Raw genomic sequence first — 144,179 nt, 5'->3', positions numbered from 1 at the left:
AGAAAGGCTTTGGGGGGCATTATTGATTTTTTTTTCTGGCCTCTTTTCACTTTGGCTTTTTTCATCAACTCTATCAATTTTTATTGAATTCAAGTTTCTTGTCTTTCAATTTTTTGGCTTGATTAAACTATTTTTGTCTTTGAATTGTTTGACTTTCTTCAGAATTATTTATCTGTAACATCATGGGGGTCATTCTTGTTGGTGTTCATTACTATAGCATTTGTAAGTTTTGAGATGTTGTCTTGATTTTTTTTCATATTAGTTTTCTTTCTGCAATGGGACTTAAGTATATTATTCAGTAGGGAATTAAGTTGTAAGAGTGTAAAGATATGTTTTCTTTTGTGATACTGTTTTCTTTTTGTTTTGTTTCTTTATTTTGAGGATTACAGGTTCTGTCTCTGGCTTTTTGGAAGTCTGCTATTATTAGTCTGCCTGAACTGAAGCTATCCAAGGGTCAGCATTACCTCATTGGCCCTATCCTCTGCTGCCTTCATTTGGGGTTCTCCAAGTCTAATTGCTCTGTTATATGAAATCTGATCACCCCAAGGATGGGAAGAGCATATACTAAGAAACCACGTTTGCAGTAAAGATGCTTGTTGAAGGTATGTGACTGAATGTTTCCTGAGTATATATGTTACTAGGGATGATCATTCAGTATTGGGTAACTAATCTGGGTGCTCATCCCTAGAGAAGACTTATCCTCTTTCTTTCAGTAGGTATTAGTTACCTGTAACTCTTTATCTTGAGGTAGGGAAATTTGGTATTTCCCCCATCTTTCCTCTGGTAAGAAAAATAGAGAGAAAATTTATGAAAGGGTTAGTTTGTATGAACTGAACCTAAAATTAATACACAGTGATATAGTTGAACATATACAGACTCTTTAAATTCTGTTCATGTAAATCCAGTAGATAAGTGACACATTTTAGTAATTATTTTCATATATTCAAGGAAATATAGAAAATTATCCTTTGTCATTATACTTAATAAAATTCACACTGACTAAAGGATGTATTTCATATTTACCTTTCCATTACATTTCCTCAAAGTCAATTGAAAAGGTTTTTAATTAAAGTAGATTCACAAATAGAGATGGTGGTCTGCACTGGTTGTGAGAGTTCACTGGGTAAAGCTTTATTACTATGCAGCGTCATAGTTTGAATGCTTCCCTCCTTAATGATGCCTGGAAAATGTATTTAGAACATAAGCTGCTTTCACCATTTTTCCTGAGGCATTATGTATGCTCTATAGCATCAGGAAAAGAAGTGCCAAAGGTTGCTATTTTTTATGGTTGACAAAAAGCAGTGCCAGAGAATAGAATTAAACACAAACATATCTGACCTGCAGACAAAATCGTGTGAAGAATATTTTCATCACCGTTTTTGACTACACAATGTGAGAAGCTTACAAACAAAGGTGAAATATTCCCCTACTATTTTAAGAAATCTTGTTGAGCAAGTCACTTTGTTTAGAAAACATATGAGTTTCTGTATCAGATATACTTACACATTTTAAGGAATTTAGAAAATGAGAGATTATGTGGTACTTAGGTGGCTTAAGGCAGAATTCCCATTCTGCATTTTTTTTTTGCCCTTAGGGTTTCATTAGAAATTATTTCAAAATGAATTCATTTAATTCTAAGGGTGACAACTAAAGAAAATGAAGAAGAGAAATCACTTATGTGGTTCAAAAACAGGGAGTACCATCAATGAATCTAAATATCATTTCCCTTTCTTTATAGCCATGACATTTGACATACAAATGAATTATATTATCATCTCTTACTTACATTAACTAAACCAATAGTCAATCATACCCAGTATTGCAGTGGGTAGGAAACATCATAATAACATTGAAAAGATGAGTGAACAAGAGAAATGAGAGTTTTTTATTTATTAAAAGAGGACACAACAAATTATAAAGAATTTAAATTTGTTTGGTAACTACTAAGAATACATACTGGCAGAAAATACAAATAGAGACTAACTTCAGCCACTTATATAATAATTACACATGAATGAAAGATATAATTATGAATATCATGAAATATTATGGTCATATAAATATTAAAAGTTACAGGTTATTATATATGACTATTTCAGAAGATGCATTTTTTATTCCCAGTGGTAAGAATTGTTTAAACCCAGAGGCCTAAACTCTACCATTGAGATAGACCTCTGAACCTGTGTATCTGAGAATATTTTTTAACATGACATTTGCTTTTAAGTTCTGGGAATATTCATATTTAGCAGTATAAAGAAAAAGAGAAGGATTTGTGCAGCAAGACAAAAATTTCTACAGCCATAAATGAAAATAGAAATGATTTCATAATTAGTTCCATGTTGCAAAACACGGCACAATTCTCACCAAGATAAATGATAATTGGATATAGAATGATGACAGCACACAGAGGATTTCCACTCTAACTATCTGTTACAATACACAATGACAAATATCTACAATATATCATGAATTAAACAACCTCATGGAAAATAGGGAGAATATATATAAGCAATTCATATTAGAGGGGATGAAGACAGTAAATACATAAAAATGTTAAATAGCTCTAATATTAAGCAGGGAAAATAAAACAAAAGTATAAAATCATTTACATACCAGGCTGGTAAAAGTATCAAATTATTGACATAAAAGGATGGACTAATGCAAAACTGAATAGATTTAAATAATAACTCCATTACTGGGTAGCTGACTGACCCTGGGCCAGTCAACAAAACTATATACTTTACTTAATTTCTTTATGTAGAAAAAGTAAAAATGCTGTTTCTTATATTGCAAGATTATTTTTATGTTGACTAAATCATTATAAACTATTTGGGAATATAGTATGTCCTTTGTGTCAGCTACTATTATTACTATCACGATTATTAACAATGTTAATAGGATAATATTTCTCCATATACTTTGAAAGTAATCGAGATATTTTATTTTAAATTTTAATTTCCTTTGATCTATTAGTGCCACATTCCAGAATATATCTGTAGTAAAATTGACCTCTTAGAATATTATTTGACTATAGGATTTACTTCTGTGTACTTTGTCAGATTGGGAGTTCCATGCGATCCTGGGCTACATCAAGAGACTCTGTCTCAAAAATGAAACAAATATGAAAATGAAGTTTAAAAAAAACAAGAATTCCTGTGGTGTTTGTGAATTCAAATCAGTTCTCTTAAAAAATTTGAGATAATGACATCATATGTTTATAAATCACAAGTGGTTACTTATGAATACTGTTTTTAACTAGGAAATGTACAGAGTAAAATATATGTAGGTTTTACAATATAAATTCATGGGGTAGGTGTATATGGTAAAGATGAACAAGAATCTATGAGTTTTAATTTAGATATGTGGGCATTTACATCTCAAATATCAGCAACACATTTTGTGTTATTCACTGCTATGTTTTAATACCACAATATATTTTGTATTGAGTAAAGAATCATGTTTTGACTGTTATAGAGGTGTACATAAGTTTTGTAATATAAGTTCTCTTTTCTTGTTTCATAATCCAGATGGAATGAAAATAGATTATGCTATTTGTCTGACTGTGGGCCAGGCAGGAAAACTCTGACTACAGATAATGGAGGCCTTGCTCACGAAGTTTCAGAGGCAAGCAAAGACACTACTAGGGCCGTTAGTGTGATAATGTATGTTAAGCACATGTGGCATCTGGTCCACTGAAGCTGAAAAGCACTGGAGTTAAGCTAAACCTTTGTTTTTCTTAAACAATGGATGCTGGTCAGCTGGAGCTGAGCAATCATCAGTGATTAAGAAAAGATTAGAATTATTTAAGATAAAACCTTTTGAGAAGTGACTCCTCAGAGTCAGTACACAGAAGCTATGGTCCAGAATAGGCTAAGGCTGTATCTTATGCTGATAGACAAAGTTGATAAAGTATAAGGTGGTAAAGAATTAGAAGGCATGAAGAAGCCACAGAGAGCATCTGAAGCACTGTGTGGTAGGGCTAGAGTCACAAAAGAAATGTTGAGAGTTGCTATTGGTGAACATACAGTCAAGTGAGAGAGATCACAGGATTTTTGAAGAGGCCAGTACAATACTATGTATGACCACCAACTCCAACAGCAGGTGTAGGCTGGAGCTGGCCTGAACCTAGGAGACAAGCTGTACTTGCTTTGTGATGGAGACTTAGGAACCTGGAGGTATGAGTAGGTCCCATATATCAAGCACAAAAATTTATAATATTGAATTTTGGTTGTACTTTCATTTGGTTGTGACTGTGTCCTAATTCTTCATATTTGGAGTAAAAAAGTATTTAACTTATTACTATTAATATTATGTTATTTAAAGAATCTCAGTTAAGAGACTTTGAAATTTTAGAAGGATTTTGGTTAAGAATTTTTAAGCTTACCTTTTTTTTCTTTTGTCTTTTTCTTTTTAGGTTTTATGACATAGCTTGGCTGATGTAGAGATTGATAATGTAGACCAGCTGAGATTAAAGACCTGCATCTCAATGCTCAGGCTGAATATTTTAGAGAGGCTATGGATATTTTAGGGTGACTATGGATATTTTAGAGTATTTGGATTTTTTCAGTGAGCCTTGAACTTTCAATGTAAAGAAACTGAACTTTTAAAGGTTTTCAATTTGTAAAGTCTGTTGGACTTATTTCAAAGAATGTTCTAAACTTTTATTCTGTTTTAAATGTTTCTTTTACTTTTGATATTGTAATTAAATTATTTCACCTTCCCTTTTCTCCATGCATACATTTCTATATACCTGTCCTTGCTCTTTTTCAAATCCATATCCTCTTTTTTCCATTAATTATTGTTAAATGAGCATTTGTATATGTATGTATATATGTGGTGGTATTGTGTTTCCCAAAATATTGTGCACCCTAATAAACTTACCTGGGGTCAGAAAACAGAACAGCCACTAGATATAGAGGCCAGAAAATAGTGGCACACATGACTTTAATCCTAGCATTCCAGAGGTAAAGATCCCCTTGGATCTCTGTGAGTTCAAGGCCACACTGGAAACAGCCAAGCATGGTGACTCACACCTTTAATCCCAGGAAGTGATGGCAGAAAGCAGAAAGGTATACATGGTGTGAAAACCAGGAACTAGCTGGTTAAGCTTTTAGGCTTTTGAGCAGCAGTTCAGCTGAGATTCATTCTGGATGAGGACTCAGAAGCTTCCAGTCTGAGGAAGCAGGATCACCTGAGGAATTGGCGAGGTGAGGAAGCTGTAGTTTGTTCTGTTTCTCTGATCTTCCAGAATTCACCCCAATACCCAGCTCCAGGTTTATTTCTATTAGTAGGACTCTTTAAGAATCCTGCTACATGCATATATATTCCTAAATACAATTACAACCCACTCAGTCTGTATAATGATAGTTAGATGTTTTCAGAGCCCATTGTTTGGTATTGAATATCCAATGAGTGCTCCTGTTTTTTACTGGAGAAGACTATTTCTCCCACTCTCAGCATTCCTTAGATGACTATAGTTCTCTATGTAGGGTTGATGTCTTGTGGTCTTTTCCCATCAGTTTGGTATTTCTAGTGTTGTCCTTGTGCAGCTCATGTGTAGGCAGTCATTACAGAAAACCACAACCAATCAAAATTCAGATTTGAGGAGTCCAGTCCCAGTTAATATATTTTCAAAAAAATCCGTGTACCTAAAACTCAGAGAACGTTTTGGAAGATTAGGTGGAAAGACTGTAAGAGCCAGAATATCAGGGAGTTTGCTATGAGACAGTGCCTCATAGTAATGCAAAAAAAAATTATATGACTTTTAAAGATATTTGTTGTATATTATGATATTAATATTAATAAGAGCTCTTATAAATAAAAATGAAAAGGTTATAGTTGAATAATTATGTGCTTATGTATAAAGTTGGCAAGGGATCACTTGTGTGGTTTAGTTTTATGTCAACTTGATGCACACTAGTGTCATCTTGGAAGAGGAAATGTCAACACCAGATTGGCCTGCAGGCAAGCCTATAGGGCTTTTTCTTAACTGATGATCAATGTATGAGGATGCACATCACCTTGGGTGATGCCACCCTTGGGTGTGTGGTCCTAGGTGCTGTAAAAAAGGAGGCTGAGCAAACCGTGAGAGAAAGCCATTCAATATCATTCCTTTCTGACTTCTGTATCAGCTCCTACCTCTGGATTCCTGCTTGATTTGAGTTCCTTGTCAGATCTCCCCTCCCTCAGTTACACACTGTGATGGGATGTGAAATAAACCTTTTCCTCCTCAACTGTTTGGGTCATGATGTTTTATCACAACAATATAAACCTCAACTAGAATAGTAACCAAGAGGCACGTCAAGAGTTGTATAGTTTTTGTGTCTGTGGTTTCTTACTGGTCAACAACTCCAAAAGAAATAAAATATTACTAGATTTGAGCTTTGTGTTTGTTACTTTCACATGTCTAGTAGGGTTATTGTTGCCCTGTTATGTAAAACTCCATAGATTTCCACATCGCTTCTTCAAACGATCTTTAGTGTAATTTATGTCTCCCAAATATCCTCGTCTACCCTGCCCTTTACTCCTTCACTCAGTTTTACTTCCACGTTCTTATTTCCTTTTAACCCTATAGCCTCTCCTCTTGACGGTCCCCCCTCATAGCCCCCTTAGTATTTCCCTGATCTCTATGGATATTCCATATAAAACATACACTTCTGAACTTTCAAAAATAATACCCCCTGGTAACAGAAAACTTGGGATGTTTATGTTTCTGGGTCTGTATTATATTATCCAGAATACACATTAAGAGCTAATATGTGCAGTAGAAAAATGTTTCTTATATTAACCTGGGAGATTTTTCCTCACAAGTTCTTTGATAAGATACAATTAATAAGTCCGTGAAAAATTCTTGGCAAAATCAGTTTAAATTTGCTTTGCTTAAAATTGATAACATTTAAGTAAATATTTTGGAAGGCAAAGTAATGTTCACAGTAGCTACAAAGTATATTTAGATGATATAATAAATTAAAAGAAACATTAGATTAACGGTCCAAATAATATCGTGTGTGAGAAGAAATTTTAATTCAAGTCAAACACCCTATTTTAAGGAATTAATATAACTAAATGTATTAAATTTCAAAGTGGCATTAAGAGCAAATATAATTAGCAGAAAATTACTGTCAAAGAAATCTCATGGAAATTAATTTACTGCATAGAGCTCCTGAGCTGAGGTTCCATAAGGTAGCATACCATAAAGGTAAAGTACCGCACTGTAACTGTAACCGTAGTGTCCTGTAGCGTCCTGTAGCTTACTGTAGCTTAGGACCGAACCCAGGGCCCTGTGCTTCATAGGCATATGATAGGCAAGCGCTCTACCACTGAGCTAAATCCCCAACCAGAACCGAGCCATAGCTATGGTAGTGTTCCATAAGGTAGCTTACCGTAAAGTACCGTAAAGTTGCGTACATAATGTACCCATAGCATTCCGTAGCTTACCCTAGTGTACCGTGCTGTAGCATGCCGTAGCGTAGCATACCATTCCATAGCGTTCCGTAGCATACCTTAGTGTACCGTAGCTTACCGTTCTGCAGCGTAGAGTACCGCGTAGCATAGCATAGCATAGAGTAGCGTGCCATAGAGTGCCTTAGCTTGCTGTAGCGTAGCATAGCGTGCTGTAGCGTAGCGTTCGAGTCTACAGAACTCGAGTTCGAGATCCAGGACAGGCACCATAAATACAAAGAGAAACCCTGTCTCAAACACTGCCCCCCCCCCAAAAAAAAAGAAAAAAAAAAAGAAATGCATTGCTAACACGTTCTTGTTGATAGGATACTAGGATCGAAAAAGTGATGAGCAGGTCTTAGTAGAAAGAGCACTGCTACACAGGTCTGTGGTGTGGACTTCTCTTTCTCCTGGCTACTGAAGCCAGGTTCTTTCCTGCTCATCACCCAAGCTGTTTTCCCACTTCTCACTGTTTCTGACAGCCACCTCTAAACTGTGAAAGTCAAGTACAAAGAGAAACTTCCTATCAGGATTGGTACATTTTCTTTTCCAGGCTCTTCCTTGAAGCTGCACATCTAAGTTAAAGCACATAGAATGCTTGAGAAAACACACAAACACTTTCCTAGAAACATATTCACTTTCAGTTTGGGGGTTAATGTAGTGTTTAAACTTTTATAATTCTATTCAGATGTGAATTAATGAATCTTTCTTGATGCACGCATATGCTCTCATTACTTTTCATATCAGTGGAATCAGAGTACTGAATACTGGCCTTCTTTTACTTCCTGTGACGTTTTCTGAGTTTGTTTCTACAGCAGCAGGTGGTAATGTAAACAGTTCAGACAATATAACAACAGTATAGATGTTCTTCAACCAGTAAGACAAAGAATTGCCATGTAGTTCTATCACTGTATGGTCAGATTTGTAAAGAAAACAAAATCAAAACCTGGTAACAAGTGATAGAGTGAACAGGCAGTCAACAGACAGGAAAAATACCAGGAAGACAGTGCTTGCTTGCTGTAAATAGTAATTCCTAAAGATACTTTGTATTTCTTAGAAGAGCTGTGAGAACAGTAACAATATACTTTCTGAGTATGCAGTCATAGAAATATTAATATGAATGTCAAAATATTGTTTATCCTTTCAGTTATTAAAAAGCTTCTATGACAGAGCAGTTTTTATATTAAAAGCGTTATTTTCCTCTGTGAATCAAGATTTTAGTATTTAGTACTAAAATTTGTTCTCAACTCACAATCAACATGACTTTCCTCTTTTCTTATCTTGCAGTATTTTTAGAGATTGCAATTCAGAGATTGAGTAGTTAGTCAGAGATTGAGAAGTTAGGTCAATGATGCATTTTGAATGGATTCCTGGGGGAAAACTCTATCTCTGGTGATTTTTTAAGCATGCAAATAAATGCCCAGGTGTTCCAGCAACTATTACTAAAGGATTCTTCTTTTGTCAGGTGGTGGCGGCACACGCCTTTAATCCCAGCACTCGGGAGGCAGAACCAGGCAGATCTCTGTGAGTTTGAGGCCAGCCTGGGCTACAGAGTGAGTCCCAGGAAGGGCACAAAGCTACACAATGAAACCCTGTCTCAGAAAAAAAAAGGTATTTTCCTTTCTATACACAATTACATTCCTTCAACAAAAAACAATGGATCTATTTATGATAAATGCATAATATTTTATTTATGTATCTCCTATTCTGTAGTGGCTTATATTATGTTCATGAAGGATGGGAACATATATCTTCTGTGGAGTAACTAGACGTCTTCAGTCATCAGATTAATGCTGACCTTGAAGCATTAGTCAGAAAATATCCTTGTGGTTTTTTTTTTCTCTGAAAGATATGAAAGAGAATTTCTCTTTTCTATAATTTGGATGCTGATGAGATCCACCAATGAAAGGCCCATTTTTTTGTGCATGTGGTTGGATTTTCTTTTTATTTTGCAAGAGTTGTGTTTGATACTATTTAATAGATAAAAATATATTGAGATTATTTTTCTTTATGTGAGTTTTGATTGATTGATTTTTTAAAATTAATCTACCTCATGGTAGTTCATTAAATCCTTGATAATACAATCAGTCCCCATGGATCAATGTTCATGAGGGAGATCAGTCTGTAGTTCTCTTTCTTTGTTGCATCTTTGTTTGGTTTATGAATCAGGGTAATTGTAGCCTCATAGAAAGAGTTTGATAATATTTCTTCTGCTTCTATTGTGTGGAACAATTTACAGAGTATTAGTATTAAGTCTTCTTTGAAGATCTGGTAGAATTCTGCACTGAAACCATCTGGTCCTGGGCTTTTTTTTTGATTGGGAGACTTTTAATGACTGATTCTGTTTCCTTAGGGGTTATTGGGCTGTTTAAATGGTTTATCTGGTCTTGACTTAACTTAGGTATGTGGTACCTATCCAGAAAATTATCCATTTCTTTTAGATTTTCCAGTTTTGTGGAGTAGAGGTTTTTGAAGTATGACCTGATGATTCTCTGGATTTCCTCATTGTCTCTTGTTATGTCCCCCTTTTCATTTCTGATTTTGTTAATTTGGATGGTCTCTCTCTGTGTCTTTTGGTTAGTTTGGACAAGGGTTTGTCTATCTTGTTGATCTTCTCAAAGAACCAACTCTTTGTTTCATTAATCCTTTGTATTGTTCTCTTTATTTATATTTAATTGATTTCAGCTCTCAATTTGATAATTTCCTGGCATCTGTTCTTCCTGGGAGACTTTGCTTCTTGTTCTAGAGCTTTCAGCTGTGCTGTTAAGTCACTAGTGTGATATTTCTCCAACTTCTTTATGTGGGCATTTAGTGCTATGAATTTCGCTCTTAGCACTGCTTTCATAGTGTCACATAAGTTTGGGTATGTGGTGTATTCATTATCATTGATCTCTAGGAAGTCTTTAATTTCTTTCTTTATTTCTTCCTTAACCCATTGGTGATTCAGTTGAGCATTATTCAGTTTCCATGAGATTGTAGGTTTTCTGTAGTTTTTATTGTTGTTGAAATCTAACTTTAAGCCATGGTGGTCTGATAGAACGCAGGAGGTTATTCCAATTGTTTTGTATCTGTTGAGATTTGCTTTGTGGCCAAGTATATGGTCTATTTTAGAGGAGGTTCCATGGGGTGTTGAGAAGAAGGTATATTCTTTTTTGCTCAGATGGAATGTTCTGTAGATATCGATTAAGTTCATTTGAGTCATAATGTCAGTTAAGTCCTTTATTTCTCTGATAAGTTTCAATTTGGCCAATCTGTCCAGAGGTGAAAGTGGGGTGTTGAAGTCTCCCACTGTTAATGTGTGGGATTTTATATGTGATTTAAGCTTTAGTAATGTTTCTTTTACATATGTGGGTGCCCTTGTGTTTGGGGCATAAATGTTCAGAATTGAAACTTCATCTTGCAAATTGGAGTCCTTGTAAGATGGTATCCCGAAAGCAAATGGAACTTGAGTTTGTAAATTTGTAACTTTCAAAGCCCATCAAAATGTTTATAACTATTGATTTAAATTTGTCATGCCCAATAGAATGAAAAAATAGTTAACTGTGGTAGCTACTTTTGCTGCCAGGGTCTCCACTGTGCTAGCTGTAGTAACCAGTTATGAAATGGCAATCCCAGAAACAGTAGTAGCGGTGGTCATCACTGTTATAACAGCAACAGCAACAACAGCAGCAGTGATGTCAAATTCTCTTTTGGAGCATGTGGGTATCCATTGGCATGGACACAACTCCAGGAACACGAATCGCCAAGGCCCCTTATTCTTAATCCCAGCACGACTTAAGCTGGCAGCTCTGCAAAAGAACAACTAAGAACCATAAAGGAAAAACAAGCAGCTCACAAGCAGCAGAACTAATTCTCATAATGGCTACATTAAGACTCACAAATTTTAAGGTATCTTCAACGGGGGCTAAATGAATTTCAGGAGGCCAAAAAACGTTGCACAGAGCCACTCGTGAGAAGTAGGTACTGCTCCAGCTTGAATAGGATTGTGAAAATGAAAATACTTAGCTGGCATGCTGTTACTAAATGGAGGTCAGTCATTTTAAGTGTTATCCTTAATCTCTTAGGTGTCTGGGTGACACGTTCTCAAACATACTTGAAAAAGCAGTTACCTCTCTTTCTCTTCCTTCACTCTTGTTCCCAGGGTCTGGTCTCTGCTCTTTTCTATGCCCCTTCTTTGCCCCTTCTCTCCCATCCCCTCAATAAACCTCCCACGTGGGCCCTGTCGTATGGTGTGACACCTTCCCTGCTGGTTTAAAAATACATTTGGTGCTGAGATTTAGATTCAGTCTGAGACATGCTGGGACCCTGCACCTGGCCCACCAATGACAGCCCTACTTTATTCCCACCTAACGAATTGCTCGGTCTCTCCATCCAACACTGATGACTTGGATCCACCTCAAACAGCCTGACAGTTCCACAGAGCCTGGACAGTGAAGTGTCCAGCTAGCTACCCCAGGACATGGCCAGCACCCTAGATTTCTCTGGCCCCCCAAAGATGATTGATGTCCCCCAGACCAGCAGGAAGCAGTCTCGAGAACATGGCACCCTCATCCCTGCCTCACCTGCTACCCCTTTCTAACTCCTTACCTGTAGTTAGAGTTTTCCTGCCTGGCCCACAGTCAGGACAAATCTCTGTCACCCGCCAGGTCCATAGACGCTCAGAACCAACCAAGTAAACACACAGAAACTTACATTGTTTACAAACTGTATGGCTGTGGCAGGCTTCTTGTTATCTACTTCTTCTATCTTAAATTAACCCATTTCTATTAATCTATACTTTACCACATGGCTTGTGGCTTACCGGTGTCTTTACATGTTTCTTGTCATGGCAGCGGCTGGCAGTGTCTCTCCCCACAGCCTTCTTTCCGGTTCAAAATAGCCATTTCCGGGTCAAAACATCTCGCGTGACTAGGACTCCATGGCTTTGCATGGTTGTATAAAGGGCGCACATGGCCATGTAATCTACGTGCATGCGTGGAGTAGCCACATGCGTTCCTGTACGCATGCGTGGCCCACTCTTTAAAAAGCCGGCGCCATTTTTGCACCAGTCTCTTCTCTCTTCTCCTCTTCTCTTCGTTTCTTGTCCTCTTCACCATGTGTGTGTTTCCCACAGGCCTGTCACACCTTCTATCCTCTTTCAATAAAAACTCTTATGTGGTTTTGTCGTGTTCGGGATGTTTTCTTGCAGGGTAAGAGCACCAAATATCTAACACTATAACCTGCCTAAGTACTGAGCTGAGCTGAGCTGAGCTGAGCAGAACAGTAGACCATGCTGGCCTCAGACTCACAGAGATCTTCCTGCCTCTGCTTCCTGAGTGCTGGAATTAAAGTCCTGCGCCAACACCACCCAGCTGCAGCTGTTCTTAATAGTAGTATAGACATATTGATTATTCCTAGCCAATTCCCAAAAATCTATGTATACTATGTTCTTATGTTTGTTAACTTTGTTCCTCTAAAACAAAATTACATCAATATAGCTCCACCAGGCATTCAAAGCAAGAGTAACTCTACATATACCAGCTCTATCTGTCAACATTATTTCTCTGAGATGAAATCCTGTTTCCATAACTACAGTTACATCCTGTTCCCTAGTTCATAGCCCTGCTAAAGATTTAACTCCTCTGCTTCCAGTCTCATTTTTGTCCTCTGTGTCCTCTTCCTGCATCTCTGTTACTCTCTACTCTTGGCACTCAGAAGACTCTAATCATGATCTGCTTACCCTCTAAGGAACCTCTCTCTCTCTCACCACACTGCTCTGTCCTGTCTACAGAAAAGGCTTGCTCTTTCTTTCCCTGGGCATGTGGCCCCCTGCCTCCTCAAGAATGTTGTTTTACCTCTCACCTTGATATGTAAAAACCTCTTTTGTTCTGAGTCAAATACTCTGCAGAACCACTAGGTCTCCTCAAGGCAAGGGGATGGTCTGAGCTTCATTAGCACAAGAAACAGAGCTTTGTGTCTCCTGCCAGCTTGTCTCCTAAGCTCAGCAGGGGAGTTAGTAACTTAGTAGGTTCAGCAGGTTTGGGGAGCTGAACTGTTTGCCAATTGGTTTGGGCACACAAAGATTTCATAGCAATAGACAGCTGGAATATTAAAGGCTGGATAACACCAAATATTCATAATAAATGGCTTTGCCTATTGACAGACACTTGGCTGGTCAAAGTTTAGCTTTAATACACAGCTGAATCTCTATGATATATTCTTGGGGCTCACAAGAGTATTTTAATTATAACATACTTCTTTTACATGTTATAATTAGTAAATTAATTTTTTTAGTCTAATCAGTACCATAGTCTATTCTCTTATCTATAGTGATAAAAATGAGAATATCTGAGGAAGAAGAATAAAAACTTTGAAATAATTGAATGTTGTTATTTACAAAGACCATATGCAAACTGATTAAAGTAGGCTTTGCTTAGAAATGGAAAAAAATTGGGACTGGGGATTTAGCTCAGTGGTAGAGTGCTTGCCTCGCAAGTGCAAGTGCAAGGCCCTGGGTTTGATCCTCAGCTCAAAAAAAAATGGAAAAAATTAAATATATACATCAGCTAAGACATTAATATATGTATTTGCAGTTGTTCTTTTTTTCTTTTTTGTTTTGTTTTTATTTTTTTCAAGACAGAGTTTCTTTGTGTAGCTTTGTGCCTTTCCTGGAACTTGCTTTGTAGGCCATGCTAGTCTTAGACTCACAGCGATCCACCTGCCTCTGCTTCCTGAGTGCTGGGATTACAGTCCTGTGCCAACACCACCTGGCAGCAGCTGTTCTTAATAGAAGTATAGACAAACTGGCAAATACATGCAGACACTGTAATTTCTACAGCTTACTTTATCAAATTTATCAAAAATTTCTTGAGCTTTAGTAAGGTCTGTGCCAGACACAGGGCATATCATGCCACTTATCTCATAACTTATTTTTCCTCTTAATTTAGAGTTAAGCTAATTAGATGAAAGTGAACAAAGAATATAAAAGTCTGAGATAATTTTGTGGTCAGACAGCGTCCAGTACTTAACTCAAAAAGAGTGATATATCTTTATTATAAATTATTTGGGGACTGTGACTGTAAAGGACATCAAAGTTTAGAGTGTATATGGTTGTGCTCATGATGACTTAGGTAAGACAGCAAGTTACTTCATTTGCAGATTCTTCCATAGGATTCCCTCTAGTTGCCTCAGAAACAAAGACACTTCAACAACAGCAAACATTAAAACATTTGTTTTATAACTATACCTTAGAAATGGACCAAACTGAACAGTATAAATACAATGTAATGCAATTTGCTGATTCTTGAATGTTATTTTTACCAACTATTAGGATATAAAGAAATGAAAGTTAGTAGTTAGACATTACAATCAAACTTGTTCTCATATTAGGTATGGTTCAGAAAGTAATGAGGTTTAGGTGCAACTGGGAGGAATTGAGTAGTAAGTTCAAAGCACATTATATAAAACTCTTAAAGAAATAATAAGAATCTTATAAAGAGAAAGATGCTCTTAACTGGGAAGTTTTATACTCATTATTCTATATCCATTTGTCAAAAATATAATTCCAGTTTTGGAAATATATAAACATTGACAATTGTTCATTGCATCACTGGTTTCAAACTTCACCAGGATTCTTTGTATTATCACTTCTCAAAGTCTTTAACATGCTAAAGCAAATCATGAGTCTCCTACAAGAAGATTTAAAGTCATTTAAATGGTCTCAGCACACAGCCTATTTTGTGAAAAACTATACTAGTTTATAAACAACCTACCCTGCTCCAGTGATCATACCTATCCTTGTTAACTCCAACTCCCATATCTACTGATTTTACTGAGAATTCATTAAATGTCAGTCTTAAACTTTTCCATCTATTTTGGTGAATCATTATTATAAATTAAAAATGGTCACTTATTACCTGGGCCAGGTTTTTCTTGTATGAAAAATGAATTAATTATATATGTTAACTATATATATGCTCAATTAAAAAAAACTATTACTCTCATATATCATACTATTTTAAGGAATGGCACAAAAGTGTATTTACCTTAAGAATTACAGTATAAAATTCATATTTGGAACACATAATTTATTCTCTTGATGTTAATAATTAGAAGAAGTAAATGAATTCTAGATTCTCCACACTAACTCCTGTATATTCATTATCTCTCAGTTACCAAAGAGATTTCTTTGCAAAGTATTTTTGTGCTTTTGTTAATAGCATAGCATTATACAGGAAGATTTGCTTTTGTGATTATTTCTAATAGAAAAAACTCATTGACAGACATAATATATCTAAACTCTATGAAGACAGAATTAGGGATACTTATACAATCTATTTAGAATTCCTTTCTTTAGCAATTTCCTCTGATTATATTGAATGTGTCTGAAAAACAAATTTAGAGCATGGCTATCACTAAAATATTATAAAGAATGTCAGTTAAGATAATTTCATGTGTCAGTGTCTTCAAGTGTCCTCTCCATAAGTTGTCTAGGAAACCATTATTTTATTAGATAAAAATTGTTTTACATTAGTTTTCATACAATACATGAAAATTACGTATAATGGCTTGAGGACTACACACACAGAGTCCTACATAACTCCACCAAGTAGAGATACCCACAACTTTTACCTTGCCACCAGAGTACTACATGTCCTGTGCACCTCCCCAGATAGCACCATCCACTCCAGATGTGACCCCAGAACCTATCATCTCTGGACTAACTTTTAACATTATGATCCTTCCATAGATGTCTGAATTTTGCAACTAGTACCTATTAACTCTACAGAAAGCTTAATCTATACAAAGAAACTGCATCTAACCTTGTTTAAACTATGGACTACTTCTTATGTCCTATTTGCACATCAATACAAAGTGGCCCTAGGATTGAACTCCAAACACCACTCAGTTGGTTCAAAACCTGACAAGTTAGGGTAAGAACAAATAGAGATGCAAATACTTATAAAGCACAGTGATGGAGGTGGGGGACATATATCCACGTCAAAAACAACCATAGATGACCTAACCCTGAGGTGCCTAGGTTCCATCAGAAAAATGAAAAGAATATAAATAATCAAGACAATGTAAAAATTAAATTGCATAGTAATGTTCCCTGAGAAAAACAGCTTATTGACTCACAGAACAATAATTTCAAAATTACAATTTCAAATATATTAAAAGAACTCAAAGAAGATATTAATTAAATGCCATCATGAAAACAAAGTTGAATTAAATAAGGATGCAAGTAAAGATATGAAAAGAAAATTTAATAAAGAAAATAATTTATTTTTATTAATTAAATGTGTTGTTTGACATTATTATATATGTGTAAAAATGTATTCTCATTTTCCACCATGGTCAATCCTTCTCATTCCTTAAAATTCTTTTTCCTACATTCATGTCTTTTGTTTATTTGTCCAATTTCCTGCCTTGGGTTCCTGACCTAACTTCCATTCATGATGCACTGTAATCTGTGAGGTGAAATAAACCCTATTATTCCCAAGATTTTTTCTTTATTATTTGTTTATTTATTTTCAGTATTTTATCACAATAGAAAGCCTAACTAAGCCTAGAATAATTCACTAGAATGTGGCCAATCTACCAGAAACCAGACACTTAAAGAAAACTGTTCTTCTCTCCCTTAGAAGGCTCAGCCTTCCATACTTCTCAGTTTTGGGGAATCACTCACCCATTCTCATTCTAAACTAGAATGTAGACTGGCCTTGTAAAGGTCTTGTGCAGGCCACCACAGCTGCTATGAGTCCATGAGTGCAGTAGTCATGTCATGTCCAAAAGATCCTGTTTTCTGTAGTCCCCTGGATCTTAAATGTTTCTGATATGCTTTGAGTTCTTTAAATATAATTGTTATGTTGAAATTATTGCCCTTTTAAATGTTCATGGACACTATGATGGTCCATGAACTTTAAAAAAATGGAGTGAGAGAGCCTGCCAGCACCCAGCTGGACTAAGAGGCCAGTTGGCAGGCTGTAGCTGGAGAGCTTTTCTCCAGGTCCCATCAAGCCCTAGCAGTCCAGTAGCCCACTTATAAAATAAACATACAGACGCTTATATTATTTAAACTGTTTGGCCTAATGGCTCAGGTTTCTTGCTGTCTACTTCTTCTATCTTAAATTAACCCATTTCTATTAATCTATACTTTGCCACATGGCTCATGGCTTACTGGTACCTTATATCTCCCTTGTCATGGAGGCAGCTGGCAGGTCTCCCCCTCAGCCTTCCACTTCCCCAAATTCTCTTCTCTCTTGGCCCGCCTATACTTTCTGCCTGGCTACTGGCCAATCAGTGTTTTATTTACTAAACAATCAGAGGAACACATACAGAACATCCCACTGCAGCAGGCAGACATCCTACAGACAGGTCAGACTACCACCATCTACCACACTATAAGACTGTAGCTACCCCCTAGAACAGAGCTTACTAGTGCCAGTTAGACTAAGAGCTGCTCCCTAAGAAGATATTAGAGATCTTAAAAGAGGAAATGAAAAACTCCCTTAAAGAAATCAAGGAAAAGTCAAACAAAAAATGGGAAGAAATCAGTAAATCCCTTGAAAGCCAAGAGAAAGCAATTAGACAAGTGAGGGAAAGAGTTCAAGATTTCAAAACTGAAATGGGGTCAATAAAGAAGACACAAACTGAGGTAATGCTGGAAGTAGAAAATCTGAGTAAACAAACAGGAACTACAGATGCAAGTATAACCAACAGAATGCAAGAGATGGAAGAGAGGATCTCTGGTGTTGAAGATATGGTAGAAGAAATAGATTCATCAGTCAAAGAAAACACTAAAACCAACAAAGTCATGACCCAAAATGTCCAGGAAATTTGGGACACCGTGAAAAGAGCAAACCTAAGAATAATAGGGATAGAAGAAGGAGAAGAATACCAACTCAAAGGCACAGAAAATACATTCAAAAAAATCATAGAAGAAAACTTTCCATACCTAAAGAAGAAAATGCCTATAAAAATACAAGAAGGTTACAGAACACCAAATAGACTGGATCCAAAATAAAGTCCCCTCAACACATAATAATCAAACCACTAACCATACAGAATAAAGAAAAAAATATTAAGAGCTGCAAAAGAAAAAGGCCAAGTAACACATAAAGGCAGACCCATCAGAATAACACCTGACTTCTCAATGGAGACTCTAAAAGCCAGAAGGTCTTGGACAGATGTTATGCAGATACTAAGAGACCTTGGATGCCAACCCAGACTATTACACCCAGCAAAACTCTCAGTCAACATAGACAGAATAAACAAAATATTCCATGATAAAACCAGATATAAACAATATCTCTCCAAAAATCCAGCCCTACAGAAAGCACTCGAAGGAAAAATCCAACCTAAGGAAGTTAGATACACCCATGAAAACACTGGCAATAGATAGTCCCATACCAACAAAAACCAAAGAAGGGAAACATACAACACTACCACCAAAAAATAACAGGAATTAACAATAACTGGTCATTAATATCCATCAATATCAATGGTCTAAATTCACCTATAAAAAGACACAGGTTAACAGAACGGATACAAAAACAAGATCCATCCATTTGCTGCATACAAGAAACACACCTCAATTTCAAAGACAGACAGGACCTCAAAATAAAAGGCTGGGAAAAGACATTCCAATCAAATGGATTTAAGAAGCAAGCTGGTGTAGCTATCCTACTATCTAATAAAGTAGACTTCAAACTAAAATCAATTGAAAGAGATCAGGAAAGACACTACATATTTCTCACAGGGAAAATCCAACAAGATGAAGTCTCAATTCTGAATATTTATGCCTCAAATACAAGTGCACCAACATTCATAAAAGAAACATTACTAAAGCTTAAATCGCACATCAAACCCCATACACTAGTAGAGGGAAACTCCAACACCCCACTCTCACCAATGGACAGGTCTGCCAGACAGAAACTTAACAGAGAAATAAGGGAACTGACAGAAATTATGGATCAAATAGACTTAATAGATATCTACAGAATATTCCACCCTAACACAAAAGAATATACCTTCTTTTCAGCACTCCATGGAACCTTCTCCAAAATCGTCCACATGCTTGGTCACAAAGCACATCTCAACAGATACAAAAACACTGAAATAACCTCCTGTGTCTTATCAGACAACTATGGCTTAAAGTTAGACTTTAACAACAACAAAAATTACAGAAAGCCTACAATCTCATGGAAACTGAATAATGCCCATTTGAATCACCAGTGGGTCAAGGAAGAAATAAAGAAAGAAATTAAAGATTTCCTAGAATTCAATGAAAACAAATGTACAACATACCTTATGGGCCTTATTTGTGGAGAAACACCAGCATCTTGATATATAACTTTAGCTTACAGCAATACATAAATATATATTCATAATAGGAAAAAACATATGTTTTGGAATTAGGCAAACATAAAAAGCTTCAACGCCCACTTTTTATTATGAATTTAGAGAAATTAATTGCTATTATATTATGTTAAACTCTAGTCCTCAATTTTTCATGTAAATTTTCAGTATAATGATAGAATTTGCCAAAAAATATATTGCCAGAGGACATTATGAAGATTGTGTTCAGAATGTTTGTAAACTGCTTAACATAGTATCTTCTGGCATCAAATTAAAATTAATTAAATGTTGCTGAGGACTTGATTCATGAGACTCTCTGAGACTGACTCTAACAAAGATTACTAATAAAGATCTTATGATTACTTCAGTATACATTTGTTGGACAGTTACTTAAAAATATTGACATACTGCATGTCCTTGGATTTCTTGGAACTCAAAAATATAGCTAAAAGGATAAGTGATATGAATTCACAACATGCCCCCACGGTTGGGCATGCCCGGTAGACCTAGACACTTCTGCCTAGTTATTTCCGGTTCAAAATAGCATTTCCGGGTCAAAACATCTCGCATGACTAGGACCCTGTGGCTTTGTGTGGTTGTGTAAAGCATGCACGAAGCCATGTGATCTATGCACATGTGTGGAGTAGCCGCATGAGTTCCTGTATGCACGCACGGCCCACCCTTTATAAGCCAGCGCCATTTTGCACCGGCCTCACTTTCCATCTTGACCACATGTGTTTCCCACAGGCCTGCTCATGTTTGTCTCTTTCTTTCCTATCTTAATTAAAACTCTTGTGGATTTGTCATGTTTCGGGACGTTTCCTCGCAGGGTAAGAGCACCGCCAAATAACTAACATTATGGTGCTGTGACAGAACAGGCACTTCTGAGTGCCCTGTGCCTGGAAACCCGAGAACTGGGGACTCTGCTCTGGGGACTCTGCTCAGTACGTGACAGACCACTGTCCATTCGCCTGGCCGCACAAATTCGCATCTAACACCTCTGATTGGTGAACTCCCCACTTTTCGGCTAGCTTAACCGGTTTCTTGAATCCGTGAGAACGAACTTTGAGCGTCCAGCGCCTCACTGGGTATTCTTGAAACTGGGGGAACCCCGGCCACGGTCTTTACTGGCTATGGTCAGCCCCTATTACAGGCCTAAATTTCTAGCCATCTCCCACGTCTGCAGCTTGAGATATTTCTCGCAATTGGACCACCACCTTTGAGTGCGTCTTGGCTGTGTGAGGACCACATGTTTTTCTGGCTTGATGAAACAGTTAGACGTTGTTAAGGATTCCTAGGGAATCCTTGCTTCACACAGCGGGGACCCCACTTCTCGGCTGACGAGCCTTTAAGCGGTCTGTGCCTGATATCCATCCTTGGCCTTGGGGACACCTGGGGCATTGGCTCTGGATCACGTTTTTTTTTTATTTTATTTTTTTATTTTTCTGCCTCTCTGCTGCAGACATGGGAAATAAGGCTTCCAACCCGATCAGTCCTTCCTTTCCCTTAGGCTGTCTTCTTGAGGCTTTAAAACCTCTTACCTTAATGCCTTACTTAAAGATTCCTAAGCTTATCCCTCTCTGTACTAAGAAATGGCCCAGGTATGCTTTAGAAAATAATAAAAAATGGCCGCTGAGCGGCTCCTTAGATCAGATATTTTACAGGAGTTATCTAATTTCTGCCAGCAAACAGGCAAATGGAAAGAGAGTTGCCCTATGTTATTGGTTTCCTCTTTCTCAGTGCTAAGCCTTCTCTTCAGGATTCCTTCTCTCCTGCTCATGTGCTCCTAGCTATGCCTAAACCGAAGATTCTCCGACTCCAGAATCTCTGAGTCTAGATCCTGCTAATGAACCTCCACCTATCTGACCTCTGGCTCCCACCCCTACTCCTAGGGTGTCTGTTCCTTCAGCTGCCCTTCTGGATTCTTCTTCCTCTAAAGCTGATTCTTCCTTGGTGGCAGATGTTTCTTCCTCAGCAGCGGCCATTTCCAAAGGCCCTGCCCTGGCTCCAACCTTCACTCCTCCTACTACACATTCTCAAACTGCTAAAGTGCCTGATTCCAGCCATCCAAACCCGTCCACTGTTCTCCCTTTGCGAGAGGTGGCTGGTGTGGATGGACTAATTAAGATCCATGTTCCATTCTCTCTTGCAGAACTCTCTCAGATAGAAACTAAGCTGGGTTCTTATACTTCTAATTCTGCTTCCTTTATTAAACAGTTTCAATATATAACTCAATCTTATAGTCTCACCTTTCATGACATATTCATGATACTTTCTAATAATTTACTTCCTGAGGAGCACTGGTGAGTATGGGAACAGGCTAGAACTCATGCAGATGAAGTTCACCAGACCAACCCCTCACATCCTCCAGAAGCTGAGGCAGTTCCTGACCAAGAACCACACTGGCACTATAACACCCAGTGTGGATCTCTAGCCAGAGATGATATGAATTTATAACATGCCCCCATGGTTGGGCATGCCTGGTAGACCTAGACACTTCTGCCTAGCTATTTCCTGTTCAAAACAGCCATTTCTGGGTCAAAATGTCTGGCGTGACCAGGACCCTGTGGCTTTACGTGGTTGCTTAAAGCGCATGGCACAGCCATGTGATCTATGTGCATGTGTGGAGTAGCCACATGGGTTCGTGTACGCAGGTGTAACCCACCCTTTATAAACCAGCACCATGTTCCCCGGCCTTACTTTTCTCTTGACCACGTGTGTTTCCCACAGGCCTGTTCACATCTGTCTCTTTCTTTTCTATCTTAATAAAAACTCTTGTTAGTGGATCTTGTCATGTTCATGACATTTCCTCACAGGGTAAGAGCACCGCCAAATAACTAACATTGCTCACCTCCTGTCTCCTTCTCTTCCACTACTAGTATCCCCAGGGACTGTTCTCTACTCCCCTTTCTGGCCACTTCTATGCCCCTTCTCTCTCCTTTTCCAATAAACCTCCCATATGACCCCTGTTGTGTAGTGTGAGTGTCGGTTAACAAATTTTGCAGTGGCAGAAGAATCGCAAGCCATGGTTACATTTCTAGAGCTTTATTGAGAGAGAAAGGGGGGTGGAGAGAGAGAGAGAGAGAGAGAGAGAGAGAGAGAGAGAGAGAGAGAGAGAGAATGCACAGAGGAGGGAGAATATGGAAGAAGGGGCCATACAGAAAAAGAGAGCACAGAGAGGTCACGCCCGCTTAAGCTGGGATGCCCTCGCAGGTTGGTGACCTAATTAGGGACATAATCCTTACAGTGTGTCCTTCGCGTTGTTTTGAAATTACAATATTTAGTGTCGGGACTCGGATAGGCTCTCCTGGTGCCTATGCTCCCATCGTGTTCTGGGCTGCACTGGGATCCTATCCCTCATCCCCAGTGCACCCACAACAGGCTCACTTTCCAGCTCACTGATAGCTCAGCACTTCATTTATGTAATTTTGTAAGTTTCCCCCTTCAGTTAGTGTAACTGTTGTGCCCAGGTCACAAGGCCCCCAAGCAAGACCACCACAGAGCCATTATCCGATGCAAGCACACAGAGGTTTTTATTAACAAAACAAGCAAGCTTGGTCTGGTTTCCAGCATCCAACACAGCGAGTGGAGGAGAACAGCCTCAAGCACTCACTTTAAGGGGTTTATATAGGAAAAGCTTACATACAGCTTGGGATTGGACGAGGGGGCTAGGGATGAGGTAAACATGAGGTTACTGATGGCTAACGGGATTCAGGCTATCTACAGAGACAAATTTTTACTCCCTATGTCCTGCTTTTGTTGAACCCAGGATATACACATTCAGATTTATTGTTGCAGTCCTGCACTCCTCTAAGGTCAGCTTCTGGTCAGTTGAACCCATTACTCCCCATATCTTGTTTTGCCAAGTCCAGGATACATAGATTTATTGTCCCAGCCTTAAGTTCAACTTCTCACTTCTAAAACTGCTGATCAACAAATATCTTTGGAAGAGGGGAGGGGGAAACATCTCTTAAGATGGCTTCTGATTTTTACCTCTCATAACCATTTCCCTGAATTGATTGTCTAGCACCCCTCTAGTATTCTTAGAGGTGGAGGTATCCCCAGACATAGTCCTTAAGGCTATGGCTGTCTCTCTTCACCTGACCCATCCCACCACCCTTGGAGCTGCAATCCTGCAGTTTCATTAGGTCCAACTTGGTTATTGTGTCTCCTCTTGATCTCTTCTCCTGTCTTTTCCCCAGAACTGCCCATAATCCCACAGCTCCTCTAGGCCCTTGTGGCTTTTGTGATCCCATTCCTGATCCATTCCTGTGGATCAGACCCATCTTAGAGCTCAGTTTTGTCTATGCCTTCCAGCCTCTACAGAAGCCCCAGTACCAGGCAATGAGTTTCCTCTGGCGTAGCCAGAGTTGGGTGACAACCCTCTGGATAGCTTGGTCCTCATTTGCTCCTCCCTGAGTTCTGGGGCCACCCACAACTACAGACTGCAGTGACTCTTTCCTTTCCCTCTCTCATCCATGGGAACATGTCTTCTATACCCTTCCACTCCTCCTTGAGTTGCCTCTTAGAAAACCTCCAGCCTCTCCACTTGACTCCTGACCTGAAGGGTCCTAAACTTACTCATCTTTTCAATCAAATTTGGCCCCAGTACCCCTTAGATAATCAATCCAAATGGCTGCATAATGGCATCCTAGATCCCAATATTTTTTTTAAAGATTTATTTATTTATTTATTATGTATATAGAAGAGGGCACCAGATCTCATTACAGATGATTGTGAGCCACCATGTGGTTTCTGGGAATTGAACTCAGGACCTCTGGAAGGGCAGTCTGTGCTCTTAACCTCTGAGCCATCTCTCCAGCCCATCCAATATTTTCCTGGGCCTTTATGACTACTGTGAGCGATTGAGGAAATGGAAAGAGATTCCCGTTTCCCTACATCCAAGCTTTCTCTTTTCTTTGCTCCAGGCCCTCTCTCTGTTCTTTCTTCTTGTTCCTCTACTCAATTCCTGCTAGCTATATAGACTCATAAGCTGCATTTCCTCATTCATTAAGTTAATTCTCTCAAATAGAGAAAAACAACAACAACAACAACAACAATTGGGGCCTTATATGTCTAACTCTGCTTCTTTCATGAAATCATACCTTGGCAGGGCCTGTCAAAGACACTCACTTCATGCTAGGACCCTACCCTCTTGCTCTACCTGCAACAGACCCACTCTCTTCTGTAGCTGAAGTTTTCCTGGTCCTGTCTGGCTACTGTGGCCCTGTGGCCACTTGGACTCATGTAAACACACAGAGGCTTATATTAATTAAAACTGCTCCGCCATTAGCTCAGACTTAACTACTGACTAGCTCTTACACTTAAACTAACCCATAATTCTTACCTAGGTTTAGCCATGTGGCTTTATAGCTTTTCTCAGTTCTGCCTTGTCATCTTGTTTCCTCTGTGTCTGGCTGGTGACTCCTGACTCTTCCAAGAATTCTCTTCTCTGCTTGTCCTGCCTATACTTCCTGTCTGGCTACTGGCCAATCAGAGCAACACACATTCACAGCATACAGAGTGATATCCACAGCACTCTTCCACCTACAACAAATTTGCTTTCTGACCTGTTCTCTTCCACTTGTGACATGTCTGCTTTCTCATTCACTAACATTTTGCCTTCCATTCAAAACCAACAATTGGTTCTTCGGTGGGGCTACTCACTTCTGACCATTCCTGTGGATGTAAAACTGGCCTCAGTATTCTTTGGACCAGGCAGTCCGGGAACCAAGAAAGAATTCTTCACTTTCTTTCTATTCCTTTGTACCAAGACCTGCTTGTATCTATCTGTTCTCCCTCTCTAAATGTCCTGACTGTTTGCTGCAACATGCAGGTCAGATGGAGAAGCCAGCTTCCTCTTTGTCAGCACACAACAGTTTTCCCTTTATATTTATTTACTCAAATCTTACTTAATATATGTGTGTGCATATGCATGAGACTTGGATTTAGCCCTATACGTGTAAATGTAAACTGGGTTTAATTCTGTGTGTATGTGTATGTAACTTTGATTCAACTCTGTGTATATGTGCATGTAACTATTGTTTAGAAAAACATGTTTTAAACAGCAACCACATGGCTCTCTTCCCTCTGTTTTCCCTCATCATGTTGCAAGAAGCTACATGGCAGCCATCTTTTTACTACGGTTAAAGAGTATACCTCTTAGTCCTAATGAGCTTTCCGTTCATTGTATCTCCTTTTAGACTAAGAAAAGAACAAGCCTCAAATATTTTGGATTGGTATAGACTCTTGTATGATGATAGAAATGTAAAGTTATATGTGATTCAATTCTGGTTTAGAATATATTCTATATGGGATAAAAATTTAAAGATATAAAGGTCTATTCAGATTAACAAAAACTGACTTAGATTTACACCTAAGTACTTATATTTTTGCCAAATGTTCAACATCAAGCTTCTAGAGAATTTAAATAAGTAAGGACATAAGTTTGATAAGTAGGATATTTGATAAACAAGATATATATTCTATGATAGAGTTTCTAGTCCCCCAAGAGGGTCCTTTTCCTAGAGGTGGGCATTTGGGCAGAGGCCCCATGGCTTTTCAAAGGCAATGCTGGCCTCTGTGCTCCCTCAGTCCTACTCACAGGCCCCTTTTCTCCTGCTCCCATTTGGCCCTGGGGATCTTTCCCCTGTCACTTTTCCTTGCCTTCCCAGGAGACAGCCTTACCAGTTTGGTACAAACTTGTTCTGTTTTCACCCATGGAATGGCTGTTTTGGTTTCTTTACTGAGCCCATTATTTATGATTAAAAAGTTTTATTTTGATATTACAAGAACTTCAATTCAAAATCATTGTTTTTAAGGCTAAACCTGACAGGAATTGAATGTAAAGTTCTAGTCTTATGAAAGCTGCTAACATATTATAGATTGTTAGGGACTATAAGTTAATAGTCACCTTATAAATAAGTTCTTTAATTGTAGTCATACTAAGTCTTAACATAATTAATTACAGGGATAAGCCTTACTTAGTCCCCTTTATGTGTTTTCAAAGTTAAGCTTAATACAAGTAACTAAAAACAAGCAAAGTTTGTCTATTCACATATACCCAATAGATAGATGGTCCTCAAATGCTTCAGAGATCTGTAGAATACAGCATCTAAAAGTTTAATAAAAAAGCTTTTTATGATGGAGAGACACTGCCAGTTCCTGGCAGCACCCCTATCTCCTCCAAAGATGAATGGACACAGAAGAACCTTCACCTAGAAGCTTGTTTTAAATGTTGCAATGCTAGCCACTGAGCAAAAAAACAAAAACAAAAACAAACGAACAAAAAAAAAAACCCAGAAAAACAAAACTGCCTTTTACCTCAACTGCTGCCAAAACCCTGTTCAGACTGTGGATAACAGGACACTGGGAAATCAATGGCCTCATTTTTTCTAGATAAGCTAGGCTGGTTCCCCCAACAAGTTCCTACTCCACAGTTAAGTGTGTCAGATCTTCTGAGCCTGGCAGCTGAAGATTGATGCTGCCCTAAAACCTTTGTCCCCAATGACCATGGAGGACCCTGGGGTGGCTGTCTAGATAGCCAGCAATTAAGTCTCTGTGATTTTAATCACTAATTCAGGTAAAATGTCCTTCTCAGAACTCTGATGCTGTTTGATGACTGGGCTAGTGATGACTTTGTCAGTTTAATAGCAGCAACTAAGGCTTCAGCTGCCTTCTCAGTTCTCTTTGTGTGTAAAATTCAGGCCACAGGCCTCATTTTCCTAGATCCACTACTAGGTCTAGACACAATTTACCTTGTTACCAGATTAGAAAAGAGACAAACTCACAGAACAGATTTTAATGTAACTTTTTACTATTGACTGCTGTCAGTAATCAATCACCTGTGTCTCCTGGTAAGTTCAATAGAAATAATGTGTCAAGGTGATATTGTGGTGATGGGAAAGGAACAGATTCTTTAAAGTTTATGTGAAGATAGGGAAGCTTAAGTGCTGATAAACAGAAAGTGATTTGAGATATATAAAAGAATAAAATGCTGTGGGATGTTGCTTTGTATGCTGTGAATATGTATTGCTCTGATTGCTTGATAAATAAAATGCTGATTGGCCTGTAGCCAGCAGTGATTATAGGCAGGATAAGCAGATGAGGAGAATTCTGGGAAGAGGAAGGCTGAGTCAGGAGTCACTAGCCAGACACAGAGGAAGCAAGATGACAAGGCAGAACTGAGAAAAGGTACCAAGCCACATGGCTAAACATAGGTAAGAATTATGGGTTAATTTAAGTGTAAGAGCTAGTCAGTAGTTAAGTCTGAGCTAGTGGCAGAGCAGTTTTAATTAATACAAGCCTCTGTGTGTTTACTTGGGGGGTGCAAGTGGGAGAGATCTGTCCCCACTGCCGGCCGGCTGGGACACAGGAAAGCTATTAACTACAATGAACCATGTTCCAGATTTCTCTCTCTCTCACTATGTTACTGTTTACAACCTTGACATTAATTGATGGAATTCTGATGAGTCTAGCTCTGGCAGAGTACTAAACACTATAGAATCATAGCCACAAGTTAAGGATTTAAAATCCCCCCCCCTTTTAGCTTTCTAATGTATCTAAAATTTATCTGTGGTGATATTTTATTGTGATTTAATTAATGAGAAAAAGCCAGCCATTGTAAGTAAACAAAGAAGTCAGGCAGTGGTAGCACATGCCCTTAATCCTATCACTTAGCAGGCAGGGTCTCTGTGTGTTCAAGGCCACACTGGAAACAAAGCCAGGTGGCACATGCCTTAATTCCAATACTAGTTAACCATGTAGGTCTGGAGGTCTGTTCAGACAGACAGAAAGTGACGGAGCTGTGTAGGAAGAGGAAGTGATGTAGCTGGACAGAGAAAAGCAGATGGCAGAACAGCAAGGCATATGTGTGTGGGTAGACAGGAAGTAACTCACCTTTGGAAGCTGCAGCATTGGTGAGGTAAGGTTGGCTGGTGGCTTTCCTTATTTCCCTGATCTTTCTAAGGCTTTCACCTCTATATTTGGCTCTGTGTTTTTTATTTAATAAGACCATTTAGAAATTCATCTATACTTATCTCTTTTTGGAAACTGAAAGTTCTTGTGAGCTCCAGGGAGTCAACTTGGATCCACCTCAAACAGCGTTTTGCTAGGTTCCACAAAGCCTGGACAGTAAAGTAAAACAGCTAGCTATTCCAAGATGTGGCCAGGATCCCAGCTTTCTTAGATCCCTCAAAGATGACTGATGGCTCCCAGTAAACATGGTATCTTCATCCCCACCTCACCTCCTGCTACCACTTTCTAACTCCTCAACTTTTTTTTTTTCTTTTTTTTTTTTTTTTGGTTTTTCGAGACAGGGTTTCTCTGTGTAGCTTTGCACCTTTCCTGCATCTCGCTCTGTAGACCAGGCTGGCCTCGAACTCACAGAGATTTGCCTGCCTCTGCCTCCTGAGTGCTGGGATTAAAGGTGTGTGCCACCACTGCCCGGCCTTGAACCTTTTTATAATAAACAAAAGAGAGGAATGTTAGCATTCAGGCATCTGTACTGGCCTGCCCTCAGGGTCCTGACCGGATACATACTCAGCTGCAGCCACTAAGAGTAACCACTGTGCACATTCGCTATAGTTTCCTTATAAAAGGCTGGCCTTGTACACCTCCCCTATCTTTCTCTACTACCCATCTTATCCCAAGGGACGGGTCCCTACCCCCTTTCTACCCCCTTCTCTACCCCCTTTTCTGCCTCTTTTCTCTCCTCTTCCAATAACCCTCCCATAGGAGCCCTGTGGTATGGTGTGATTCCTTCCTGCCATTTTTAAATTTTAACACTGATGTCTTACTCTTTTCCCATTATATCATACCATTCTGATTTCTCTGTATTTATTAACTGAACTCTTGCCTTTAATGGCCTCAGGTTCTGGATCTGAATTGTAGGCATTTCATCCTTGGGATCAGGTCTGTCTAGTAAATCTCTAACATTCCTGTTTGGGGTAATTAGGAGGGCACAATGGAATTCCTGGTCTGTGGTGGTGGGGATTTTTTTCCAAAGAATTATTTTGTTTAGAGAGGCTACCATTGTACACATTTTTATCCTTTTCCAAAACCCACACAAAATTTCCCAAAGACAAAGGCAAATATTGAGTGTCATTGAAAATGAAAGTAAAAAGATGCTGGAGAAGTGTGGTCTGCAATGTTGAAATGCTGGAACTTTGTCAAGCAGAGGTGGTCACCACAAAGTCCAGGCCAAGTAAGGATATTGGGATATTGAACATTTCTTTAGGTTTTTCTCAGCCATTTCAGTTTCTTCTTTTGAGAATTCTCTGTTTAGATCTCTACCCCATTTTTAATTGGATTATTGGTTTTCTTTACATCTAAATTTTGAGGGTTTTTGTTGTTGTTGTTGTTGTTGTATTCTGGACCCCGATAATAGGTTTCTCTGCTGATGCAGTGAGCCAGATCAAGCCAAATTAAAAAGCAAAAGACCAGGTTTATGTGTGCAAAGCACTCTTGGGTGACTCTCCAGCCCTGAGAGAGCAAGGCAGGGGAAGGTGGTCAGAGAAAAATCACATGACTGGTCTAAAAGAGGGGGCGTCAATACCCTAAATACCCTGTAGATACAAGGTAATGGAACATCCTCCACAAGCTGGGTTTGTGTCCAGTTATAACACTCTGGGTGGGTCTTGGTGAGCAGGAAGCCTTGGGGGAAGACCTCCTGTGAGCACCAGGAACTCAGAACTGGTCTTTTGGTGGTCTTTCTGAGGGGGCAGGTTTTAGAGAGGGAGGAATGGGGCCGAGCTTGTTTTATGTTGAGGTCTTAGATCCATTTAGAGTTGAGTTTTGTGCAGGGTGATAGATATGGATCTATTTGTATGCTTCTTTTCTGGCTTTTTATCAAAAAATCAGTAAGGAAAATCGATTTTTTTAATTATATAGAGAAGTTTTTAGATTAAACAATAGAAATGGGATTGATCCATTTGGTTTTTTTTTCTTTATTAAGAAATTTTCGACTCACTCCACATACTATCCACAGATTCCCCCTCCTTCTTCCTCCCACACACCCCCCAGCCCTCTTTCCCAAGCCACCCCACATCCCCAGATCCCCCAAATTGAGGTCTCCCATGGGGAGTCAGCAGAGCCCAGCACACTGAGCCTAGGCAGGTCCAAGCCCCTTCCCACTGCACCAAGGCTGTGCAAGGTGTCACACCACAGGCACCAGATCCCAGAAGCCTGCCCATAGACCAGGGACGGATCCCGATCCCCCTGCCTGGGTGCCCCCCAAACAGTTTGAGCCAAACAACCATCTTCCGTATCCAGAGGTCCTAGTCCAGTCCCATGGGGGCTCCACAGCCACCAGTCCACAGTTCATGGGCTTCCACTAGTGTGGCTGGTCATCTCTGCATGTCCTCCCATCATGATCTCGATGTTCCTCTCCTGCAGTATCTCTCCTCTCTCTCATCAATCAGATTCCTATAGCTCAGCCTGGTGCCTGGCCGTGGAGGGATAGATCCATTGGTAACTTGTCAGTGACTGTGATTTTGTTTTTGTCATTTTGCCACCAAGCAAGCATGTGGATGTTTTTCTCTGTCAAGGCAATCCCTCAATTACCGTTCCTGATATTTCAAATGAAATGTAAATGTTATTTCAGTCAGTTCTTATTTCTTCATTTTTACTTAGAGATTTTCTATTCATTTTACACGCCAACCACAGATTGCCCCATCCTCCTTCCTCCTACTCCCAGCCTTCCCCCTAACTCCCCTATTCCCACCTCCTGCAAGGCAAGGTCTCCCATGAGGTGTCAAAAGAGCCTGGTAGATTCAGTCTAAGCAGGTCCAGTCCCCTCCTCCATGCACCAAGGCTGTGCGAAGTGTCTCACCATAGGATTTAGGCTCCAAACAGCCAGCTCATGCACCAAGGACAGGTCCCAGCCCCACTGCATGGGGGGCCCCCTAAACAGTTCAAGCTAATCAACTATTTCACTTACCAGAGGGCCTAGACCATGGGGGTTCCTCAGCTATTGGTCCACAGTTCATGTGTTTCCACTAGTTTGGCTAGTTGTCTCTGTACTTTTTCCCATCATGGTCTCAATATCTCTTGCTCATAGAATCCTTCCTCTCTCTCATCGACTGGACTCCTGGAGCTCAGCCTGGGACCTGTCAGTGGATCTCTGCATCTGCTTCCACCAGTCACTGGATCAGGGTTCTATCATGACAGTTAGGGTGTTTGGCTATCCAATCACCAGAGTAGGTCAGCTCAGGCACCCTCTCAACCATTGCCAGTAGTCTATGGTGGAGTTCACACACAAATACTTTAAATAAGTTTTCAAAGTGGGCTATAGTTAAATTCATTTGCTTTTTTTCAGAAATTTTAATTTTCCTTTAAAGCTATTAACATGATCAGAATCTATTGGAGGAACAAGATGGAGGAGTAACCTGCTGAGATGCTAGGAATGGTTATTGCTCAGCATTAGAATGTGGGTTTGTTTTACTTCCCTTATTGCAACACATCTCTCTACCATGACCATATTTCAAAATTGGGATTATGGAAATATTAAATGCAAAAATCTATGGGAAAATCCATATAAAACCTAGTTCATTTTTCGGGGAAATTGAATGTCTACAAACAGGAGATAATTTGCCAATGTCTTTTGATTACATTTGTCTCCTCTATAGCTCCTAGACAGGAAACATTAAAATATGCTTAAGGTATGAAAAAATAACATATAAATAAGTACAAAGAACTTTAAATATAATTACTCATCTTTAATGGTACATAATATTAATAGTATCTACATTATACATATAAAAGAAAATGAACATCAGTGAGAGAAATGATACCCCATGCCTCTTAACCAGCAGGTGGCTGGGCCAGATAGTTTCAGTAAATATGCACACAGTATATTATATATACATAGACTATGGCTTGATATATTTAATATAAAAATAGTAAACACAACAGAAGCAAAGGCTTGTAAAGTACTTGACAACTTGGTATTGTCTTTTATGCAGTTTGAAGAAGACTGGACACCATATAGGACAGAAATGAATCTTCACCGTTGAGGTACTCGAGCTGTTCTAGCTTAAAAGACACTAGACACATGAGTGAGGCCATACCAGAGAATTCAGTTTAATAAGAGTATCCAGTGATTTTAGCAATTAGATGAGCTAGCCTGGACCAGAATTACCTATAATAAATTATATACTCAAGAGAAACAGTGTGTGCCTACTACTCTAAGCCATGAAGTTATGCATTTATTTTTAAAAGCTATGCCATGAGCATATGTGAATTTGTTCTTTTTTCCTCTGAAACATTGGTATCTCCTGTTAGATCACAAGAAGGCTATAGTTCCTGTTAGTTTTCAGGCTGATGGATGGGATATTTATGACCCTAATAACTAAGTGTAAATGAGTATGCCATATCCATGTGTAATTTATATTCATTTGCATATACTTAGTAAAAAGAGAAGATTTGCATTATTAGTTTCTTCACATAGGAAGAAGGAAATAATGTCATTTGTATTCAAATGGATGCAACTGGAGATAATCATGTTAAGTTAATTAAGCCAGACTCCAAAATACATATATTGGTGTTTCCTCTCATCTGTGGTTCCTATGTTTTAAATACTTAGATAAAATCATTTATGAATATATAAAATGAAAATGGAAATAAAATTGTAAGAGACCAAAGGGGACAAATGAGAAGAGAAGAGGGGAGGAAGAGAGGTTAGAAATATTGTGGAGGATATGCTTAACATATATACCTTATCTATATGTAAATTTGAACAGTTGTAAGACCATGAAAGTAACCGTATTGCCAAAATTATGCTTCAGAGCCAATGAGATGGCTCACCAGGTAAAGTTGCTTGTGGCCAAGCTTGGCAGCTTGAGTTCAATTTTCAAAAACCCAGAAAGTAAAAGAAAAGAACTTATTCCTGCAAGTTCTCCTCTGACTTCCATATGTGTGCAATCTCTCTCTCTCTCTCTCTCTCTCTCTCTCTCTCTCTCTCTGACACACACACACACACACACACACACACACACACAAGCACAAGCACATGCACACGCACACGCACACACACACACACACACAAAATAGTACAAATACCCTTAAACACTGCAGACCCAAAGTTGATCCAGGGGAACAGCATGAGAGGGAAGGTTGACAGGTTTGGAGGAGATAGAAGCTTGAAGATTGGCTTCAGTGTAGAATTCTACCAGATCTTCAAAGAAGACTTAATACCAATACTCTTTAAATTGTTCCACACAATAGAAGTAGAAGGAATATTACCAAACTCCTTGTATGAGGCTACAATTACCCTGATTTCTAAACCAAACAAAGATGCAACAAAGAAAGAGAACTACAGACTGATCTCCCTCATGAACATCGATGCAAAAATACTCAATAAAATACTGTCAAATAGACTCCAAGAACACATCAAAACAATTATCCACCATGATCAAGTAGGCTTCATCCCAGGGATGCAAGGGTGGTTCAACATATGAAAGTCTGTCCATATAATACACCATATAAACAAACTCAAAGAAAAAAAAAACCACATGATCATCTCACTAGATGCAGAACAGGCATTTGGCAAAATCCAACACTCCTTCATGATAAAGGTCTTGGAGCGATCAGGAATACAGGGAACATACCTAAACATAATAAAGGCAATTTACAGCAAGCCAACAGCCAACATCAAATTAAATGGAGAGAAACTCAAAGCAATTCCACTAAAATCAGGAACAAGGCAAGGCTGTCCTCTCTCCCCATACTTATTCAATATAGTACTTGAAGTTCTAGCCAGAGCTATAAGACAACATAAAGAAATCAAGGGGACACAAACTGGAAAGGAAGAAATCAAGCTTTCCCTATTTGCAGATGACATGATAGTATACATGAGTGACCCCAAAATCCAACCAAGGAACTGATACAGCTTATAAACACCTTCAGCAACAACATAGCAGCATACAAAGTCAACTAAAATTAAATCAGTAGCCCTCTTATATACAACAGACAAAGAGGCTGAGAAGGAAATCAGAGATACATCACCCTTTACAATAGCCACAAATGATATAAAATACCTTGGGGTAACTCTAACTAAGCAAGTGAAGGACCTATATGACAAGAACTTTAAGTCCCTGAAAAAAGAAATTGAAGAAGATGTCAGAAAATGGAAAGATCTCCCTTGCTCATGGATAGGCAGGATTAACATAGTAAAAGGGGTGATCTTACCAAAAAGCAATCTAGAGATTCAGTGCAGTCCCCATCAAAATACCAACACAATTCTTCACAGACCTGGAAAGAATAATACTCAACTTCATATGGAAAAACAAAAAAACCCAGGATAGCCAAAAGTGTCATGTACAATGAAACAACCTCTGGAGGCATCACAATCCCCAACCTCAAGCTCTACTATAGAGCTACAGTAATAAAAACAGCTTGGTACTGGCATAAAAACTGACATGTGGACATTAACCCTCACACATATGAACATATAATTTTTGACAAAGTAGCCAAAACTGTACAATGGAAAAAAGAAAGCATCTTTAACAAATGGTGCTGGCAAAACTGGATGTCAACATGCAAAAGGCTGCAAATAGACCCATACCTGTCACCATGCACAAAACTTAAGTCCAAGTGGATCAAAGACCTCAACATAAATCCAGTTACTCTGAACCTGATAGAAGAAAAAGTAGGAAGTAGTCTTGAACGCATTGGCATAGGAGATCTCTTCCTAAATATAACACCATTAGCACAGACACTGAGAGAAACAATCAATCAATTGACCTCATGAAACTGAAAAGCTTTTGTAGAGCAAAAGACATGGTCAACAAGACAAAGCAACAGCCTACAGAATGGGAAAAGGTCTTCACCAACCCCACATCTGACAGAGGGCTCTGTGGTATTGTGTTCCCCAAAAAGTTGTGCAGGCTAATAAACTTATCTGGGGTTAGAGAACAGGACAGCCACAATATTAAACAGAGGATAGGCAGTGGTAGTACACGCTTTAATCCTAGCATTTCAGAGACAGAAATCCCTGTGGATATCTGTGAGTTCAAGGCCACATTGGATACAGCCAAGGATGGAGACACATGCTTTTAATCCCAGAAAGTGAGCCTTTAAGGGAGTGATGGTAGAAAGGTATATAAGGCATGAAGGTCAGAAACAAGAAGCATTTGGCTGGTTAAGCTTTTAGTCTTTGAGCAGCACAGTTCAGCTGAGATTCTTTTGGATGAGGACTCAGAAGCTTCCAGCCTGAGGAAACAGGATCAGGTGAGGTAGCTGTGGCTTGTTCTGTCTCTCTGATCTTCCAGCAATAAATGTCCTCAGGTTTGATTTCATTAATAAGAACTTTTAAGATCCTGCTACAGGATTGATATCTAGAATATATAAAGAACTCAAGAAATTAGACATCGAAATGCTCAACAGTCCAAGTAAGAAATGGGCTATAGAGCTAAAGAGAGAATTCTCAACAGAGGAAGATCAAATGGCTGAAAGACATTTAAGGAATTGCTCAACATCCCTAATTATCCAGGAAGTGCAAATCAAAACGACTCTGAGATACCACCTTACACCAGTAAGAATGGCTAAGATAAAAAACACTGAACACAGCTTATGCTGGAGAGGATGTGAAGCAAGGGGAACTCTCCTCCACTGCTGGTGGGAATGCAAGCTTATACAGCCACTTTGGAAATCAATATGGCGCTTTATTAGAAAATTGGGAATCCATCTCCCCCAAGACCCAGCTGTAGCACTCTTGGGCATATACCCAAGGAATGCTCAATCATACCACAAGGGCATTTGCTCAGCTATGTTCATATCAGCATTGTTTGTAATAGCCAGAACCTGGAAACAACCTAGATGTCCTTCAACTGAAGAATGGATAAAGAAAATATGGTACATATATACAATGGAGTACTACTCAGCAGAGAAAAACAATGACATCATGAGGTTTGCAGGCAAATGGATGGATCTAGAAAAAATCATCCTGAGTGAGGCATCCCAGACTCAGAAAGACAAACATGGAATGTACTCACTCATAGGAGGATACTAGATGTAAAACAAAGATGACTAGACTGCTACTCACAACTCTAGTGAGGCTACACAGCAAAGAGGATCCTAAGAAAGACACAGGAATCGCCCAATGACAGAGAAATGGTTGAGATGTACATGAGCAACCTGGACGTGAGTAGACATGAGTGGGGGTAATGAAGGGCAAGTTTCAAGGGAAAGAGAGCTTAGGGGAGTGGGAGATCCCAGCTGGATCAAGAACAGAGAGGGAGAACAAGGAGTAACAGACCTTGATAAATGAAGACCACATGAGAATAGGAAGAAGCAAAGTACTGGAGAGGTCCCCAGAAATCCACAGATACCTCCACTGCAGACTACTGGCAATGGTTGAGAGAAAGCCCGAACTGACCTAGTCTGGTGATCAGAAGGCCATACACCCTAACTGTCATGCTAGAACTCTCATCCAATGACTGATGGAAGTGGATGCAGAGATCCATGGCCAGGCCCCAGGTGGAGCTCCAGGAGTCCAATTGGCGAGAAGGAGGAGGGACTGTAAGAGTGTGAATTGTTGAGACCAAGATTGGAAAAAGCACAGGGACAAATAGCCAAACGAATGGAAACATATGAACTATGAACCAAAAGCTGAGGAGCCCCCAGCTGGATCAGGCCCTCTGGATAAGTGAGACAATTGAATAGCTTGAACTGTTTGGGAGACACCCAGGCAGTGAGACTGGGACCTGTCCTTAGTGCATGAGCTGGCTGTTTGGAACCTGGGGTTTATGTAGGGACACTTTGCTCAGCCTGGGAGGAGGGGACTGGACCTGGCTGGACTGAATCCACCAGGTTGAGCTGAATCTCCAGGGGAGTCTTTGCCCTTGGAGGAGATGGGAATAGGGGGTGTGCTGGGGAGGAGGCAAGGGTGGGGGCGGGAGGAGTGAGGAGTGAGGACAGGCAAACCCATGGCAGATATGTAAAATTAAATTAAATTATTTTTTTAAATAAATAAAGAAAAAATGATAAGATAAAAAGTAGATTTTTCAATCTACTCAGAAAAGAAAAAAGAGAGAATATGAATATGATAAGATAAAAAGGTATATTATTACTTGTTTTAAATAGAATAAGTAATTAAATTTTCAGTCTGAATTTGTCAAATGTTACTGGACTGGACAGTGTTAACATATATAATGGAGTTTTTTTGTCTGAATCTGTCAAATGGTAATAGACTAGACATTGTTAATGTAATTCTTGACTGTATATATTGTATATACTTATTGGATATAGTTTTTTCTTGTATTAGTTATATGCTCTTTCATTTTAGACAAAAATGGGGAATGTGGTAATATATCATGTTCCCCCAATAAATTGTACACCCAAATAAACTTATCTGGGGTCAGAGAACAGAGCAGCCACTAGATAGACATAGAAGCCAGGCATGGTGGCACACACACCTTTAATCCCAGGACTTGAGATCTCATGTCTTGCTTGGGAAAGACACAAGCCTTTAATCCCAGGAAGTGATGGCAGGAAGTAAAAAGGTATATAAGGCATGAGGACCAGAACTAGTGGTCTTTTTAAGCTTTTAGTAGCAGTTCAGCTGAGATCCATTTGGGTGAGGACTCGGAGGCTTCCAGATTGAGGAAACAAGATCAGCTGAGATCAGCTGAGCAAGGTGAGGTTGGTTGTGGCTTGTTCTCTTTCTTTGAACATTCAGCATTTCCCCTAATACCTGGCTCCAGGTTTGTTTTTATTAATAAGACCTTTTTACGATTCATGCTACAATTAAACTCAGACTAGACCCAGATGCATGTGCAAAACAAGAATCATGTAGGGACTTATATACCAACCCAAGTCCTGGAGGAGGACATCAGAAGTGTGGGTATGCAATGGGGTGGTGGAGGTAGCACAAAGGGTCCTGTGGTTGGGTTCAGGTTGCACCTCGTCTGGAGCCTGTATGTTGGCCACAGCACACTTGGAAGTGATGAGACTAGGCCAGGAAAGGGGATTTGGCATCCTGCAGGAGCCTACATGGTGCTACTTCAAGGATCAGTTGATCAGATTAGGCCAGAGTATTGACTATATGAACTAGGATTGATCTAGGGATATGGAAACACAAGTATCTGGTTGAGGGAGTACTCACCAGGCTATACTATGGAGGAGGCCTCAGCAAGTTTGGGTATGGAATGGGGTATTGTAGGTGGTACAAAGAGTACTGGGTGTAGATGCAGGTAGGCAGGTCCTGGTAGTGCCCTATATGTTTGCTGCAGACAGGAGTAGTTGGTAGGAGTAGGTCCCTGGATTTGGGAGTCTGTTGGAAACTTGTGGTCATTACTGTAATATGCAAGAATTTAAGTGCCAAGACTATGCTGGGACACTGTAGTGAGATATGAGCTATGTTTGGTGGGGTGTGGAGAAACATTATCTGGTAGGGGAAATGTTCACCAGGTTTAAACTTTGGGAGGACATGGGAATTCTGGATAAGGAGAGGGGTTGTGAATGCAGAACAAATCTTCCCTGTGGGGGTGAGGTATAGTAAGTGCTAAGCGACCGTAGATATTGGCTATACTACAGTAGGAATTTCTGGAATTATGCATGGCTGAAAGGATTAGGAAACATGTACAGTCCTACAGCTCCAACTGCAAGGCATTGGTGGCCATAGTAGGACAGTTAGCATGTGGAAAAACAAATAATCATTGCTCTGTTGGGGGTTACTTACTAGACTAATCCCTAGGGGCTGGGACATGTGGAGAGTATAGGTATATAGCAGCATGGTTGAATCATCTAAATGTGTCTAGTGAATGGAGGCAGGTAGGATAATTCCAGTTGGTTGTATAGATGATTTCTCCAACATATGCAAATATTGTAGGACAAGGTCAGTTGGAGGGATTAAGGTCTGTTGAAGCCTAGAGCTATCTACACAAGTAGCTGGTAGCCAGACTATGCATGGTTACCTATTGTGGGACCACTCTAGATATGGCAGAACTATGGTAAAACAAGTATCTGATAGGGATGTACTCTCCAGGCTAACACAGGAGGAGACCACATGAAGTCTGTGTATGAATTGGTGTGGTTTAAGCGGCACAAGTTCTCCTGACCATAGATGAGGATAGCTGTGGATAGGGTAAGTCCTGGTTGGAGGAGAGATGTTGACTATAGGAAAGGATGAAATGCTGGGAGACTAGGCAGTGGCCTAGGATTCGGGGCTCTCTTGAAGCCTAGAGATCATTATTGCAAGACAAAGGTTCCAGACTACTATGGAACACTGCCTGAGGCACATGAATTAGATCCTACAGGATATGAAAACAGAAGTATTGGATTGTGTGTGGAGTATTGAACAGGCTAGCCTCTTGAGGAGAATATGGGAAGTTTGGGTATAGTAAGACATGGTATAGGCAACACCATGCCCTATGTGTGGATGTGGATAGGGTGAGTACTGGAGGGAACTTAAATGATAGCTAAAAACAGGAATAGGTCATGTGGTTGGGCCCGGCTGTAGGATTTGTGACCCTATTGAAGCCTAGAGCCCTTTACTATGTGTTGGAAACTGTCTGACTAGACTGGTTACTGAGATAGAATCAGAAGAGAGTGGAAAGACATGTATCAAGGATATATCTGGGGTCTCACAACAGTCTTAACCCTGGAGAGGATGTGGGGAATCTAGGTATGGGGTTGGGTTACATAGGGAGCAAAAAGGGTCCTGTGTTACAGTGGATCCACACAGGAACATCAATGTTGCCTACAGCACTAGGTTGGAACAAAGTATTTAGGACCCTGGCAAAAGCTAGAAGTCAATTCTAGTGAGAGCAAACAGCTATTCTAGGGATGCTACTGTATCTTCCATCCAGTCTGGACTCCACTGCATTTGGGAAACACTTATCTGGTGCAGAGTGGTAGTCTCCTGTCTAGACTCTGGAGAGGAATTGTATAGTCTGGGCATGGAGAGGGTGATGTAGGCAACCAAAAGTATCTGCAGTTTGATGAGAGAGGGGTGGTCTTGGTGGGAATCTAGATGCTGAACCAAGTACAGGAGGAATTGTTGGGTCTAGGAATCCTAGAGTTTGCTACTGGAGCAGGCTGAGAAGGCATAGACATTGTGACCTCGGGTAGGACCAGCATCATATGCAAAAACAAGTATTCATAGTTGGAATGGTGTTCTAAACATGTTAGACCCTCATAGAAATCTGAAAGAGGACTAATGTAGTGTAATCTACACAAAGTGTCCTGTTGATGGATTCTGGAAGCACAGGTCCTAGAGGGAGCCTAAATGTTAGCTACAGTACAGGAAGATTTATGAGTCTAGTCTGAGCTGACTGATTTGTGGCTCTACTGCCTAGAAGTCCCCACATCAGCCAGATTAGCCAGGGATGCTGGCTATTGAACTCAGGCTAGATCCTTATGGATGGGCAAAGTAAGTATCAGGTAGGGGCTTATATATGAAGCAAGTCCCTGGAGAAGGACATCAGAAGTGTGGGTATGGAGAGGGGTTGTGAAGATATCATAAAGTGTCCTGTGTGTAGGCAGGTAGCACCTTGTCTGGAGCCTGTATACTGTCTAGAGCACAACAAGAAGTGATGGGACTAGTCCAGGGCATGGGATTTGGGAACCTGTGGAAGAATATATGGTGCTACTGCAAGGCTCAGTTGATCAGACTACATCATAGTATTAATGTTGGGAACCAGGATAGATCAGACAGATGTAGAAAAACAAGTATCTGGTTGTGAGCAAGAACTCACCAGGGTATATCATGGAGGGGACCTCGGGAAGTCTGGGTATGGAGTGGGGTAATGTAGGTGGTGCTAAGAGCACTGTGTGCAGATGCAGGGAGGACCAGTTCTGGTAAGACAATGTATGTTGGATACAGAACAGGAGTAGGTGATGAGACTAGGTCCCTGGATTTGGGACTCTGTTCAAACCTAGTGGACACTCCTGCAACATGCAAGAATATTAGTGCCATGATTGAGCATTCCATGGGTATATGCCCAAGAGTGCTATAGCTGGGTCTTGGGGGAAATGGATTCCCAATTTTCTAAGGAAGTGCCATATAGCTATGTTCATATCAGCATTGTTTGTAATAGCCAGAACTGGGAAACAACCTAAATGCCCTTCAACAGAAGAATGGATAAAGAAAATGTGGTACATATACACAATGGAGTACTACTCAGCAAAGGAAAACCGTGAGGTTTGCAGGAAAATGGATGGATCTAGAAAAAAATCATTCTGAGTGAGATAACCCAGACTCAGAAGGACAAACATGGTATGTACTCACTCATAGTAGGATACCAGATGTAAAACAAAGATGACTAGACTGCTACTCACAACTCCAGGGAGACTACCTAGAAAACAGGATCCTAGGAAAGACACAGGGATTGCCCAATGACAGAGAAATGGATGAGATCTACACGAACAACCTGAACGACAGTGGGAGTAATGAAGGGCAAGGTTCAAGGGAAAGAGAGATTAGGGGAGCAGGAGATCCCAGCTGGATCAAGAACAGAAGGGGAGAACAAGGAATAACAGACCATGATAAATGAAGACCACATGAGAACAGGAATAGGCAGAGTGCTGGAGAGGTCCCCAGAAATCCACAATGATACATCCTCTGTAGACTGCTGGCAGTGGTCGAGAGAAAGCCTGATCTGACCTAGTCTGGTGATCAGACTAACGGTTGTGCTGGAACTCTCATCCAATAACTGATGGAAGTGGATGCAGAGATCCACGGCCAGGCCCCAGGTGGAGCTCCAGGAGTCCATTTGGCAAGAAAGAGGAGGGACTGTAAGAGTATGAATTGTTGAGACCAAGATTGGAGAAGCACAGGGATGAATAGCCAAATGAATGGAAACACATGAATTATGAACCAAAAGCTGTGGAGCACCCAATTGGATCAGGCCCTCTGGATAAGTGAGACAATTGAATAGCTTGAACTGTTTGGGAGGCCCCCAGGCAGTGGGACCAGGACCTGTCCTTAGTGCATGAGCTGGCTGTTTGGAACCTTGGGCTTACACAGGGACACTTTGCTCAGCCTGGAAAGAAAGGACTGGACCTGCCTGTACTGAATCCACCAGGTTGAATTGAATCTCCAGGGGAGTCTTGGCCCTGGAGGAGATGGGAATGGAGGGGAGGGGCTGGGGGGGGAGGTGGGAGCGGGGGCGGGAGGGGGGAGGACAGGGGAACCCATGGCTGATGTGTAAAATTAAAACACAAATATAATAAATAAAAAAAGGAGAAAAAAAGAATATTACTGCCAAAACTATGCTGGGACACTGGTGGTGAGATATGAGCTATGTTTGATGGGATGTAGAGAAAAACATTCTGGTAGGGCGAATATTCTCCAGGTTTTGACTTTAGGTAGGAATGGGAAGTCTGGATATGTAGTGGAGTTGTGAATGCAGAGCAAATGTTCCATGGGTGAGTGCAGGTATGTTAAGTGCAGAGGGAGACTAGATGTTGGCTATAGCACTGAAGGAGTTGCTGGGGCTAGGCTAGGCTGAACGAATTGTAGACCTGTAGAAGACTGCAGCTTCAACTGCAAGGCACAGGTGGCCAGAGTAGGTTAGTCAGCATGTAGAAACACAAGCATTAATTTTCTTGTTGTGGATTATTTATTAGGCTAAATCCTGGGAGCTGGGGGTTGTTGGAAGGCTGGATATATAGTGAAGTGAATTAATCTTTTAAATGTGTCTTATGGATAGATGCAGGTATACCTTTTGGGTGTATGGATATTGTCTACAGCACAACAGAATGTGGTAGGACCAGGCCAGTTGGAGGAATTAGAGCCTGCAGAAGCACAGAGCTATCTGTGGCAAGGAGCTAGTGTACAGAATAGTCATGATTACTTGTTGTGGGACCAATCTAGGTATGAAAGAATTGCAGAAAAAAAAAAACAAGTATCAGGTTGGGAAGTACTCCCCAGTCTTAATGCAGGAGGAGACCACAAAAATTCTGGGTATGGAGTGTGGATATTTATGTGGAATATGGTATCCTGAAGGTAGATGTGAGTAAGGTAAGTCTTGGTGGGAGCATAGATGTTGGCTATAGCAAATGACAGAACATTGGAACTAGGCTGGGGCCTAGGAATTGGGACCCTATTGAAGTCTAGAGATCATTACTGCAAGGCAAAGAGTCCAGACTACTATGAGGCACTGTCTGAGGCACATGAATTACATCCTTCAGGATACAAAGCAGAAGTATTGCTATATGTGTGAAGTATTCAATAGGCTAGATTCTGGAGGATACCATGGGAATTTTGGGTATATAGAGAGGGCTGGTACATGCAACATCAAGTCCTGTGTGTGGATATGGACAGGGCAAGTACTGGAGAGAACCTAAGTGTTAGCCTTAGCACAGGAATAGGTGGTGGAAATAGGCAGGGGTTTGGGATTTGGGACCCTTCTGAAGCCTAGAGGCCCCTAGAAGTATTGTAGGTTGTCAGACTAGGCTGGGGTTCTGGGACAGATTCAGCAGGATGTGGGAAAATGTGCATTAATAATACATTTGGGGTTATTCAACAGGCTTGACCCTGGAGAGTTCATCGGAAATCTGGGTAGAGTTGGGTTGTCCAGGTAGCACAAATGGTCCCCTGTGTAAGGGTTGTTACACTGGGTCTTGCAGGAAGCTAGAAATTGCATATAGCACAGGAGTACATGGTGGGACTTGGCTGGATCAATGGATTTCAGACCCTGCCCAAAGCTAGACTTCACTACTAGTGAGAGAAAGCAGCTGTTCTTGGGATGCCACTGAATGTGCCATCCTGTCTGGACTCCACTGGATTTGGAAAACTATTATCTGGTGCAGAGGGGTTCAGACTCTGGAGGAGGATTTGGACAGTCTGAATGTGAAGTAGGGTGATGTAGGTAGTCCAAGTTCCTGTGGTTTGATGAAGGAGGGGTGGTCTTCATGGGAACATAGATGCTATCGCAAGCACAGGAGGAGTAGATGGGACTAGGAATCCTAGAAGGTGCTAGTGGCTGGGGCTGGGATAGACCTGAAAAAGTATATAGCACCTGGGGTAGATCCTGCCCTATATGCAAAAACAAGTATTATTTCGGGGGCAGTACACTCACAAATTAGACCCTAAGGAAGACATGGAATGTATGAACAATAGTCTATACAAAGTGACATGTGGATGGATTCTGGTAAGGCAGGTCCTAGCAGGAGCCTAGATATTAGCTGCAGTATAGGAGGATTTGTAAGACTAGTCTGGGATGCAGAATTTGGGACCCTACTGCCTAGAGCTCCATACAACAAGGGGCAGGCAGCCAGACTAGCCAGGGTTGCTGGCTATTGAACTCAGGCTAGATCCTTATGGATGTGCAAAATAAGTATCATGTTGGGACTTATATACCAGTCTAGACACTGGAGGAGGACATCAGAAGTGTGGGTATAGAGAAAGGTGGTAGAGATAGCACAAAGGTCCTGTGGGTGGGTACCAGTAGCACCTTACCTGGAGCCTGTATGTTGTCTAGGGAATATCTGGATGTGATGGGACTAAGCCAGGGCATGGGATTTGGGAAACTTCAGTACCCAGGACATGGTGACTACAAGGCTCAGTTGATCAGAGTAGGCCTTAGTATTGATGTGGAACCAAGATAGACCCAGATAGATATTGAAAAACAAGAACCTGATTGTGAAGGAGTACTCATAAGGCTATACCATGGAGGAGGCTCCTCGGGAACTCTGGGTATGCAGTGGGGAAATATAGGTGGCACAAAGTGTAGATGCAGGGAGGGCAGGTCCTGGTAGGACCCTGTATGTTTGCTGCAGAATAACAGTAGGTGGTTAGAGCATGCTCCTGGTTTTGGGACTCTGTTGAAATTTAGTGGTCACTCCTGCAACATGCAAGAATGCAAGTGCCAAGACTAGGCTGGGACACTGGCTGTGAGATATGAGCTATGTTTTGTGGAATGTTGAAAAACAGTATGTGATAGGGGAAATATTCATCAGGTTTAAACTTTAGGGAGGACATGGGAAGTCTGGACATTTAGTGAGGTTGTATATGCAGAGCAAGTGTTCCATGGGTATGTTAAGTGTAAAGGGACCCTAGATTTTGACTATAGAAGAGCCATGGGGTGGTGAGATCATGCTGTGGTTTGAAATTTGACACCCTGAAGAAAGCCCTAAATCTGCAAGGTGCAGGAAGCCATTCTACAATGGGACAGGGGCTATTCTAGCTAGGATAGATTCCACTGAATATGGAAAATCAAGCACTGAATGTGGATGTGCCCACTTGACTAGACCTTGGAGGGGGATGTAGGAAGTCTGGGTATGTTGTGGAGAGGTATGGGCAGCATGAAGGGCCCTGTTGGTTGATGTAGAGGGTAATACCTGGTGGTAGCCCAGAAGTTGCTATAGTATAGGAAGAGTTGTTCTGATTAGCCTTGTGTGTGTCTGGGGACCCTGTTGAATCTTAGAAGTCACTATTTCAAGGCAAAGAGTCCAGAATGAGATTGGGCATTGGTTATGGTTTCGAGGTTATATCTGGCAGTATGTTGAAAAACAAGTATTTGATAGTGGGTGGCAATCTCAGTAGGCTAGACACTGGAAGATGTGAGGACACTGGTTATGGACTGTGCTGGTGTAGGTGGTGTGAAGGGCCCTGCGGATGAATGAGTATATTACAGGAACCTATGTGTTGGCCAGAGCAAAGGAGGAGGTATTGAGACTAGGCTGGGGAGCCCACTGACTTGGGATCATGTGGAAGCCTAGAGGTCACTACTGTAAAGACACACAACCAAAATAGGTCTGGGTACTGGCTTTAGCACACTCACTATGTCCAGAGGAATATGGACATATAAATACTCAGGTGTGTGTGTGTGTGTGTGTGTGTGTGTGTGTGTGTGTGTGTGTGGTGTTTGTGTGGTGTTTGTGTGTGCACGAGCACTCACACACACATGCACACACACACACACACACACACACACACACACACACACACACACACACACACACACTCAACAGGCTTGACCCTGGAAGAGGACATGGGAAATCTGTATACGAAGTAAAGAAGGGCAGACAGAGCAAAGTGTCCTGTGGATGGCGGTGAGTAGGGGTCTGGGTCCTGGTGGGAGCCTAGATGTTTGCTATAGCACTGATTGGTAGGATGGTTGATATATATACTGATATTCAAATACAGAAATGTTACTTGGGAATGATTTTAGGGAAAGCATTCAAGATTTTAGCCCACGATTAAGGAAGACATGTTGGAATAAACCATTGAGCAGGGGGTGTCTTGGGGAAGAAGTTGGAGTAGCAAATGCTCTGTTGTGTGTTCTGCCACAACTAAAGTGGATATATGAAGATGTATGGCATGGAAAATTGCCTTAGAGTTGTTAAAGGGAAGTCTCCTTCTAATACTGGAGTCTCTTTGCCTTCTCAGTATCTTCTCCCCTACAACAAAAGTGTCCCCGTGGTACATCCTGCTGTTCTTTCCTTCACCAGGGTCAGGGCCATGCTTTGTGATGTCAGAGCTCAAGCTCGCCTACTATTGGTTGAGATCTTGATGACCAATCAGGCCTGAGGGGTGTGGCCTGTTTGGCTCTGGCAGTTGGTGAGACCTCTCAAGTGTAAGACACCTAAATCCTGATAATGGAGAATGTGACCAAGAAATCCGCGGCCAAAATGGATCTTTCTGCTTTTTCGATGAATACTCAAGCAGTGGCCATGCCTATAACACCAATAAAGACCAAGGCGGCCTACAAACTTTATCCCCCAAGCATTCTTAATGGAACGGTGAGGTGACCCACCCTACCCAAGCTCCCTCTTCCGCTGATTTACTCTTGCCTAAAGTAACTAGCTTTCTCTGCCCTTGCCTAAATCCCCTTACCTATCCCGACCTATACCGAAAAAGAACCCTTCACATGCTTATCAAGACCCTTGCCCCTAAATTAACAGTTGTGTCCTTCTTCTTGTCATTCCAGGGCCTAAAGACCAACAAACGTGGGAAACGTGGCCTGAAAAGGAGTTCCAGCAAGAAGAATGCTGAAGAATTCACTCCACCCGTGGCAAAAAAAGGCAAAGATTCACGACCGATGGAGGAACCAAGGCTTCTGGTGTTGCAACATGCAAAGCCTGCTGAGTATCAGCCCACTACCTGTGAAGCAAGCACCATGACGGATCCTGAAGAATTAACTCCACCCTTGCTGGAGAAAGGCAACGATTCACCACCAGTGGAGGAGCCACAGCCTCTGGAGCTGCAACTTGCAAAGCCTGCTAAAGATCAACCCACTACCTGTGAAGCAAGCACCATGACTGATGCTGAAGAACTAACTCCACCCTTGCTGAAGAAAGGCAACGATTCTACACCAATGGAGGAGCCACAGCCTCAGGAGCTGCAACCTGCAAAGCCTGCTAAAGATCAACCCACTACCTGTGAAGCAAGTACCATGACTGATGCTGAAGAACTAACTCCACCCTTGCTGGAGAAAGGCAAAGATTCACCATTGATGGAGGAGCCACAACCTCTGGCAGAGCAACCTGCAAAGCTTGCTGAGGATCAATGTGAAAAACCTGCTGAGGATCAACACACTATTTCTGAAGCAAGCTCCATGAGTGATGCTGAAGAAGTAACTCCATCCTTGCTGGAGAAAGGCAAAGATTCACCATTGATGGAGGAGCCACAACCTCTGGCAGAGCAACCTGCAAAGCTTGCTGAGGATCAATGTGAAAAACCTGCTGAGGATCAACACACTATTTCTGAAGCAAGCACCATGAGTGATGCTGAAGAAGTAACTCCATCCTTGCTGGAGAAAGGCAAAGATTCACCACCGATGGAGGAGCCACAGCCTCTGGTGGAGCAACCAGCAAAGCCTGCTGAGGATCGACCCACTGCCTGTGAAGCATGCTCCATGACTGATGCTGAAGAAGCAAGTCCACCCTTGCCGAAGAAATGCAATGATTCACCATTGATGGAGCAGCTACAGCCTCTCATGGAGCAGCCTGCAAAGCCTGCTAAGGATCAGCCCACTACCTCTGAAGCAAGCACCATGACTCCTGAGGTGGATAGCCAATAGATGGCTACCTTGAAGATGGGAAATTCCCTTTCCCATAAACAATAAAATTCAAAATTAAATTTTAAAAAATAAATGTGTTCCAATTTGAAAATTTATGTGTATTTTTGTGTCACTAATGGTGGAACTGGTAAAGGGGAAGAGAAATGGTGGATGATGGCAAGAGAGGAAGTTTGGGTGGGCATATGAAAAGAGGGGATTTGGGACTCACAAGATTTGTGGTAGACAAGAACCTTTGGGGGAATACATGATAAAGGAGGAACTTGGGGATGGGTATATGAGAAGAAATAGACCTTGGTATCAAGTGTTTGGGGACCAGACAAGTGACTTTGGTGGGTACATGACACAGAGGGGACTTTGAATGGGTGTATATCAAGGCAGGTATTTAGGGGGCTATAGGGATGGAGGCCAGACAAGGAATTTGGTTGGGTATATGAAGAAGAGAATTTGGGTAAGGATAAGACAACAAAGGGAATTTGGGCCCATCAAAGCTGAAGGCCAGACCACAAATGAACGACCAGACCCATGGACTTAATGGATGGAGCATTAGGCACTAATGGACGAAGCAGTAAAGAGGAGGAGAAATGGATATACAGCAAGAAAGCGAGTTTGGGTGGGGATGTGACAAGTGGGGATTTGGGTATCAAAAGGTTTGGGGGCAGACAAGAAACTTGGGTGGGCACAAGATAAAGGAGGGACTTTGTTTGGGCATATGAGAAGAAACAGACCTTGGACTCAAATTGTTGGGGACCAGAGAAGTGACTTAGGTGGGTGTATGACACAGAGGGGACTTAGGCTGGGTATATGGCAAGGCAGGTATTTGAGGTGCTATAGAGATGCAGGCCAGACAAGGACTTTGGTTGAATATCTAACAAAGAAGGGAATTTGGGTCCACATATGACAAAGAAGGGACTTCAGGCCCCACAGAGTTGAGGGCCAGACCACAAATGCACTGTCAGACACATTGACATAATGGATGGAGCATTGAAAATAAATTTCTTCCTTTTACCTTATCTCGCGGAGATGGGTGAAGAAGACTGGGTACCTCTACCTATGCATTTTGCAAGAGCAGGGCAAAACTTAATGGTGTGGATTGCCATAACCTATCTGAGGTGATGTATGTGAGTGATAGTACTATCCCACTAAATAGAAGACACATTACCTTTCACACAACTGCTGCTTTCATATTTCACCCTATAATGTAAGTAAAGTCTTTTAGGAGCACCAAATACTCAGTATATTAGAACATATTAATCATATCTCAGAGAAAGTAATGGAATTGGAAGTGAAGTATATCCTTCATCATCCTTTATAAGAAATTTGGGGTTTGGCAGGGCCTTCAGAGTGGGCTGCTTCCCTAACAAGTCTAGCAGAGATGAGGGTATACTAAAGAGACACTTGTGTCTCTCAATCTATCAGACCACTGAAACAATAGACTTCAAAGTATTGGGAATTTCTACAGTTATCTCATGCTTGGTGAAGGAAAGGTCTCTAACCAGAACGATAAGTTATCTCCTTAAGGAGATTTCACACAATTCTGACTACCAAATCACCTTTCCAGATAAGACTAAAGATCAGACAGTGATGGGTGAGTTGATGGTGAGTAGAAGCCACATCTTGACCACAGCTGCTTAGATACGAACATCCCTGGCCCTCTAATTAAACTTTAATCTCACTTCAAAACCTCAGATGTACATCAGAGACTTCAAAGGGTCTCTAGATCTCCTTATCCCTCTTTCCAATGTGGCCACATTGAATTAGTCTCTCTTTTTTTTCTTTCTACCATTAATTTGGATCTTTTAAATGGCTTACTGAGGAGAGGTGGTTGAACTCAACTTCTTAGGGTATATAGGGTGTTAGACAAAATTTGTTTACACCTCCAATGTTGTCAATAAATATTGTCTGAAAATATAATCTATTACTATGTTCTAAACTTACCTATATTTATGTAACAAGCATAAAAGTTTGTTAATTTACAGTGTCTTGGTTGCAGTTTTTATTGCTGTGATAAAATATCGTGAGCAAATGTAACTTAGGGAGGGTAGGGTTTATTTTGTTTATGCTTCCACATCACAGTCCATCATGGAAGAATGCCAGTGTAGGAACTCAAATATGGCAGGATCCTAGAGACAGGAGCTTAATGCAGAGGCCACAGAGGAGTGTTGCTTACTGGTCTCTTCCTCCTGACTTGCTCAACCTATTTTCTTATTGGTCTCAAGACCACTAGGTCAAGAGTGGTATCACCTACAGAGAGATGGGCCCTTCAACATCAATTATCAATCAAGAAAATGCCATGCAAGGTTGCTCACAGGCCAACCTTGGATGAGGTAATTTTCTCAGTTGAGGTTCCCTCTTCCCAAATGACTCTGTCTTGTGACATTAAACTGGCCAGTACATATAGTAGAGGGGGAAAAAAACCTGCCTTTATAGAAGAGATATGTTGGGCATGTTTTTGATATGATTAATTTAGTAACAAGATGAGAAGGGGAAAATGGGAAAAAAGTAATCATAATTGCTGTGATGTCCTCATCCACAATATCAGCTAGTCAATAATTCCTTTCTAAATTTGATTTTTTTAAAAAGAGGTGCTTTTATATCATTTAAATGCAAAAATTAAGAATGAGGAATGAATGAAAATATGAATGCAATTAATAAAACTAGAATATAAATGTAACAAGAGGCAATATCTTTAGGCTTTACATTGAAGAGTGCACATATATATTATCAGATCCTCAACTTGTAGGAAATGAAAATGTATGATACATATTAGTATAACTTTGTTCCTATTCAAAAGCTCTTGTAAGGGAAAAATATTTTAAATAGGGATACTTATGTTCCTCCACTTTAGTTATACTAAAAGGCTAGCGCCTTCTTTTCCATATGGTAAAATCATGTGATTAGCAGGAGTACAGGAATGGGAAGCTGAGGTATGATTCTAAAGGAAAAGGAACAACGATTTCTGCTCCATGTCTACCACAAGAATGAGCTTATGGACCAAGGACTCCTGCCTAATGAGTGGGACTTCTTCATCCCAGGAAGGACCACTCTCATTTTCAAAATGGAAAATCATTAAGTCCTTATTTTTCCTTATCCAGAACTGATACCACAGCTGAGAACAGAGGCAACATGTGCCCAAGGTCTCCATGAAAGGGCCAACGTGTCTCACTCATGTACTTGAAACTTTGTCTCAGTGCTTTCTATAAATTGGAAGATAGCCACAGGCATTATGGGTTCTAAATTTCACACACACACACACACACACACACACACACACACACACACACACACAGCAAAATTTTAAATAAAATTATTTTACTTTACTACTTCCTGTTTCTTATATTTAGGTGCCTAGTCATATATGTTTAATATAATGTTTCTTAATTCTTGGAAAATTTCACACATTCATGAAGTATATTTTGACTGCATTGTCTTTCCATTCCTCTAACTAATCCCTCCCTGATCCAAGCCCAACATCCCTACCCACCTCATGTCTTTATTATAGTAACCTACTCAGTCCAAGCTCCTCATATATAATCATTGATGTGGAAAATCCACTTGAGCATGGCTGACTTACCATAGATAGCACTCTTAAAGCAAACTGACTCCTGTTCCCTGCTTTAGTTACGAGTCTATTGATCCAACATGGCCAAATCCACTCCAACAAGGCCATACCTTCCAATCTCTCCCAAATAGTTGCACTCCTTGGTGACTAAGCATTCATATTTTTATTCCTAATTTTTTCATTTAAATGATATAAAAGAACCTCTTAAAAATCAAGTTTAAAAATGAATTAGTGACTAACTGATATTATGGATTTCATTCTAACTGTCATAATTTTCTAGAAGCCACCAACTGTCAGTAGTTTGACAGTTAGACATGGAGACTCCTGAGCCCTCCCCCAGTGCATCATGGAATATTAACTGCCTTAATCACATGCAGCCACCAACTGTCAGTAGTTTGCCAGTTAGACATAGAGAGTCCTGAGCTTAGTACATCTTGGAATATTAACTGCCTTAATCTAAAGTAGGCCTTATGCATGCAACCACAGCTACTTTGAATTCACCAGAGCAATGTCCCTGTCATGTTTGGAGGATGCTATTTCACTCTTGTCTTCTGCCACCTTTGACTCTTAAAATCTTTTTAAATGCTTTCCTCAATGGTCTCTGAACCTTGGGGAGAGTGGTGCAGATGTCCACTTTGCAGCTGAGCATTCCACATCCATTATTTTTTGTAGGATGACCACTTTTGAATGCGTTTTAAACTACAATCTACTGCATAAAGTTCTCTGAGGAGGTCTAAGAAGTGCACTGATCTGCAGTTATAGAAATATGAATTTAGAGTGCAGTTTGATACTTTATTCTTTTAGCAAAATAATGGTATTAGGTTCAATTCTGGGGCCTGTGACCTCCATAACCATGTGTTCTCAGCAAGGGTTACGGCAGCAGAGCTATGTTGCTTTCTATGGAGTAGGCCTTAAGTTCACTCTTAAGCAGTTGGTTATCCCCATAAAGTTTGTTCCACTCTTCCATTCATGGGCATATTTTGCTATGTTGTTCATTAATACAGCTTGCAAGATTCTTAGCTAGGTAAGACTACCAATGATTTTAACACACACACACACACACACACACACACACACACACACACACACACACATGCCAGCCTACACAGCACCTTCTGGTAGTACAAAAACTAGCCAGCTGGGAAGAAGTTACGTGCTCAGTAACAACTTGATTTCTCCATGTCTTGGAATGAAAAGTATGTGGTGTGTTCAGTAATAGGATCTTACCATGTAGTTCTGGTGGGCAAGAGAGAGCAATGCCAATAGCCTGTATTGTTTAAGGGTAGTTCTGGGACATCCCTCACCAACAACTCCAGTTGAGGAATTCCACATCTTCCATACCTGGCACCAGGCATTTATTTAGCAACCTATGGCTTCTAGTTTAGGTATTAGCTACTGTGTCAGGTTAAATTAAACTTATGGGATAGTAGCTAATAGAATACTTGGTTTCTATATTGCTTTTAAAAATATCCTTAGAGTTAGTAATTCTTCCCTCTATAACATTTTCTCATGAGGATTGATCTTTTCTTCTTGATCAGCTCATCAGTTATAAAACTAGGAAATGAAGCTAATGAATATCACCATGGTTCAAAGGAATGGGCTCTGAGTCTAACTCTGGCCCTGGGTAGATACATAAGAGTGTGATGTTCCAGGAAATTTAGAAGAAATCTAGTAAGCAGCTTTCAGTAAAGAACCCCATTAAAAGTCAAATCAAGTTTGGGTTATGGTTAAGATTAGGAAAAAACAAGAGTCAATCCAAATGGGCCTTCTAGCCTCATCTTTGAATGGAAATATGACCCTAAAGAAAGATGTCCGTTTCAGAGGCTTTAGAAATAGTATAAAGCCTGTCTAAAACATGGAGAAATTCTCAGTGGTTTCTCTGGCCACTGTCTACTATCATCCCTGGTAGTGTTTCTATTCAAATTCTTTTTTCCCCTGCCAATGTCCACTTCCCATATTCTCACTTTAAGAATATACAACTTTACTATGCAACAATGTATGTTTATTTTGTCTATTTCATACTGTGTACCTCCTCTGAATTATTTCAGTGGAGATCAGGAGAATCAGAGATACAAGTGGAGGCCGAAGGAGATTGTACTAAAACTGTTTATTTCAATCTATTTATGATTGGATTTCCTCTACTTTCATAATGGTAAAACATGGACTCCTCTCCCCTGGATTTTATGTTCCTTTTTTTTTAGAATCCAGACCTAACTGCTGCTCCTATATCTTCTGCAACCTTGAAGACTGCAGCCTGCAACTGTCAGGTTCAGGTGGCCAGAGTAGGTTAGTCAATTTCTAGAAATACATGTATCCATTTGTATGTTGGAGATTGCTCACCATGCTAAATAGTGGGAGCTGGGGATTGTGGTAAGTCTGCTTAAATAGTGAAGTGGATTAAACATCTAAGTGTCATGTGGATGGATGCAGGTGGGACAGATCCTTTTGGGAATTTGGGTATTGTGTACAGCACAGTGGAATGTGTCAGGACCAGGCCATTTGGAGGGATTAGAGTCTGCAGACGCCTACAGCTGTCTATGACAAGGAGCTGGTGGCATGGGCACTGGTTGTGGGTCCAATCTAGATATGGCAGAATTGTGGAACAACAAATATCAGAGAGAGATGCACTCAGCAGGCTAAGCAAGGAGGAGAACACAGCATGTCTGGGTATGGAGTGGGGTTCTTTAGGTGGTGCAAGCTGTCCTGAAAGTGGATGTGGGAAGATATAGGTAGGGATAAGTCCTCATGTGAGCATTCATTTGAGCTGTCGCAAAAGATGAAATTCTGGGACTAGGCTGGCACCTTGGATTTGGGACCCCTTTGAAGCCTAGAGGCCTCTATATGTTTTGTAGGTTGTATGACTAGGCTGGGCTACTGAGGTAATTCAGGATGTGGAAAAAAAAGTGTCAAGATTATGTTTGGGATTGCTTCACAGGCTCAACCCTGGAGAGGACAAGGAAAATCTGGGTATAGAGTTGGGTTGTAGAGGTATACAAATGGTCCTGTGAGTCTTGTTACAGTGGTAGGTCATTGCAGGAACCTAGATGTTGCCTAGCACAGGAGCACATGGTAGGACTAGGCTGGAGCAAATATTTGGGACCCTGTAAAAATCTACAAGTCTCTACTAGTGAGAGCAAGCAGCTATTCTAGGGTTACTTGATGATGTTCCAAGAAGTTTGCACTCCAGAGCATTTGGAAAACAATTATCTGGTGCAGAGGGGTACTCACTATAACACAAATCTTAAAAGGTCTCATAATAAAAAACCCTGAGCCAGATATTGGGGTGAAAGCTGAAAGATCAGAGAAGCAGAAGGAGCTAGCCACAAGTTTTTACCTCTAGGAAATCCCCAGTCTCAAGAGAGTGAGTTCTTGTTTTCTCATGGTTTATATACCCTTTTCTGCCCTGTCATCTTACTTGCTGGGATTAAAGGTGTGTGTGCATCCCAAGCAAAGGCATGAGATCTCAAGTCTTGGGATTAAATGTGTGTGCCACCATGCTTGGCTCTGTTCCCAGTGTGGCCTTGAACTCACAGAGATCTACATGGTTCTCCATCTCCCAAGGAATAGGATTAAGGGTGTGTACCATCACTGTCTGGCCTCTATGGCTAATCTAGTGGCTGGCTCCATCCTCTGATCCCCAGATAAGTTTTATTCGGGTGCCCAGTACATCACCACAACTGATCTGTCAAGAATCTGGAGGCTGTGGAAAAACATTTATCAAGAATATGTTAGTGATTACTAAGCAGGCTTGACCCTAAAGAGGATGTGGGTAATCTGGGTATGGAGTTGGGTTGTGTGGGTAGCACAAAGGGTTCTGTGGCTGTTGTTATATTGGGTATTGCAGGAAGCTAGATGCTGCCCTAGCACAGGAGGGCATGTTGGGACTCTGTTGGAGCAAAGTATTTGGGACAATGCCAAGATAGAAGTTAGTACCAATGAGAGTAAGAAGCTTTTCTAGGGATGCCACTGGATGTAATGTATCATCCAGTCTGGACTCCATTGGATTTGGAAAACAAGTATCTGGTTCAGAGGATTACTCCATTGTCTACACACTATAGGAGGATTTGGACAGTCTGGGCATGGAGACAGGGATGTAAGGAACCAAAACTCCTGTGTTTTGATGAGGGAGGGGTGGTCATGGTGGGAATCTAGGTGATGATTCTAGTATAGGAGGAGTTGATGGGACTAGGAATAGTAGAGGTTGTTTGTGGAGGGGACTGAGGAAGACCTGGATATAGGCTATGGGTCCTGGGGGTAAATTGTGCCCTATATGCAAAAACAAGTATTGATTGGGGGGGGGTTACTCAACAAATTTACTCAGGAAGATATAGAAAGTCTGAATAAGGAATAAAGTACTATTGAATAAACAAAGTGTCCAGGCATGGAATCTGGTAGGGCAGCTCCTATCAGAAGCTTTGAGGTTAGCTACAATTCAGGAGGATTTGTGAGATTACTCTGAGCTAAAGGATTTGTGACCCCACTGCATAGAGATCCCTAATGCAAGGGGCAGGGAATCAGAATAGCCAGGGGTGCTGGCTGTAGAAATCAGGCTAGTTCCAGATGGATGTGCAAAACAAGTATCCGGTTGGGTCTCATATACCAAGCTAGACGCTGTAGGAGGACATCAGAAGTGCATGAAGTGGGTGGGTGGAGATGGCACAAAGGGTCTTGTGGGTGGGTACAGGTAGCACTTTTTCTGGAGCCTGTATGTTGGCTAGAGCATATATGTAATTGATGAGACTAGGCCAGGGCATGGGATCTGGGAACATGCAGAAGTCATGATGTTGCTACTGCAAGGCTCAGTTGATCAAACCAGGCCAGAGTATTGACTGTGGGAACCACAATAGATTCAGAGGGATGCAGAAAAACAACTATCTGTTTGTGAGGGAGTACTCACCAGGTTCAACCATGGAGGAGTTCTCAAGATATACAGGCATAGAGCTGGGTAATGTATGTGCTACAAAGAATACTGTATGTTGATGCAGGTGTGGGGGGTGGGCTGGTAGGACCCTGAATGTTGGATGCAGAGTCAACAGAGAGCATGGCTCCCAGAGGTGGTGGTGAATTACCTCTACCACATTAGGAAGCTCAGGTGGGTGGAGTCAGCAGCCAAGGCTGCTGCTTAAGTACTAGCTCCTACAGTTTAAAGCAATAGATTCACAATAAGGCAGATTCAGATGGAATAAGACTTTAAACAGTTTATAGTGTGTGTAAAAATGTATGTATGCTTGGAAGAGAGAAGAAGATAAATATAGACAGTTATATAAAGAAAGTTTTAAAATATAAAGTATTTAAAGAGACAGTAAAAGTAATATAAAAAGCCACGTAAAGATGGAAATCACACACTGAGTCTGGATTATATTGTCTTTGGGATATGTAACTGCAGAAAGACATTTAATCGTAAAGGCTTCTGAGTTAAAGCAATATATATATTTTAAAGGTGTCTTGACATCAAAATTTATGTTTAAGGCTATGTTGCTTTGGAAAAGAGGTTCTGCTTTTGTTTCTACAGAAGATAAGAACCTGTGGATTGCTTCCAGGCTAATATGCTTTGATCATCCAAGAACCCCTGAGAGGTCTCTGATGACACCATCACCCGGATGATCCAACATCCAGAATGGCTCAACAGCAACTCGCTCAGACAATGCAGCCTCACACACTATTACAGTCAGGACTTCACCATAATTCTTAATTTTCTCAGGATCCCCTAAAGATGCCTTTGTCCTCAACCAGCAGGAAGTAAGTATGAGAAGCTATGCCCCAAACCCCCAAATACTGTTTAAAGAAGAAAATGAGATATAGATATGAGAGGATAAACAGAAACAACTTGTTTAAAAAGTTTTACATTGCTATGGAGTTTAGTTTTTTTATACAAATTTAAAGTTATTTTTATTATACTGTATATATACATATATATGTGTATATATATACACACATATATACATATATATGTATATATATACACACATATACGTATATATGTATATATACTCTTGTTTAAGCAATTATGTTTATATAACTCATTTAATTTATAATGGATAATTAAGAAACACAGATTAGAGCTCCCATCCAGCCTGGAACTCCCATCTGGACCAGAGGTGAGTGTGTGGAGCCATACCAGAGAGGTCTGCCCCTAGGTCCCATCCCTGGGCACCAGCCATCCAGGGAAGACCTGCCCAACATGGCTCCAGTTTCTGGCCATTGGGCAGGCCTGAGGGGAAGGTTCCCCTTTTCCAAGACTCCAGGCAGACCCTGAAATCTCCACACCCTGCCCCCACACCCATCTGCCCTAGACCCCAGCCACTTCCTGAGACTTAGAGAGCAGCCTCCTGCTCCCATCCCAACCTGGAACTCCCACCTAGATAAGATACGGAGACCCCAGCCACTTCAAACAACCTTATGAATAACATAATGAAGAGGCTAGAGCCTTATATAGAAGAAATAAAAAATGAAGTGGAGGAACAGACAAACAAAAAAATGGGAAGAACACTATAAAAAACTAGAGGAAAGGACAAATAAAGCAGAAGAAAACAATAAGTCCCTGAAAGAAAATCATGAAAAAGCAATGAAACAGATGAGGGAAACAGTCCAAGACCTGAAAAGGGAAATAGAAAAAATGAAGAAGACACAAGCAGAGGGAATACTAGAAATAGAAAATCTGAGTAAACAAATGGGAACTGCAGATGCAAGTATAACCAAGAGAATGCAAGAGATGGAAGACAGGATCTCTGGTGTTGAAGATATGGAAGAAGAAATAGATTCATCAGTCAAAGAAAACACTAAAGCCAACAAAGTCATGACCCAAAATGTCCAGGAAATTTGGGACACTATGAAAAGACCAAACCTATGAATAATAGGGATAGAGGAAGGAGAAGAATACAAACTCAAAGGCAGAAAAAATATGTTTAACAAGACCATAGAAGAAAACTTTCCCAACTTAAAGAAGGAAATGCCTATGAAGATACAAGAAGCCTATAGAACACCAGACTAGACTCCCAAAAAAAGTCCTCTCGCCACATAATAATTAAACAACTAAATGTACAGAATAAAGAAAGAATATTAAGGGCAGCAAAGGCAAAAGGCCAAGTGACTTACAAAGGCAAACCCATCAGAATAACACCCAATTTCTCAATGGAGATTTTGAAAGCCAGAAGCACCTAGACAGAAGTAATTCAGACACTAAGAGACCATGGATGCCAGCCTAGACTAATATACCCAGCAAAACTTTCAATCATCATAGATGGAGTGAACAAGACATTCCAAGACAAAGCCAGATTTAAACAATACTTATCCACAAACCCAGCCCTACAGAAAGCACTAGAAGGAAAATTCCAACGTAAGGAAGTCAGATACACCCTCAAAAACACAGGCAATAGATAACACCACAGCAGTGAACCCCAAAGAAGAGAAGTACACATACACTACCAACAAATATATATAATAAGAATGAACAATCACTGTTCATTAATATCCCTTAATATTAATGGACTTAATTAACTTATAAAAAGACACAGGTTAACAGAATGGATACGAAAGCAGGACCCATCTATCTGCTACATACAAGAAACACAACTCAAATTCAAAGATAGACACTACCTAAGAATAAAAGGCTGGGGAAAAAACTTTCCAATCAAATGGTCTTAAGAAGCAAGCTGGTGTAGCCATCCTAATATTCAGCAAAATAGACTTCAACATAAAAATCAATCAAAAAAGATCAAGAAGGACATTACATATTCATCGTAGGAAAGATGCACCAAGATGAAGTTTCAATTCTGAACATTTATGCCCCAAACACAAGAGGACCCACATATGTAAAAGAAACATTACTAAAGCTTAAAACACATATAAAATCCCACACATTAATAGTGGAAACTTCAACACCCCACTTTCACCACTGGACAGATCTGCCAAATTGAAATTTAACACAGAAATAAAGGATTTAACTGATGTTATGACTCAATTGGACTTAATCAATATCTACAGAACATTCTGTCCTAACAAAAAAGTATATACCTTCTTCTCAGCACCCCATGGAACCTTCTCTAAAATCAACCACATACTTGGCCACAAAGCAAATCTCAACAGATACAAAACAGTTGGAATAACCTCCTGCATTCTATCAGACCACTGTGGCTTAAAGTTAGATTTCAACAACAAAAGCTGCAGAAAACCTACAATCTCATGGAAACTGAATAATGCTCAACTGAATCACCAATGGATCAAGGAAGGAATAAAGAAAGAAATTAAAGACTTCCTAGAGATCAACGAAAATGAATACACCACATACCCAAACTTATGGGATACTATGAAAGCAGTGCTAAGAGGGAAATTCATAGCACTACTGCCTACATAAAGAAGTTGGAGAAATCTCACAATAGTGACTCAACAGCACAACTGAAAGATCTAGAATAAGAAGAAGCAAAGACTCCCAGGAAGAATAGATGCCAGGAAATTATCAAATTGAGAGCTGAAATCAATAAAATAGAAACAAAGAGAACAATACAAAAAATTAATGAAACAAAGAGTTGATTCTTTGAGAAAATCAACAAGATTGACAAGCCCTTATCCAAACTAACCAAAAGACACAGAGAAAGAGCATCAAAATTAACAAAATCAGAAATGAAAAGGGGACATAACAACAGACAATGAGGAAATCCAAAGAATCATCAGGTCATACTTCAAAAACCTCTACTCTACACAACTGGAAAATCTAAAAGAAATGGATTATTTTCTGGATAAATATAAGTTAAATCAAGACCAGGTAAACCATTTGAATAGTCCAATAACCCCTAAGGAAACAGAATCAGTCACTAAAAGTCTCTCAACCAAAAAAAAGCCTAGGACCAGATGATTTCTGCACAGAATTCTACCAGATCTTCAAAGAAGACTGAATACCAATACTCTTTAAATTGTTCCACACAATAGAAGCAGAAGGAATATTACCAAACACCTTCTATGAGGCTACAATTACTCTGATTCCTAAACCAAACAAAGATGCAACAAAGAAAGAATTACAGACTGATCTCCCTCATAAACATCGATGCAGAAATTCTCAATAAAATATTGGCAAATAGACTCCAAGTACACATCAAAACAATTATCCACCATGATCAAGTAGGCTTCATCCCAGGGATGCAAGGGTGGTTCAACATACGAACGAACGTCTGTCCATGTAATACACCATATAACAAACTCAAAGAAAAAAACCCACATGTTCATCTCACTAGATGCAGAAAAGGCATTTGACAAAATCTAACACCCCTTCATGATAAAGGTCTTGGAGTGATCAGGAATACAGGGAACATACCTAAACATAATAAAGGCAATCTACAGCAAACCAATAGCCAACATCAAATTAAATGGAGAGAAACTCAAAGCAATACCACTAAAATCAGGAACAAGGCAAGGCTGTCCCCTCTCCCCATACTTATTCAATATAGTACTTGAAGTTCTACCCAGAGTTATAAGACAACATAAAGAGATTAAGGGGATACAAATTGGAAAGGAAGAAGTCAAGCTCTCCCTATTTACAGATGACATGATAGTATACATGAGTGACCCCAAAAATTCAACCAAGGAACTGATACACCTAATAAAAAACTTCAGCAACATTGCAGGATACAAGATCAAATAAAAAAAATCAGTAGCCCTCCTACATACAGTAGACAAACAGGCTGAGAAGGAAATCAGAGATACATCACCCTTTACAATAGCCAAAAATGATATAAAATACCTTGGGGTTACAATAACTAAGCATGTGAAAGACCTACATGACAAGAACTTTAAGTCCCTGAAAAAAGAAATGAAGAATATGTCAGAAAATGGAAAGATCTCCCATGCTCATGGATAGGCAGGATTAACACAGTAAAAATGGCGATCTTACCAAAAGCAATCTACAGATTCAACGCAATTCCCATCAAATTACCAACACAATTCTTCACAGATCTGGAAAGAATAATACTTAACTTCATATGGAAAAACAAAAAACCCAGGATAGCCAAAAGAATCCTGTATAATAAAACAACCTCTGGAGGCATCACAATCCCCGACCTCAAGCTCTACTATAGAGCTTTAGTAATAAAAACAGCTTGGTACTGGCATAAAAACAGACATGTGGACCAATATAATAGCATTGAAGACCCTGACATTAACCCACACACCTATGAACATATAATTTTTGACAAAGAAGCCAAAAATGTACAATGGAAAAAAGAAAGCATCTTCAACAAATGGTGCTGGCATAACTGGATGTCAATGTGTAGAAGGCTGCAAATAGATCCATATCTGTCACCGTGCACAAAACTTAAATCCAAGTGGATCAAAGACCTCAACATAAATCCAGCTACTCTGAACCTGATAGAAGAGAAAGTAGGAAGTACTCTTGAACACATTGGCACCGGAGATCACTTTCTAAATATAACACCAGTAGCACAGACACTGAGAGAAACAGTCAATCAATGGGACCTGTTGAAACCAAGAAGCTTTTGTAGAGCAAAGGACATGGTCAACAAGACAAAGCGACAGCCTACAGAATAGGAAAACTTCTTCACCAACCCCACATCTGACAGAGGGCTGATATCCAGAATATATAAAGAACTCAAGAAATTAGACATCAAAGTGCCCAACAGTCCAATTAAGAAATGGGCTATAGAACTAAACAGAGAATTCGCCACAGAAGAAGTTCAAATGGCTGAAAGACATTTAAGGAATTGCTCAACATCCCTAATTATCCAGGAAATGCAAATCAAAACGACTCTGAGATACCACCTTATACCTGTCAGAGTGGCTAAGATCAAAAACACAGAAGACAGCTTATGCTGGAGAGGATGTGGAGCCAGGGGAACTCTCCTCCACTGCTGGTGGGAATGCAAGCTTTTACAGCCACTTTGGAAATCAATATGGCACTTCCTTAGAAGATTGGGTATCCATCTCCCCCAAGACCCAGCTGTAGCACTCTTGGGCATATACCCAAGGAATGCTCACTCATACCACAAGGGCATTTGCTCAGCTATGTTCGTATCAGTTTTGTTTGTCATAGCCAGAACCTGGAAACAACGTAGATGCCCTTCAACTGAAGAATGGATATAGAAAATATGGTATATATACACAATGGAGTACTACTCAGCAGAGAAAAACAATGACATCTTGAGGTTTGCAGGCAAATGGATGGAACTAGAAAAAATCATCCTGTGTGAGGTAACCCAGACTCAGAAAGACAAACATGGTATGTACTCACTCATAGGAAGATACTAGATGTAACATCACATCTCTATTTGTCCATTATTGGAGAGTTGATCACATACATTTGCTACTTACAATAATGACATAGTAAACATACAATTATAGATACTTAGAATTGTATACTATGAAATCAAAGATTCATCTTCATTATTGCAATTAAAAAATTTAGTTCTTTGAGAATTTCATACAATGGGTTTTGATTATGCATCCCCTTCCTCAACTCCTCCTGGATTCTCCCCCTTCCTTCCCTCTCTAACATTATGTCCTATTTTTGATTGTTAAATCCACCAAATCTGATTTATACCACCCATATTCTTGGGTCAGTGACCTTCAACTGGAGAGTTGTTGTTCTACCAAGGTGGTACATTCTTGGAGAAGATGGACTCTCCCTCTCTCAGCAGCTATAAGTTGACTTTCTCAGCTAGGGGTGGAACTTCATGCTTACCTCCCCTCTCCATGCTGGAGTTTTGTTTCGCTTGTACTTGGTGTATGCTGTTTTGTGTATGATGTCATAGTTGCTGTGAATTCAATCCCTGTTTCTTGTAGTCATCCGCCACCCCAGCTCTTACAGTTTTTCTGCAAATCCCCTTGCACAATGATCCCTGAGCCTGTAAAGGAAGGTATGCAAAACAGATATTGCATTTCAGGCTGAGCATTCTGTACTCTTAGTCTATGTACCTTGACCGGTTGTGGGTCTCTGGTTAATCTGGTGTTAGTTACCACCTACTTTAAACACAAACTTCTCTGATGAAGGTTAAGAAATGCATTAGACCTATGAGTATAGCTAAAAGTTGTTTTAAGTTGTGGGGGACCTGCTCCCACTTTTCCAAGGGCACTCTTGAGGATAGAGGGATAAGAGATATTAGGAAGAAAGAGAGACCTAGCCGACAAGAAGAAAGATGAAAACACAGGATAGCTTCAGGAGGACCTGGGTCAATACCAACAGCCCAGAACTTTATTCAAAAGGGCTTTTTATAGCAATGTCAAGGGGTGAGGCAAAAGACCTCCCCCTTGCTAGGTACAGGCAAGTGTAGACTCTTCCAAACACCTAGTACCCAGGCCCATGGTCCAATCATCCTCTTATGCAGTCCTGCTGGGCAAAGCAAGTTCAGATCTCACTAGGAAACCTCTGTGGGCTCCCACAATAAGTCAGTTTAAGACTATGTCCATTTAGAACTAGTATTTCTACATGAGTGTGTGTGAGTGAGTGAGTGAGTGTAGTGTGTGTGTGTGTGTGTGTGTGTGTGTGTACCAATAACAAAAGAGAGGCCAGAGGGAGTAAGGGGTGATGGGGTGTGCAGAAAGGGTTGGAGGAAAGGGATATGGAAGTGGTTTGAGACAGGAAAGAAAATGATGTAATTATATTTTAATAAAAAAAAATGAACCATCATGGCAAATTCCCTCCCTCCCTTCCTCTATCCATCTATCCACCCCCACGCCCTCATTGAGTTTCTATAAAAAAGCTATTTGGGATTCATGGTAGTTTTCCTGGCACCAGGTTTCTCCCTAACCCCATAATGCCCCCCTCTATCAAGATATCTCTTGCATTGCTCTACCTCTCTGTTCCTCCACCAACTCAACCAATCTGATCCCTCATGTTCCCATCTCCTATCCTCTCCCCTTTACCCCCTCCTGCCCCCAGTTTACCCAGGATATCTCATCTATTTCTTGTTCCTTGGATGATCTGTGCATCCCTCTTAGGGTCCTCCTTGTTAGCTAGCTTCTCTGGAGCTATGTGTTGTAGTCTGATTATCTTTTGCTTTCCATCTAATATCCACTTATAAGTGAGTACATACCGAGTTTGTCTTTCTGAGTCTGGGTTACCTCACTCAGGATGATTTTTTATAGCTCTATTCATTTGCCTTCAAATGTCATGATGTTGTTGTTTTTTTCCCCTGAGTAATACTCCATCGTGTAAATATACCACCATTTCTTTATACACTCTTCAGTTGAGGGGCATCTAGGTTGTTTCTAGGTTATGACTATTATGAATAATACTGCTATGAACATAATTGAACAAGTGTCCTTGTGGTATTACTGAGCATTCCTTGAGTATGTGCCCAAGAGTGGTACAGCTGGGTCTTTTTTTTTTTGTTACTAATTTTTAAAATTTTTATTTGTTTTACATACCAACCACAGTTCCCCCTCCCATCCCTCCTCCCACCCCTACCTCTCCCCAACCCATCCCCATCCACTCCTCCAAAAGGGTAAGGACTCCCATAGGGAATCAACAAAGCATGGTACATTCAGTTGAGGCAGGACCAAGCCACTAACCCTGCATCAAGGCTGAGCAAGGCATCCCACCATAGGGTATGGGCTCCAAAAGGCCAGCTCATGCTCCATGGATAGATCCTGGTCTCACTGCAAGGGGTCCTTCAAACAGACCAAGCTATACAACTGTCTCCCACATGCAGAGGGCCCAGTTTGGTTCCAGGCAGGCTCCACAGCTGTTTGTCTAGAGTTTGTGAATTTCTATGAGCTTGGCTTAGTTGTCTCTGTAGATTTCCCCATCATGATCTTGACCCCCCTTGCTCATATAATCCCTCCTCCCTCTCTTCAACTGGATCCTGGAGCTCAGCCTGGTGCTTGGCTGTGGATCTCCACATCTGCTTCCATCATTTACTGGATGGAGGCTCTATGATGACAGGGTATTCACCAATCTCATTACAGGGGAAGGCCAGCTCAGGCAGCCTCTTCTCTATTGCTAGTAGTTTAAGCTGGGGTCATCCTTGTGGATTCCTGGGAATTTTCTTAGCACCAGGTTTCTCCCTAATCCCATAATGGCTCCCTCTATCAAGATATCTCTTTCATTTCTCTCCCACAGCATCCTTCCCCCAGCTCGACTATCCCTTTCCCTGATGTTCTCAGCCTCCATACCCTTCCCTCTACACCCCCCCCCCCAGTTTACCCAGGAGATCTCATCTCTTCCCAAGGTTATCCATGTGTGCCTCTTAGGGTCTTCCTTGCTAACTACCTTCTCTGGAGCTATGGGTTGTAGTCTGGTTATCCTTTGCTTTACGTCTAGTAGTCACTATGAGTGAGTACATACCATGTTTGTCCTTCTGAGTCTGTGTTAACTCACTCTGGATGATTTTTTTCTAGTTCCATCCATTTGCCTACAAATTTCACGATATCATTTTTTATTACAGCTGAGTAATACGTCTTTGTGTAAATGTATCATATTTTCTTTATCTATTCTTTAGTTGAGGGGCATCTAGGTTGTTTCCAGGTTGTGGCTATTATGAATAATGCTGCTATGTACACAGTTGAGCAAGTGTCCTTGAGGTATGGCTGTACAAGTTTGCTCTCCCACCAAAGTAGAGGAATGTTCCCTTTACTCCACATCCTCTCCAACATAAGCTATCATTGATGGTTTTTATCTTAGCCATTCTGACAGGTATAAGATAGTATCTCAGAGTCATTTTGATTTGCATTTCCCTGATGACTAAGGATGTTGAGTAATTCCTTAAATATCTTTCAGCCATTTGAGATTCTTCTATAGAGAATTCTGTTTAGATCTGTACCCTGTTTCTTAATTGGGTTATTTGGTACTTTAGTGTCTAGTTTCTGAGTTCTTTATATATTTTGGAAATCAGCCTCTGTCAGATGTGGGGTTGGTGAAGATCTATTCCCACTTTTTAGGCTGCCATTTTGTCTTATTGAAGCTAAAGAAGCTTTTCAGTTTCAGGAGGTTCCATTTATTAATTGTCATTCTCAGTGTCTGTGCTACTGATGTTATATTCAGGAAGTGATCTCCTGTGCCAATGCATTCAAGATTACTTCCTACTTTCTCTTCTAACAGGTTCGGTGCAGCTGGATTTATGTTGAGGTCTTTGATCCACTTGGACTCAAGTTTTGTGCACGGTGACAGATATGGATCTATTTGCATTTTTCTACATGTTGACATCCAGTTATGCCAGCACCATTTGGTAAAGATGCTTTCTTTTTTCCATTGTACAATTTTGGCTTCAGCTAAGATTGCTAACAATAGTGGAGAGAGTGCCTGAACTGGCCTTCTCCTGTAATCATATTAGTGACTACACTAATTGTCATCATAGAACCTTCATCCAGTAACTGATGGAAGCAGATGCAGAGATCCACAGCCAAGCACTGGGCCCAGCTCCAGGAGTCCAGTTGAAGAGAGGGGAAGGGACTGTGGGAGCAAAGGGGCTCAAGATCATGACAGGAAACCCACAGGGACAGCTGACCCAAGGTAGTGCAAGCTCATGGACTCTGGACCAACAGCTACAGAGCCTTCATGGGACTGACCTAGGCCCTCTGTATGTGGGTGACCGTTGTGTAACTTGGTCTGTTTGTGGGGCTCCTAGCAGTGGGACCAGGATGTGTTCTTGGTGCATGATCAGGCTTTTTGGAACTTATTGCCTATGGTGGCATGCCTCGCTTAGCCTTGATGCCTGGGTGAGGGCTTGGGGAGCTTGGTCCTGCTGCAACTTGATATGCCAGACTTTGTTGACTCCCATGGGAAGCCTGACCCTTTCTGAGGACTGGATGGGGGGACAGGTAGAAAGGGGGGGGGAGGAGGGAACTGGAGGAGAGAAGGGAGGGGAAACTGTGGTTGGTACATAAAAGAAATAAAAAAAAATAATTTAAAAAAAGCTATTTTGATTTGCAGATACTGGTTATTTTATGATCTGCTTCCAGTGCCTTATTTTGTACATAATTGACACTGAGTTTCTGAAAGCTTAATGCTTATTTGCATGCACCATAATCTGCACAAAGAACAAATCATTATTTATTCTAGTGTTCCTAACGAGGTGAGGTTCTTTATCTGTCCTAGAAATTCCAAGCCAAGAAAGTCTACTCATTTTTTCTGAGTAGATGGACATTTCCTTTTCCTCACTAGATGGCGCCCTAAGACCAAGTTCAACTTCTACCAGCTGTCCCTTTGTTATTGTTTCAGCACCAGAGGGAGCAGCAAGTCTGGATTCATTCCAAATCTGCAGTTGGTGTATCATTCAACACGGGCTAGAAGGAGCGCCTGAAGTGGTTAGTTCATCTCTGTTGGCCTACACCTCAGTCCAGGGCAGACCTCATCCACAGTCATTAGCTTATGCTCAAGCCTCATCTTGCTGGTAACAATTCCAGGCTTCTACATAGTTGGTACCATCCTCATCTGTGTAGCTCCAAATGATTGTCCAAGCAATGAGTGGTAGTGATGCATGCTAAAACAAGAGGCCATTCTACTAGAATACATATTTCTGCCTGGTCCACATACAGGTCATGTGTTTGCTGGGCCTCACTGCAGAAGACCCATCACTAAGCTCCAAGGCAAATTCCTGAGGTCAAATTCCTGCCTTATTTGGCAGCAGCTTCTTATTCCCTATTCTATTGGCTGATCTTGGGGAGAGGGATGATAGTAATAGTCCCTCGGCTATGTAAGGAGAATCCAGAGGATCTGGCCACAGGTGTGCAGTTTCACCACAGAAGGCCTGGTGTTGGTTTTCCCGCCTAAGTGATGGACTTAATCCCTGCTCCTTCTCCTCCAAACAGGAGACACTTCTCGCTGCATGGCACAGCTTGGAGCTGAGGAAGCGGTAACGGGATGTCTTTGCTTTCTGCCTTCGTCACTGGGCTTTTCTTCTTATAGTATAGAAGAGTGGGGACTACGCCATTTCTGAGCTCCTGGGATGACAGTTTGGTACTTTCAGCCGTTCCTGTGGTGTTTTCTGTGGGAAGCCAGTTGCTGGAACATCTTACTCTGTCATCTTACACCTGCAAGGTGCTTTGACTTCTTTTCCAATATAGGTACTTTTTATTTCCCTTCTTATTTCTTTCAGCTGGCATTTCCTATGCCATGTTGAATGGTAGTGGTGAAGGCAGCCATCTTTCTTACTAATGTTAGGGAGATGTTGAAAAAAGAAAAGCCCTGCACATTGTTGTTAGGACTTTAAGTAGAGTCATGGTAGATTAAATATATAACTACCATCTCATCATGCCATCCCACTACTAGGTGTGGCTGAAGTTTTCCTGGTCCTGCCTGGCCCATGGTCAGGACAAATCTCTCACCTGCCAGTCCTGCAGCACCTTGGACCCAAGCAAACACACAGAGACTTATATTACATATAAACTGTATGGCCATGGCAGGCTTCTTGCTATCTAGTTCTTGAATCTTAAATTAACCCATTTCTATAAATCTACACCTTGCCACATGGCTTGTGGTTTACCGGTAATTTACATCTTGTCATGGCGGTGGCTGGCAGCATCTCCTGCCTCAGCCTTCCACTTCCAAGAATTCTCCTCTCTCCTTGTCCCACCTATACCTCCTGCCTGGCTACTGGCCAATCAGCACTTTATTTATCAATCAACCATCCACAGCAACTAGGTACATATCCAAAGAAAATAAAGTCAGTTTGGAGAGTGAGGCAGGAGGATGGTGAGTTTGAAGCTAGTCTGGCTACCAAGTGAGCCCCAAGCCAGGCCAGGCACTTGTTTTACTCATGTGGAACTCTCCTGCCTGTGAAGATTCTTGACTCTGGACACATTATCCAGTGTTTGCTCAACATCAAGTTGAGCCATGATCTTTTCCATTGCCTTATCATAACTTGCAAAGATATCTTCTGCTGGAAATGTCTCTCACTAGAGACACCACCTTGAGTTCTGAATTATTTATTTGTGCAATTTGGTCTGTTACAGATGTGGAGAGCTTATTTGTATCTAGCAATAATGCAACATTTGAAGTCTCTGAACCATATGACATGGTGTTCTTGTTATGCCCTGTTTTCTGATAGTAGAAAGTTCTCTTTGTAGTTTGAGATGATGTCTTTGTTAAAATCATCTTTGTGGATTTGCCTTAACAAAATGACTTTTTCCTTTATTATGTGTATGAATCAAGCATTCTTAAGAGCTCTGTAGGTTTTGGGGCAGTTTTATTTATTTTTAGTAGTTTTTACATTGAATGCTTTACAATCAGGGAAAAAAAAGTGTGGCTTATATAATTCTGTTTCAGAAATTGAGGCGCTCTTAATGGCTTTTGGTAAATAATAGAAATTTAAAAATATTGCTCCCTGAAAGCATACACACAATCAATATCATAGAGACTGAGTAGGATATGTACATATTCACACAGTACACATTCATGACATGTATGTAATGACAACTAATGAAAAAACAAGAGGCCATGAGGCTGAGAGAACAAGGAAGATTATATGGGAGAGTTTCAAGACAGGAAATGGAAGGGGGAAATGATGGAATTAATATCTGAAGAAAAATTTAAAATACTTGCTCTGAAGTATAAGGCATAGAGATTAACCAAAAACATTCATAATATTCACAATTTAGTCTATTTTTTCATGTCAAAATCTGAGAGGGGTGTTTGAGTATTCTACAAGTTAGGAATACTTGTCACTTTTGTTACATAGCTTTGTGGGAAATGTTTGTTCAGCCTTCAGGACCAGTTTTCTTAGTCATGCATCTCTTACAGAAGGGGATATATTCTAAGATATATGTTAGAAAATTTCATTATTGTAAATAGGATAGAGTATACACACCCAAACTCCGAGGCAATCAAGAAATGTATTCAATATTATGAATGAAGACACTGAAGGAATAACACAGAACACTACTTTAAACACATTTTTATAAGTTGGAGAACTTGCAAAAATGATTTAAAATATAGCTTAGTAAATTATGGATCAGTAACATAGGGATTAATTATCAAGTATGAACTGTAAATAACTACGTGTACTATACTTTTTATAGTAGTTCCACAGATTTGTTTACATTTACAATTACCACAACCATGTGAAAAATGTATTGTGCTATAATGCCTATCACATCATAAAGTAATAGCAATTTTTCAGCTGCTCCATTATTTTATCAGATCACTATCATATATGCATTATTCCATTGACTGAGACCTTGTTATTTGAGGGATAGCTGTATATTTGAGTTTCTCTATTTTAAGTTGCTTTCTTCCTTCTGGTACTCCTTATTAATGTCCTGGACATAGAATTACATACATGTCATGTGTGTACATCCTCCCTCCCCCCACCCCCCGTGTGTGCATGTGTTGTACATGGATCCATGTGTAGGACAGAGGTTGATGTCAGGATGCCTTCTTTAATTGCTCTCCAGATTACTTTTTGGAGACAGGGTCTCTCACAGTGCCTGGTAACCATTTCAGTTAGACTGTCAGGCTAGTAACCCCCTGTCATTTGCCTGTTTCTGTCCACTAGAGCTGGGGTTACAGTTGCATGCTGCCACACCAGGCTTTTTACATAGTTGCTGGGCATCCAAACTATGGTCCCCCTTTACCCTCTGAACAGTCTCTCCAGTCCTATAATTTTTTTTTTATGTTAGCTCTTCATCTCTTTAGCCATTTCCTCTGGTTTCTCCATTGGTTCACTTCTTTTGTACTTGCATTGTACAAGTTAGTTAGAAAAAAAATCATTTTTATTTTTATTTGAATGCTACCTTTCCTGATCTGACTTTTTCTTTTAGAGAAACACAATACTGATTCAAGTTGTTTGGAATTAAGACTGTACTTTTAGAAAACTTTGTTCCTTCTTTTCCCCCATTTGCTAACTGTAACAGTTGTTCCAAGTGCTAGGAACGCAGTTCAGTGGAAGAGTGCTTGCGTGACATGCAAGTCCTGGGTTCCACACCGAGCAATGCATAGGTGGTATGAAGTGAACGCCTGTCATTTCAACACTGGGGCATCTACAGCAAGAGAATGGAGTGTTCAAGGCCATCTTTGGCTACATAGTAAGTATGAGGATAGTGTGGCCTATACAAGACACTGTCTCATATAAGAAAAGAAAATAGCAAATGCCATGTGGCTCATGCTGGCTGGATCCTTTAAAGTCTAACAGAAATGAAAAGTGTTACCCTTCTTTGATAGTTTTTTTCTTGGTTGCAAATTATTTGATATAAAGTATTAGAAAGATTGGGAAGTTCATGGTTTTGCTAAGTGCCAGGTTTTTTCCTTTGCCTCTCAGTGAGCAGCAAAGATGGGGAGTGTTTTCACAATTTATTACCATTAAAACAGCACTCCTTGGAACACTCAGGCAGCCATGCATGTTTTCTATGTTCATGGTAGCAGGTTACAATTACCTGGTGCTTTATGCCCCTCAACAAGTTGAGAAACAAGTTTTCCTAAGTGCCTCTCTTTTGTGAGTGCTGGTGCCAAATGAGACAGAAGGCAAATGCTGTAATCTACTACTTCTTGTCCAGTTCTCGACCATTTCATTGGCTTGCTGTTCAGAGTTGGGCTGTTCATGAGCCCTGTCTGACACTGGCAGCAAGTGTCCTCAATATACCCCCATCTGAGGGCACTCTTCCCTATTTCCAACCCTGAAAAATATTATTAGTTATAATAGGGAATTTTGGGAAGAAAAGTGAAATCATGACCTTGAAATCCATCTTTTTGCCATGGGTGGCAATGTGCTGTTTGCTCTTCTCCAATACCTTCAAATATTTATTTCCTGAATCATTTACACTCAAATCAGACGACTATACTACACCTACTGATTGAAAAGAAAACAGACCTGGTGGCTGGCATTTAGAAATGGCCAGAAGTGACAGGAAGGTTTTTCAGACTGGTTCTTGGTATGCATAGGCTAGCCTTGAAATCTTGGTTCTGCTTCAGCCCCCTGAGTGATGGCATTATAAGCATGAGCCTCCATGCCCAGCTTATTATATGTACTATTAATATCTTAGACATGCATTAACCACACCATGCCTGCATACCAACATGGTCAGCCATTTGCAGTTGTGCTTTGTTTCTTTGAGGCACGGTCTCTCACTCCGTAGGCAAGGCTGGTTACAAACTTAAGATCCTCCCTCCCCTGAGTGCTGAGATAACAAGTTTGAGCTACTATATCCAACTGTCAATTCTTTTTTTAAAAGATTTTCATTAATTTGTTGAGAATTTCTTACAATGTATTTTGGGATTTTTGGTTTTATTTTACAAACCACTGTTTCTTTTTTTTAAATGGGAAAACCGCAATAAGGAAATAGATAAATTCTGATAGTCACAAAATTGAATCCTACATGGCAATTTGAAAAACTAGACTATGTAAGTATATCTGTAAGGATAAATTTCCCAACTAAAATGCTGATGGGAAAAATGAGTTGCATGAACCTATCATGGAGAGCATCATTCACATAAATGTTAAAATATAGAAAACAATACATAATTATCATTAATGGTATACTTTTTCAAAGTGAAAGGAAACTCCTCTGGGTGGTTAAGAACCACATCTAATGCAAAAGGCAGATTTGTCACGAAGCTTAGGAAGCCAAAGCTCACGCCCTTCACCTGCCTGATGTCTTTCAAACCCCTGCACTGAAAATTTCATTTTGAAATTTCGTATTCTTTTTTATTAAATGAGTCTCTCCATCAAATTGTGTTAGCTTCAGACCCATCGGTAGTTGAACAGTGAGTGAGGAGGAAGAGGGGAGAGATGGAGATGGGAAGACACATGGAGAGGAAGGGAAGAGGGACCAGGAGGAAGAAACAAAGTGCACGTTAGCAGTTCCTAGACTTCACCCCTTTCCCAACTTCATGCCACTCTTTTTAGACACACACACACACACACCACCACCACCACCACCAAGTACCATCCTTGGATGATTGTCAACTTACCAGAGGCCACATACTTAAAAGAAAATTGACTTCACTCGACCTAGCAACAAGCACCAGTAACTCCTCAGCTAAGGGTGGGAGCTTGTGAGCTCTTCCTGCCGCCATGCGGAATGCTGACTGGCTTTGAGTTCGTTAGTGTAGCAGTCCTTAATGTTCAGAAGACACTGCTTCTCCCTTTGCAGATACATCAGGGGAAAGAATTACCTGAAAACTGCCTAGAACCCAGAAATGCACCAGAAAGTCAAAAGGGCACACTAACTTAAAGCAGTAAGTAGCCCTCAATTCCCAAATCACAAGTCTACAAAGCTAGGCTTCATTACATCTCTTGCAGTATTTGCCTAGTTTACCAATCAATGTTCAAAAGCAGGACAAGAGATGCAATTAGTTTCTGAGAATCTGAAACATGCAAAACTTAGTTTTATTAACAGGTTGGGTATGTAGCTCAGCAATGGAACATCTGTTCAGCATGCTTAAGGTTTGTGGCCTTAAGCTCATGATCACCCTGCCTCAGCACCCCTAAGTGCAAGCATGATTCTCAACATCCAGCTTACTATTACACTATCTTTGAAATACCCATCACAAAATATTACCTGGGCAATGCCACATGAACAGTCTAGTGAAGTTCTTTTTGGGAAGTGCAGTTGGGAAACAAACACTGGGCAGCCCCCAACACACACACACACACACACACACACACACACACACACACTCACTCACTCACTCACTCACTCACTCACTCACACATCCCCTGACAATCTATCTTATAGTCTTCCTTATGGAAATTAAGCTGGTCAGAATCTCTCTCCCTGGCCAGTAGCTGAAGACAAATCAATCTGGGTAACACTCCTCACAAATGTTAACTACAAGTATGAGCACCACAGAAAAGCACCAATGTAGTTAACAAATATCTGAAATAACTATTTCAAAATAAATCATTTCAAAGACAACCTGGGATATAGAAGATGGTATTCATATAATCCCCTGGGTGGGGGTGTCTCACTATTACAACCCAGGCTATCTTGGATTCATAATTCTCTTTAGGAATAGCATACCATGTTTTCCCTTTACAACACCTGTTAGGATGTTGTATAGCCTAATGAAATGGTTGAAGTGTCCTCATGAACACCTCCTCATTAATAAATGGCTTACAACAGTAAAGAGGAAAAAATATGCAAATTCATTTGTGTGTATATATGTAAAAAATTTAAGGACTATGTATTTCAAGTGTTCTGTTTATATTTTAATTTAGGAAAGTTTACTTAAAAATTCTGATACCTATTAGGGGAATTCAACAATTAAGATGCCATGAATACAATGTAGTGTATTTACAAATGAATAGACTGAGAATTCTTTCAAAATAATCTAGAGGTAATGCCAAGGATGAAGACTGCTTACATATAATTTTGGCTGGTGACCAATGAGTAAGTGGGGTATCATAGAATTGTTGTTTCTGCTTGTAATTTTTATCTATCAGTCATGTAGAAAGTCCTACTCAAAGAAAAGGTTATAATCCACCTGTGGTGATTACTCTGCAGAAGGCGGAAAAGCTCACTAGACAGCAAGGCAAATTTGTTAGGGCCTGGTGACTCCCTTGTCTTTGAAAAACTAGTTATAAATGATACTGTACAAAAGCAAGTTACTCACTTTTGTAAATAATGTTGAATGAAATGAAGCATTGGAATTTCTAACTTTTTCCAAACTTTCTATAAAACCTCTTTATGCATGATTTGGCCAAACATTCAAATTGGGGTTAATGGGTACCTAATGATAACTCAAGCCTAAAGTCACTGCATGCCTTAAAATATGGGGAATGCACCAGTTAGCTCTGCAATGCAGAAACCTGAGTGTTTAGAAGCAGAACTAGTTCACAGAAAAAATGCAGAATGTAGAGCTTGTTTTTAGTTTATTAATTTATTTTGCAGGAATCTTTGACTTTCTGAAGATGTACTGCTTGGAGGTACGGTGCATGCACAGCCTTTTAATATGCCTTTATACAATTTTTTTCTCAAAGTAATGTCCTTCACAACGTACACAGAAATCTAAGAGACATGGTATGTACAAGGTTTAATTAATTTCTTGCTGCTTTAATGAAGAAAATGATCAATTCTTTTACAGTAGGGAAAGAAACATGGACAACGGGTGTAGTTATAAATAAGAACTCAGAACTATTCAGTCTCAGAGCAACTTTTTATGGCTTTAGAAATTAAAATGGACTCATTCTGTTATCTCTGAATGCCCAAGCCATGCACAATTCTACTTGAAATATTTGGGGATGCAGATAATACAGAAAAAATCTGGTGAATATGAAACATCATCAGAATTAACTTTCACAAGAGGGAAATACTGTTAATTCTTTAAAAAAAGACACAGTAGTGGTGCTACACAGTCAGTGCCCAATTCTGAGTTTTTAAAGTAACATTTCAATCGCCATTTCCTTTTCTCTAGAGATATACATACACACACTGCAATATGGATTCAATCAAGGTCTAACAGTGGTACAATATTAAAATAATTCAATTTGTAATCTTAGAGGGACATCTTCACATTCCAGGATACATCACTGATATTTCTAAAAGACAGTTCTTCTATGCCTCATATTCTTTCTCTTCATACTGTCAGAAATACATAAACAATTACCTCTTTAAAAGACTATATAAAACTGAGTTGCCACAGAGAGTTGGAAATGAACCCTTAGATAACTGTGACAAACCAATGACAAAATTTAAGGAAACATTGATTTCTTTTATAATTAGAAAGTACTAAAATTGAGACCAGCTCCTTAAACATTAAACTGCATATTACTCTTCCCATTTCTTCCTGGGAAATGAACACATTAGCAACACTCTCCTCCACCATCATTAATCTGCTCTAAAACTACAAATCTGTACAACACATTTCTTTTGTTTCTTTAATATCCCCTGCCTCTACTTTCTCCCAAACTAGATCAGTATCGATTCAAAACATTTTACAGTGCTTACAGGTTCCTGGCTCTTCTGTTTTCACTTTAAACTTGAAGAACTCCAAAACTTAAGGGGGCAATGCTCTTTTAACACGATGGCAAACATGCTTTCTAAAAACCCAGTTTACAGCAGTTTACAAAAACAGCGAAATAATGAAAAATGTAGATTCAGGTCTGTGTTACCAGGTACCTTAAACTAGTATTTTATGAAAGAAGCCTCTCACACGAAACAAGAGTGCACCAACTGATCCAAAGGGCATGGACAACCCAGCAGCTGGTTATCACCCAAGTTCTACATTACCACTATATTCCATCCACTTATGCATACCAATCTGACCAGAGAACGTTCTGGGGGGGGGGGGGGAAAGGAAGGTTCAATGAATTCTTATTCGAACTGGTCATAGGTAAGAAGTCTATATATGGAACAATTAAATGTATCAAATTAACCAGTGTCAAGTTATTCTGTTCATTTTTAGGACCTGAATACAGCCTACATAGGCATATGAAACTAGTGAACAACTAAAATTTAACATGTACAAAGCTTCTTTAAAGTCCTTTCGATGTCTCATAACTACCTTTTAAACCAAGCAAATCAACTGTTGCCTCATTTTTTTTTCTGTCAGGTGAAAGCTATGACTGACTATATCATCAAAGGACTGAAACCATGCATCTACTGTATGTTAACAGCTTATTGACCTTGGTGTGTTTTCATGCAATAGTTTTAATATCATCTACATGGTTTTAATAAAGCATCAGACTTTTCACACATGCTACTTTCATTTTCAACTAACAAGTGCCACACTAACTGTTGGTATTTCAGCATCTCACTATGGATACTTGTACATCTTTTAGGTAGAATACCAAGTAGTATATATGTTCCCCTAACTTGTTTGGTAACAACAGCAAGTGGAGTTGTCCATCACTAAGGGAGACAAGAAACCATACAATGGCAAGGGCACCTTAAAGAACAGTAGGACTGCTAGACTGGTATTGGGGATTGACAAGAGACTCAAGTTACAAGTCTTTCACCCTTCCCAAATCCATGGTTCTGAGCCTGTCTGCTTTTCCACCATTGCTATTTTCACAGTTTTGCCACAGTTGTAGGAGAGATATTTACTAGTAATTACGGAATCATGCTCTTTGTGAGACAAATGGATGTATTTGGGGAATTCTCCAGATAAAGGCTATATGCAGTGTGTAAAATCATAGTTCTGGTAGAAAACTATAATGAGTTATGCCTTTGGTTTCATTATGCTGTTGAGTGCAGCTTGTTTTTCCAGGTCTGCCGGAGACTAATGCTAAATTAGAATACAGTGACAGTATAAAGTGTGTATACAGGAGCATGGTGGCAGACCTGGTAGTTCTTCAGGTACAATTCTTCAGGATGGAGAAACCTATCAACTTTATTGCTGTCTACGTTCACCAAATGGGGAAGAGATTCCAAAATTCAATTCTGAGCCAAGAATAAAATTTAAGGCAGAGAACTTACTTAAATATAATATTATTAATGTTCTCATGATACATCATGGCAAGTGGCCTGACTTACTATCTTCTTCAGTGTATCCACACCTGCATTCTGTCTCATAAGTAGTGCTTTAGTATTCCCTGAACTGCCAGAATTCAGTATGATGTCTGTTCAACTTAAAAAAAATATTCAAAGCCCCCTGTATACATCATTGTTTTGATAGCATTTTTTCTTTTTCTTTTCAAACCTAGAGCACCTTGTGTATGCTAGGCTAGTGCACTTCCACTGAGCTGTATCCCCAGCCCAATCATATTTTGTGAGTAGTCTTCTCTTATGACTCAAATAATGCAAACTTTATGATGTTGGTCAACTTCAATTTCCCTTTCATTGGCTGGTTAATACATGTGCAAATAAATAGCTCATATTGATTTTTTTCAGCTAAATTAGACTATGGTACAAAGTATTTTTAGTGCTGTAAACATCATGTATTCATCACAAACCAGAAGTGGGGGGGCCTTATATACTGCAAGCATTTCTTAAGAACCACAGCTGAGCTCAGGATTTCCGAATGGTTTTCGAGTGGACTTTCATTTGGCATACATTCACTGTGCTACTGGCAAAGCATGGTTTTTTGAGAAAGTCATTTTATAAAACCATACTGCATTACTTTTAAAATCAATAACCTAAGAAAAGTATACAATAATTTATGTGGCATAAAAGGGTCTTAGTTACCAGTGTCGATGCAGCAGAAGAGATATCACTACCTCTGATTGTACTTCCTCACAAAGGGCATGATATGCCTAATTCCTGACTACTACAAATCACATTTTAAAGTATCCTGTTTGCGTATGAATGTGTGTTTGAAATTACCCCTGAAAAAAGCAGCAATTACAAATAAACTCATTATTTTGCAAAAAAGAAAATAAAGCATATCCCAGGTGCTATTTCTTGTTCATCTCTTCACAGGAAGCAGCAGGAAGAGGCACAGGGAGCCTTGGTTTCCAGAGAACTGTGACCAAGTAAGTCTGCCCTGGAATTCACAGTTTTTCTGCATAAACTGTAACATGTCCTACCATAATTCAGAATTCCCCTTTAGAAAGTAAGAGCCACTCAGCAGGAACTTTAACAATGTGACTCCACAGAAGCCCTTAACTTCTTTGTGTACATTCGTTCAGGAGTGAATCCTTTCCCAGTTTCAAGTATCCCCTTCCACCTCTCACTCTATAATGAGTTAAGAAAGGAAAAAAAGAAAGACCTCCCCATTTTTCCTTTGTAAGCCCAGTGGCCACACTCCTCCTCCCCCCGTGCAATCAAGAAATGAAAAGGCTGGGCAGATGAACACAATCCCGAGGTTTCCTTTTCTTCCAGTGAGTGCTCAAAGTTTCACCCTCAGCTCGGTGACAGTTCTGAACTCAAGTGTACCGCGGCATCTCACACTGTTCACAGCGATTCAGTGCAGGGTGGTTGAGAAAGGTACAGCTGTCACAATTCCATGGAGCCCCTTCATAATCCTCATCTCGAGGCTGTGTCCGAGGACTCTGCCTGCAGCCACTTCTATGTTCTAAGGAAAGGGGATTTAAGAGAAACGGAGCTAGATCAAGTTGTTTTTTCCAAGCATCACCCAAACTGACCAAAACTAAAATGATAAACTACCACAAAGACAAAAGGGAAGAACTTTCTACCTTACCCAGTGTGTAAGCTAATCAGTAACCACACTACTGGAAAACCCTAAGTTTACAAAGCTGGATACAGGTTCCACTTTGTTTTAAACACACTCATTTTTCTGTGCTCTAAGACAAGGATGTGGAGAAGCCCAGAATAGATGGCCTTCCTAGTTTGTTACCCATTAATTAAGCTGTGTTCCAGATGAATGGAAAGAAAATTTGAGAAATATTTGACAGCATATTCAGTGAATTCTGTCTTCTCTATGACTTTCCTGTCTGCAAGTACTGTCCACAGAACAGTAAATGGCTGAGAAAATGGAGACCTTATTTCATGAGACATTTGCTTCCAGGAATACACATGTGTCTTATATTAATGCTTCATCAATGGCAGGTAAAATTCCTAATAAAGTTGTTCCCAGAATAGTGAAAAGGGAACAAGCCTTCACAGCTCTTTATAAAACTAAAATTTATTCTATATACATGATTCTTTTGTTCTCAGAGTTGTTCCTCTTTGCCAAAAAAGGTTATTCATATATTACTTTTTGAAAAATGTCTATACCTGGCAATAGCAAATGATAGTAACTTTAGGTTGATCTTTGGGATTTCATAAAAACTTAAAACGTCTATTCCTTTTAAGTCTTGATTTTCTCTGGCCTTAGACTCCTAGAGTTCATTTGGCAAGTGTGCCTTGTTCGAAGATCCCTATTGAGAAGAGGGTCACTGGATAGAGAGTCACACAGCTGATGGATTAGCCCTAGGAGTTGAAGGCAAGGTGGGGAGGCTCAGAGAACTCACCTAGAGAACATTGGAAACCGTTCCTATTAAGTGGCAATGAAATCAAGATCTAAGGTAATACTTAATATACATTTAGAAAGGCCAGGAAATGGAGATTTGGTGAGGGTTTGGCAGTTGTTTTGGGCTAAGCCTATTTTTCACTGAAAACCAAATAGGTAACTTCCAGCTTATCAAATTATCTTTCTTTTGTGACTTCATGAAGTCAAATAAGCAGGTTTAAACCCTAAGCTTTGTCCCATGAGGAGACTTTAATCCTTATCAGAAAGGTGATCTTTTGTTAGAATCAATTCACTGGGCTCTTCAGCCTATTCTCGTGACCACAAACAGGAGCTGGGTATGTTTCAGTGCCACCTTTAGCTGCCTTGCTAGGAATAAACTACTGCCATGAGGATTTTATAGACAGGTTCTCAAATTCCCAATTTACCCTTAGGACAGGTGACTTTCTAATCCTATGGGTATCATGGAGTGAAAAGGTTAACAAATCAAATTCTTAGTTGTTATATTGTTTGTATGTCATTCCCAAATGCAGCCTTTGAAAATAGTTTTCAAAACTATGTAAACAACTAAAAGGTCTCTTTAGCCTCATAAACTCAGTCTATCTTACTTGTTTAGTATCACGCTAACTTAATTTGAAATCATGAATCACTATAAAGTAACTGACCAAAAAAAAGCTATTTTTGGTTCTATGAAACTATACAATTCATTTAAAAAAGAAGTAGCATTTTAGAATGTTTAATTTGATTGACATGAACAATCATCTTTCTGGCATATTTAAAAGCAGTTTGTAGAATACCTTGTAGAAAGTATTTATTAAAAAATATTCATGTACAAGTCAGAAGTAAGGAGAACAACAGGGAGCCATGATCAAAGGAAATGTATGAAAGAAACATACACTAAAAACTGTACAAAGAGCCGAAGTAAGTTCCAAGTTATACAACAGTCTATATTTTCATAAAAATGAAGAGCCTCACAAATACTTCAATCAATATTGCTTGTATAGTGTTTATAATACAGAAGACAAATTGCTGAAAGGCACGCAATTAAAAATAGGAAGTAGAATTCAGGCAGTGATGGCACACACCTTTAATCCTATCAGAAGGTGGATCTCTGTGATTTCCAGGCCAGCCTGGTCTACAAAGCTAGCTCCATAAGAGCCAGGGCTGTTATACTGAGAAACACTGCTTTGAAAAACCAAAACCAAAACCAAACCAAACAAAACACAAGTAAATAGTGTTTCAATGATAAATGAAAAAGTTACTTTTCCTAACATATCCTAATGGTAAAGAAAAATATAAACAAGGTACTTTCATGTATCTTGCTCCTTCTTATGTTACTTTTTCATTTGCAAATTAAGGTGATTTAACATCTATAATGTGGAATGTGTAAGTATTCCACTACAAAGATATATTAATATTTTTAGAGACCTGCTTTCAATTGGATGTCAGCACATAAAGCTGAAGAAGCATTAGACATTTGTGGGAGAATGTTTTTACTTGTTAAACCAATGAGCTTTATTGAAGTTACAGGAATATGGGGGGAGCTGCTTATCAGAGCACAAGGGACAGAAAGGTAGTTGCTATCCTCAAACTTGAAATGAGCAGGTGATACAGCTTGTGAATACTGGACCCCTGGAGCACACTGCACACCTGTAGGCACGTGTACAGATTAAAGAACATCCTATCTAGGGGGCCGGTTTGAAGAACCCTCTTCTAAATTGCATCATTTTGTGTGAGTTCATTTCAGTAAAGCATCCAGAATCCTGTCAGTTTCAGGGATTTCTTGAAGCTTTTGTGAGTGGTGCATTTCCTGCCGTAAACCAGCTTCCTTTCAGAATGGATCATTTCAGTCTCTAGGAAAGTCCTATTGTGTGAGAATCCCATCAAACCCAGAACTTGCAACTCATTTGAAACTTATTTTGCCTTGCTTTCTAGAGAGCTGGCCTGTCTAATAAGGTATCCATAGGTGACTACTGAATATGTGAAATGTGGCCAGTCCAAACTGATATGTACACATAAAGCATGCATAAGTTAAGAAAAAAGTATCTTTTAAAACCATTTTTAGCAAACACCATTCTGCATTTGGACTGTAATTTTCAAAGGTAAATCTAAAGGCATGTTCTAGTTACGATAATTATGTAAGTTAACATACTCCAGAGACATGGGTACAAACCGTCTGCAGCTGCTGCCTGGGGTTCATGGACATCTGCCTGTACTTTGGAAGTCACACTGATTCTTCGGGCTTTTCTCTCAATTGTGCAGGGATCTGAGGAGTCTGCATAAAAAAAAGCAAAGGTACTTAGAAGGGTGAAATCATTCCTCAGCAAGAGTAAACGGGTCCACAAAGACTGTTCCTGTACTTACTCAGCTTCACATCACCTTGCATTTGTGTCTGAGGTTAAATGCTACACGTAATGCTTCTTTATGAACTATACAGAACATTTGTCCCAAGTAGTAAGTCATGATGGAAAAATATACTTAGAGTAAAAACTCAGTGACAGCAACTAAATGGAAACGTGAAAGCAAACTGCACTTTGATTAAATCAATCAGTAAAAGAAGTATTGCCTGAAAAAGGAAACTAGGCATAAAAGGCTGTATGCCTGGGTTATGTGGGAACCTGTCTCAAAAGACCCAAAAATGAATAAACAAATAAAAGACGGTGGCGGCGGCAATGACAGTGACAGTGGTACATTCTTGTAGTCTCAGATGGGAATGTACAGAGAATACTGATCCTTGAAAAATGGAAGCAACTCAAAAAAATACTATGTGGTGACAAAAATGGACTCCCAACTCATTTCAGGGATTTCAATTTCATGCCAGAATACTGTTCCTATATGTTATGAATTTACAGGTTATTAGTAAGCAACCGCGGCATTAAAATGCCAACTAGCACACTATATATTATCTGCCTTTAAGAGCAAATAAAGCCCTTGCATTTTTCTAAGCACTCCTGATCCCATATGTAACCCCTCAGGACGATTCACCTTTGGAAAGTACTGCCTCCGAATTCTAAGAATGGTGGTTATGCACTAAAAGCAAGAACTCTGTTAGCCGAGTAAGAAGAGTAAATATAGCCAGGGCAGTGGCGCACGCCTTTAATCCCAGCACTCGGGAGGCAGAGCCAGGTGGATCTCTGTGAGTTCGAGGCCAGCCTGGGCTACAGAGTGAGATCCAGGACAGGCTCCAAAGCTACACAGAGAAAGCCTGTCTCAGAAAACCAAAAAAATAAAAATAAATAAATAAATAAATAAATAAATAAATAAATAAATAAATAAATGGAAAGAAATATTTCTCTAGGCTGGCAAGAAAACAGTGAGCACTGCCTTAGATCTGGAAAGTCCTTTTACAACATCACACGTCTTCATCTCACACGAACATCTTGGAAAATACGCAGGTCAATCAATATTTGGACAGCTCACCTCTCTGTGGTATACAGATTAGATCTGAATGCAGTCAGCTAGGCCACTGCTCAGGTCTGGTGACACCCAGATCATTCACTGCTCTTGCAATGAGGGTATAGGGAGATTTGATGAGTTACCTGAAGAGTTGTGTCACTTCAATGCAGATGCCAATCCCAAAAAGGCTTCTGTTAACCCTTTCCTCTGCCCCTAATTCCCTAGCACCGTCATTACTCAGATAATCTTCTGGAGTCTAGTTAGATTTCCACTATACGTCTGATTATTAGCAGTTTAGTATTTTGTTTTTAATTGAATGGTACTACAAGCCAATCTGCACTAACTTTAGAAGTACATTTAAAAAAATTATGCTGGATATGGCAGTGCACATCTGCAAACCTAGTAGCCAGGATATAGTTTATGATAAGACCATCTTCAAAAGGGAAAAAAGTGCTTAACAGAAAAAAACTGACTTCATTTCAAAAACTGGGAAGCTTTTCATAAATCTGTGATTAAAGCCTTAAAATCACTTGACACAAGTACTCTCACAAACCATATCTCAACTAAAATTTTAAAGTAGAAATTCATAACCGGGTGGTGGTGGTGGTGTGCAACTTTTTTTTTTGGAGCCGAGGATCGAACCCAGGGCCTTGCGTTTACTAGGCAAGCACTCTACCATTGAGCTAAATCCCCAACCCCATTGGTGCACAACTTTAACCTCAGCACTCAGGAGGCAGAGCCAGGCGGATCTTTGTGAATTTGAGGCCAGCCTGGTCTACAGAGCGAAATCCAGGATAGACACCAAAGCTACACAGAGAAACCCTGTCTTGAAAAATCAAAAAGAAAAAAAAAAAGAAAAAAAGAAATTCATTCATAAAGATAGAGAGGACTTTACATGTACATGTAGAGTGTAAATCCCTTGGGATAGGAGTTAAACCATTGTAGGATCACGCACACACAAAATCAATTTTACAATGATAAAAATTATCCAGACAGAGTTGGTAAGTATCATCTGCACTAAATGAGTCTTGGAGTAGAGCCCTTTATATGCATTTATAATATTTATTTTGTAGGAATGGGTGTCTAATGTCTTTATGAGTAAGGTTTTAGAATCAGGCTTGGCAATCTTCATTTGAAAAGATGAAATCTGCCAGGCGGTGTTAGCACATGCCTTTAATCCCAGCACTAAGGAGGCAGAAGCAGGTGGATCTCTCTGAGTCTGAGGCCACCTTGATCTACAGAGCAAGTTCCAGGACATCCAGGGCTACATAAACCCTGTCTCTAAAAACAAACAAACAAACAAACAAACAAACAAACAAACAACAAAGATGAAATCCAACATGAACTCTAAGGTCAATCGGGTTCAGATACAATGTGGTGATAGGTAACAAATACACTACTTTGCTGGAGAATTTTGCTAATGGTGTTGGGGAATTCACGTGGAAGGTTTAAGAAACAAAAGGGTAGCAGTCTTCCCTTTTCTTATTTTTTCAAAAAATTATGTTTAACATTGTTTTCTATCCTTTTTAAATGTTTGGAAGAATTTACTCACTAGCAAATTGTGGTTCTGAAATTATGTTTGTGGGACAATTTTTTAAACAATGGATTCAGTTTTACTTAATGTGTACATAGCTATTAATATTTCCTATTTCACCTATTCATTTTAAAAAATTGGGCCTTTTACAGTTTATACTTTTTTCAAGAAATATGTTTATCTAGGTTGCAGAGTTCATTGGATTGAAGATATTAATCATATTCCCTCATTACCATTTTTAATGGATAACCCGTCTTTTCTTTCTAATTGTGGTATCTTGCATATTTCTTCCTCTTTGTAACTCAGTCTACCTTGAAGTTTACTGACTTTGTTTTTCTTTTCTCTACTTTGTTTGTTATAAAATTTCACCATCAAAAACAAACATCAAAGCCAGGCGGTGATGGTGCATGCCTTTAATCCCAGCATTTGGGAGGCAGAGCCAGGTGGAGCCAGGAGAATCTCTGTGATTTCAAAGCCAGCCTGGGATAAAGAGCGAGATCTAGGACAGGCACCAAAATAACATGGAGAAACCCTGTCTCAAAAACAAACAAACAAAACAACAACAACAAAAAACCCAAACGACAAAACAAACAAACAAAAAAAAACCAAACATCAAATTTCCTTCAAAGTACTTAATAATTGAGGGCTAGCAGAGAGATTCAGTTATAAGGATCTTCTTGGTACATCCGAAGCCCTGACCTCATGCCTCGCACCAAGACAATAACAATAGTTCACTGGCCTTGCACAGGGAAAGGTATGGCTTTGTATCTAGCTCCTTGGAGATGATAGTATTCAAGAAATATCAACATTTTAAATGTGATGGACCGCTTGGATTTTTGGTCATTTCTTCTATGACAGCCATTGAATCATTTAACTATAGTTCATCTGCTAGCCTATCTATAAGAGATAACACTTTAGAAGGTTCTGAGGCAAAATCAAGTTTAAAGATGCATATTTTATGAACCTAAAAAGGCTAAAGTGATTAATGATATATAACTCAAAGGCTTTCAGCTTGAAACTACATATAACATTGCCACAGTGACAAATTTAGTATTTGGCAGTCATCTACTAATATTCATTTTGAGCCAGTTTTAGAAATCACTACACTACTTCAAATGTAGACCAGATAAAACATTCACAGTAGTAGTAAACAATAAAGAGACCAGCTCCTAAGATGCAATCCATAAATGAATTAGAAATTATGCACTCTCTACTATTCAATATGCCTTTAAAATCAAATTGCCTTTAACAAAAGGATTAAAATATGAACTCTGAATATTAGTTGTATATTGAGACCTATAAAACAACATAGCCTGTTAAGAATAAGATAGAAAATGAGTGACCAACCTACATTTTATCACTTATTGTAAGATACTGAAAACAATTTAGGACTTGCTTTGTTCTTGATGAGAAAATAATCATATCCCTATCAGTTAGACTTACCTTCTGTTTATCAAGCAGCAAAAGAATTCTTATGTACAAAGTCTACTGAAAAATTTTCAAGATCCTCACTGTACTAGAAGAATTTTCTTTCAGGAGTATAGTTTCATTATGCTAAAGAAATTATCATTATGTCTTTCAACAATTTTAATGTTTTACAAAAATAATGTTTGGGGATTATTGCCACATTAATATGGATAACATTTTTATGAGGAACACATTCTAATGAATAGTTTGAATAGAAATTTCTCCAGAAACTTATTTAACTTCTACAGTATCCATGCTATGACTCTACTAACCTTTTTTAGATGGTTTCGGTGGTACTACTGGGCCAGGTTCTATGTGGTCATAAAAATTATTCATAGCTTTTGGATCAAAGTTTCCTACAAAGAAAAGAAGAAAACCACAGGTGTTTAGGAGTTGTTCTTTTGTTATTTGAACCTTTTAAAAGAAAATATATTAATGAAACATGTGGGAAGAAAAAAATGTTTTCCAATGTTTCAAATGTCATTACACTACCCTATCCTCTGTATGATTGTGAGAAAATATCCAAGCAGACCAGTAAACCAGTGTGTGTCCACAATGTATTATCTAAAGGAATATTTTTATAAGGCTAGCACTTTAAGAAGCAGAATTCAGTACATGGGACATTTAAAGAGTTTAAAGCAAGAAGAAAAACAAGAATGGTGGACCTGTTTGGTCTAATGAAAAAAATTTGCAAGAAGATTTGACACTTGTTTTCATAATTTATCACAAAGCCATCTAAAGAAAAATGCATATGTTACATAACCCTGTGGACGTATTAGTGATGATATTGTGCAACTTTCAGAGTAAACCAACCCCGAGAATTGTTGACACAACATTTTCTCAGATATGTCCACTCACTGGCTTAATATGTCTCTATCAGTGACGTAGCCTATTGTGAGTCCTTCCAGACCAGATTGCCTTACGCGTCAGTTCTGGCCCTCACCTTCACTCCTATACTCTGCCTACTGTACCCAAATCCACCTGAGCTGGGACGCACAGGATGTTCTACTGTACCGAGTCTCCTGTTTTTGAGTGTTGTGTTTTTTCCCCAGTGAAAAAGTTCCTTACTACAAATAAAATATTAAGCTGCTTTTCATCAAGTCATGCAATGATTTATTTGCACCTACTTGAAAATGCACCTCTCCACTGCCAAAAACAATTTAGAAGAAAGTATACCATATGTGGACCCCTCAAACATTTCTAAATCTCAAGTACAAAAACAAACAAAAAAAAAGACCAAACCACAGCTCCTTCCCTAAAAGGCCCTACTATCAAAGTTTCATCCAGTTGAATAGGCTATTTTAAAGAGAATTAAAAAAAATTCCTATAGCTCATGAAAGCCACAATGCTACTTGATATATTAACTGCTGCTGCACACGCATTTTTTCAGTCACTTACGTTAGAGTTGATGATCTACTATGCAGATCACAGAAAGCTTACTAGAAACATCCTAATCAAATGTTACTGATTTTTGTTTTGCTCCAAAGACCACATCAGTAAAAAAGTTGATGTAATCACATAATAGCAATGGTTGATATAACCTACATATTATGCATAGTGATTCTTTCACTGCTTAAAGCTAGAGGGCTACATAGAGTAATGAGGCTTTAAAATGAGAACCTGGCTTGATACCTCAACTTTCATGTTCAGATGGCTCCATAGCTGTAGTTCAACTGTTTGACACTAATTGTACACTACTCTTAAAGTACTGTAGAAGCTCTCTTAGCTGCCATAATTAAGAATACCAAGGTTTGGGAGAAGGCTGATTCAAACAAAGGACTGTTAAGACAAATTACACAACACGTGTAATATAACATAAATATAGCAGGGTTTTCTTCTACTGTTCTTATGGAAGTGTTGAGGACTAAAATCCCCAGAGATTGTATATGCGATCCAAATATTCTATCACTGCACTGCATCCTCAATACAGCAGTATCTTAATGCTGAACAAGGACTACTTCATACTGTCTTACATAAACCATGTTTATAATAGCCTCAAGCCAAGTGTCTGCAAACTTTCTGTCAAAAGCCAGACAGTAACTTAGGAGTTTGTAGGCTTGCAATACAATCTGTTACAAGTATTCAACTCTGTCCTTGAAACACAAAGGAAGTCATAGATACTAGATAAACAAATGAGCATGTCTGTTTCACTAAAACTTCTATTTATAAAAACAGGCAGCGGGGCCCTAATCTGCTGAACATTCATTTATAATTTTGCATTTATGTTTCTTCAGAATCCAGCATATGATATACCAAGGACACTTTCTTACAAATTCCTCCCTTTTCCACTTATTTTTATTTAAATCTAATTAATGGTTCCTATAATTTTATGCTTGACTATATAAAAGCCAGATACAGTTTTTAAAAGAGAAGTATTTTCATGAATTCCTGTTAGTTATGAAACATTCATTTTAACTGCAGGAGTGTAGTTAACTAGTGTAAGCAGTACATGTAATCAATGGGAGAGGCAGTAGGTATATGGAAAAGACAGTCCTTCTCTAACTTGATGAGCTGGCTAACTCAAAGATAAGAGAGCTTCCACTGTACAGAATTCCTTTTCAAATCAAGCACTCAGGTATTTTACTCTGGGCTCTCTTTTTTTGTCACAATATTTTGGAAGGCTATCACATAATATAAACTGTATCAGAAATAATATCCATTAATGTATGAAACACTCATGTTAAATGCCTAAAAGGACAAATTCAATGCGATGCGATGTAACAGTATAAAACGATGAGAACAAACAATGAAGCTGCTGAAGTGATAATAGTTCTTGACAGAGTTTGATTCATGGAGTGTGGGAATCTCTTTAAAGCCATCCTTATAATGGATAAAAGCTGTCCCTACATCTATGAAACCCAAATGATTGCCATTAAGCAGTTTAAAAGAGCATACTATGACTTATGGTTTACCAAACAATCAAGTCTATACCTCTAGATTGAAGGAGGTCAACTTCTTTCAGTGTACAGTCAACATTTATCTGGAGTTGTCTGTTCATGCTTCTCAATCTTGTCATTTCCTCAGGCTAGTAAGAAAGCACCCAAAATAGCAATTGTGGGAAAGTCATTATCAAGCCCAACATTTAAGAACTGTGTTTCACGTTAATTAATCTGATGGGTATTACCAAGAATATGGCCTTGCCTATAAGAGAGCATGCCTATGTATGTTTTTAAAAAGTAAAAAGTATATTGAGGACATCAACATAGCCACATATTAGCAAAAAATATGCATAGTGGCCAGGTACAAACTAAACTATGTTCTACCATACACTGTAGTACCATACACTGCTACAATCACTGTAATACTAGAGCACAGCAAATATTTTATTTATGTTTTTGTAGTAAGGAAAAGTGCAACAAACAACCTTTTAAATTAGCAATGTTCATGATCTGAGTCTTGTCTAGCCTGGTAAAAAATTAGTGCTTACTTAGCTTCAGGTACTTGATTCACAGACTTCTCTCATTCCTTCTGCTAAAGGAGCTTTGAGGTAGGTAGTGTTACATTACATGGAATTACTAATGATAAAACAGCATAGAGAGGTTAAGTTTCCCAAAAATATAAAGCTAGCAACTGGTAGAGCAAGGACTTAGACAAATGTGTGTACATACACATATACACATAATATGTGTGTGTGTGCAGAAATAGTTCTTTTTTTCTAGATCAACAGAAACACTTTAACACAGAGAAGTATCAGGCACCAATGGACTCCTCTGTTTCTTCTACTCTGACCTGTCCAGTCCATTTCACCCCTTAGGGTCTTTCAGTCACTGAAACAAACTTTTTTAATAAGCTGTCAATTCCCATACCATTGTTTAATTTCTTTACACTTTCTGTGCTTGGACTCTAGTGGCATGGATACTGAAGCGTTCTCCACATAGCCCAGGTATTAGCTCAATTACTAGAGTAATTTCAATGGTATAAAGTATGCTAAATTATCTACTAACACAGAGAGAGAGCGAGAGAGAGCGAGAGAGAGCGAGAGCGAAAGAGAGAGAGAGAAGAGGAGAGGAATTTATTGTTAAAATGTGTATTTTGTCAAAGACTAAACAGGTTAATAGTACACTGAAAAAGAGCAGAAAGGATACTGTGTGCTGTTGGGATTGCAATAGAGTAAGTGGGAATGCCCAGAAACTATCAGGGACCAAAATTTCAATGCAGTGATGTAAAAAGGCTTAAGAGCAATTTCTGGATATTGTTTGTATATGACCTACTTATTTAAGAACATTTGACGACTGTTAATTTTACATGTTTTGTGCTACTTATCTCATGACTTTGTGACTATCATTATTTTGTCTCAAATATTTTGAAGAATATCAAACTGCATTTTAACTTACAAACAGCTCTAAGCCCTCAGAATGCTATTCAACAATAAAAATCACCTGGAAACATTTAGTATGAATTGCTTTTCTTTCTTCATCTCCATGGGCAAAATGTGTGATGTTAATGCGGAAAATGCTTATGCCAAGTAATACGAAAACAGTGTAAAACACATGCTTAAGCATGAACATGGATGATTTCATCCTCCTAGGAACACATAAGCGAACCCTTACTTTGTGAGTTCAGTACCTTGGGCTTATCATTCCTATATGTTTTGCAATAGGCAGAAACAACTTTTAGCCATCGTGGCCCTGAGTAGTGACGCTTTCTAAACTTAGCATGAAAATATTAGTAACACAAGTTATAGTCAAAAGGTACACTTGCTTTTAACCAAAATCATCCTCATCAATTCTAAGACAGAAAACCCATTTGAATTCCTTCTTCCGATTAAACGGGGGAGAGGAGCAGCTATTTCTGAGAAGGGTCATTTATCAAAAATACAGTGTTTCCACGAAAGATTCAGATTCACCATAAGTTATAATAATTTAGACTTACATGTACGCTAAAAGAATGTTTGTAGCTGACATTTCCAAATAAAAGATTCTATGCTATTTTGAAGAGGTAGTAGAAATCTCTTAAGTGAATTGTTTGGGAACTTTAAAAGTTAGTTTCAAAGACACCAATATTGAAGATTACTGATGGTTTTTGGTTCCTTGGCCCCAATTCTATAACCAGGACACAAAGCAGTGGAATCTCCCCAACATTAAATTAGAGGAGGATGGATCTGGATAAGTGACTGGGGGGTGGGGGGGGGGAGGCAAGAGGCAGCTCTCTCCATACTAAAATTTTATTTATCCTTCAAAGGAGAATGTAAAACTCTGCCTCCTCTATGAGTATTATTAGAAAAAGACTAACATTTCTTTATCCCATGCACATCTTTGAGAGATGACATATTATGAACCATTTAATAAAATGTGATAAACAGCAATGTAAAGAAAAAGGACACCATCAGTATATTTTTGCTATCATTTGAAAAACATGATTTCACTGCTACTCAAAATTTCTGCAACTATACATATTGCTGGTCAGAAATGCACATTCTAGTCTCATTAGCCACGCATTTTTCTCCTATTTTTAATGCACAACTTGATAAGAAATTATTTGGAAACCTGAAAGTAATAATGTATGCATATTAGCAAAAGCGTCAGTTCTTTGGTATCCACATACACAAGTGTGATGATCATAAAGAAAGCAACTTGCTGAGTACTTAATGCCACCCAAGGCACACACTACATACATTGTCTCCTTATGTGGACAATATTATAACATTCTTATAATAACTCCCTTTAATGAGAAGTCATACAGCCAGTAAATGCCAGAGGTATTCTGATTCCCAATCCCATGTGAGTATTACTTCAAATGAGACTCAATGAACAAGTGGAAGTTCTGACTAAATGATTTGTTTCTTCATTCCTTTTTCCACCTAACTGTACCTTATTGCTATTTTAAAAGAAACTTGGTTCTATCAAATGCTGCAGATTTGTGTATGTATCTATTTCAAGCAACATGTTTCAGCATTTTTGTTACCAAGCTAGTTTATAAAGACACTTGCTATTTGTTGAACATTGTGTAAATTAACATACCTGATACAATTCTAAAGAAAATTCCGTAACATGGGTATTCTACTATATGTATTTTAGAGATGAGAACTCAAGGAGAAGTGACTGACACAGGCAGCGGAGTATGAAAATGTGCACTTGAAACCCACTTGCTGTCTCAGCCTTCATGGCCACAGTGACTGCCCTCAACCACGTCCTACCGTCACCCACCTTACTCTAAGTGTGCTGGAGAAACACAAGGCACTCAAGGGAACTACAATTTCTGTAGGTGAAAGATGATTCCACTTGATTTATTTCATTTTTATGTTTGAAATTACAAACCATAAACTACAGCCCAGGGAGGGTCTACCAATTTTTCCTTTCTAAAAAAAAAATGATCTACCAATAAAAAAATCCAATATAAAATGTGGGTATTTTAATTTGAAGCAGTAATTAATGCCATGCCAAAAAGTTTTCTCCTTCCAATTAAAAACAAGGGTTTATTTAGCTGGAGCTAAATACTAGGTGTTTCAAAGCAAAGCTTTAACAAAAAAATAACTACACTACAGATACCTAAATGATTACAAGTTTCCCAACTACTCTTTGCTACCTTCTCTCAACAAATGAGCCAAAGAAGATTTCAAATAAAGGATATCAGAAAGATATTTGATTTACATTAACATCACTCATTTTAGTTAGCTTTGCAATTCTTCTAGTGCTTTATGTAATTAAAGGTCTCCCTGCTAACATTGCCTAAACAGAGGAATGTAGTTAATAGTGGAAAAAGTCATTAATTTATTGAGTATGCCTTTCTCAAGAATCTTCTTCCCCAAAAAGCTTCTACTAGTTCCCTCTTAACAGCAGAATAAAGTTCAAGCACCTTGACCCAGTGTTCAAGATCTTGACTCCACTCTACCTTTATACACATTAACTTCTATAAACTTGTTAGAAATTTCAGGCCTAAGCAAGGAAACTTGACTTACTGTGTCTTGAAAGTAAGACTGTCTTCACTTCAAGCTTTAAGTACCTTATATTCTTTTCCTTCAAGAATAACTTCCCCTTTCCTCTCTGTCTATATAATGCAGGGCAAACTCTCCAAGAAAGCAGTTGCAGCCATCTTGAGGACAAGAAGCCTCACATATATGTTCAAGAGCCAGATTACCCCAGGTTTAGAGATGGGAAGAAAATGAATACCCTTGAAGACAGAAAGGATTTACAAACATGAAGCTTTGGAAGATCATTCTAGGATGATGTAAGAAAGTGGAGATATATACTGATTATATTCATAAACTAGTTAATGTGCAATTGCCTTCATTACCTATGAGCAAATACAGCAATTACCACAGAAGTCTACTTCTTTTCACTTGAAGATTACTGAGCACCTAACATAGTACCATATTCATAAACATACACAGAAGCACCTAATGTACCATATTCATAAAAATATACAGAATATATGAATATTGAATGGTGAAAAGATCAACTGAATTACAGAAAAGGTGACATGATGAAGGAGATACACTTCATAGTTTTCAAAGTTATGTAACATCATTACAACTCAAATACATTAAGCAACAGGCTAAAACTATAAAAACTCTTTACTGATTTCATTAAGACCATTAATGGTCCACACTGAACATCTCAGTTTCTACAGTTACACACAATGAAATGACCATGCCTTAAGATATTCTACCACTAATACTTGCTCAAAATTTCAAAACTAGTGTTTATTTAAACTCATTTGAAACACTTAGAAAAATATACAGCCTACGCTCAGAAGAGAAATTTATGAATCCTTTTGTTATCATATATTCTTGCAATAAATTCTATACTCTTAACTATAAGTGTTAGTCTTTGAAAATAATCATAAGCAAGTGCAAGTATGAAAAAGCATTGAATTATTCTAACAAGAGCTGCTGGGGGCAAATCTCTTGCATTCATTTTGTTGTTGTTGTTGTCATCTTTTTTTGTTTTATAATTCAGCCAGGAATTGAACTTGAAAGAGAGACAAATGGCTTCAACAGAGACTGTCCCTATCTTCCCATCATTATGTATTGAAACAGATCACTTACCGTGGGGATTGCAGTAGTACAACTGACCCTTCTGAGCCGTCTCTGCATCAGGTCATGCTCCATACTGTTAACTTCAGCCTTCAAGCGGTCTAGCTCCTCTTTTTCAAGTTTCAATTGTTTTGCTAACCTCTCCATCCTTGCTCGCTGATGTAACAGCAAGGCTATAGCATTACAGATAAAGTCAATGCAGAAAATAACACCAGACAAATAACAGGAGAACTTCTAAATACACTGCTAATCGACAGAAGACTCATCTGATCTGGGCATCAACATTTTCTCTTAAGGTCTTAGTAGTCCTACCACCTAAAACTGGCATCATCTGTCCATACCTCTGGTTCTGTCACATTTTGTTTTCCTGAGAGCCTCTTCATCTATACTTGTGTGTGTGTGTGTGTGTGTGTGTGTGTGTGTGTGTGTGTGTTAAAATGCTGAAGGTCAGCAAAATGGCTAACTAAGCAGGTAAACACACTTTCATGCAGCCATGGGTTCCATCTCCAGATTCCACAAGGTGGCAGGAGAGAACTGAATGCTAAGAATGGTCCTCTGACCTCCACACAGCAGGCCCACACTTGCTTGCTTGCGCGCGTACGTGTACGTACACACACACACACACACACACACACACACACACAGTCTTAACATCAGGCATTCTGAATCACAATTATAATGAGTTCCCTCCTTAAATATTGAAAGAATGCTAAACTCTCATATATTCTGATAATCTGAAACTCTGAATAGACTTTTTAACTTCAATTTCCCTAGACAATACAAACTTTCTTCATTATCCCACTTCTTATATCATCACTTATAAATATCATTATGTCCTTCCAAGTCTGTTTAGAAGACTCAAATTCTTTGATTTGATAAACCATAGTCTAAGATGTATGTATCTTTTTTCACAATAGTCATTGTATTTGTCTATATTTTTCCCAAAGAATATCCCCCAATAAAGTCTTATTAGGTTACAAGGTTACAATGATCATACTTGCAGCTTCTTATTTTAAAATAGCCAATAGATGACTCTGAAACAGCAACTTTACTCTAGGTAATGCTACTACTCAATGTTTACTATATACTAAGCATTTAATTGAAAGTAAATAGCCAATAGTGCTTTATTTCCAATCAATTACTACATATTGACTATAAGCATTCAATTTCATCAGTCTAAAGTTTACCTTGTGTATAGGCATAGTCATCTGATCCAGAACTAGAACTCCGCTGATACTTGTGGTTTCCCTTTTCTCCCCCGGAGCCTGGTATCACTGAAATGGGTTGAATAGGTTCTGGTGCTGCAGAACGTTCTTCTTGGTCCACTAAATTTAAAAGGTTTTCAGTTGTTGCTCGGCCTACAGTAATTTTAAAAACTGTAGTTGGGTTTGGTATCACCCGAGGAGATGGTGATGGAGCACATGAGGGTCCAGTTGGCTGTGTATATGTAATATACACAGGATTAACACTAAATGGAGGTTTTGGTTGACTAGATATCCCTCTTGAAGGGGAACTTGAAGGTGGCGTGGTGGCTGTATACAGTGAGTGCTGGTTCCTTGGAGATGGTTGATTACTGATGGGCGAAGGACTTCTAGTTATTGCTGTCCCATGTCTTTGAGAAGGTTCAACTGTAATTTCTATCTTCTTCATGGAACCTTTGGGTAGGCTAGATGCTGGGTAAGGGAGATAAGCTACTGAATGACTCCCCTGTGTCTGATAACTAGGAGGTCCTTGTTGATACAGGTGGGGTGGAGTAGTCGAAGGACTAGGTGGCATAAACACATGAGAGCTGGGGTGGCCCAGCTGCGAGGGTTGTACTTGATGCTGTGGAGAGCTAAAGGGTGAAGGACACTGAGAAGGGGGTGGTGAATGGTAAGCTGACTGAGGAATCTGCTGTTGTTTGGGAGAATACTGAGAAGGTTGATAGTTCTGTTGATGTGGATAAACAGGTAAAGGACGTTGGCTGTAATGAGGCACTGGGCCTTGTGTTGAGGACTGCCATGGAGAATTCTGAGGCGTCTGTCTTCCTGATGAACTCTGAGATGTCTGTCTAATATAAATAGAGCCAGGAGATCCATAGAGATTGCTTGGAATTTGTGGAAGAATCTGTAATGCTCTTGGTACAGTCTGTCCAGAAGGGAGGTTTTGGGACACTGTAACAGTAATTGGATTTGTACTATACCGAGGTATGTGCATGTAGGACGGAGGTGGCGGTGGTGAAGGCCCTTGCATAGCAGATGGATTCATTCCTGTTTGCATGGAAGATGGCTGCTGAGGTGGCTGTGAAGGAGGAGTAGCTGCACTTCTGTTCTGTTCATTCATAAAAAATGGATTATAGTTGGGAGTAGCAGCCACAACAGCTGGAGCTGAGTGTGGTTCCTGAACTAAACATATCAGCTGTTTACCTGCTGTGTGCTGAGGATCAATATGTCCATCACTTGAGCTATGTACCAGTGTTCGACCGCCATTAAGGTGAGCTCCATCTCCTGTGTGGTAGCTACTAGGAGAATGGATACCCAGGTTAATATGCAAAAGGCGATTTCTATTCATTCTATTATCTTCTGGACTATGGTATTCCATATACAAGTATTTGCTGCTCTCCTGAGAAAGGGCTCGGCAACAGGCTTCTAGATTGTTGTTATTCTATGGGAGACAATGGTACAAACAACATGGGCAAAATTAACGAAGTTTAAGAGTGGAAGTCAGTGCCACAAATACTGTCATAGATTCGATGGAGAGGAGTATTTTCATTATAAAAACCATCACAGTCATCTGCCCTACAAAAGAAATCTTAAACAATTCAAAGTATAATCACTGAGCTCACATTACTAGAACTACCACTACTACTACAGAAACGTAAAGCACCTACTAATGAACATTGGGACTCAACCCCAAGTTTTCTCATTCCAAATGCAGGACTCATTTTACACTTGTTGCAGCTCAACAACTTAAAATGTGCTACTCTCGGATTCATCACAATTGCTGTAACATCCATCATTAATGTTTAACCTGATAAAAATGAAAATAACCATCCTTTAGTTTTCAAAAAGCACCAGAATCACAAAGGGAAAAAATTCCTGAAGATTTTAAACAATAAAAATGCACAGCCTTTACTTTCCTTTTATCCAAATTTATCCCCAAATATCTTTAAAGATTTAAGCAAAATAAGTAAAATGAGCAACAGGCAAAATTCCATAGTTTGACCCATGCCTTCATTTAATAACCATATCCAGATTATATTAATGACATTCACTATACCAAATTTGTACCAGCTGAACAGCAATTTAATATACTTGGAATAGCTTTTTAGTTATGCACAAATAACAACTGTTCTTTAGACGTTCCAACAGACAAGAATCAAATGCTTAAGACATTTTAAGGGATATTGTAAAGCAATTTCCATTAAAATACAGAACTCTCAACTATTTTATTAGCATAAAACAAACATTATTTATCACCTTTGAAATAATTAAAAAATTCTTAACAAACATGACTTTCTTTGTAACTCAAAAATACATGTTATTACACATAACTGCATTTTACATGAAAATGAAAGGAAATACTTCACTTCTTCTGAGAATCAATTAAAACATTAAGTCTACCACAGGACATGTAATGCAGTGATGGTAGTGTTGAGATAAATTTAGAGTTTATCTACAGTCCCACTAACTTTTCCAGATGCAGAAAAAGAAGACTGGGAAGTGGCATGGTAAAAAAGGCACTGAACTAGTCCACTGGACAACCACTTTCAGGTCCCTGGTCTCAAGTCCCAGTGCTCTTTCTACATAGCCATTTCACAGGAAAAGATGTGTGGGCAAGAGACATTATTATGTTAGAGCTTTAAGAAGTTAATAACCACCAAACTCATAGTCAAGCAAACATTTGCAAAATGAAATCTAAGGAATTTAAAGAATATGCTTCACTGATAAGAAAAAACTATTAAGTAACTTTATTTTCCTTATACAATGTACTTAAAAAGTACTACAGAAGGAAGTACTAATTGAAGTTTAGGAATAATTAGACTGCAAAATGTTATTTTCTTGTCCTGCTTGGAAAACCATACTGAGTAAGAGTGAGAAGCTACTATTTAAACCAAATCTGAAGACTTAAGTCCAAGTGGATCAAAGACCTTAACATAAATCCACTTACACTGAATGTGATAGAAGAGAAAGTAGGAAGTAGCCTTGAACATATTGGCACAGGAGACAGCTTCCTGAATATAATACCAGTAGACAGACACTGAGATCAACAATTAATAAATGTGACCACCTGAAACTGAAAAGCTTCTGTAAGGCAAAGGACACTGTCAATAAGACAAAACTGCAGCCTACAGAATGGGAAAAGATTTTCACCAACCCCACATCTGACAGAGGGCTGATCTCTAAAATATATAAAGAACTCAAGAAACTAGACATCAAAATACTGAACAATCCAAATAAAACATGGGTACAGATTTAAACAGAATTCTCAACAAAAGAATCTCAAATGGCTGAGAAACACTTAAAGAACTGTTCAACATCCTTAACTATCAGGAAAATGCAAATCAAAACAACTCTGAAATATCATCTTACACCTGTCAGAAGGGCTAAGATAAAAAATGCTAATGACAGCCTATGTTGGAGAGGATGTAGAGCAAGGGGGAAACTCCTCTACTGCTGGTGGGATAGCAAACTTGTACAGCCACTCTAGAAATCAGTACGGCAGTTTCTCAGAAAATTAGGAGTCAATCTACCTCAAGATTCAGCTGTACCAATCTTGGGCATATACCCAAAGGATGCTCAATCATACCTCAAGGACACTTACTCAGCTGTGTTCGTAGCAGCGTTATTCCTAATAGCCAGAACCTGGAAACAACCTAGATGCCACTCAACCAAAGAATGGATAAAGAAAATGTGGTATATTTACACAATGGAGTACTACTTAGCAGTAAAATCAATGACCTCATGAAATTTGCAGGCAAATGGATGAAACTAGAAAAAAAAATCATCCTGAGTGAGGTAACCCAGACTCAGAAGGACAAACATGGTATGTACTCACACATAAGTGGATACTAGATGTAAAACAAAGGATAACCAGGCTACAATCCACAGCCCCAGAGAAGCTAAGTAACAAGGAGGACCCTAAGATGGACACATGGATCACCCTGGGAAGGAGAAATAGATGAGATCTCCTGGCTAAACTAGGGGGTGGGAATGGGGATGGGGGATAGGAATATGAGGGATCTGGTTGGTCAAGTTGGGGGTGGGACAGAGGGGGAAAGTAATGATCTTGATAGAGGGGGCCAGTTTGGGGTTAGGAAGAAACCTGGTGCCAGGGAAACTATCAAGAATCCACAATGATGACTCCAGCTAAGACTCCTATCAACAATAGACAGGGTACCTGAACTGGCCTTCTCCTGTAATCATATTGGTGACTACCCTAATTGTCATCAGAGAACCTTCATCCAGTAACTGATGGAAGCAGATGCAGAGATCTATAGCCAAGCACAGGGCCACGCTCCAGGAGTCCAGGTGAAGAGATGGGGAAGGACTGTGGGAGCAAAGGGGCTCAAGATCATGACAGGGAACCCACAGAGACAGCTGACCTGAGCTCATGGACTCTGGACCAACAGCTAGGAAGCCTGCATGGGACTCACTTAGGCCCTCTGTATGTGGGTGACAGTTGTGTAGCTTGGTCTGTTTGTGGGGCTCCTAGCAGTGGGATCAGGACCTGTCCCTGGTGCATGAGCTGGCTTTTTGAAACCTATTCTCCATGCTGGGATGCCTTACCCAACCTTGATGCAGGGGGAGGAGCTTGGTCCTACCTCTACTTGATGTGCCATGCTTTGTTGACTCCTATGGAAGCCCCTTTCTGGATGGAGGAGTGCTTATCAGTCATAAGGTAGCCCCGTTCCTCAACACAGAATTATCTACCCCACAATATCAACAGCACTCCACAACACAATGCCAACTCTAATAAGGAAAACCATACCATTACTGTACCATCATTGGCAGGAAATGTACCTGTAATGCCAACTCTAATAAGGAAAACTATACCATTACTGTACCATCATTGGCAGGAAATGTACCTGTAACATGCACTGAGATACCACACCCTCTGGAATTTCGGGAAAACGTTGTCGGAGATCATGGAGAACCTGAATATCAAGCTGTGGACTGCTTTGCGCCATGCCAGAGTAAATGTTGGTCAACTCTCTCTTAGGAAATGTATATTAACAGGACTTCCAAAAGTAAAGATCTTCCAACACCTCTGTCATTTTCTACTAAAAGAAATAAAAGTTTGGTTAAGTCTAATTCCATATTTTACCTTATTCAGACACCATCAATTTATTAAAAATCAAGAAAATTAAAATAATTATACCTAGGCCCTATGTTAGAAAACAGACAAATACAATTTATTTCTTTTGATGTAATATAGCCAATCAAATTAGTGTTTAAAAAACAAATAACAAACAAAACAGAGAACCCCAAATCTTCAGTTTCACTTTAATTCTAGAAAAAGTAAAGCAGCAGCCAGACTAAAAGCATACAGTATATTACATTGTTGTTGTTGTTGTTATTATTATTATTATTACTATTATTATGCAACAAGACTTTTTTAGCCTTGTGAAATTCTACTTATGTACAATCACTCATGTTTTTCCAAGGTCTATAATATCAATCCTCTAAGGCACAGTCATTTCTCTGATAACTAGAATAATGAAATCGAGAAATAAAGACTCGACAATCATACTATTAAGATTACTTGCACGATTTATATTCTCCCTGTACTCTGAAGACAAAAGATTTAAATTTGAAATTCATGTCAAGGAAACCTCATATCTAATGAAACAAACTGAGCAAATAGCAATGTATCAACTTTGCTTTCAAAGTGATGGTGGAGACTCATTAGCTATACCTGACTGCCACAGCTTCTGCATAGTTGTGATACCAATGAAACAAGTACTAATGATGTAGGTTGTGTGACTAGTGTGTGGAAAATCAAATTGTTCGCTAATCTTTCCTCGAACTACTCAAACTAAGCACCTAATAATAAGGTACCTACTGAAACAAATGCTTCACAAATCAAATGGTGGCATCAAAGGTCAATGAATCAGCATATTTCTTTATATTTATTATTATCATTTTTAAAAACTAGAAAAGTACAACAGTGGATACTGTACAATTTCATATTTTTGCTATGTTCAGTCACTCGATAGTCAAGGAAAACTGAAAGTAAACATCTGCATAGAACACGTAGAAGCCAAAACTTTAAGACACAGGCCTAAGCCATACACATATCAATATTCTATTTTTTGAGATTTATTTTTATGAATTTGAATGTTTTGCCTGTATGAATGTATGTACGTGCACCACATGCGTGCCTAGTGCCTGCCAAAGTCAGAAGAGGACAACATAGTCCCAAGAGCTGGAATTACAGATGATTGTTAACTACTATGTAGGTGCTGAGAACTGGATCTAGGTCCTCTGCAAGAGCAATAGGAACTCTTAACTGCTGAGCCACCTCTCTAGCTCGCTCTCTCTCTCTCTCTCTCTCTCTTCATGTACTGTGTGTGTGTGTGTGTGTGTGTGTGTGTGTGTGTGTGTGTACACACACGACCTAGTGTATGTGGAGAGGCTCCAGATGATAACTCCAGGGAAATGGTTCTTTCCTTTCACCATGTGGGTCCTGGGGATCAAACTCATGTCCTTGGGTTCTGTATTAAATACCTCTACACACTGAATCATTTAGCCACGCCACAATCTTCTTTATTATAAATTTTGTATTTAATTACTTTTGTTAGTTTATACTTTAGTGAATAATTAGAAATAAATGGTAACAGCTTTCCTACCACTGAGGGACCGCTATATTCAAAACAAATTGAAATTTTAACAAAGAACTCTGAAGCATTCAAACGCTTAAGATTACATAGTAACTCAAAAAAAAAAAATCTTTGTAAAAATTTTCTAACCATGCTTAGAAGTTTTTACAACACAAAGCCAGTACAGTTATTACAAGAAAGAAGAAAGATGAGAGTAAACTAGAACTGGTTTCGAGTGCTATAGCTAGGCTCCATCCATGTAGTTCAGAGTGCTCTGTCAGCACAAACTTTCCATTTAATTTACCACTATTATTAGCTCTCATTTACTAAACAACTATGCCCTCAAGAATACCTATAATAAGCTCCATTTTGCAAATAAGAAAATGAATTCAGAGAAGACACTTATGGCAAAATCGTAACTCAAATCCAAAACCTGCATTCTCCGTGGTTTTACACACTGTCACTAGTAGGTATCATTAACAATTCCAGTATAAATACTCAAAGATAGCTGACTTCCTCTCTTTCACTGGCTAGAAAAAAAAAAAGTGAGCTCTCAGTGGTTTGTTATCTAACTAGAAAGTTCTGTGTATGTGGGAAGATGGAGAGCGGGGAGCAAAGAAAAGAATTCTTGTACAAATCAGTTAGATTAGGGTATACAAAAGTGCAGAGCTAGAGAAGATGCCTTTTGTAAAGTAATTATTCATGTACTCTCTATTTTTATTTTATTTCTCACTAATATCTTATTCACTTTTTTCTTTTTCTATTGAAAACAGACTTTCTGTACAATCTATTCTGATCAGTTTCCCTTCCTCCAACTCCTCCCACCTCCTCACCCACGAAATCTACAACCCTTTCTTTCTCTCTCTCATTAGAAAACAGGCAACTGGAAAAAAGGAAGAAAAAAAGAGTCAAAGAAAAAGAACAAGAAACACATACACTTGCACACATAGCAATCCCATAAACACAGAAAATCAGAAACCCTAATATAAGCAAGAGACCTGAAAGGGTAAAAAAAAAAAAACCTCAACAAATTATTATAATAAAACAAAACAGCAACAACAAAATGCCAAGCATACCAGCGAGTTCATTTTATGTTGGCCATCTATTGCTGGGCACTGAGCCTGTACTTAAATGTGAGACTCCGCTGTAGAAAACAATTTTTTCCTTTGTGAGTGGTTGTTAATTGGAGATAGTTTCTTGATTAGCAATGGGGGCTTGTGTCCCCTAAATGCTGAGACTCCATCTGGCTTACTTGTACATGCCCTGTGCATGCTGCAAAGTCTCTGTGATTTCATATGTGCATCAGCCCTGTTGTGTCTAGAAGGCCTGGTTTCCTTGGTGTCTTCCATCCCCTCCTGGCTCCTCTAATCCTGCCTCCAAGGCCCAAAGGAAACCACCAAACAATTCAGGTTATTGCCAAGGCTATTGGTTGCTCTCCACAAATTTATAAAAAGGCATTACTGTTGAAGACAAAACCTACATAACTTATTGACTACAGGAAAGTTGAGCTAGTGTCTACTTAGAGCCTTCACTCCTACTGATTGGTGTTCATGGTACTAAAAGGTATTCTGCATGCTTCCAGAGGAAAAAGGTAAACACCAAACCAGCTACAAACCCTTTGTTCTGCAATGGTGAAGTGTTTGCACAATGCACTGGTGCAATAGTGGTACAAAAGTTGTAGGAGTAACCAATCACTATTTGATTGGACTTAAGGCCCACTCCATGAGATGGAACCCATGCCTGCCACTGCCCAGGTGGCCAAGAACCTGAGACTAGACAGGCCATGTGCTTAAAGAAAACCAAATACTATTGTTCTGCTAAAGAAACATAGAAATAAAATGATTCCTAACGATGTTCTGCCATACTCATAGATAAGTGTCTTGTTCAACCATGATCTCATGTATTCTTAATGCTTGCTATTATGCCTTAGAAATTTTCTTACATAAGCACTGATATAGATAACTGTTTAGTATTTTATAGTAGTACAAAACATTCAAATGTAATAATTTCCTGAAAACTATATAATATTAAAATACTTTAAAGTAATTTCCTTTAGTCCACTAAAAAGTTAAGCCAACAGATAGGATCATATGAACCAGAAGACTCTTTAGGGCTGAACACTTATCTCCTGTCACTTTGTGTGTATTCCTAAATGGGTGTGGTGTGTACATGTACACATGTGTATGGAGGCCTAAATCTGATCTCAGATGTCTTCCTTGATTGTGTTCTCTTTATTTACTGGCAGCATCTCTTGCTGAATCCAAACTCGCCCATACCAGTTACTCTAACTTGCTAGCTTGCCTCAGGAATCCCATCTCTGTCTCCTAAGTGCTGAGATTACAAGCAGCTTTTTTTTATATGGGTTCTAGAAATCCAAACTTCACATTTTTGAGGCATGGAGCCATTTCTTCAGCCCTCCTTTTTTTTTCTTTAATTTAAGACAGATTACACACCTTAGCCCAAGCTTGCCTATGACTTTCAGTGGTCTCCCTGTCTAAAACTCTCAAGTGCTGGGATCTGAAGTATATGCAACACGTGACAGCGATTCCTAGTTTCTGATGGCAAGACAAAGACTAGAGGCACAGAAATCATGCTTAACAATGACATCATAAAGAGAGTTCCTTTGATTGCAAAGCTATCTCCTTAAATCAGGAGTCCTGGCCCAGCTCCACAAGGCACAATGGGTTCTGTTACTGAACAAGCCACTGCTGCTGGGATTTCTTCTTAAAGAATTCCTCCTCCCAACCAGAGGAAGCTCTCCTGGAGCTCTGGTGAACCACAATTCCCTATAGTCTAGAAAATGATGTGGATATCTAAGTGTTTCGTTTCTATAGCCTTTTATAAGCTCAACAAAGATACAGGATGGTGTTATTATGGCTCAGTGTTCTACCTCTGCCAGAACCTTAGTTCACTTCCTAAAATAATTACACCAGAGGTTGCAAACCAATGAATGATCTGAGAGCCAAATCTAGCCTATAGATCTGCTCGGTTTGGGCTTTAGTGTTTAAAAAAAAAAAAAGTGAGCTACATTTTAAAATGGTTGACTTCACATAAAAATGTTAATATTCAACGTTTTTTGCTTCTTTGTTTGTTTTTCAAGACAGAGCCTCTCTGTGTAACAGCCTTGGCTGTCCTGGAATTCGCTTTGTAGATCAGGGTGGTCTCAAACTCACAGAGATCGACCTGCCTCTGCCTCCCGGGTACTGGGATTAAAGGTGTGCACCACCACCACATGACAACATTCAACTTTTTAAAGTCAGAGTACCTAGCAATTATAGGCATATAACTGGCCAAAGCTGAAGTATAATCCAGCACTCAATCAGAAAGACCAAATCCACTCCCAGTTCTACACTCCAGAAGCTACATATACAGAGTTGTGTCCTTGTTTCACCTATTTATATACCATCTGGATTTGTGGTACCTGAAACGCATTACAAAAACAAAATCAAGTTAGCATGTCTAACGGTACACTGTAATATTGATGCAGTAATTTGAGGAGCAGTAATTCATTCTATCAAGACCATCCCAGGACAAGAGAACTATTCAGCACTGGTCATTCCCATCAGAATTCTCAGTAGCATCAAATGACCACTAGAGAAAACTCTGGCTGACAATCTTGACTGGTGAGGCAAGAATTTCCTAGGTCTGAAGGAAAATATGCTTTGTTGCGAGAGGACTTTAAAGATTTTTTAATGAATGAATCCCTCCTTTTTCTTCTTCCTTTTTTTTTTTTTTTTTTGCAAGGCAGGTTTTTATGTAGCCCAGGTTGGTGTTGAATTCATTATGTTGCTCTGGCAAGCCTTGAACTAATGCTCCAAGCTCCATCTCCTTAATCCTGGTATCCAGGGTGTACAATAAGTCCAGCTAAGATTCCTTCATTTTTCTGACAGATGGGCCAAGTAATAAAAACAAAGTACATAATACTAGCATAATGCCTTGGAACTTTCCATCCATTTTCATGCCACACTGGAGGTTTTGATTTTAAATAAGTTATTAAATCGTATCTACATACCAAGTACAGTGCTGTCCCTTTACTTCATTTAATTCCCTCTGATGAGGGAGGTAATGATATTCACCCCTTATACACAGGGAAAAGTGAGGTGCAGAGGTGAATACATAGTGTTAGTAAGTCACAAAGGATGTAAGTTGAAGTCTATGTTCTTAGTTATTAGTTTCCTGTCCTGCTATCTGGTATGTGTCTTAACTCTTAAGGAAAATTTAAAACAAATCTTTCTTTGAAAACAGGAGTATTTGTACTAGACTGAACTTTTCACATTAAATGGCAACAGGAAGTATCCAATATTGGAGGATTTAACAACAAAAAAGACCTTCCAAGGACATAGTTCCAATTTCAGGACGTTTTGAACATGTATGCAAAAAGAGACAGGAACATGATTGTAGCTGTTTCTCAAAAAAAGATGCTCCAATAATTTCCCAAATAAGCATCCCATAGGATTCTCATTCTAGTGAAAACAAATTGCAGATAGTCACAGATTTGTGGCATATTTCATTGTATTCTCAAAATAAATGAAACCAAAATAACATTTTCATTGAAATGATCAACAAAAACATGTTCAAGTTAAATATAGCCCTAGAAACAAATGAAAGCATACTCATGTTAAATTTAATCATAAAACAGTCTGATCATTATATGTTTGTTATCTGTAACCTGTATGCTGAAATATTTACACATATGCTTATATTCCAGCCAGAAAAATCCTGAAAAGTGATTCTCAACCCCTCTGGTGGGGTCGAATTACCCTTTCACAGGGGTTGCTTAAGACCATTGGAAAACACAGATATTTACATTATGGTTCATAACAGTAGCAAAATGTCAGTTCTGAAGTAGTGGTGGGGGTCAGCACAGCATGAGGAACTGTATTAAAAGGGTGCAGCATGAGGAAGGCTGAGAACCACTGCTCTAGGATGAATGGGCATATCTAGCAACAAGCTAAGTTTCTAGCATCATTCTCTAACAGAAAGACACAACCCCAGGGAGAAATAGCTGATTCTAGAACTAGGTCGGGGAGTATACACGATGAGCTTGAAGCATCTTGTAGTGCCAGGAAGTAAAGAAACACTCAAAAAACAAACAAAACTCCATGATGACAGGCTCATGTCAAAAATAACAGAGGAGACAAAGGAAAGAACTCCCAATGACCACAGCTAAAAGAACCAGAACATCAAAATAAAGTAGTATCAGATTATGACCCACAGTATAAACTAAATCTGTGTAAGTCTACACTGATAAAAGGACATGCTAGCTAAAATAATTGGGGGGATACATCTGCCATGCCCAACAATTCCACATAGTTCATACAGATCATTTACCGTCAAAGTAGATGGAACATAACTTAAAGAGAGCTTAATTGTGGTATGTACACTGCTTTCTTTCCGCAGAGCAAAACACAGAAAAAGGTGAAGACAAAAGGTTGGTTTTACAGCAGAGAAACATGACAAACACTCTCCCAGTCAGGTGAATCAAAGTCAATATTAGCAGTGATAAGCTATACTGATAGTATATACTCTGGACATGATTAGAAAAGAACATCAAATGGTACCTTATCTTTACAGCCTTCCTCTAAAATAATCCATAACCCCTGCCTAACCATTAGCAAAACATCACAGGAATGCTCTACAAAGTACCTGATCAGTACGTTCCCATCAAAACTGTCACAGTCTCAAAAAGAAAAAGGACAGTCTGAAAAGGTGTAAGAGGAAAGAGGAACCCAAGGAGACATAACAACCAAACATTATGTAGTTTCCTGTATGGAAGCTTAAAACAGAAAGAAAAAAATCACACCTGGTGAAAAAGTAAGGGAATAAGAATAAAGAGCAGGCTACAAGTGATAATTGATAATGATTCATTAATTATAACAAAGGCTCCATGCTAATATACGCTGTCAGTAACAGGAGAAACTGAGTACAGGGTATATGGAAACTCTGTACTACATTCTCAATTCTTCCGCAAAATAAATCTATTCTTAAAAATTAAAGTCTATTTAAAATTGGAGGAAAAACATACCTCAATATGGTCTACGAGTCCTGGAATAGGAGGTTTTTCATTCACATCCCCAGCTCTGAAATGACCTTCTTTTCAGTAGTCTAGGATCTGAGAAAATGTAAAGATCATTACCCTTTTGCCAATTTCCCAGCTCAAAATTTACAATGACAACTATGAAACTTCTAGTGACTTAAAGGAATGGCAGACAAGACGCTGCTCTTTTAGGGCATGCGGCTCTCTGCCAATTATCATCACAAGCTGACTCATCTTTCTAGATAAAAAAAAAATTCTATAGTAATCAAACTCTACATAGAAGAAAGTTGCATTTCAAAAAGACAAGAGCATAATCTAGTGCTTCTTTTCTTGAGGGTTTGTGGCACCTGATTATAGCAACTTACCATCTTGAGCTCCCATTCTATTTAGACAAGGATTAAGCCTGGATCTATGATAGACACAGTTTTTAATTGCATAAATGAAATATTTAATTTAAAAATGCTATTACATGTTTCTGTTCCACACCAAAAAAAAAAAAAAAAGATCTATATAAAGAACAGTAACTTTATTCACTCATTTTGACAGTGAATACTTTCTACAATTTAGAGATTATCTGCAGCCTTGGTAAATCTAGAAATTCAAGGTTAACATCATCATGTTAAATATCAGGCTCTATATATCAGAGCTATCATACATAGTTTGTAATTAATCTCCTGAGTATGTTTCATTTCATAAACACACAACTGAAATAACCATATCCTGTTTATAACTTTTAGACTTCTAGAAATTAGTTTATTTTTAAAAAATTTTGACTTTATCTCGAATAAAAATTATCTTTAAGTATGAGATACAAGTACTGATCATCCAACTTACTATTGCTACCATGTGCTCTGATAGAACAGAAAATCCACCCCACGTCATGTTACTCTACCATGAACTTGAATAAACACAGCTTTTCCCCATTTTAAATGCCTATAAAAACCACTGAGTGTTCGTTACACTTTCAGAAGTTCAAATAGTATATATGTTAAATTTTTGTCTCTTCTAGGTTTTATCAATATAAATTTTGAATAAGGGCAAGACAATCACATTTGGTTATACATACTAAATATTTGGTAGAAATGTCAAAATATAGGACTTTAAAATAGTTGGAAATTTAATATGGTTTGATTAAGATGTCCTAATGTCTTTGTTGGCTCAATTTCTAAATGACATATTTCAAAAGAAAGACAACTTATGAGCGACATACTCTTGAGGCAAATAATCTCCATATTTTATTACTTGTGTTTTTCAAATGCTAGGGTCATGACCAATTTCTATATCAGACATGTGTACTAGGCAATGGCTAGTCTTTAAAAAAAAACCAACAAAGGTAACAGAAAAATAACAAAGTGCAACACATATTGCTAAATACCAAATGAAAACTCGGTTTCAAGTATACGTGTATATATTAGATATAATTGTGTTTCTTATTGTCAGAGGATTTGATAACTGCTATCCCTGTGTACTTTTTTTAAAATAACTACAAGATTTCTATTTGATTAAAAAACCTCTTTGGACCAGTGCGATTGGTTCGGGATCAAAGCTGCTGGGCATCAAGCCTGACAAGCTGAGTCCGGTCCCTCCGCCACCCAGGAAAGGAGAGCAGACTCCTGTCACTTGTACTCTCACTTCCACATGCGTGCTGTTACACACACACACACACACACACACACACACACACACACACACACACACACAGACACACACACACAAGACACACACAGACACACACACACAGACACACACACACACAGACACACACACACACACACACCACAAAAATGGGGCCAAAAGTCTGTCTGAAAACTGCAACAGCTTACTCCACTAATCTCTGGGTCTTTCAAATGTAGCCCACACGTGTTCCTACAGCTCTCTCACAGATACATAAAGGAGGCTCCCATCTGAGTTATTGCTCTCCTTAATCCAGAAATTCAAGTTCTGTGGGAATCTGCTAGTGGATGAGTTGGAGAAGTTGACAAGAACACCATTTTAAATCATTTGTTTAATATTTTCTAACCTGATATTCCCAAATCCATTGTCCACTCAAAATCTGAGTTTAAAAATACAGAAAGCTCCTATCCTCAAATTAAGAAAAATACATCAATATTTAGAAACAGAGTGGGTCACAATCTGTAGTAGTCAGAAAAAGAAAACCTTGCTCAAGGTAAGACAAAGAAAAGGAGAGCTGTAGAAAGCTTCATGGAAGAAATAGCACTGAATCACAAAGAGTAGGTCCAGTTTTATTTGAAATAAACACAATAGAAAGATGGTAGGTTCTAACACACCATCTATACCAGTTGTTCTGCCCTGTAAAAGACATTTGGCAGGCTGGTGAGATGGCTCAGTAGTTAAAAGCCCTTGTCACACAAGCCTGGTACCCACACAAGGAGAGAACTGATTTCTGAAACTTGTTTTCTGACCTCCTTATGTGTTCCATGGCATGCAATATTTGCATGAGCACATGCATGTGTGTACACACACAAATAAAATACTTTTATTATAAAAGTAACATGTGATGTTTAGAATTACTTTTAGTTGTCATAATGAGGAGTGTACTAGAATCTGTCAGGCAGAGGCCAGGAGTGATCCTAACCATCTCACGGTGCACAGGATAACCCCCAATAACCAAGAATTATCCACCTCAATATCATAATACTGAAGCTGAGAATCCCTGAGCTCAAGCCCAATATAAACTCTTGGTTTACCCAAAATAACTGAAGGGAAAAGAAGATTAAAAACTAGCTAAAATGCAGGATAAATTAAGTAGGCTTCAGAGCTTCTTGTCCAATGTTTCATTCACAACAGATACATACATACATACATAATGTATATAGAAAAATATATTAGGAAACATGGTAAAAAGAGTAGGAATATTTTTCAAGGTACAAAGATAAGCTATGTAGTAATCAAAGTTGATATGGTTATACAACCTTGATTCAGACCTACAAGCCTCAAAGCCAGAATTATGGATATAATACAACTAAAAATTGATAGCCTTGGTTGCTAATGATACTAGCATTATTATTATCTGTTCAATTTTGTTATAGAAAATGATGTGAGAATGGAGAAGATCTATATATCCATATATATCTAGTTATTGCTTGGGGTAGGTCTTACATATTCCATCAGCTCCAACCAATAGAGATCTGAGCCATGGGCCAGAGCTATCACTAAATGAATTGTCCAAAGAAATTACGCTTTCTACTGCTAAACAGGCAGTAATAGCTGCTTATGGTATTTGACTACATGAAATTTCACCAAATAAAGTTTATGTTTAGTCAACACTGAAGAAAAAGTTCCCTAGGCTGCCTGAGATAGGTTGCTCCCAACAGTCACCTCTAGGGCCTAAGGCACAGGTCCAGATAGCAAAGGCACAAAGCTCTGCTGAGAGCCTGGCTTCGCAGAAAGCTAGCAAGAAGAGTAAACCATCAGGGGGTACCCTGCAGCTTCTCAAGATAAAGTAGTCATTAAAATTTAATGCATTTGATTACAAAACTGTGCTGGGGCCCTTTTAAGGCCATGGGTCTTTAAAATTTAAATGTCTTCATAGTGAGCCTGAGTTAGTCTCCAGTAAATTACAGGACTACGCATTCCCACAGTTCAAGTGAGCACCATACCCTAACTGCAAGACAGCAGCATGAAGTAGGTACAAGGTCTTTTCTTTCCCTTTTTTATTCTGCCGCTCAATCTCAGTAGAACGGGATAACTCATTCAGAACTAGGAGACTAGACACTTCTGCGTAACCCACAAAATCACTAGTCTACCATTTTGAGAATGACTTTTGACTTCCGTCAGAAGGAAGAAAATTATTTTATAATAAACTACAGTGAAATAATGCAAAGCAGTAAAGATGAAAGCAGAGTATTCGGTTTCCAACCTAGGACTTTAGCACTCCATAACTGCCAAGAGATTTTAGGTTAAGCAAACAGCACTAGTAAAGGAGGGTAGTGTTCTTCCACAGGGGGAAGAACCAGCCAATAATGACAGACGTGACCAAACTACACATTAAGTACTCCCAGGTCAAACATTAAATGAAATGACAGCAAGTGCTCCTGGCCTCACCTCCAAAACTATAAACTGAATCTAACTGAGCAGATACATAATTTGCAGCCCATTTGAAATACAGAGGATAAAAGAACAAACTAACCTCCACTAGAATGGGACTTTATAAACCCAGCAAAAATTGATACAGATCACCAAAAAATGATGAAAAGACTTCACTGGGGAAACTTCCATAGGGACTAAGTGTTGCCTATGCTGCTAAGGTGTTATTATTAGGTGTGTTCTGTGATAATGTCATTGCAGTTATGTAAGAAAAAGTGTTAAGAGGTGCATTAACTTTGGAGTGCAATTATATCTTGTTTATGCTTTTCTTAGAAAAATGAAAAGCAATGGGGAAAAAACAAATTTGATAATATGTTGCCAGCTACAGCAATTAGAAGTTTGTTGATCTTTTTATTTGTGTATATTTGGAAAGAGTCATTAATCTAAAAATGACTAAGAGTCACTATAGATGTTTAAGAAAAAAATGTAACACATTCCAAGTAATACCTAAAAGATAATGATTTTAACTGAGTACAGTGGTCCACACTTATCACCTAAGACTTGGGAAGTTAAGGAAGGGACAATATCAAGTTCAAGGCCAGCCACATAGAAAGACCTTGACTCAATATAAGAAAAGAAAAAATGTAGGAGGAAAATGGATGATTTTAATTATCTCATATAGAATATAAGAAAAAAAAGGCAAAAGTAGAAAATACAAACCAGTATATTTAAATATTTGTAGAAACTGCAATAAGTCACTTGTGTTTTAGGAGTAATTAACAACTATCTAATTGTACCTAAAACCCACTCAACTGGAAGAAACTCACGTATGGTATTGTTAACCTAGCCAAACCTGTGGCTGGATAGTTTGCAGGCCCTAGAGGAGAACCTACTACTACCATGCTACTTAAGTAATAGAGTTTTTAACTGTCTTCTAAATACTTCTTACTCCTAGGTATGTACAGCTCTCATTGGTAACCCATCAAACAATCTATTCCTTTTCTTTTTTCAGCAGGCAGAGGCCATGACAGTGATCGACAACTGATCAAAATGACAAGAGTAAGTGACCATGGGGCACCCAGCCTCAACTGGGACATGATAACACAATCCCTACACCTCAGGGAACACTGACGGGGGTGGGCGAGGGGGGGCAGACTGTAAGAGCCTGGGAACCAGAATGACTGCTATCAGGGTAAGTGTCTTTTGGCCAGGACAGGGATGTGGGGGCACCTACAAACTCTCAGCAATATGGTTACCTGGATAAAATCTGCAAAGAGCACACGAGGTGACATACAAAATGGATAGAGGGAAATTCCATGAAGCACCACCCTAGATGAAGAGCTACAGGCAGTCAGTCCATGGCTGCTGAAGGAAGGAGAATGAGATTTCTTCCGGAATGAGCCCCCAATCCCAAACTCATGCACAGTCAAGCATTTAGATATGTGTGCATGTGTGTGTATAAAAGAAAACGATACTTATAAAAGAGGTCATGAATTTGATGGAGGGGTTGAAGGGGCAGAGGGAAGGGTGGGGATGATACAAGTACAGTACACTCATGCATGAAATTCTCAACCTTGCAGTAAGCAATGAGGCCCACAAGTACAAACTCCATGCCCCAATTCTCTTGAACTGGTGAAATGTGTACACTTTGTATGCCACTGAGAAGGAAGTTTATAGAAGATAGAAATCCAATAAAGTGAATTTGCGAAGAAAAATAACCAAACTAGATCAGAGAAAACATGTAGGATTAAAAGAAACAAGGGGACATGCAAAAGCACTGAAGCAATATATTCAAAGGGATTTGGTACAAGTCAGAGTTCTTCCAATACCTTTAAACATTGGGTGTTTTTAAGTGGAACACGGGAGAAAACTAATAAATGAGGAACCCCCCAAAGAGAATCCCATAACGGGGACAGAGAAAAAATGTTTCTTGAAAGAAAGGCAAAACACAAAACTGGAGGAGAAAGCATCCTCCTATCTTAGAGCTGCGGGAACTGAAGGTCATGTGGTTGAACAGGCTACAAATAAATAAAAGCACTCGATGTTCACAGGAGTAGTAACGCTAGCTTTCCAAGGCTAGCACAGCATAGCACCGGAGGTGAAAGATGTCAGGGACACTGAGAAGTGGAAGAGGCACCACGGATGGAGCAGTCCTGACTACTGCTGGGAGAGAGTGCAGAAGCAGGTCAGCTTTTGGCTGCTAACATTCAGAAGGATAGAGCAAATAGAAACTTGACTACGATTCCATCAAGAATAACTGAAGGAGCAAACAAGGAAGCCTTATAGAAGATGTTCATGAAGACAGTAGGGAAGTCTGAGTTTACCAATAAAGGTGACAAATGTAACTGAAAGCCGAGAAGCTTCGTTAGAACTGGACAAGGGAAGTGGGTGCCTTAGGCAGGATGAGAGAGGAAGAGTACCATAGCAAGCTTTCTAACAGAGCACAAAGACTGGTAAATCTCAGAACTAGTAAAATGATGTTCTAGAAATAGGGAAGGATGAGGGTCAGTGAGGACAGGAGAGCAAAGAGTTATCTCTTAACTGTCTAGTTTAGGACACGAGTCACGGGGTCTTGATTTTAGGGTTTACAGGGAAAAAAAGCATAAAATGATAAAACTTTGAAGTCAATGTGCATCTCTAGGCCATAATAGTTGAAATAAAATGTGTACTAATAAAAGACAACATGCATTGGTTTCCAGGTGTAGGGCCACAGACAAGTTAACTTAAGCTCTCTCAGGCGGCAGTTTCCTAATCTTTTACTTAATACCACACCGAATTAGATACTAACCTCAAAGGCTACTGTGGGAATTAATCTACATAAAAGGGGTTGTCATTGGTAATGTGCCACATTTATTCACTGTGTTGAGTGCTCATATGGTAGCAAACCTAAGACTCCCTGAACTTCCTTCTCTTTCTGTATCACACAAGCAGATGTCTACTATGCCCACATACAGGTACACTAACAAGTCATGGGAAAAGAAAAACTAGGCTAGTATTCTTTTCCATGAGAGTAATGAAAACTAGTTGCTATTAGGATCCCAATTTCAACAGCAATCAAGAGGAATTTCACATTCTGATAATCATTCCAGATACTATGTTTAGCTAAAATGTTAACACAATAAACTTATCTATTGCTAGGGACTAGGAACTGCCAGGGTGAAAAGGACTTAAAACTGTTGCTGAATAGTCAGGAAATAATTTACTTATATTTATACATAGGTAGAATATGATAATCTTCGATTAAAAAATTACATAATTATATATGTGAATACAGCTATTTAAAACAAAGCTTACACACAACTAGTAAAATAGCCTAAGGTCTTGGAGAAGAGAAAGTCATTGCCATTCATAAGTAAACTGTGCCCATGAAGACCCAATGAAAGCCTTTCATCTATAAGATACTGGGTTATTTCAATCAACCCTCCCACCATAGACAAGTAACAGAGTTAGACAACACATTTAAAAATGGCTTTTTCTTAAAGGTTCAAAGACCTATCAAGAGAGTACTTTGAGAACTAGGAAAATATAGAAGATAAAGTTAGAAGTTAAACTTTACCTGACAGCCTGAAAATAAACTTATTGTCATGTAAGGCCACATGTACGAAAGTGGTAGGTGTTCTTTCCCCACCTTCAGTTTGCAACCAACCAGCACTTTAGAAATAAGTGTCAATCAGAAATTAATCACTGAATATAATGTGGTCTTGAGCCATCTGACTGACACAGCACTGGAATGCTTGCCTAGCATATACAGGCCTTAGGTTCAATCCCTAATACTACTACTACCATCAAACAAACAAAAAATCACCACCACCACTACCACCACCTGAAATTTGATTAAACAGTATCTGGATTTGCTAAAGCAAATTCACACACACATACACACGCACGCACGCGCGCACACACACACACACACACACGCACGCACGCACGCACGCACACACACACGCATGCATGCACACAGGCATGCATGCAAGCTTTTCTGAAATATATCACCTTTGCTTTCAAATGATTTCTCGAATAATTTTCAAATACAATGTCCACAATAAATGTAAAGAAAATCAAGCATAGGAAATGGCCAAAACCACAGAAATAACAACTACTATCACCACCACTGCAACAAGAAAACAGTCTAGAACATATTCACAGGGATACAGTTATTAGCAATATCAGGCTACACGTTTTAAAATATGCTTGCTATGTTCAAGAAAAAATAATCTCAGCAACAAATCTGAAGTCATAAAAAGTAGCAAAGTATGGACTTTATGTTACACCTATAGACACAAAGAGGTTTTAAGAATGGAATCACTGTGCAGATATCATACTGAGAAGGTAATAAGTCTATGACATTACTATAAATATAATCTTAGAGGATACCCACTGTGTACATGGATGGAGCGTGGTTTCCACAAACAATAATATGCACCAAATGACTATAGATTTTTAAAAGAAAAGCAACTATTACTAAGCATGCAAAAATTGAAATTAAGCCGGGCAGCGGTGGCATACGCCTTTAATCCCAGCACTTGGAAGGCTGAGCCAGGCGGATCTCTGTGAGTTCAAGGCCAGCCTGGGCTACAGAGTGAGTTCCAGGACAGCCAGGACTGTTACACAGAGAAACCCTGTCTTGAAAAAAATGAAATTGATTCATGAAACACCATTTAATGGGTGATGGATGCTATACAAATATGAATTAAAAGAATGAAAAAGGGTGAGTAACATAAATAAAATGATGGTCTAGTAGCCTAGAGTTCACTAAAATCCCAGAAAGGACAGAATGAAGTAGAAGCATGATGTGCATGACTGAGAAGTTTCCAAAAATGATGAAAGACGTCAAACCTCATACTTAATAATTTTAATACATTACTGCTTGAAAAACCCACAAAGAAATTTTAAAAGCATCCTTAAGGGTAAGAGGCTTCTTTCGAAGAAATCAATGGTATGCCAAATGAAGGCTTTATTCTGGAGAAAAAAAAAAAAAGAACCTCAAAAACTGTTATCTCCAAAGAGCAGACAGTAACTATAAGCTTAGAATTCCACTCTGGATAAAATACCCATCAAGAATGAAATCTCAGGGACTGTAAATACAGTACCCATGTGTCGAATTTTTAAAAAATTAAAAAGAATGAATCTCAGTGGTTGCATACACAGTACTCACATATGGAATTTAAAAAAAAAATGAATTTCAGAGCCAGTGAGATGGTTCAACTGGGTAAAGATCTTACAGTATAAGCTGACAGCCTGGGTTTGCTTGGATTCCTGAAGCCAATCCGTGAAAGGAAAGAACCAGAAAGTCATGAAGTGCATGCACACGCACGCACACACACACATACCCACATCCCATACATTCATATAATATTTTTCTTTGTTTTTTCAAGGCAGGGTTTCTATGTGTATTCCTGGCTGTTCTGGAACTCACTATGTAGATCAGGCTGTCCTTGAACTCACAGAGATCCACCTGCTTCTGCCTCCACAGTGCTGGGATTAAATTGTGTGCCACCGCGTCCAGCTAATTAATCAAAACATAACAAACTAAATTTACAGAAACCTTACATTACTAAGGTTTCAAGTCACATACAAAAAGAACAAAAGTTGACTAGGTCAAACAGTCATATAACATCACATTGGCAGATTATCAGGTATGTTTCTCAGTGGTTAAAAGAAAAAAACTAAAGAAATGAGGAACAGTACCGCACGACTAGCAGACTTATCAATGGGCATGCAGAGACTGCTGCACAGAAAAAGCCCAGAAGAGACTGTATAGGAGGAGCGATGGAAGTAAGACAAGAAAAGATAATGGAATACATGTGACAAGGGGGAGGAAGGAGCCAACAAGAAAGGTGCAGAAGAAGGGATAGAAAGGGCAGTGGGAAAGGGGTAAGAAGAAAGTATAGTGGCATACCTTTATTAAAAAGCCACAATAAAATCCATTACTTTGTATGCGAATTTCAAAAAGTATTAAAAAGAATGTGGTTGAGATGGCTGGCCTTGCTGCCATACCTGCCAACCTGAGTTCAATCCCAATCCCAAGATCCACATAATAGAAGAAAAGATCCAACTCCTTCAAGTTGTCCTCTAATACACATATATCATGGCACATGCACAGCCACCCCCCAATACAAATAATACTATTTTTAAATAAAAATATTGAAAAAAACATATACCCACTTTCAAGAATAAAGACCCAAGAGAAATAAATGTTTAAATAGAAGTGTGTGCAGTTCACAGCAAGATTATTCATAAAAGTCTAAAAGGAAAATAACTCATGTCTGTTAACTGGTGAATAAATAAAACATAGTATATGAATATAATGGTAATTATTTGGCAATAGAAACAAATGAAATATTGGCACACGTTATAATGTGAGTGAACCTTGAGGACATTATGCTAAGTCAAAGAAGCCAGTAACTGCTGTGGATATCACTCTGTATAAATAAAGTGCTGATTGGCTAGTAGCCAGGCAGGAAGGATAGGGTAGGCGGGACAAGGAAGAGGAGAAGGCTGGGAACAGGAAGGCTGAGAGAAGACACTGCCAGCCGCTGCCAGGAGAAGCAACATGTACAGACAACGGTAAACCACAAGCCACATTGCAAAGTATAGACTAACAGAAATGGGTTAATTTAAAAGTAAGAGCTAGACAATGGTAGGCTTGAGCTAATGGCCACACAGTTTAAATAATATAAGTGTCTGTATGATTATTTTATATGTGGGTTGTGGGACCGTGGGGGGCTTGGTGAAACCTGGAGAGAAGCTCTCCAACTACAAGTAACAAAAGACTACATGTGACCTGATATCACTTAGAGAGGCCAGTAATGAAAGGTTACACATTTCTGAACATCATTTACATGAAATTTTCTGAGGAGGAATATCTTTTTACTTTCTGAAGACAGAATCTACCTATATAGCCTAGGCTGCTTTTGAATTAACAGTGCATTTGTTCCGACCTCCAGTCACTTTCCCAATGAGGTTCTAAATACAATGCAAGGGACTTGATAGATAGCTTGGTGGTTAAGAGCACTTGCTGCTTTTGCAGAGAACCCTGGTTTAATTTCTAGCACCCACTTGGCATATCTGCAACTCCAGTCAACATCTTTTGGCCTCTGTTGTTGCAGAATATTTGCAAAGATGTGTTGCGGTTTTACCTTGCCTTCTTCCTAAGGCACCTGATTGGTCTAATAAAAAAGCAAATGGCCAACAGTGAGGGAGGAGGTATAGGCAGAACTTCTGGGCAGGGACAGTAAGGAGGAGGAGGAATTTAGGCTCAGAAAGAAAGAAAAAGAGACTACAGGGAGATGCCAGGGGCCAGCTAGCCAGCCACAGACGAAGCAGGAAAGTAGGACACAGAGAATGAAAGAAAGGTCAAAATCTCCGAAGCAAAATGTAGATGAATAGGAACAGGTTAAATTAAGCTAAAAGAGCTAGTGGGACAAGCCCAAGATAAGGCCATGCATCCATAATTAATAAGTCTCTGAATCGTTATTTGGAAGCTGGTTGGCGACCCAAAAGAAATTGCCAGCTACACTCCATGGGTATCAGGCATGAAAATGGTAACTATATAGCTAAGTAAGCAAACACTCACATAATACATCTTTTAAAAAGATTTGTTTTTTACAAATGTAATGCCAATATATATGCAAATTCAGATGAAACTGAAAAGCTTATCAAAATAATTTGCCACAACAGTGGTAAGAAATGAGGCTGAAGAATACTAAATTATTATATTATTATTTAAAATTTACATTTATTCCTTTTTTTTGTTTTGTTTTGTTTTTTTGGTTTTTCGAGACAGGGTTTTTCTGTGTAGCTTTGCGCCTTTCCTGGAACTCACTTGGTAGCCCAGGCTGGCCTCGAACTCACAGAGATCCGCCTAGCTCTGCCTCCCGAGTGCTGGGATTAAAGGAGTGTGCCACCACTGCTCAGCCTTTTTTACTTTTCTTTCAAAAAGAATTGTGATATGTAGCTATGGATCACTTGGCACTCATTACACTCTAGCAATCCTCCTGCCTCCACTTCCTACGTGAGGGATTCCAGGCATGAAGTACCATTCTTTGTTATGTACTACTGGTGACTGAATGGAGGGCTTCATGTATATTACTCAAGCACTCCTACCAAGCAAGGTTCCCAATTCCTACCAATATAGTTTTTAAAAGCTGCTGAACCTGTAGCTGACGTTTCCCATAAAGAAAACTCCATATCTAAATGGCTTGACTACTGAATTTAGCATGCACTTATAAATAAACAAACAAATAAATAAACAGCCTTTAATCCCAGCACTCGGGAGGCAGAGCCAGGCGGATCTCTGTGAGTTCGAGGCCAGCCTGGGCTACCAAGTTAGCTCCAGAAAAGGCGCAAAGCTACACAGAGAAACCCTGTCTCGAAAAAAAAAAAAAAATGCACTTCTTAATTAATCTTATAAAAGTATCAAAATCTGACCAGAATACAAAAAAAAAAGAAAAGAAACCTTGTTAATTCAAGGCAATCTTGCTCATGAACAAAGATTTAAAATTTCCAAGTAATATAAAAGAAAAATATATTGTTGACCCAGATGCATTGTAAAGCTGATTTAGCAACTGGTAATCAATAAATTTGATTTAAAGAACAAAATGATAGTTATTTTACTAGGAAGAGCACTTGATAAGATCCAATCACTCATAATATAAATGCTTACCTATCTCAGAACAGACCAAAATTTCCTTATTCTTATAAAAGCTAGGAAAATATTAAAAGCAAGTATCTTAGTGTAGAAATGGTAAATGTTTTTCTTTGAGAACTGAAACAAAACCAGTACCAACTAATACTACTTCTGTTTAATATTAGAGAACTAGCCAGTGCAGTAACACAAAAATCTTATAAAACAATTTGAAAGAAAGAAACAAAATTTTCTTTATTGGGAGATGATTAACTACCTAGTAAAAGATTCCAAAGCTAAGTACCAAAGGTGATGAAAGTTTAACACAATGGTTATATATAAGGTCAACATAAATATATAAACAAAATGAAGTCTACAAGGACTTACATATAGTAACATAAAAATATCAAATATCTAAGAATAAAAGGTTTGGTAGAATATTCTAAATACCGCAGAGAAAAAAATAATTGAGTAATGTTCTATGTTCATGTAGTTGAAAACCAAGATATCATTTCTCTACAAAATGTTCTTTAGGGTCCACACAATCACAATCAAAGCACTAGCAGACTGTGTATGCATATGTGTCTCTATGTAACATGATACTAAAGTTCATATAAATGTGCAAAGGGCTGAGAACGGCCATGATGTTCTGAGGACAAGGTGGAAGAACTTGTTCTACTGACTATTGAGACTTACTATGAAGCTATCATAAACAAGACAATGTGGGGCCAGAACTGGGAGACACACACAGAACAGAGCATAGAAAGAGAACCATAATACAGATGCACATTTAATACTTCTCAGTAGTATGGAAATCCCTGTGCTAGGACATCTTGCTATCCATATGGAGAAAGGGACAGACAACAATCAATTTCACGTAATCACTGGATCTTTGTGTGAACACCAAAGCTGCAAAGCTTCCAGATGAGAGAAAATATCCCTTTCATCATGGGATAGGAAAAGATGGTTTAAACTGAAGTATGTGTCTACTTTAAACATAAGGGGAAATACTCATTATATTACAAATGAGAACTTTCATTTCTGAACAGACTCATGAAAAATGGAAGTTCATATCACACAGTGGCAGAATGTATTTGTAACCAGCAAGGGTACGTTTCCAACATGTAATGAAGAACTACTACAAATGAGCAAGTGACAAGAGACAAGGTGTATATGACACTTTTTAAAGGAATTTTACCCGAGAGTTAAAAAAGTATAAACCTCTCCAACTAGAACATTTAACTAAAACACTGATACTCTCCCTGAGATTGCACAATAAAAAGCTTTTTAATATCTTTTAAAAGTGTGTTAAGCTGGGAGTGGTGGTGCTCACCTATAATCCGAGTACTGGGAAGACAGAGGGAAGTGGATCTCTGTGAGTTCCTGGCCAGCTAGAGCTACAAAGTAAGACCCTGTCTCAAGAGCAACAAAATAATTAAGTGTTCATAGTTCAAGTAAACAGCTCTCACTCCTCCTGTAATCTTAGCACTAAGAGAAACTATCATCAATGATGATCTTAAAGAAACAATCTTTAAGAAACCTGCCTATACATTCAAAAAAAAAAAAGAAGAAGAGGGGGTCAAGATCATGATGGGGAAACCCACAGAGACAGCTGACCGGGGCTACTCGGAGTTCACTGACTCTGGACTGACAGCTCGGGAACCTGCATGGGACCGAACTAGGCCCGCTGAATGTGGGTGACAGTTGTGTGGCTTGATTTGTTTGTGGGGTCCCTGGCAGCAGGACCAGGACTTATCCCAGATGCATGAACTGACTTTTTGGAGCCCATTCCCTGTGGTGGGATACCTTGCTCAGCCTTGATACAATGGGGAGGGGCTAGGCTCTCCTTCAACTTGGTGTGCCAGACTTTGTTGACTACCCTGGGAGGCCTTACCCACTCTGAGGAGGGGATGGGGGTAGAGTGGGAGGGAGGTGAGGCGGGAGAAGGGGAGGGAGGGGCAACTGGGGTTGGTATGTGAAATGAAAAAAATTTTAATAAATAAATATATTTTTTAAAAAAAGAAACCTGCCTATGTCAAGACTCTCAAACACTGGTACTTCAACAATCTCCATCAGCAATAAATAGTGATATATTCATACAAGGAAATATACAGTAATGAGACTAGTCTACAACTATACACGGATTCCTTTTACATTTACTATTTTATTCCAAAGCCATCAGACAGAAAGATTCCATTCATATAAAGTACAAAAGTAGGCAAAATTGGTCTGTGGTGGTAAAAGACAAGAAAATAGCAGGTGGTACGCTAAGGTAGGCAAGACAAGACTTCATAGTTATTTATGATACCCGACAGGGGCTGATACACAAACGTGTGTTTGGCTGATGGAAATTCACTGAGTTGTTCACTATGGATAGTGTGCACTTTCTATTAAAGCTGGGTAAAAAGTCTTTTAATTCTTTTTACGTCTTGAAGGAATACATTTTTCAAAATTATTCAAAAAGCATGAAAGCAAAAAATCTTGAAGTCGAGTGCTTCAGATCCAAGTACAAAATTCTAATGACTATCATTTCAAGAGTAATATGCTAATAATAAAAAAATACTCACACAGGTGTCAAAATAAGGGACTCTTGGTGTTAGCTGGAATCCAAGCAGATAAACTGACTTCTAGTTACAGTGACAAGTGTTGCCTCATAAAGATCTAGAACTACTTTGTAATTTTCTGTTAAGAGCATTACTTTATATCTTGGAACTTAATAGATTGACACAGCTAGTTAAATCCCCTAATTTTACAAATAAAGAAATGAAGGCATTTAAAGTTAATTTGTCCAAGGTGATGAAAAGATCTGAGTAAGTATAAAACAACTGAAATTACTGAAATTACATTCACCCCCTACCCAATTTGCTATGGTCTATGGGATTTCTACATACTAAGAGAATATACTAGGAGTATCTCTCAATATAAACCATATTCATTGGAAACAATTTCATCCAACCAACCCAAAATTATTTTCATTGCCATCCATGACTAACAGCCAAAAGTTATTTCTGTGGCAGAAAAGATAAGACTTTCTAAAGTAAAGCCTGTGATGTGGAACCTACCAGATAACTTTCTGTTTACACTATGACTTGGACATCAAGCTTAAAGCATGTATGAAAATTCAGAATAATGGAATCTCCACATATCACATCCCTGAAAATAAAAGTTAAAAAAAAGTCAATCATGGCCTGTAGAATAGTATTTAAGATGTGTTAAATTTTTTTGTTTTGTTTTTTTGAGACAGGGTTTCTCTGTTGTAGTTTTGGTGCCTGTCCTGGATCTCACTCTGTAGACCAGGCTGGCCTTGAACTCAGAGATTCCCCTGGCTCTGCCTCCCGAGTGCTGAGATTAAAGTTGTGTGCCACTGTGCCCACTTGATGTGTTACATTTTTTGTTACATTAGTTTGTGCTATGGAATATGTTTAATGTTGCAAGGATGTGCTGCATTTTTTTTATGTTGCATTTGTTTAACTCAGTGAAGCTGTGTTACTTGCCTGTCTAAAACATGATGGTCTAATAAAGAGCTGAATGGCCAATAGCGAGGCAGGAAAATGATAGGCAGGGCTGGCAGGCAGAGAGAATAAACAGAAGGAGAGAAAGAGCAAAAGAAGAAAGAGTACGAAAACAAGGAGACGGGGATGCTAGGGGCCAGCCACCCAGCTAGCCACCACAGAGTAAGAGTGGAAGTAAGATACACAGAAATAGAGAGACGATAAAAGCCCAGAGGCGAAAGATTGATGGGATAACTTAAAGTTCAGAAAAGCTGGCTAGAAACAAGCTAAGCTAAGGGCAAATATTAATAATTAAGAATAATCCTCCGTGTGTGATTTATTTGGGAGCTGGGTGGTAGGCCCTTAAAAGACCAAAGAGCAAAGAGCAAAAACAACCAACTACAATGGCCACAAATTGAAACCAAGGGTTTTTCTCAAAGACCATATAAATAATCAGATGTGTTACTTTTCTGACATTAAATGATTATACTAGTTCTTATTAAATCATGACTTCTAAAAAGTTAAATTCTCCAGTTCATCTCAATTTGCATCTATGTTTACAACTAAGCATGCTTATGATTTTAAAAGAATGTCTTGTCACTCTGAAGCTAAAATGATCAAATATCAACAATATAAACAGCCCAACTGATCTTGTAGAAATAATTTTAAATTATAAAAGTGCTTCTTTCAACTACAAACCCAAAGAGGTTGTTTTCACTATCACAGGACCCTCACCTTTTATTTCAAACCATAAAGTTCAGTGCCAAGATGAATCTCTAGCTTTGCTAGCCCGAGAAGAAACACCTGACGTTTCAGGACCTGCATAAAACTAAAGAATCAATCAGAAAACGGTTTTATTGCACAGAATTTTTTTAACTAACAAAATGAAGATAGCAATGATATAAATGCAAATAATTTAAAATGGGGCCAGTGAAATGGTTCAGTGGATAACAGTACTTCTTCCACTATGCCTGATGTGATGAATTCCATTCCAGGGACTCAATATGGAAGGAGAGTAAGAAGTCCCATTTGTTCTCCTCAATCTCTACACAAATGCTATGGTGTGTGTGTCACACACAAACACAAAAGAAAGAAATGAATGTAAAAAATTAACCGGTTTAATGACTAAAGGCAACATATCTTGGAAGAGAAAAAGGGTGGTAGCAGGGGATAAATGATAAAAATTAAACTTGGCAGGTTTTTTAACCAACCAGATCCCATGCCCCTGCCCCTACCCTCCACCTCTAACCCCATTTTATCCAGGAGATCTCATCTATTTCCCTTCCCAGGGAAATCCATGCATGTCCCTCTTAGGACTCTCCTTGTTACCTAGCTTCTCTGGGGCTGTGGACTGTAGCCTGGTTATCCATTATCTCTGCAACTTTAAGTCTAAAGTTGTTTCAAAGCAAAAAAAAAAAAAGGCTTTGTAAAAGGTACTATAAACTGAGAAAATTATACTTCAATTGACACAAGCAGCTTTCCACATTCACTTGAGGCTTCAATAGAGGGTGAAAACAGACTTTTAAAAATATTTCAATTTATTTATTCATCATTGGGGGAAGTGTGCATGCCGGAGCATACTTGTGAAGGTTAGAAAACCACTTTGTGTAACTGGTTCTTTCCTTCCACCTTTACATGGTTCTGAAGGATCAAATTCAGTTGGTCAGGCTTGCATGGCAAGAGCTTTTACCTACTGAGCTACCTTGCTAGTTTGGGACCCAGCTTTGAAATCTGAACTCAGGTCCTCACACTGGCATGGCAAATGCTTCACCTCCTGGGCCACCTTTCCAGTCCACACTGTTTTGTTTTGGTTTTAAATAGAATCTCCCTCTAGTCCAGGCTGGCCTGAAACTCTAAAAGAACCTCTTTTTTATTTGTGCAATAGGGAAAGCCATACCTTTCCATGTATACCCCAAAACACTTAAAATACTTTCATGAGATTCCTGACTATTAGATAAGGACGGCAAGGATGTTTAAAGCATGGCTTTGCCATAAGCAGGTGCTGAGATGCAGTTGAGGGGATTTGGTCCTGTATAAAAGCAGCCACTGGCAATGGGGGGTGGGGGGTGGCAATAAACAGCAAGCTCCCAGAAAGGACTATTAAAATGCTAGCTATTTTCCTAACATTATACAATCAAACCCAAAAGGCCGTAACAAAACAAAACTCATCCCAATTTGGACAGAAATAAAAAGGAAAACTCTAAAACTATTCCTCCATGGAAAGAAGACAAGAATCCTACTTTTAGGTGAGAGAAAAGAATCCTTTTTAGGTGGGAGAGAAGAATCCTATTTAAGATCCACCAGGGACAGGCAATAGACAACCGAGTAGAGCAGGGTGTTCTAGATATTCTAAAATAGTAAAGCTTAATAAAGATGAATAGATAACATTTCTTACAAACCACCTTCAAGCAAGGGAAGGCTTTACGCACTCACCCATTACCAATACACTTCTTCTTTCCCCAAACCTTCTGAGAGTGCTCCTTTACATCTGCTGTACAGATGAGAAGCTCTGGCAGTAGAGGAACATTGACTTGAAGGTAAGCACTCTGGATGCACAGACCACGGTCATAAACACTTTACTAGGCAGTATAGTCTTCTGAGAACACAAGCCCGAAAAATGGTTCTTGCCACTACTTACCCTATCTTCAAGCTCCACCAGAAAAGAAAAGCTTTTCCTCAGGACATGGTGAGTCTTTGCTGCTCATGCAGAAGGAGTAGCCCACTATCTTTCCAGCAAGGCTATATTCATAACCGTTTAGTACCTGATGTTCTGCCTGCATGGTTTTGCTGATACACTGTCACAGACAAAGTTACTTTTTACAGTATTCAAATTCAGATACACTGAACTGGTCTGAGAAAGCAGAACACATTATACAGTTTTTTTTCCTGTGGGAAAGTGGTGTATGTTTCAATTAAAAAAAAAAAAAGTCTTTATAGATCTTATAGAAATTTAGGCTCCCTTTCTACAGACTCTAGCTTTATAGATGCCAATATCACTAAATTTTAATAAAGAAACTACAGTAACTCACTCCTATTTTACTCATACATCAAAGAGGCATAGTTCTTTATATTTACCATGATAGAAACAGGGCTACAGAAAAAAATCTTAATATTCTATGGGTTTTCTGAACTACAGCCAATTGTGGGTGGATCTGGCAGTTATACATCTAGCCTGGGCCCTCTCAATACGCTTTGGCTTTAAATGTTACTATCAAGGAAGTGAAGACATCTTCTGCAGCTACTCCCGCCACAACAAAAAGGGTCGCATGGCAGAAGGGAGCTCAAGTATTGACGCCATGATACTATTAGAAACAAAAACAATTCTTTTGTACATTTACCATTGCCAGTCGTGCTTTAAATATAATCTATCCTCTGGCCCATTTAATCCTCATGAGGTAGCTACCACATTATCCTCATTTCAAAATTGAAGAAACAGGTCAGAGATTAAGCAATTTGCCCCAAAACACAGAGCTAGCCTGTGTCAAAAGATCTAGTTGTTTGAGAAATTTGCCTGCAGAGCTATTTTTTTAAACTATCATGCTCTGTATGTAATTAGAGAATGTGGTAAACTTAAAATGAACAGAGGGTACAAATTGAAATTCAGTTTTCAAACAAGAATGGCCTGGAGCACCCTTAAAGCCTTATCTTGCCGTTTATTGGGACTATTTCCTTCAAGCAAGCTAAGATTAAATACAATGATGGAAAACAAGTATAAAATACATTTGGCTTTGCTTTTCTTACTTTGAACTCTCTCACTGAACTCTCTGAATATCACAACCAGTTACAGCATAAATCACAACTGATTAGTAAACCTTTATTTTAAAATCTTCAGGTAAAACATCCTGCCCACATTTACCACTAAGTAAACTAGAGTAAAAAACTGCAAGATAGCCAGTACCTTCAGACAGTTTCAAAACATCAGCAAAAAATAGTGTGAACAAGATATTCTTTTCATGATAAACTAGAACTCTGTTGTTCTTACGCTACCATAAAATCTGCTTTTTTTCGAGATAGGGTTTCTCTGTGTAGCTTCAGTGCCTGTCCTGGATCTTGGTCTATAGACCAGACTGGCCTCGAACTCACAGAGATCCGCCTGCCTCTGCCTCCCTAGTGCTGGGTGCTGGGGTTAAAGCTGTGTGCCACCACCGCCTGGCCATAAGATCTGCTTTAACAACAAACATTAACCTGAGGTGGAACAAATACACGTTCTATTTCAAAATGTGTACCAAAATTCAGCAAATTTTCATTGACAACCTAAAAGACCCTATCAAGAGGTTAAAAAGATGGCTCCATGGTTAAGCTGCTCTTCCAGGGACCCAAGTTCAATCTCCAGCACCTACATGGCACCTAACTTTCTGTAACTCCAGTCCCAGGGGATCTGATGTCCTCTTCCTGTCAACTTGGCAGGTGGTGAACAGACATACATGCTGGCAAAACACTCGTATGCATAAATGAATATTTTTAAAGACTACAGAATTAAAAAACCCTTCCTTGGCTAGACAGATAGCCTGATGGTTGAGAGCATTGACTGTTCTTCCAGAGGACCCAGGTTTGATTCCTAGCATCTGCATGGTAGCTGTAACTCGTGCATGTGATGCACACATATATGCAGGCAAAACACCAATACACATAAAATTAATAAAAGTTCAAAAAATCTCGATCAGTTTATTTCTTGGAAGGACCACCTCATCTGTATAACTAGAATAACCTGGACATCCAAAGGTGGGCTACCTACTATTCTCACTAAGTAACAAAAATCAGGTAGCCTCCATCAATTTCTGGAACTAAAGTTTTACTAGGTTTTCAAGATTTTCATACAATGTGTTTTAGTCATATTCATTTTCCTTTCACCAACTCTTCCCAGATTTCCCATCCTTCCAAACTTCATGTTCTTAAAAAAATCAGAACAAATTTGTGCTGCCCAAATATTCTTGGCTGACCTAAATAAATAAATAAATTAATTAATTAATTAATTAAATAAAAAGCCAGGCGGTGGTGGCGCATGCCATTAATCCCAGCACTTGGGAGGCAGAGGCAGGTGGATCTCTGTGACTTTGAGGCCAGCCTGGTCTACAGAGCAAGATCCAAGACAGGCACCAAAACTACACAGAGAAACCCTGTCTCAAAAAATAAAAAAAAAAACCTAAAAAAAAATTTAAAAAATAAAAAATAAAACAAATATTCTTGGCTGTGTGGCTTTCCACTGGTGTGATCAATCATCTTACCAGGGTCCACACTGTTAGAGAAAAACTAACTCTCCTTTTCCAAACAGCTACTAGCTGCCAATAACTTTCCTCTCCTAAGCTGGGATTTGATCTGTCTTGGGCTTGTACAAGTCTTGAACATGCTGTCACAACCACTGTAAGTTCATATGCACAGCTGCGTTGCTGTGCTTTTAAAATCACCTATCTGAACTTCAGATGTGGGCTTCCCAGGAAACAAAGATTAATATGCTACATTTCTCAACCAATCCATGAAAGCCTAAACATCCATAAGGTAACAGAAGTACACAAAACACCAAGCTCTGTGGGCAATGAATGGTTCTATGGGAAAACCGTTTAGCATTTTAACTCAGTACCTAACTAACTAACACTGCCCTGTTAAGTTCTGGAAGTAGAAGAAAATCTTCCCTCACCTAAAAAAGAGTCTGAGCTTCCTTATGATGTGATCAAAGCAGAGCAGGAGAAAGGGCATGAAAAGGGACAGAAGTCAGAACTGGGGGGTAGAGGAGAGATCAGAGATAAAGAAGTTGAGACGCCAGCTGAGAGGAAGGACTGGGATGCGTCAGAGTGGGGTGGCTAATGAAGAGGATGAGGGACCAGTGCCGACTTCTACAGCACACTGGCTTCTACAAACTTAGCTGCTTGACTCACAAGCGGGAGAGGAGAAACCATAGCAAGAATGTGGACAAGGCCTCCCGCCCTCCCTCTGTTATCCTCATTCTCCTTTTCACGGCACAAACTGGTGGGCCATGCGGTCTTCATGCATTCCTCCTCATCTGCTAGGGCAAAAGAACCCCGAGCAGGGGAACGGACTTAATTAAGGCTTTGAAGCCCTCTTCACTCTTCACAGACCTTGCACAAGACTCCAGGGCCAACTGAGAACTAAAGGAAAGATCCAGCTTGGGCCAGGAACAGCATCAACACAGCAAAGAATATCAGCTGAGAGATTTCAAGGAGGGAGAAAAGTGAAATTTGGGGGAGCTGAATAGTAAGCTAATAGAGGTCTCAAACTGTAAAAATGTTCTTTAAGCCGCAATCCCATCATTCAGGAGGCAGAGCCAGGCGGATCTCTGTGAGTTCGAGGCCAGCCTGGGCTACCAAGTGAGTTCCAGGAAAGGAGCAAAGCTACACGGAGAAACCCTGTCTCAAAAAACCAAAAAAAAAAAAAAAAAAAAATGCTCTTTAATATTTAGGATTAAGTTTGACAGTTCCAAGTATTTCATTCCATCTATTTTACTTTTAGACAAACAAATGTTTATGTTATGGTTATGATATTAATATGAGGCTATGCCAAAGGTATGAAAATTACCTTCCAGGTACATACAATTTCTTGGTATACTTTTTAATATAGTGACCATATAAATCATGTCAGGACGGCTTTCTGTTTATTTGGCAGGTTTTATCATGTATCAATATTTTCCACTCTAATAGGCCAAATACCAGAAGTAGTCCCTTCCCAAGTAAAGTATATTTAACTCTTTCTTGAGAGTACAACTATAATTAAAAACTTGCTCCTTCAACCCAAAGATTATCCATCCAGATTGCAAGGTGTTATTTACAACAGCCCCACACTCCGTAGAACACACACCCGGATATATACTGAGTAACACAGAAATCCTGTTTCCATGTCCATGAGACAGTGCTGTTCCACTCTTAAAACAATTCCCATCTTGAAAAATGGAGCGGCAAACCCTGACCTGCACAGCATTTCTAGAATTTCCACTCAAAGATAACTAACTACATACTTAACTGACCAACTGACCTGCTGGAGGATGAGCACCACTCAGGTGTCGTCTTCCTCCCTACCCCACCCCCCACCTTGCCTGGCTGTTCTTCCAGTTCAACTCTACCCAGACGTGGGGCCTCTCTCTCGAACAGAGATAAGAGCTAGGATGACGAGCTCAACAGCACATCAGCCATCCAACAGCAGAGACCAGTAGGAGCCAAAAGTAATGCCTTCACTGACCTGACACCTCTACAAAATGGCCCCGTGATTCCACCAACAGCTCAGACACTCACTGCTCTGGAACATCTAAACTCTGTCCACCCCTAGACGATGTTGCTTGCCTTAATGGTGGCCCTATTTTCTGCAAAACACAATCTAACCCTAAAACTTTCAAACTACATGAAAAGAAGAAAAGCAAAATTGCCTAACAAGTATTGTAACTGAGGTCTAAGAAGGTAACTGTGTATGTTACCATACAACTCCTGTAAGGCAAATTGAGGCCCCTATAACTAGCTCCTATTTTACTTTAGTCTTGCAGTTTTAAATATGATTCAAGAGCAGAGTAAATAAAACATTTACTCCTTGAAGCATCCTGGCTGAAACTATGCTGAAACAGAAGATGGAGTTACCAAAACCATGTGGGGTTTTTTTGTTGTTGTTTGGGTTTTTTTTTGTTTTTTGGGGTTTTGTTTTTGGGTTGTTTTTTTTTTTTTTTTTTTTTCGAGACAGGGTTTCTCTGTGTAGCTTTGTGCCTTTCCTGGATCTCACTCTGTAGACCAGGCTGGCCTTGAATTCACAAAGATCTGCCTGCCTATGCCTCCTGAGTGCTGGGATTAAAGGCGTGCACCACCACCACCGCCCAGCTGCCAAAACTATGTATTTCAGGTATAGGTCACTACTAGCTATTTGGAATTTAATACCTGAGATTATCTTTTATTAACAATCTTCAAGTGAATTGAATGACTCCTTTACAACAAAAATTTCCATTTTTAATAAATTGGTGTCTGAACATAAACACTTAGAGTATGTAGAAAGAACACAGTCTCTAAAATCAGACATACGTGAATCACAGTTAAAGCTTTGCAGTTTACTCACTATGTGATCTCAGCTATGTAAGCTACAGAAGAATACTGGAGGTGTATGTCGTTATCTGTGTAATAGGGACCCTTTCTTTAGCACAGAAAAACTATAAGGATTAAATTAAAATGCACACTGCCCACCAAGCCCAGTAACTGTATATACTCAATGCTCACTCAGTTTGCTCCAACACACACTGTACAGGGTGGTCTACAACTAAAGAAAAGATTGTGTCAAATAAACAGAAGAAAATTCAGGGTGATTGAACATTCACTATGCTCTGTCAGATGTAACCATGGTAATTGTATATTTAATATCTACTTCACCAAAGTCAACTTTGCCTTGATTAAGCCAGTTCTAGGCCAAAGGGGAGGGAGACTTTTCGATTTGTAAAAATTTATATAATACACTGATTTAAAACTATGTATGTGTAGAATTTAAGGAGTACTTGCATTTCTCCAGTGTCCACTGCAAGGAAGTGGAGGAATTACAGTAAGAGATGATGTACTTTGTAATTCAACATTATACAGTTAACCTTCCATTAAAAAAAAATCGTCTTGATCGTGTTTTCTTTTTATGCGTGTTCTTTTATAGTCCTACAAATCATTCTTAAAGCAAAAAGGAAACTTTCTCCTCCCTCCTCACCCCATGAAAGAGTACATACACAGCAAGCTCAGTTCATCAAGCTGTTCTTTTATACTACTCATTCCTTTCCTTTTACGAATTCATAAGTAAATATATTCGACGGTAAAAATTGATAAATGTTGCTAAAGAACACAACTAAAGAGCCCTGCCTTGTCAGGAATTTTTCTCAAAAGAAAAAAAAAAGAGTCTAAATGTTATGTTTCAGTGCAGACAATGCTTTATATTACGACTCATCTAGAGTATAAACTTTTGGTTCCTTATCGTGCAGCTTACTTTCTTCACCTTGTCTGTATCTCACCTACACCCATCCTACTTTATAAGCAGATACACAGTACTAAAGTATAAAACTCCAAGTAGGAACAACTCTAATCTGTTGTTGGACCTCAGAGGGCTGTTTAATGTGCGATCGCTGTCCTCTACAATTATTTGCAAACCTCTTCCACAACAATCATTACTATTACTACTAACCTTGTGCACATGTCCCAACACCTTCAAGAGAACCAGCCTTAGTTCTCCGTGCCCCAATCCGCAAACACCTTACTGAGACCTGAAACCTGCACACAGAGGTTCACTCTGCAGATGTCCAGGAAAGCAAAAGGAAGAGCATCAGCCCCCTTCACCCGAGGGCTGATGGCAATCAAGCCCCCGCTCCGCCCCCCCCCTCCGCAGCCACTCCCTCTCCCCTCGGCCTCGGGGCGTTTGGGGCGTCCAGGCGGGCGCAGCCGCCACGACAGGCCCTGCGCAGACCTCCCGCAGCCCCGTAATTCCCAGTGCCTGCTAATAGCCAGAGGCCGAGCCAAAACCCCTGAACACCCGCAGTCTTGCCCACGCCCAACATCGTGGGTGTGGGGTCACTAGGACGACCCCAGGGCACCCCCAAAGTCCTGGCCTCGGGCAGGTGCCGGGCCTCTAGCCACCACTCACCGAACCCCAGCAGTCGCTCCAAGCTCCACCGCCTGGCAAGCACACCCTTTGCCGACTTTCACGGGGGGCCGGGCGGCACCGCTTCCCCGGCCGAACCCCCTCCGGTGCGCGCTGCGCCGAGGGCAGATCCGGTGTGAGCCGCCGCTGCCACCGCCCCCTTGCCTCCCTCCTCCCTCACGGAGTCCCTCCCACTGAGGCCCGCCTTGTATTTCCTGGATCCGGTCTCGGGGAGAGCTTGCCAGGAGAGCTGCAAGCTTCAGGGCTTCCGTCGGGCGCCTTCGCTTGCCAGGCACAAAGATGGCACCACTGGGGTGGTGGTGGTGGGGAAACGGCCCTAAGCGATCTCGCGAGGCCTCAAGAACCGGAGGGGGGGCGGGGTCCCCCACAGGAAAGGTGATAAATGAGCCCCAGCGAATGCTCGCCCACGACGGAAATGGGCCGTACATTACGTGGAAAATTGACTGCGCCTGCGCAAGACCGTGACGGGCTGACGCTTCCCAGAACTGCCCAGAGTTGTACCTGTTTTCTCTAGAGGTGTGGGGCGGAGGAACTGGTAGTGACACCGGGTAAAAGGCTTGGCACAATCAGTTGCCAAAGTGACATCTATCTCTTAAGGCTTGGCATCCCACCTAAGCTCCCAAGGTTAAACACAGACGCTCCCAGGAGTCCCCCAGCCCTTTGCTCTTCCCCATCTCTGCTGCGACAGCGTTCTTTATAAACTCGCAGATGCTCCTTCATTGTGTTGGGTCACATTACTATGCGCTTCCAGGTACCAAATAACTCCTTTTCTAGTTTTATATTTTCTTGTCTTCCATTTAGTCAAATAAGTATTGTTTGGTTTTCTGTACACCCACTTCTGAGGAAACAAAATGCTCTGACCACGGGGAAAAAAATTAAAAACAAAAACAAACCTTGGTCTGAGGTTGAGAACAAAGGGAAAAGTTTTGTGTTATAAATAAGCAGACATAGGATTCATGATACGGAGACTTGTTATATATCAAAGAAAAAAAGAACTGGAACTAGAACTTCCACAGGACCTAGATATATCCCTCTTGAGTATAATATACCCAAGGACTCTAAGCATACCAGAGACATACTTACACATTAATGTTTACTGGAGTACTATTCATAACAGCCAAGATGTGGTATCAACCAAGATGTCCATTGACAGGTTAGTGGATAAAAATGTGGCATGTAGAAATGTGGAGTTTTATTCTGCTACAAAGAAAAAAAATGTAATTATGTAATTTTCAGGAAAATGGATGAAACTGGAGATCATGTTAGTTGAAATGAGCAGTTCAGAAAGACAACAGGGTGTATTTTCTCTCATATGCATTATCTAGATTTTACAAGGTGTATGTGTGCATATTGTACATAACATGAAAATAGAAGAGAAACTATATGAGGTGAAGGGGGGTCTAATTCTAAAGGGAGCAGGGGTTGGAAGATAATTATAAGGAAAAAGAAAGAGCAATATTACATGTTCTCATATACAGAAGCTAGATTTAAGTATATGTGTGTATAACGTGCATTTATATATATCTATATATGACATGACAACAGATGAAGGACTATGTGAGGTGAGAAAGGGGTCTAAAGGAACAATGAGGGAGAAGATAATTGTAAAGAAAAATAAAGATAAATATTATGTTTTCCATCTCATATACAAAACCTATATTCAATTATACACACACACATATATATGTATACACACATGTGTGTGTATATGTATATGACATGAAAGCAAGAGGATAACTATTCATTTGGAAGAAGGGGTAGATATCAATAAAGAACAATGGTATACATATATATAAAATATCATTAAAATCCCACTTTCGTGCTCACTAAAAATTTAAAGTTACAAGAAATATCTCACACACAGAAAATTCATCAGGGTCGTTACATAGAAGTTAGTACAGGAAACTAGTTGTGGTGATATCAAGAAACAAACCATCCTGGTTATTTCAACCAAAGCTTTAATATACAAAGTTATTATTAGGCAGCTGAAAAGGCAGTGGAACTCAGTGTTCCACATAGTAGTATGATAGCCGATCTTGATTCCTATCTCGACAAGACTTAGCATACCTAGCTAACAAATCTTTAAGCACATCTGAAGAGGGGAGAGTCACCCTCAATGTAGATGGCGCCATTCCATGGTGGACAGGGCTCCTGGACAGAATAAAAAGTAGAAAATGACTGGTCCAAATGCAGAAGTCAACTGACTGTGGGCTGCCCATCCCTAATTAATACATTTACAACATATCCCCTACACTTAAGGCTCAGGAAACATCAACATCCAGGAAGAAGGGGTGAAAATATTGTAAGAAGCCGGAGGATCAGGACATCTATTGGAAGGACATCTGTTGGAAGATAGTATCTTCTAAAAAAAAAAAAAGGCACAAAGTTGGAGGGAGGGATGGAGAAGGGGTCAATCTGGGAAGAGTGTTGAGGAGTAGGAGATGGTGAATATGATACATGAAGATACATTGTGTGAAATTCTCAAAGAATTAATAAAAATATATATTATTTAAACATTTCCAATACAAAGCAAGGTAAGCATCAGCATTTATCTCTCTTTGCTTCCTGTCTGTGGATGTAACAATACTAACTACCTCACACTCATATTCCCACAACTAAAATTGCTCTTGATACCATGCCTTACTGATGGTGATGGACTGTGCCCTGAAACTGTAAGCTACAACAAACCTTGCCTATTTTAAGTTGCTCCAGTGTATAGAGAGAATGGAAAGAAAGGGAAAAGGAGATTGTCCAGTTTAGACATTTAGAAGGAGGCTTGTAGAAGCTAAGCGCAAAGCTTTGAGGAGAGGGCAGCTTTCCTTGGTGATGCAGCCTCTGAGGAAATCATCTGCCACTGGATTTGCATGTGCTGGAAACTGCAAACTAGATTCAACTGCTGCTAGGGAAAGGAAACACAACTCTTTCTATCCTGCTAAGAGTTTCCAAGTTCCCTTCAGGCTGATGAAAATGAGGTGTGGACTATAGCTGAACTTGATCCATAGCTTCCAGCATCCAGAGCCACTTGTTTTGGAAGCTCTATGTGTTCAGAAAAGGAAGGAGTCATCCACCTCTACCACATACTGCACATAGTGAAGACTGCCATGCTAAATACATGTGTAGAAAACCTGCTTCAACATTTGAGTTTCATGACAACTTACAAATCTGTGAGTGAGAAATAAATGTGGTTTTTTTTTTTGTTGTTTTGTTTTGTTTTGTTTTGTTTTCGAGACAGAGTTTCTCTGTGTAGTTTTGGTGCCTGACCTGCATCTTGCTCTATAGACCAGGCTGCCCTCCAAGTCACAGAGATCCGCCTGCCTCTGCCTCCCAAGTGCTGGGATTAAAGGTGTGCACCACCACCACCACCACCACCACCACCACCACCACCACCACCGGGCGAGAAATAAATGTTTACAGTGGTATGGTACTAAGACTTTTACTTTTTACATATCCAGGGTGTACTAATACAGCAGCTCTGCTCCAATGGAAACTGAGGGGTGCCTCTCTGTCTTCTTGCTCTACCATCCCTAGAGTGTTATCAAAACCAGCTCAGCACTATATTACAGTTTAGTCACCAGGAATGTGAAAACTACTCATTTCTGTTAAAAACATGACCAAGAAGTTGTGAACACCATTTACATCCACAGCTCAGAATTTACTCATATTGTTACATCTACCTGCAAGAGACAAGGGGATTAAACTCTACCAAGTAATACTGTACCAAACTAAAATTTGTGTGATGTCAGAAAAGGGATGTGGTGGGGAGAGGGAGAAATAGCTGTCATCTACCTAAAACAATCAACCCAGAAGGTGATTTAAAGTTGTATCTTGGAACGAGAGAGATGGCTCAATGTTCAAGAGCTTCTGTGCTCTCGCAGAGGACCCCAAGTTTAATTCCCAGCATCCACATCAGGCATTACAGAATCACCTATGGCTTTAGCTCCAGGAGATCCTCTTCTGGCCTCCATGGACACGCTACACACATGAAATGTATTTATACACACACACACACACACACACACACACACACACACACACACACACACACGTCGATGACAAACTAAATAAATCTTTAAAGTTATATCTTACCCACTTTCCCAGTGGGAGCTTGCCACCAATGAGAAGCTTGAACTCAAGAAAACAGGGAAAACCCCTTTCTTTCTTTCTTTCTTTCTTTCTTTCTTTCTTTCTTTCTTTCTTTCTTTCTTTCTTTCTTCTTCCTTCCTTTCTTTCTTCCTTTCTTTCCCTTGTGTTTCTATTTCATTCTCCCAATCTCGCTAATTTTAGCCGCTTCTTCAGGAGCAGAGAGGGTGAGAATGGAGTTGACCAAGTTCTTACTTCACTGATACTGTCTTAAGATGCCCTTGTCCTCTGGACATGGAAGATGCTTAAAACATGTCCTTTCTTTCTGATTTATTTCTTTTTATCTCTTCATAGCCTTTCACTAGGAAGCTGCATTGGCACTTCCCAGGACACAAGTGGCGCTTTTCTTCTCTGCCAGGCCTCTCTTCTCAGCTCCTAATCTCCTGGACTTTCCACTGTTGCTCTGAGTCCTGTCCTAATCGGCAGTGCTTCAGGTGTAACTGTCAGCAAGTGCTGGTGCTCTCACTGACAAGAATAGCTCTTCAGGACCCTTTTCACCACACAGTTCTTAGATATGAACTCACTTGGGCTTCTAGTTCTGCCGCTGCCCCCATTTCCTATAGAATATCTACAGCTTCCTGCTGCCAGGAAGCCCTTAGCCATTAATAGGTCCATCCTAAAGCATGACACAAGCCAAAGCCTCAAGATTTTTATTTGTTTTCCTTCTGAAGCACTCCTCTGATCCATGGTTGCCCTCTTGTTGTGCCATTAAGATTCCTACCTTCATGATTCTCATGATGCAAACAGCTGTGTCTATATTGATTCAGGCCTCTGAATTCCAAAGACATGTGGCAAGGTCTCCCTAAAGCTCATCAGGTATGACCTACAGATATCTATAGTTCAGTAATGAAGCAGCTGGTGGGTGATACATCTTGAAGACAGCTCTAATTCGGCTCAGAGGCCACCTTGTGTGGCCTTCCCTTCCCCACCAAGAAAGAAAATCTGGAACAGTCCTTCAAACGTGATAGTTAACAAATATTTCCCTTGTAGCCTTCTCCTATTTAGGCTGGAGGAAGCGTGTGAGTGACAGTCACACAACCAGTTTTGCCACCTCTCCCTGAGTCCTGGGGAAAAGGCCTAGAATCCCTCTTTAAAATAGGAAAGAATTTATGGTGTATTTTCTTTGTCTGTATCAGACACCTTATTTTTAGGTACTGTTTGCCACACCTGTTGTATCGAGAACCTATTCTTCTTATGTAACAAAACACTTCAAGACATAATACTTTAAAACAATCATTTCATTTGTCGATTATGCAGTGGGCAGCATCTTGGAGTGGACTCAGCTTAGCATTTATCTTTCTGGTCTCAGTTAGGATTTGGTGACAAGAATGAAATCTATTCATGAGGCCAACAATATTTGGGGTCCTCAACAACTCTTAGAGATATTATATAAAAGATAAAAATTATAGCTGTGGCTTTTGAATGGGCCATTTCATTAAGCTGTTGGCTTCTTAGCGATAAGGTATACAGGTAGAGATGTGGTTCTCATGGTCATGTGCAGTTTCATAGGCAACAGTGTGCAGCATATCATGTCAATAATGACTGGATTGTAAACTTTTGAACTATTATGATGGTGGGGAAACTGTGCATATGGGAAGACAACCCTTATTGACATTATGAATCAGTTCTGGAAAGAATGAATTGCTGTCCAATAGACATACACACCCTGTGGAAGGGATCCAAAGTAATTACTCTGCCAAACTGGGTGGCTTGTCTCCCTGAGAATGGTGCTATGTTGTAGACTCACTATTGGTCTCTGATGCTAGTAAGCACTTACCTTAGCCTTTTAAATGACTGGATCCCATTTAAAAGATCACTTAGCCATTTATTCTGTGGTCATCTTGTCATGATGCCTGTCCTTGTCAGGCTGTTTGATGTTACAAATTTGAATTTGTGAGGAGAGTTAATAGGTTTCTTCTGAGACTTTAGGGTTTGTAGGATATTGCGATCCTCTGTAAGGAGAAAAGCCCATGGGAAGGTGAACTTGGGTGTGTATCCCCTTTCTAAGAGAAGGCCAAATCTTCTTTCTAGCAGGTTTGTTTGGTTTTTTTGTTTGTTTGTTATTTGTTTTTTGCCTGCAATCCAGCTTAAGTTCTCAGGATCTCATTCAGATAGATTTCTTTATGTTAAAATAACCTGTTTTATTATGTTAATTTTATGTTACACACACAATTTAATTGATAAATGTTTACTCTATGATTTAGTAATGTTCAAAGGAGAACAGAGACCCCCATAGTACAAAGTTTTGCACATATTCTATGAACTGCTTTGCTTCCCACCTAACCTTCACTTAGTACCTCGTAGCAGAAATAATTGTGGTACAGACCTGTAACAACAGGATTTGGCAGGCAGATATAGGAGGACAATGAGATCAAGGCCAGCCTGTGTTACATAGTGAGAATATATCTCAGTAAAACAAAAACCAAACCCGTAAAAACTAACAAATGAAAGATGGTCTCAGCTTGATAGAAAAATGAAAGATTGCCTATTCTGATATTTTCTATCTGAACTGACTGCAATCATGAAAGGAGATCTGCTTATGACACTAAGAGGAGGAATATATTATTAGTAAATGGATAAAAAGGATAGATAAGGGAGAAACCACAATTTTGTATCACTTTACCCTTTCCACTTAGGGGCTCATAGTAGAATACAAATATTATATCACATTTCATTCTCTGACTTAGGAGTTATATACCTGTTGATAGGTAGTGGATTAATGTTCCTCTTGATATATGAAATCACTTACATTTCCAATGGCTGTTTTTGGAATAAGCCAAAAAGTTGAGATAAAGTTTCAGGCCCCTGCCCAAACTGGATGGACAAAAGTCACATATCTCAGCAATTCCAGTTATAAAACATGATAACCCTTTCACTTCCCTCCCTTTCCATGCTACAACTATCACTCTAGCTATATATGTTCTCATTCATTGGGTAAAGATCAGTTCTCACACTGTCTCATTGATCAAAGCCATCACATCAGAAGTGGGAATCCATCTCTGAGAAAAGTTTTACTAAAGTTCAAATTCTTTTTCTTGTTTAAGTTGGTTCAACTTCTTTTTCTTGTATGAATTCAAAGTTTAACTTGTATTAGGAACAAAACCATTTAAGGAGTAGTTCTCTTCAACAGAACAAAGTAGTTCCTAATTTCTTTTTCTTTTTCTTTTTTTTTTTTTTGACAAGACAATCTGTTTATTGAACACCACATTAATGTTCACATTGGTAGGTGTGAAAGAAGTATGTTGGGCTTTGAGAATTACCATTCCACTTTGAATCATAATATTTTGGACTTGGAAATGATCAGATAATAGCACTAAGGACATTTTTAATATCACAAAAATGCTTCTTTTTTAATTGCAATTTCTAGGCATGGCATCCCTAAATTTCTAGGCATGTTGGTACTTCATATGACATGGTAAGAATGTCCCACTTACTGCTTTGAACAGGAGCATTGTCTATTTTAGTTTTTTTTAATTTTTTCTTTGTTAGGAAATTTTTGATTCATTTTACATACCAACCACAGATCCCCTCTCATCTCTCCTCCCGCTCCCCCTCCCAGATTTCGCCCCCCAACCCAGCCCCATTCCTCTTCCAAAATGGTAAGGCCTCCCATGAGGAGTCAGCAAAGCCTGATATATTCAGTTGAGCCAGGTCGAAGCCCTAATTTCTTTTTCTAAATACACATTTCAGATAGAACACATCTCAATCTCTTTTAAATACATTCAATGCAGTGCTGTTTTTCTTCTTAATGCTAGATAAGAGCAACAGTGTTCTAGACTAATCTTCATACATAGGCCAATAGTTTTCCACTTTCTTTAATTTCTAAGATGAAAGATTCACAAATTTCTTAAGAAAAGTTTTACTCTAAAAGGACAGCAAGGTAGACTTGCTTTTGAGTCAGTGGGTGAATAAAGGGATTAGGAAAAACAAAACAAAACAAAACACTGGTTTGGGCAAGGCAAGAAACAGCTAATGATTAGGTAGGTGAATTAGAAAGGGTTCCTGTGTAGTAACTCACTACATCTATATATCTATATCTAATACTAAATGACATGTGCAATGTACACTGTGGTGCTCCTCCAGGATCCTTGCCTCTGGGCAATGCCACTGTCCTTAACAATTGGTTCCTGAAAATTTACATCTTTGTCTCTCACTAAGAAATGCTTTTGCCTTCAAGGAACTTCCTCACAATGGATATGCACCGTCATGGTGAGTGGCCCATGGCCAATGACTAGCTGATGTGGAAATAAAAAATATCCAGGAAGCTTTTCCTTAATGTGGGATAGCTCTGAAGTGCCATTCATTTTCAAGCTCCATGCAGTAGAGTCCATTGTTTCTGTTTGCAACCACACCATGGCTTAGTCTTTTGTCCAGTCATATCTTCCCTGCCACTTTATAGGTACATTTCCCAAGAAAATGTCTCAATAAACCCTCTGCATCTTTTATTAATTTATTTTAGATACCAACCACAGATCCCCCTCTCATCCCTCCACCCACTCCTCCCCCCTCCTTTCCCCAACCCCTCCCCTCCTCCAACAGGGTAAGTTCTTCCGTGGGGGGACAACTAAGCCTGGTACATTCAGTTGAGGTAGGACCAAGTCCCTCCCCCTTTTAACAGGGGTGAGCAAGGTGTCCCACTATAGGTTATGGGATCCAGAAAACCGGCCTATGCACGAGGGATAGATCCTAATCACACTGTCAGGGCTCCCTTAAATAGACCCAGCTACACAACTGTCTCCCTTATGTAGAGGGTCTAGTCCAGTCCCATGCAGGGTCTGCGGCTGTCAGTCTAAAGCTCATGAGTTCTTTTGAGCTTGGTTCAATTGTCTCTGTAGTACTGGGGATGCTGTGAATGTGTTGCTCTGATTGATTGATAAATAAAATGCTGATTGGCCAGTAGCCAGGCAGGAAGTATAGTGTAGGCAGGTGCTGTGGGATGTTCTGTATGTTAAATGTGTTGCTCTGATTGGTTAATAAATAAAACACTGATTGGCCAGTAGCCAGGCAGGAAGTATAGGTGAG

At 39.4% G+C, this 144,179-nt stretch overlaps 1 protein-coding gene across 3 annotated transcripts; it reads right to left on the bottom strand.

Annotated features, from left to right (window-relative positions):
• Positions 1-76,038: 76,038 nt before the first annotated feature.
• Tab3 (TGF-beta activated kinase 1 (MAP3K7) binding protein 3) lies at positions 76,039-135,160 on the bottom strand. Of its 3 annotated transcripts, none has more exons than XM_036174766.1 (9): positions 135,000-135,160; positions 109,230-109,316; positions 101,471-101,665; positions 96,591-98,046; positions 95,416-95,576; positions 90,360-90,453; positions 87,701-87,784; positions 83,205-83,306; positions 76,039-80,137 (listed from the first exon to the last, which is right to left on the bottom strand). In XM_036174766.1, the coding sequence occupies exons 3-9, from the start codon at positions 101,570-101,572 to the stop codon at positions 79,989-79,991; spliced, it is 2,148 nt and encodes a 715-aa protein (XP_036030659.1). In that variant the 5' UTR covers positions 101,573-101,665; positions 109,230-109,316; positions 135,000-135,160; the 3' UTR covers positions 76,039-79,988. The 3 variants fall into 3 exon arrangements, with proteins under 3 accessions (XP_036030659.1, XP_036030660.1, XP_036030661.1); XM_036174767.1 differs by having other exon boundaries at positions 101,471-101,662; XM_036174768.1 differs by lacking the exon at positions 135,000-135,160 and adding an exon at positions 134,544-134,609.
• Between the last annotated feature and the right edge of the window lie 9,019 nt (positions 135,161-144,179).

The sequence above is a fragment of the Onychomys torridus genome, chromosome X (genome assembly GCF_903995425.1).
Source record: "Onychomys torridus chromosome X, mOncTor1.1, whole genome shotgun sequence".
Taxonomy (NCBI): Eukaryota; Metazoa; Chordata; class Mammalia; order Rodentia; family Cricetidae; genus Onychomys; species Onychomys torridus.
This window is presented reverse-complemented; position numbering and strand designations above follow the sequence as displayed.

Excerpts from the sequence above, each read along its gene's own strand:
- Tab3 (XM_036174766.1), bottom strand. The coding sequence starts at position 101,572 with ATGGCGCAAAGCAGTCCACAGCTTGATATTCAGGTTCTCCATGATCTC. Across the intron at positions 98,047-101,470 it reads TATCTCAGTGCATGTTACAG|AATAACAACAATCTAGAAGC; the intron begins GTACATTTCCTG and ends TGTCTCCCATAG. Across the intron at positions 83,307-87,700 it reads ACCGAAACCATCTAAAAAAG|ACTCCTCAGATCCCTGCACA; the intron begins GTTAGTAGAGTC and ends TTTTTTATGCAG.